At 40.2% G+C, this 144,179-nt stretch overlaps 2 protein-coding genes and 1 long non-coding RNA gene across 5 annotated transcripts; 2 read left to right on the top strand and 1 right to left on the bottom strand.

The window, feature by feature from the left end:
- Positions 1–18,656: 18,656 nt before the first annotated feature.
- Positions 18,657–28,410, top strand: CSRP2 (cysteine and glycine rich protein 2). The gene is made up of 6 exons (XM_074870632.1): positions 18,657–18,787; positions 22,853–22,971; positions 24,850–25,018; positions 26,015–26,147; positions 26,793–26,886; positions 28,075–28,410. Exons 2-6 carry the CDS (start codon positions 22,860–22,862, stop codon positions 28,149–28,151), a joined length of 585 nt encoding a protein of 194 aa, XP_074726733.1. The 5' UTR covers positions 18,657–18,787; positions 22,853–22,859; the 3' UTR covers positions 28,152–28,410.
- A 4,027-nt stretch (positions 28,411–32,437) lies between these two features.
- On the bottom strand, positions 32,438–113,328 carry ZDHHC17 (zDHHC palmitoyltransferase 17). Of its 3 annotated transcripts, XR_012629221.1 has the most exons (18): positions 113,210–113,328; positions 91,845–91,948; positions 81,733–81,855; positions 75,394–75,471; positions 73,855–73,999; positions 66,879–66,943; positions 65,356–65,518; positions 60,625–60,750; positions 59,235–59,377; positions 56,771–56,871; positions 48,962–49,086; positions 45,603–45,665; positions 44,181–44,274; positions 40,265–40,348; positions 39,713–39,870; positions 37,512–37,606; positions 34,223–35,603; positions 32,438–32,703 (listed from the first exon to the last, which is right to left on the bottom strand). XR_012629221.1 is itself a non-coding variant. In XM_074870630.1 (17 exons), exons 1-17 carry the CDS (start codon positions 113,270–113,272, stop codon positions 35,465–35,467), a joined length of 1,869 nt encoding a protein of 622 aa, XP_074726731.1. In that variant the 5' UTR covers positions 113,273–113,328; the 3' UTR covers positions 32,438–35,464. The 3 variants fall into 3 exon arrangements, 2 of the variants coding, with proteins under 2 accessions (XP_074726731.1, XP_074726732.1); XM_074870630.1 differs by having other exon boundaries at positions 32,438–35,603; XM_074870631.1 differs by having other exon boundaries at positions 32,438–35,603; positions 48,962–49,043; positions 56,803–56,871.
- Positions 66,498–74,005, top strand: LOC141944291 (uncharacterized). Its single transcript, XR_012629222.1, has 3 exons — positions 66,498–66,542; positions 69,492–69,594; positions 73,873–74,005. It is a non-coding gene; the product is annotated as an uncharacterized LOC141944291 (long non-coding RNA).
- Positions 113,329–144,179: the final 30,851 nt, after the last annotated feature.

Raw genomic sequence — 144,179 nt, 5'->3', positions numbered from 1 at the left:
AGATGGAATACAAACCTACAAAACTTGTCACATGGTTGTATTTTGTTTAATAAGAGAATTTATTTTTAAGTGAATGGATGATTCACATGGAAAAATATGTTCTAAGTGTTCATCGTCTGTGGGAGAGTACTGTTACAACATGCATAATGTGGTTTCAGAGAGAACAGTTTGGCTTTGTAATAAAGATGTGGGCTTCAGTGGTAAGAAGTCTATGTTACTTTAAAAATCTGTCAAGGTTCCAGAAATAAAACTTTCTTTAATGGAAAAATATAGCATCATTATTCCCAAGCTGTTATTACAACTTGGTCTTGTCATGCAGAGAAATCTGTGGTTAGTTATCCATGCTACTGAATCCTTTGATAGTCTCCTTGAAAGATACCATCCCATCCATTTTATAACATTATAGTAACACAGCTACAGTGTAATCATCTTCCCTTTCACAATATATGAGGGTCATAACACTGCAGTGGGGAAAAATGTTCACATCCTAAAACTTTCATTGCTCCTTCTGGGCTATAAACCCCTTACCTACATCTGCTATTGTACTTACTTTCCCTTCCCTCCTGCATTCATTTATTCAATATGAAAATCTACCAGCAAATGAACTTCTCATTCAAGTTTCCAAAGGCAAAAGCTTGTTTCATGAATGCAAAGGGAAGCCCAAATACATTACCTCATCCGAAACCTGACATCTGTCAATGATTGCATCTGATGGGAATGCTTGGACCAGCATTTATTCACCACACGGTGTTCATACACAGCACGTGGGGAAGGTACATGTGGTCCTGGGCATATATCAACATATTAATGTGAGATAACCCTCAGTGCTTCAGGCTGAGGTGACTTGCTGCAATGGATAGCAGAGACACAAGTAGGATCCAGCTTCTCCACAACTCAGAACTGAACCCAGATGAGTACTGAATTAAAAATAAAGGTATCAAGTCTTTTTTTAATAGTCTTCTCTGAGAAAAATTGTAAAAGGATGGCATTTATCACTTTGGTTGTTTATTTGTTTAAAATATTGCAAATTAAGTGATTTGTTGTAACAGAAGTATTGCTCGTACAGCACAACTTGGGCCAATCTGAATTTCCAGTCCTAGCTATGCTACTATCTGAAAGAGAATTTTTCAGTATTTGCAATTAAACCTTGTTGCAAGTACTTAGAGAAATGGATAGATATATTTGAAACAAATAGGTGAGCTGGAAAAAGGGAAAAAGAGAGAAGGGATCTATTACTGAGAAACAGCTGTCATTCCTGCATTTGAGGTCTGCCAGAGCCCAGGACAAGAGAAAATAACTTGTTTAATTCATTAAGAAAAAAAGCAAAGGTAAAGCATCATTTCTGCTCTTTGATCCAAATTTCCTGAGGAGTAATGTTTACAGCCAGAGCAAATATGAAAATGTCCGTGCACCTCTCATCCAATCTAAAAACGTAATACATTTCATTTCCCCACAAAAATAAGATACTAGGAAATCTTCAAGTGGGAGAAGGCATCCATTGCCAGGTAAGTAGGACAGTAGCTGTATTCCTTCAACATTACTTTCCTGTTAAAATGTATAACGAATGCACACTTGCAATTTGGCATGACTTTGACTCAGGCTGTAGCTTTGTTCAATAAACATCACTGACCACACCTGTGTCAGATATATCTAGATACATATCTAGACAGACAAAAAGGCAACCCATTTAATGTGTATTTTTGGTAAGTAATATTCAGGAAAAAATAGGAAACTGAAAACTCCAGAGCAGTAGCAGCCACACTAGAGGAGAAAAATGAATCTTTCAGTAATATTTGTATTAGTGACTTGTATCAGCAATCTTGATGCAGACTGAAGTAAAATCTCAGTAGCCAGCTCTAACACATGCTGCGTACAATTTGGAAAGATCAATATTTTGACACCTTTCTTTTGGCTAAACCTCAAATTAAGACCCAAATCCTATGCATTACAGAATGTTCCCATGCACTACGGAGTGTCCTGGTGGGATGTCATTTGCCCCTGCTCCAGTAATTCAAAGCCCCCTTTATGGCAGATGTTTGTGAAGATCTATTGGAGATAAAAGAAACCCAGGTTCCAGTTTACTCTTGGGCATCACTCTAGGCCTGGGGAAATTCAAGTCAGATAGAAAACTTTTCTTCTACAGACAGAAGAAATCCCAGTTCCACAAAAGGAAGCTGCACACAAGTCCCCAAACGTGGGATGGCTGCACCAGACTTGTCGTGTAATTGGAGTGCACAAGCTGAGCACTGTCCCTAATGATGAAGTTCGAGGAAATGGCCTTAATTGGGCCTTTTGAAAATGCTGAAGAATTGAGTAAAACTGATGAGCCAACGATGACCATGGAAACAAGCCACTACAGCCACTCAGCCAAAAACAAGCAAAGCAATGAGTTGGCCAAAACACTAAATCAAAAAGAAGCTGAGCCTTCTTGTACCCACAATGGTTTTCTGTGTTAAAACCCTGCGGTGCTTTAAGCCCAGCTGGCTGCTCGCTCACTCCCACCCCCAGTAGGATAGGGGAGAGAATCGGAAGGGTAAAAGTGAGAAAACTGGTGGATTGATATAAAGACAGTTTGATAGGTAAAGCAAAAGCCATGCACAGAAGCATGGCAAAAGAAGGAATTTATTCACCACTTCCCACGGCAGGCAGGTGTTCAGCTGTCTCCAGAAAAGCTGGGCTCCATCGTGTGTAACAGTTACTTGGGAAGACAAACACCATCAGGCCGAATGTTCTCCCCTTCCTTCTTCTTCCGCCCCGATTTATATGCTGAGCATGATGTCATATGGTCTGGGATATCCCTTTGGTCAGTTGGGGTCAGCTGTGCCAACTGTGTCCCCTCACAACTCCTCGTGTACCCACAGCCTACTCGCTGGTGGGGTGGGGTGAGAAACAGAAAAGGCCTTGACTCTGTGTGAGCACTGCTCAGCAATAACTGAGCTGTATTATCAACACCGTTTCCAGCACAAATCCAAAACACAGCCTTATACTAGGTACTGTGAAAAAAGTTAACTTTATCCCAGTTGAAACCAGCACAAACCCAGTCTAGCTATAGAGTAAGAGACCCGCCTTCCTGTCCACCTCCTCACCCCCCTTTTGCCCTTCAAATTGTTTTTTAAAACGTATTATTTTGTAAAGTTTTACAGCCCACTCCCTCACTATGAGATATCAAATACCCATGCACTCATTCTGTACACACCTCACCTCGTACAGACAAACCCTCTGATGTTAACAGCCTGTTTGAGTAAATAGCAGTGTGAAGACTTCAGAACCTGGCCAGGAATAGCATACGCATGTAGCTTTCAAACCCTCATCGATATGCTGCTCACCAGCCTGCTCCCGGGAGCTAACTGCTGCACTCTTTGCACGACCTCCCTTCTTCCCGTCCAACACTCCCTGTCCTGTCACTTCACTCAAATGACAAACAAACCAAACAACATCTCTGGGATTTCAAAGTCTTGACTCCAGGATGAAGGAGTTATATACAAGCATGGCGGAGCATGTCCTCCCTCTAAAGCCCCCAAAAGGTGTGGGGGGGGGCAGTCAGGAGCCCATTTCTCAGGAGAACAGGGATGCAGGGGTACTGCAGGTACCTGTGCCACAGCACTATTCACATCAGCCAGATGCCTAAGCCTCCAAGCAACCACTGATGAAGGACTACATAGTACAGTCCTACATTTTAAGCAACACTGCAAGCTGATATTTAGCCATCTAAATTGTACAGACCAGGCACATGTTGGACAAAAATTCACCTTTTGCTGAAACATATTTTTATCCACAGCAGAAATTCAGAGCTCTCTCTCTTTCTCATCCCTCTAAAAATAATTTAAACTTTTGTTGTCAGAGCACCTGCAGCACAGGGCACCAGCGACACCCACTTGCTGCTCCCCTGAGGGCTGGAGTAGGATCCATGTGCTGCTGGAGTGACATTTCCAAACAAATGCTATCAAACTCTCATAAATATTTCCAACAGCAGGTCTCTGTGTTGAGACTCTACAAACACATGCTAACGCAAGCCAGAATTGTACTCAGAGAGGCTCCCTTGGGACTTAAGGTAAATGTGTGGGTTTGTGTTTGCTGAGTTGGGCCTTTTGCAGTGTAATGTGGTACTCAAGATGAATGAGGAGCTGTCTCCTGGAAAACTGGGTTCCTGGAGACATTTTCATTGATTGTTGTTTTAAAAACTGCTTTGAGAAAATATGGAAGTGCTTCAGTTCCAAAAGCTGAGGAGTGCAAGCTATTTTATGAGCCTCAAATGCATAAATGTTCTAAGTCTATCATCTCTGCTAAACTTTCTAGAAAACACGCTGTTGCAGGAGAGTACAGAAAGGCAGCACAGTGTCATTTCTGTACTATACATCCAAACAGGTGCTTATATCTTCCATGGAGAGTCAAAGCCTGAAATCCTCACTCAGCTCCAAGACCTGAGCCATGGTGTAGCAATATCAACCTGTTCATCCCACCAACTCTGAAGCCTGAGCAGAGACAGTGAAATCAGGTCCTGAGGTCACAGTCCTGTTCTGCAAAACTTCTAAGGGGAACCTACTTAAGATTCACTCGAACTGATGGGACTTAAGATATATCCTTAAGTGTGCATTTTACCAGGGAGCTTACTTCAGCCCTGGCCAAACATAAAACATTCTCGGGAACCTCTTCAATAAAAATACTGTAAGTACAGAGTCCGAATTCAGTAAAGTGCTCCAAACTGTAAATCAGTGGATCCCACTGACCTCCTGAGTTGCACAGGAGTCTGTCCCAGCTGTGCAACAGGATAAAAGCCTCAGCTGGGATCAAGACCACAGATGTGGGACTAGTGCAGATGCTCAGACCCCTATGGCTCAGCAGTTAGGCTGTATATATGATGCACACAGATGCCTCAGTAAACACAGAGCAGGCAGAGCCCCGCTCAGCCCACACACTTGGTGCATGACTACAGAGAGGTAGAAACCAGGAGGCAAAGGGAGCTTTCAGCCTATTCCCTTGGGACCCTGGCTGTGGGCTGGCCTCAGGGACCTTCCTTGCTTTGCACCCAACACATGGCTTTTGAAAATGGAGCTTTTCTTTCAAACCACAACTGGAAGAGATGGATGGGTAACAGCTGAGACAGTAACTGGTCAGAGTCCTTGCTCAGGACTCCTAGGGCACAAAGTCCCACTTTTCTGGTTGGTACCCAAGGAAGTGGGCCAGCCTGGGCTGGGGCACTCCTGGTCCTGCAGAGCAAGTTCATGGAGGAGAGTGGATGGAAGAGAGAGAGGAGCTGCGTGTTTGTACTACTCCAGGGCCGGACACCTCTGATGGGCAAGTCCTGGGGTCCCTGTTCACCTGGGTAACTGCTGGGGTGCTCTTACAGGGAGCAGTCCGTCAGTGATGAACTAAAGCAGCCCTGGGCATAAGGAAGAGCAGGGCGGATAACCCCTCACCCCAGCAGCGTAGACTCTCCCCTTCTTTTGCACACCCACCTGGCAGCCCCACACTCTCAGGGCAGCTTGGAGTCTGGTGAGGGGGACAGGCCTCCAGGACCACTGGCATCCTCTCCACCTGGGAAGAGAACTAAATCCAGATTTCCCAGACTCTTGTTGACCACTCTAATTGCAAGGTTATCATGCAAAATAGCATCACAAGTTGCCTTCAGGGAAGCTGGCAATGGTACTTCTGGGAGAACAATTCTGCTTGTGTACTAAGCACAGCAATGGCTGTGGGGCAGGAATGTTTTGCTTAGGATCCTGGCTGGCCTCAGGCATCTTCCACACCCTGAAGTGACATCTGTGCCAGAGCTGGGGCAGTTCTGGGTCTGTGTAAACCTGCAGGTCCAGCAACCTTAAAATCAGGAACCAAGGAAGCTTTGAAGTCAGGTATAAACATGCTTCTCCTTTAACTGCCCAAGTCCTCTACTGGATTTCACTCCAAGTTGTACACAATGAGGTAAAAAATATGATTCAACTTCTCCAGGTACTATGGTATAATATAAAAATCATATCTGGCATCTAGTGAACATCAGCAACAGTGACAGCTGCTGGTCTTAGATGAATGCCGGACTGCTGACACTGCAATGTACAAGTATAATATTGTACATTATCTGCACATGTCCCCCTCCCACCCACCTGAAATTAAGCCTTCTGGGAAGACATCCAAGACAGAGTGCACCTAATACTCAGGCCCCTTGTCTCCTGTGACAAAACCCCATGGAACAGAGCAGATTTAAGAGCAACAGAAAACCTGAAGCAAAACAAAGGAAACTATTTTTAAGAGCTACACTGAGTGCCAGAAGGCTAAACAAAGACTTTATCTACTCCCAGAATAACAAATTGGTCCAGTTCCATGAGTAGTCTAGCAGTTCTGGAAAGCATATCACTTAATGCCAACAATAACAGACACCTTCGGTCAAATATGACCCCTTTACAGAAATTTACCATATACGACTAATTCAGACAGACAGTAGTAAATCAAAAGTCTGTTCTTCATCTATACATGAAATTATTTATAACACAGTGAAATTCTAACATTAGAGTGGTATATTGCACAATAATTTTCTTTCATATTTATTTATTTTTCCAACATTTCTTCCCTGAAGTGTAGTTGAACTAGGGAGAAAAGAATCAAACCATAAAATGCTATATAAATTCAACTGCAAACGTGCCACTAAGACAAACTAAAATAACACTGAAACTTGACATGAGTTATTTGAAAAGGTCAGGGCAATAGATGTGAGATGATGTAAATCATGTCCTCACAGTCCACGTGAAAATATTATGTTCATATATATGTATGTGTGTGTGTGTGTGTCTACGCATGTGTGTGCATTCAGTACCAACTTGTGGGCTGCTCTCAGGCAAGGAGGAGTAAAATAAGCCAGACAAAGGCTTTGGGGTAGAGGTAGTGAAAAGACTGCTAGGCAAAGGGGAAAATAAAGGATTGGTCAACATGGTATGTCCTTCATTTGACATACATACATTACATTTGAGGAGCCGAGAGGCAATGAAAGCAAAATGAGTATCAGGAAGTGTTCGCATAAGCAAGCAAGCAACCCCTAGAAACTACTTCCATACACATTACTGAGGTGATTAGCATAGAAAAAAAGAGGAAAGGATTATATTTACAGAGATTTGAATATCATATGAAGTTACAGTAGCTAAAATAAACAACGCCAAGGATCACTGACTTTCCTGAATCGAGAAGGACTTTGTTTGGTTGTACAAGTCTGGAGCAACAAGAGCCCTGATGGCAGCCAAACGATCAACAGTTTCCACTGGCAGAACTGGGCAACCCCTTGTGTCCCCAATTATAAAGTTAATTTCAAATAACAAGGCCCTAATGATGTGCTGACACCCCACAAACATCCAGACACAAGTGCAGGGTCTCAATCCTCAGTGGTGAAATCCTCACTGAGCTGACACAGTGTTTGCTCAAGCACATACAGTCCCACTCCTGAGCTACCAGCACAGTGAATGAAACGTGGGCGAACAGGCTAGAAAATGTCTGGCTAAGTGCCCCACCGGCCTTGCACTTAATTCCCAGCTGTGACCCAGTGGGCTGGAAGCAAGGAAAGAAACTGGTAGAACATTTTCCTGAAACACCAAATGGGTAAGAGCAACCCGAGTGTGGTGAGAGAGGAGGCAATTTGTGCATGAGAGGTCTTCTGCTGTATGCCCTGAATTTGGCAAGTCCTCCCTAAATGCAAAAGAGCCACAGGCTGATGGAAACTACTAGCATTCATTATCCTGAATGTGTAATTATCAGCAACTATCTCACCCAATGGTTAAATCTTCATCTGTCAGCTAATTTCCCTATTGGTTTTTGCACCAGGTTCCAAATGCACTGCAGGCAATGGAATCACCCCATTCCCTTCTCTGATTTTTAGAGAAGACCACTGAAAGTATCATCAAACAGTAAAAATGGTGCTAACCTGAAAAGCAGTTTTATGTTACCTTACATCTTTTACAATCAAAAAAAAAATCCTCTTCTGTTTTGCATTAAATGACTGCTTTTTAGAAGACCTAACTACTTTTGATTTCTGTTAACCTTTTTGCTGGGAACATAACGCCAGCTTGAAAACAGCATCTGGTTGCATGACAACAATTACATGTAAATAAATCAAAACAAATTTTAGTTGTGAATTTCAGGCCCATGTAATTATTCTTAGGACATTAAAAGCTGGTTTTGAAAGAATGTGTACAATGCCAAGGGGCTTTTAAAAGTCCTCATTCACACCAAATAATCACAGGCTGGAAACAAAACTCTTTTATTTCTGTTGTAAAGCAAACAGAAATGTTAGCTTTCAGAATGCAAAATTAATATGAAGGCTTTGTAGTCCTCCAATACCTGCTGAAATTTTTCAGTGTTTGTTGCACTTTTGCTCCATTGCTGTTTTTGAGGGGTTTGGACCAAGTCGTGCTGAGAATTCATTACTGGAAATACTGATGTGGTAGCTCACTGCAGAAACAAGACTGAAACCACATATGGTGAAGTAGAGGCAGACAGAAGGCTGCTTGCTAAATGACCAGCACCATAACAGTAACGCCTAGCATTTCATCTTCATATTAGTATGTTGACCTTTACTTAGTGAGAGGATCACTAACCAGCTGTGATGGCTCTCAGTAGTTAAAACTTACTGTCCTGCTTGGCTATCCCAACATTATCCTCAATTTACAGGTGGGGGAAGATGGCCAAGGAAAAGATGCGAGAGCCCATCCAGACCTTACTGAAATCCATGGTCCTCTTTTAGCTGTCGTTAGTAGGTTCTTGATCTGGCCTCAGCCTTGCATAGATGAAGAGCTCACCTACTCTTAGGAGGGTTTTGCAGCCCAGCAACATCACCAGAGCCGCACCAGCATAACAGCCAGCAGCCATGGCTGCTGTAGCACAATGTACGCCAGCCCCGGGGAGACAGAAACGCCTAAAGACTCTTCTGCTGTTCCTCCCACTCCGAACCACATCACCAAGGCCATTATGTGCACACAAAGCACAGTGGCAAACTGCAGGGTACAACATGCTAATTCACAGTTTTTCAATTGAGAGTGGAAAGTTTTAGGTGACTTACATTGAACTGGTGGTGTGTACTTGCACTGAGTTCAAATGCGCAGAACAAATAATAGAGTGTAAATAATAATGTGTGTAACCAAGGATCAAAAATGACACAAACATCACTATGGCCATGTGCGTGCTTACATATGCATATATACATACAGCTATTTATGGTTATATACATTTTGGACTTGAAATTTGGTCTCAGAAAAAAAAGTACAAATTATTTTGAGTTAGGGGAATAAGTCTTTTGGTGGAAAGGAAAAATCACCGTTCAGTCCTAAAATTTCAATTAATGTATTGTTTATTAAATCTTTTGAACATCTGGACTGCTACAGGAAAAAAAAAATCAAAGATAAATCTTACTGTACAAGCAGTACCATGACTTGCAAGGAATACAGCAAATACACACATTTCTGCATCTAGTAGCCAGTTAGAAGCTTCTGAATTTTAAATAATTTTTTTTCAACCTAATACTAAAACCTCTCTCATGCTGATGACTGTCTGTCTCCTTTGTTCAGTATTCATGCCTCAAACAGCACTAAATGTTGGTTCTTTGTCCTCATCCAGAGACCTTTTCCACTGGGACCTTGCATATTATCTTCCTACTTATCTCTGTTCCAGTTTCCCTTATTACCACTCATCCTTTTCGCCCCATTCACACATTTACTCTTTTTGTTCTCCTTGCTTCCTTTTCTCACTCCAAGTTTCATGTTTTTTCCTTTCTGCCTGTCACCGTCTCTCCATTTATGCCTACAAGACAACCTCCAGAACTGTTTTGTAAAATCCTTCTTTAATTCCTACCTTTTAGACAATAAACACCTCCCCTTCAACCTCTGTTTGTATGTCTTCTCCCATTTTAACTTTTGAGCTAACCAGGCTGTCTTTCTGACCTCCATATATTCTATCTCTTTTTATGGTAGAATGTATCTTTTAATTAATTGTATGGAAGAATTTACATCCCAAGGAAGACCAGAAATAACAGAGTTTACTGTTGCCCAACACATAGAAAGATAAAATGACTTTGAACACAAAGTGGAATCAATAAGAAGTACAACAGCCTCGTTTCTTTGCCTTGCTTAATGAAGTGTAAAAACCAAACTGACAGCACAACAAAGAGAAAAGAATAATTGATTTTTAAATGTATTCCAAAGGTGACATTTGTAATCCAATTAAAGAAAATACTGTAACTTGTTTGGGCTTTTTCCTGACCGTAGAATTTCACTTTCCGAGTGATAAAATATCTGTAGGAGTCCTTTTGGCTCTTGCATTGATTTTTTACACCTGTATTTCTCAGCTAAACAGATCTGTGTTTTACAGGCACTGCTCTATCTTAGCAGGACAGTGCGTGTGCTGTTACAAAGTGTGTGTTATATGATGATGGCCATCATAATTTGAATGTAGCATTAAAGATAATGAATAAGCCAAGTGCTGAAAGCTGACCATCAGCACCATACAGAAGAGGCTCTGACACCCTGTAGCATCCTACTGCTTCTGTATTTGTGCCAAGAAAAAGGGACCATTGCCAAGACTGTGTGATGCGCAATAGCTAGCCAACGTGATCTCTTAAGCACAGCTTGTTTTTACTCGCTGCGTGTGGAAGGAGGTCATAAATTGCTATCCAAAGAAACCACAGAAAAGCGAAGTGCCTTACAATGATTTGTTGCTGATGATGTAGTCATACCATCAGCCAAAGCCAGCATTGCCACTAGAAATTATCTTTGCAGTTAGTTTTAACTGGGAACCATTGTGTGCCCTGATTAATGCTGTGGCCAATGGGAGGGAAGGAGCATGGACATGGATGGGAGTAGGAAAGAGCAGTGGGGCCAAGGGACCAGGGGAGCACCAGTGCCAGTGCTGGCTGATGGATATTTCTGCCGAGGGTGGAAAGCAGCATCTCAGATGAGCAGTTTCTCCTGGGAAACTCACATTGGGTGTGCACTGTGCACTACGATGGCCTTTATGTTAATACAATCGCAGAGTCTTGACATCCTCTGCTGAAACCCCTGCGTGTAATCAGTGTTTCCATGGTACTGTTATTACATGGTTTTACTGGTTCAAATAATTATTTAGTGATAGAGGTAATTAAAATACTCCAGCCAGTGATGACAATGCATTAATTAATAATTGGCAAGAGCTGATTTAACTCATGAAGTATTCTTTCCTCCTCAGATGGTACTGAGGTGAGCAGTTCAGCTTCAGTTCTTCCTAAAACACATAGGGAAATACAGATGTGAGGTGTTACTGTTGTATCACACAGCTGCCGCCAAGAATCCTGCACACCAGGGATATGTCAGAGACAGGAATGGGTCCATCCAGAGCTAATGGAAACTCACTTTGGTGGCAGGAGCTAATGCTGCCTCACCTGTAGCCCGTATCCACTGGAGAAAGCCATCACACAAATACGGTGCTGCCACCAGTTCATTGCAGAGGGTACTGACAACTGCTACGCACCAAACCAGGAGCTCTGCAGGCTGGGAAGAGCTCTCAGCCACAGATCTCCCTTGGCAAACCACCTTCAGCCTTGCTTTTTGGGCAGAGCCTGCTGCAGATGGTTAGTTTCCAGGCAAAGCCAGCAGAGGTGGGCTGTAGTTTATGGCTGCCTCTTGTTGCTGCTGCCACATCCAGTCTTAGAAGCACGACTAAGGTGGTGCCCAGTGCCACCTATTCCCCTTCAACAGGCTGTTAATGAAGCATAATCATGTTTATGGAGAGTGCTGTCTTTCTCCCACCAGGAGACTCAACATCAGATGAGGTATACCTATCCTTCCTTTCTATTGCTGGAAAAAAGAGACTTCATAGCATGCTCATACACTCCCCAGTGACATGTGTTTGTCATTGACATTACAGTCAGTTGCAAAGCAGGAGTCCGATGCTCATTTTTTGTTCAGATGAGAACAGGAACAACGTAAAATCCAATCAAGCCCCTCTGCAGACAGTTAGGGTAATTATAACACTTCTGGCTGCAAGGACACATGCTAGCAGCTACAGCCCAATCACGCTCAATAGCTTGTTCCCCTTGAGGCTGGGTAGCTTTCCTGCCAAAACTTGCACTCCCTCTCCCTAGATCTGACATTCCTATCCTGGGAAAGGTGAGGCATCATTGCATCTTAGCATGCTGTGCTGCCAGGGGGAGGGACACCAAAGACATGTTTTGTAGCAATGGTTTCTAGCAGGCATCAGCATGTTGCTGGGTTTACTGTTGACCACCCTCTAGCTGTTTCTGTAGAGTCTGAAAAGCTTTTCCTTTGATGTAAGGATGCAGGAAACTCCATGAAATGGCAACACGATGCAACTTGGAAACCATCCACTCTCGTCTTTCTCACAACAGCTAGCAGGGAGCCCTGGCCCAAGACTGCGAGACCAAGGTTGCTCACGGCTGATGTAATGGAGCCTGCAGCAGTGCTCCTTGGCAGGCAGGCAGGGAACGGCATGATCACCATCCCGCCCTGGCACAACTCACCTTTGAGCTTCCTCTTCTTATCAGGACAAGAAGCTACACACAGTTGTGCTGGGGTGGTGGAGAAGGGTTTAGGGTCCTAACCATTACAGGGAAAAGGACCGATGGACAAAAAAAATCATAAGGGCTCTTTTTTCAGCCCAACCACTGCTTTTTGATGTTATGGATTTAGAGAGGCTGCAATCTGCTATTTGGGTAATGTCTTCCTAAGCAGCCTGATGGAGCTGGGAAGCTTTCCTAAAACAGCAGAGTCGGACCATTTCACCTTGCTATCCCCTCTGTGAGTGGAATCCAATATTAAACACATTTCCCTGCCCTCCTCAAAAATCAGTAACGGTATTATTGGAACAAGCTGTGTGGGTCCTCAAATTTTGTCCTGTGCTAATGAAATCCTGTCAGTCAGCAACAGAGTTTGTACATGGTTGAGATTACTGAAGCTCTCACCTGGAGGTTTTTCCGTGGCATGACACAAGGTATAATCTGGCCTTGTGAGTGTACAGTGAATAAATTGAGCTTTACTGAAGAAATCAATACTTTCAGCCTAAATTATGCCTCCTGCCAGGGTGGTGACAACATTACTAGTCCAGGTATCAGTATTCTGCTGAGCTGGCATCTGAAATAGAGCTCGTGTTTTGCTAGGCTTTTCAGAAATCTCTGTTCAAAACCTCAGAACTTGAATACAGTAACTTCACTGTTTTTTTACAGTGTTGTCACCTGATAACATCAACACTGGCAGCCTACACTGTGCTTTACCTTGCTAAATGTATTTAGGGTTAGATACAAACTGTGTGTTTCTTTCATCTTTATGGGGTTTAGACAAACCTCACATCAGGATGAAGTGTTGCATGCAAAACCCTGGGAATGAATGGGATCTCTCTGCAGGAGTCCAGATCCATCTCCCTGGGGGACCAGGAACTCGCTGGGTCCAGAAAGCTTTGCTGAGCTGGAGAGGGGTCTGAAAGCCTCTGAGTCAAAACCCACTGCTCAGTTTCCTTAAAGTCCCACTAGCACCCATACTTCCAACAGTGGGAATCTCCACAGCTGCCTCCATTTCTGTTCAGAGCCCCTAATGCAAAGCCCACAAGGAAGTGGGACCCTGGAAGACAGATATTGCTCTGCCCCTTGGCCCCGCTGAGGCGCGTTTGGGGCACGCCAGGCGTGAGAGAGCTTGCATGACTCCACCTCCCAAACAACTTCATATTTGCAGCATTAGCTTTGGCCACGTGAAAACCAGGTTCAAATCCTTGGGCTGCAGCAGGGGTTTGAGCCACAGCCTCCCATGTGGTGGGAGACAGTCCTGGCTGTCAGGAGGCCAGTGGATATGGCAGCTGGCTCCCTCACAGCTTCTCCCCATGGCACTGTTATACTGGGAGAAATAATCTGGATTCACAGCAAGGGGACTGAATGCTTGGAGACATTGCTGCAGGCATGTGGTCAGTGCCCAGCAACCTGCCTCCTCTGCACTCCTCTGCCGCTGTTCCCAGGCAGGACGTTTCCAGCCCTAACCTCTGGAGAAGGGGAGCACTGTCAGCAGTGAGGAGTGGTCGGTCGCTCAGCATCCCAAACAGCAAGCAATGCCCACCTCCTCCATCAGTCCAGACCCCGAGCACTGGGTCAGGGCCATCCCTAGGGATGAAGGGTGGAGTGTGGCAAAGTATGGTGCTCTCCTGGCACATTTGCACAACCATGCTGCCCTGCTCAGAAGTAATCTGGGTGATTTACTGACCTTGTATAGCTACAAATCATAGTGGGATATGTGGTACAGCTAACATAAGCAGTGATGTATCCGGGTAATGTTCAATCTCCCTCTGCAACCCTTGTTGTGAATAATATTAGATGTTTTAGTGCTTAAGGTGGGACCAAGAATTCCTCAGTGTGGGAAACATCTGGGATGCTGCAAAAGCCTAATACCTTTGAGGACTTGTATTGAAGCACACATATCTCCCTTGGCCATGACTTAGAACAAAGCAAATTCTTTAAATTAAAAGTTTAAATTTTCTTTATTTCTTAGTTTTAAATCTTGATAGCAGAGAACTCTTCAGTATCAGTACCTACATCTGAGGAATCAAATATCATGAGGTATAGTATTAAAAAATAAATGCTCTGTAAAAAGGAAGATCTGGATAGATTTCAAATAGGGTCACAAATCTGACTATTGTTTTCTATATTGAGAAGCATCACTGATATAAAGATGTAGGTTAACAAAGATGAAAATACTTACAGGTTTCAGAAAATTATTCTAGCTTAGATCATGTTTATTGGACACCCAAATAGCTATTTCTTATAATCACTAGGCAAATTAGGATTTTGTAATTAATTTTATCCTGGAATTAAAATTTCCTAGAAGTAAAACAATTTATGAATATAACCAACGACAAAGAAATTAATGAACTTGGAAAGCACAGCCTTCTCATACTGAATGTCTCTGAGATCTGTACTTTGGATTTAAAGAGCTGATTCAAAAAAAAATCAAATTTCTGGTAAACTCTAGAATTGTCTGCTGTGTTTTCATTAATTTGTGCAAACTTCATTGATTTATCATTGTTATATTTATGGTAGAATAAATATATAGCACTCTTGAGATGCATGAATGTTTCGATTAGGAAATTAGCTAAACACATATTCCCTTCCAGGATAGGGCAAATACGGGTAAGCCTGGGCATGAACTAATTTTTCACTAGCTGATACTGCATGCAGCTCACTTCAAAATCCCTTTTACTAGGGGCAAATTTGGGGGCTGGCCAGTGAGAAATTAACCAAGGTACCATGGGAACCACTGCAAGGTGGCTGACCTTGAAGGTTGGTAAACAGTATTCTCTAATGCTAACTTTAAACCACCTTTCGTAATAGGAAAATTAGCTAAATTATGCTCTTTCAAGAACATAATTAAGGGAGCTCTATCAGTAGTAGCAGTATTTGGATAAAACTAGGTCTGACAAAAACAATGTCAGAATATGACTAAACCCCCTGCAAAGTAAAATCTGGACGATCTAGAATAAACTTACATAAAATAATAGCAAGGATTACCAGCAGAGCAAGCAGATTGACTCTGCTGTAAGCAGACATGTGAGACCATGCTTACAAGATCAAATGAGGATAAGATAATCCCAGGTGAGTGGATGTAAAAGGCCTGAGGACACTGATCGCAACAAGTCTTTTGAGAAGTAACTAGGTCAGACAAGCTGATGATTTACTCAGATCCCCGAAACATGGAGAACAACTTTTACATAATATTATGGCATAGCTAAAACCTCAAGAATTTTGTTCTGAGGTGATAAACATGCTTTGGGTCAAATTTACAATTGAAGGGAGAACTGGTTTTGTGTAGAGCCTGTGCGCTTTCCCATGGCCAAGGAAGCAGAAGAAAACAGAGGCACACCTCCCTGCTCACAGAGCTGTCGAATCAGCAGGGGAAATGAATGGGAGCTGTTAATATACTTGAATGGTGTTTCTCGGAACTGTCCTAATTATAAGCTCCTGAGCTCAAAATGGTAGAAGCCAGACATAAAGCTGGCAGGCTACAGAAGCCCAGCTGGCATGGTGGTTAGATGGGAGCTCCTCCACAGGCCAGTGAGAGGAGACAACATCTGAGATTTTGGGCAAGTGAGTCAGAAAGAGGAATTTACGGCAGGTGTTAGGCAGGAACACAGGAAGGATGGGGTCGTGTCAGGAGGATAGCCAGGAGGGAAATTCTTTGCTGTGAGGGTGGTGAAACACTGGAACAGGTTGCCAAGAGAAGTGGCGGATGCCTCCTCCCTGGCAGTGTTCAAGGCCAGGTTGGATGGGGCTTTGAGCAACCTGGACTAGTGGAAGGTGTCCCTGCCCATGGCAGGGGGGTTGGACCTAGATGGTCTTTAAGGTCCCTTCCAACCCAAACTATTCTATGATTCTATGAGGGTGAAGAGGGCAGTGAGGCTGCTCAGGCAATGGGAAGGATGCTCAGGGTAACAGTGTGAAGTGCAGGACAGCAAGGAGGAATATGGCAGGGTCGGATGCAGGCTACAATCTTTAAAAAATTCTGAACTATGGCCTCAGAAAAAATAGAGACAGAAGAAGAGATCTGTTGATAAGATAGAATATGTACGTTTATATATAAAATAAGTATGTATTTATAGATAATAAATATATATGAATACTTACAAGTATATTTATAAAACGTATTGATAGGAGTAGTCCTCATTAATAAAGTATGTGGTGAGTTTTCATTCTTGCTTTTGTTTTCCTCCATTATAAGGTGATACTCCCAAGTGTTGCAGTAATGTATTCCTTAATATTGTTCCTATAGTAATGGACTTATTGATATATTTATGTCTGTCCCTCATAGTTGCTCTGCTTCTGACAGACTAAATATTAGACACGAGAAAATTAATTATTGGATGTCAGACTGTCCTCTAGCTCACTTAGCAGTGCCTCACCATCGAAGAGTGTTTTATTTTGTACCAGCACGGCCCCTTAGTCACAGTGAGAATTTCCTTTCTCTGACTAGGATCAGACTTAACTAGAACTTCAATGTTACTCTCTTCCCTTTAGGATCTCTGCTGTTTATTTTTTACAGTCTGAAGGAAATGTTATCAAACGGGAAAATCTAATAGCTTTGGAGGCTACCTGAGGAGACATGGTAAACAACTTAGCATCATCACACGTAGTTCCAGCAGGGCTGGGAGCGGGACAGGTTGGACAAGAGAGCACAGGCATTTCACGCAATAAATGGAGTCAGCCTGCTCTGACTCATATGCTTCTTATTTGTCTGACTTGGAGAGATCCTCTCCCTTCATGTAACCTCCAAATCCTGAAACAACAGTTGGTAATACTTCTGCTTCTCGTTTTGCTTCCTTCCCTCAAAACATAGACTAAAATTTTTGCTACGATGCTTGAGGTCAGATTCTTGGCCTCACTCACAGCGAACGCTACCATGTTCCACAGGAATAGATACTGGCTTTGCTCATGGATCAGGGCTCTGAGACGTTCATAAATTGCGCACAATCTGGTCACTCACAATTCATTGCAAATGAAAAAAGAAAATCATAAATGGGAAGGAAAACATCTCAGCAAGTTGTGGGTGCCAGCACACAGGCTGCAGCACACTGGAAGCACATTTTAAGGGGAGAGGACTGCTAACGTTTCTCATCTGTATCCCTGACATGGAGGTCATGTTTAATCTCGTGGCACAGGCAATTTGGCCCTGTGTACCAGCCGCTGGACAACGCGGGTTGCACGCCGTCCAGCCACCTTCACTAACAGTCCCACAGGACGTATTTCACGCCCGACCTGCAGGCAGCCATTTCGCTGTACAGTGCTTGCACTGGAGGTTTTGTGAGGAGCTGCCTCCACCCAGCTGGCTGGGCTTCGTTTCTGGTGCGCATGAAGAAGCCGTTCCTGTGCTGAAACAGAGCACCCTGGCACTCATACAGGTAACAAGGAGGTGATTTGGTATTTGATTAATAAAGAGGAGGAGATAAACCTGCATCTCCCTGTAAACACAGGGAGCCCCATGCATAATCCTGAACGTATCCAGCCAGCTCAAGACAGCCCTGTGGACCTGGGAGATGGGGCCACTTTTAGAAAGCAGCTCAAGCACTGAGCTGTTTTCTACAGCATGAGCAGGCTGATGCGGATGGGCCTCATTGCTGGCCTTTCGTTAAAACTATTGAAGTCCTTCCTAATTAGTCCGTGCTGGAGCAATGGTTCGTTGGGGAGCTACACAGCCGATTCCTCCCCTGGGGGTGCCCGCAGACTCCCATGCGCCAGGGCCCCTGCTCCCACCCCTGCCTGCTTTCTCACGTCCGAGAGAAACGTATTTCTGAGCCCTACACACTTTCCCCGTGCTCCCGGTGAAACACGGTCATGGTGCCCGCGTCGACCTCCTGTGGAGGGTGAAGAAGTTTACAATTTAAAAGAAATCCTAAAAGTGAGTAAAACCACAGGTTCGGTCCTGTCTGAGACTGCAGCTGAGGTGCCTCCTGTGGCCTTCCCGCCTCTCGGGGCGTCTGTAGCAGGGTGACACCCTTCACCCCACCGCACTTGGATGCCCCAGCGGCCGTCACGGTGCTTCACCGACTGGGGGGCTCTGGGCGCAGGCGGCCCCCCCCGGCCCCACGGCGGGCTCTGAGTCCCGCGGGGATGGGGTCAGGCCCCACGCGTGGCGGAGAGGGCAGGGCTGCCCGCCAGGCCCGGGGCTGCGCGGCGGGAGCAGGGCCGCCGGGGCTGGGCCGGGCCCGCCATGGCTCCGCCCCGGCTCTTTAAGCCGCTCTACGGGGGTGCGCCGGGCTGAGACGAGACGGGAGGCGCCGGGACCGGAGGAGCTCTGCGGTGAGAGAAGGGACGGGCCGCGGGTGGGCGCGCAGGTGCGGAGCGGGATGGGATGGGACGGGGCTGGGCCGGGCCGGGCCGGGCTGGCTGGGCCCCGCGGGCAGGGGCGCCGGCAGAGCCCCCGCGCAGCCGGTCTCAGTCCCGCGGTGGTCGCTGCCGCCGCCCGAAGCTGCGCCCGGGGGGCCCGTCCCGCCCCACCCGTGAGGGCTGCGGGGGGTGGAAGAGGAAAAGGGGGAGGAGTGGGGCTGTGGGGCAGGGGGTGCCCCGCTCCCAGTGCCCGGCCGGCGGCGGAGGGTCCGATGCTGACCCCCTGGCCCGAGAGCGCTCCCGGGCGGCCGCTGAAAAGACCGTCCGGGATAACTGGATAGCCTGGAATTCCTCAGTGGCTGTCTGGGGGCAGGTTTAGGGTTCTTGTATTTAAACCCGCTGTTAACAAACGGGTTGGAAAGGACTTTGCAGTTGCCGTGGCTTGTCACTGGTGTTTTTGGAGAATGCTAGTCGAGTAACGTGCTTCCCTCTTGGCTGGGTACAAGCTTAGCAGAAGTCAGGATTTTCTCTTTAGAGGACAGTAGCTGCCAACAAACCTGAAATCAGAAGTCAAAAATGTTGTTACTGGTAGTGAGATCATCTGGATGTTTAATTACTGCTCGTGACTCCCTGAAGGCCTGCCTGAACTAGCCGAAAAGTCTTGAGGGACCAGGGAAGGCTTAACGCGGGATTGAAGTCTGAATCTGCTACCTGTGGAGCTCTCAAAGGAGACCTGGGCAGCACGAAGCTCCAGGCTGGCCCGAAGAGAGCGGCTGGTGGGTAGGAGCACAGGCTTGAACGCTCCCGCGCACAGAGCTGCTGTAGGTCATCAGCCCTTTTACCCTTAGGTGCCTTCTGGGCACCACTGCCTTCAGGGTAGGCCTTGCTGTTGGGTAGTTGAAGAAGTATTGCTGTTCTTACCACGTAAGCCATCATGGGAGCATTATGGGGAGGAAAAATGGAAATCTCTTCTGTGGAAGAGACCAAGGTCACCTTGAAGCACAGACTTCAATTCCTTTTTGCTTTTCATTTAATGAATTCCCAGAGCCCTTATCGGAAGATTTGAATCAGGTAATGGTTGCCAGATCGTCTAATACTTCATCTCGCTTGGGAAGAAAGGGTGGAGTTGCACCCTGTGTTGCCCAATGTTACATGGGAAATCTGGGGCAAAGCTGGAAACTTGATCCAGGTCCTCAGCTCTAGTATGCATGGAAACTAAGTAATTGCTAACAAAATGATTAAAATAGTTTAGACTCATGTAAATGCACAAAAGAACGTGAGCGTGGGGATGGTGAGAGGGAAACATGAAGTAGTTCTTGCGTCAAGTACCGTTTACATTTTGGAAAGCACACAGAGTAGAAAGGAATCTCTTCTCTTCTTTTCCTTTTTTTTTTTTTTCCAGGCCATGCATTCCTTTTCCAAAGCTTTGTGCAGCCTATATTCCCTTTAACTAAGGACGCTCTTTTCCATGATTGATGTCAGCTGCTGTGCAGTAGCACAGCCAAGCACTTGAATAAAAGAAATGGAATCTTAATTTTTAGACTCTACAGTTGTGCCAAGAATGACAAAGGCAAAGTGGGAAATGTCATAAAACTAATTTTATGAGCTTGGTCAGGGTATTAGTGCTAAACCATGGAGCAGTAATGGTGCTAATCCCATGGAAGTATTAAACAAAGGGATAGCTCAGTAATTAGTGTCAGTGTGCAAATGGTGCTGCTCAGCTGCTCTGAGGAAGTTTCCTAAGCCTTTGCTTAGGAATGTACCTAAGGCCCCAATTTAGGTTAATAAACTAATCTTATTTTCCCACATGCCATGAATGGCTGTCTGCTTGTCTTGGACAAAGGTCTTGTAGCAGCTACTTGGCAGCAGGTCTTACTTGGGAACCACGCAACCTTCCCTGCATCCCTGAAACTGCTGAACTACTGGTCAGGCTGCTTGGCCAGGAGGCTTGTTTTAGCAGGACTGGCAAGATGGATCACTTAATTCAGGTGTAGCCAAAACTGCTGCTCTGAGATGTGATTTGCGAGTCTCCTCTACCTTGCCTGGGGAGCACAAGGCAGCAGCCAGGCGTCTGCGAGACTCCTCGTTCTGCACCGAGGTCTCTCCCACATGTCAGTGAGAGCCCCTTATAGAAAGAGCATCTTGAAGCAAAGCGGTCCTCTGTGAGTCATGGCAGTGCTTCCAGTTCCTCTCTGTTGGCCAGGGGGATAACGGGATGTTGGTAGTCCTCTGGTGCTGGTTCAGAGGGATGAGCGGCAAAGTTGGCTGAAGGCAGCAGGTCATGTGGGGCATGTGTGGGGATGCTGTCGTGTGTCTCTTCTCCCTGTCTGGCCAACATAGGAGAGCCTCTAAGGGTAACTGAAGGTGAGTTGTGCTGAGAGAAGCCAGAAGCTTGTGACAAATTCCTTCCCTCCTTCCCTCCTTCCCTCCTTCCCTCCTTCCCTCCTTCCCTCCTTCCCTCCTTCCCTCCTTCCCTCCTTCCCTCCTTCCCTCCTTCCCTCCTTCCCTCCTTCCCTCCTTCCCTCCTTCCCAGCTGACCTGTACCACAGTGCTGCTGTGGGAAGCCTGCTGGGAGGGAATGGTGCTGCTGACAGGGTAGGGTGGCAGGAGGTGCCCTCTGGGCTTCCAGTGGACAAACCCATGGACCTCGCCCAGAAACCTTGTCTGAAACAAAGGTCATTAAGGAGCAGGGGGAGGGTGATGAGGCCTGAGCAGCGCTGCTGGTTTAGGAACACAGAATTGATAACCCTCAATTACTGTTATCGATAACAACAGCTACTGGCTGCTGTTGGCCTCTGTGCTTATGAGAGGTGGTCACGTAGTGGTGAGCTCTGGGGGAGCAAACCAGCATTAACCAATGGTCGCAAGTCAAGGGCGGTTCAGCAATGGCTGGGAGATGAGCCTTCAACTAACACTGCTATGCTAGCTTGTGGTGGTGGGAGGAGGAAAGCCCCAGAAAAGCCAAAGGTGGTGGGCAGTACTCTGCTTTGGTGCTCTAACCCAGGGCTGTTAATGGGAGGAGCAGGAGGAGCTCCCAGTTGAACTGGGAGGGAACTGCTGGTAGTGATGGCATGAGCACAGGGAAGCTGGTGGGGGGGCAGCTCAGCTTGAGGTGGGACAGTTGCTGCTTCTGGCTTAATGTAGGAGACTGTTCCCAAGACTGTAGTTTGACATGGTGGATGATGGTGCCTGTCCCTCCCCGCTAGCCTTCTGAGTGTCCGTTGCAAGTAATGTGTGAGAGTGAGTTTTACTTTATTTTAAAGCAGCTGTGGCTCCTTGAGCAGTTGGGTTCGGTTCATATACCTGTCTGGTAAAGGTGCAGTTCATGTAATAGCGGTGGAGTCCCTGGGAAATAATCCCCCTTAAGCTTCTTTGAAGTGCAGGCATGATCTCAAAGGAGTTCAGAATGTCCCTACAGCCCTAATAAGTGGTTCTCCGATGAGGTGAACTTTGGCTTGTACTGCATCCCAAATGATAGGCCCTGCGGTAAAGTGAAATGTCGTTGTTGGCACAATTGGTTTGCTTCCATCAGACAAGAGGCCCACTGTTAATGAAGCGTAGAAACTGAAATTATATCCATCTGGGGGGGTGTTTGCTCAAGGTACAGTAAAGCCCTTGTGCATGAAACTGTAATTTGTGCATATCCAATTTACGTAACTTTCAAAACTCTGGGCAGGGACAGGAGGACACGTCTCGTGAAGACTGTGTCTCTGTTTTTCTTGCTGTTCAGCAGCAGCAGCGGCCTCTGTTCCCCTTGCCAGTCCATCTGCTTTTACAAATAGCCGTAGAGAGCCTGCCTAAGCCTTTAAGTCTAGTCTGGGATCTGAAGGGCTGAGAAGTTGATCTGATCACAAAAACTTCTCATGCGGTGGAACGTCACGTTTTTAAACAGTTGGCAAAATGTGCTCTGATATACAAACTTCACAGACCTGGCTTCAAGGAGCCTGTGATCCCAACTGTACTCGAGCTGGGGTGGTGGAGGACACTGTGATTAATAAACCTCTCCCCTTCTCTCCTCCTGCCTGGCTGGGCGCACAGAGCCACCATGCCGAACTGGGGAGGTGGCAACAAATGTGGTGCCTGCGGCCGCACCGTCTACCATGCCGAGGAGGTGCAGTGCGATGGGAGGAGCTTCCACCGGTGCTGCTTTCTCTGCAGTAAGTGTTCCCTGCCCACTCCCCTGCAAAACTTCTCCTGACATAGCTGTGGGGTCACAACAGCAAGGTGTTGGTCCACTGCAGACGTCCCAGGCTCAGCTGGCACCTGTGACGCACAGGGGATGGCAGCAGCCAGAGATGGCTTTGTCCATCATGAGTTGGGCTTGACTCCTGTGCCTCCCAAAGCAGAGCACATCATGCTATTCTCCTCCGTTTGCCCCCCTTCCCAGCCTTCTCAGGAGTCTAAGGGATCTTTAGGATGGAAACCTGGCTTAATTGTTGCTCACACAGAGGAGAAAGCCCAGTGGCAGAGCACCTTTCGCACTGATCTGAGCTCAGCTGGACTTCTCCTGGTGGTCCTGGGGCCGGCAGCAGCTAAAGGAACAGTTATCAAGCCCCTGTCCTGAAGTCCCGCGCAGACGGGGACACCGGCATGCCTGAGCACAGCCGAGTTGTCGATGCTTTAGCATGGCCGAAAGCCTAGACTTTCTTGGCACAGGGGCCTGTGGTTTATTTCAGATGAAAGGAGTCCAAAGCGTTATTTTCCAGTCCAACCAACAAGCCCAGCGAGGCATTGAAAATCGCTTTCTCTGCTGAAAAGATCTCTGCCTAGATGAAGAGAACAAAGGGTCACTGTGAATCGGAGGCTACTGCTTTGCAAACAGACAGCCTGTCTGTCTGAATCAGAGAATTTTACCTTCTTACAAACATGAGGTACTGTTTTGTCCCGCTTGCTGGTGTTTAATACCTACAGGCAGAGCCTCCCTCTTCATATGAGCCACAGTTACAACTGGCCCTCTCACACTAGTTTACTGTTAGTCTGCAGCGTAACATCAGTGCAGTGTGCTGGCATGTGAGCCTCAGCGCACCTACGCTCCTTTCCCTTAGTTCTGCAGCAGTCACAAAAAAAGATTAGATGTCTCGGCTGCCTCATTTTCAGCCTTTTATGGGAGTTTCTATTAAAAGAAACCTGGAACTAACAGTCAAACAATGGCTCTAGTGTGTCTGATTATTTGCTTTTCCTTAGTGCATAGTTCTACTGGGGTTAAAGTCTGTAGACTTAACAGACATGCATTAGTTGATTTACTTATTGGGTATTTGTGTCTTATAAAAAGAACCTTGGAGCTAATGAATGCCATAAGCAAAGGTCACACTGTATTTTGAAGACCTTAAAACTCTTTTTAAACAAAAAATTCTTAAAGCTTTTTTGTTGTGGGTTTTTTTTCGCTTCTCCCCAAATTCTTTGTCATGGGCATAATGCTCTTGTGGACGGAAAGAGCGTGCCAGTTGGGATACAAAAGAAGGTTTAAGAAGGAAATAGTTCTGCCTTCTACTGTAACCTTGAGCAGAGTGCTTGCATTGTGCTGAAGGACAATGCAGGAATGCCAGAAAAGCACAGCCCCTCCAGTGACAGCTGTGAAAAAGTCCCAGCTCTGCCCCAAACTAGTACCGAGGCAGGGGGAAAATCTTGAAGTTTGTTTTTTTTCCACAGCCCCACCCTGGCCAAAAGGACAGGACAGGGGCTCTTCTGCACTGATAGATTTTTGCTTTATGCTGTATGGCATCTGTGAAGGGAAACTGCTGACTGCACTATCTGGGTTTCTGAGCAGCCTCATTCATCAAACCAGAGCAAGTTTCCAGGCTTTAAATGTCACGGTCATGAAGAGGTGGGAGGGAATAGAGGCCTTTATAAGGCTAAGCATAATTCACTGATTCAAACAACAACCTGCTCCCCCTAATCTCTGGCTGTCCCACAACCTAATGGGAAGAATTATGAACAAGGAAACCCATAACATCACTTTTCACTTGATTTTTGGCTTACTACATGTGCTGATGGAAATGCTCCCTTAAGATAGTTTAACCTTTTTTTTCCTCCAGTGGTCTGCCGGAAAAATTTGGACAGCACAACTGTAGCGATTCATGATGCCGAAGTTTACTGCAAATCTTGCTATGGAAAAAAGTACGGCCCGAAAGGTTATGGATATGGCCAAGGGGCAGGCACACTGAACATGGACAGGGGAGAGAGACTGGGCATCAAGCCTGAGAGGTGAGCGAACTGAGCTGGGCACTGTGTGACCCTTGTCCTTCAGTACTGTTTTCAGAGGAGTCTTTCAGGCAGGATTTTGTTTGGTTCATGTTGTCTGGAATAGAAATGCTGCAAAATGCCCCAGTATAACGGAATGCAGGGCATTAAACCTGCAGTGCACAAAGCTTCCACTGGTGACTATGTGAGTAGGCAGTGTATGAGCAGGAATTAGTGCAGGTAAAGATGCACTAACCCTATGCATGAGCCATAGGGGACTGGATTACAGAGCTGCTGATGGCTCTGCACAAGTCTGCGGAGGTGACTGCGGTCTCGAGTTGCTCTCCTAAATAAGCTGCAAATGCAAATGTTCAGCAGGTTCTGGCAGGGATGGATTTAGAGAGCTGAGAATCTGAGGCTACAAGAATGAATTTTTAACTGGCAAATGAAGAATCAGTTGTGCTTCATTATAGCCAAAACCAAGAGGCCTATTAAATAGTAAACATTCCTAGTCTGATTAAGTTCTTGCTGTAAAGCAAAGCATGTGGAGTGAAGCTGAGGTATGCCTCACAAATTGCTTCATGTGAGTTTCCAAATTATTGCTTGATGTTTATATGATGTATGCTCTCCACCCAGGTTCAGTGATCAGTTCAGGTTCCAGATTATGATCAGTGGACAGGAATTTAACAGAATTATTTGTAGCTCCCTATCTGGTAAATCCACATCCTGATACAGAATTCAGCAGTCTAGAGAAGTGAAAAGGTGAAGGCTCTTTAGAAAACTAGCTTTTACAGTAGCTTCTTTTTACACTTTGAAGCATGGCCTTTCTCTTCTTGTGTTGCTTTTTTCTTTTTTTCCCCTGCCAAGTGTAATTGGAGAGCCTTGCTGGTAACTTCACCAGTTTTGCAAAAGTACTGTATTCTGTACTGTGTGTTGGATACTGCTCTGTCAGTGTTGTTAAGAAGAGCAAGAGGTCATTTAGTAAAAGAGTAAAGACAACAAATGTCCTGTTTCTTTCAGCACGCCCTCTCCCCACCGACCCACAACAAATCCAAACACTTCAAAGTTTGCTCAGAAGTTCGGAGGGGCAGAGAAATGCTCCAGGTGTGGCGATTCTGTTTATGCGGCAGAGAAAGTAATAGGAGCTGGAAAGGTAAGGAACTGCATGTGCCATTTTGTACCTGCTATGTGGACTTTAAAGTGAGCAAGGTATGTTATGTGGGTTTCAGTAGGGAACCAACTGTGAGGCAGAATTACCTTAAAATTGCATTTCTTAGCATTGGAAATAGTCAAATCAATCAACTTAACTGAACAAAAAGCACTTGAAATGCAGGGTGATGAGGACTCACCTTGGATTTCAGAGGTGAAGCTTCAATATCGTCTTGTGCCAGAGAGTTGAAGCAGACTATGGGAGTGCTTTCCCCCGAGAAGAAGGGAGCAGTCTCGTGGTGTGCAGCTTTTGGTGAAGGCTGAATGTTTCAGCAGAAAGGGGATGGTCTCTGAAAATACCGTGTAAAACTGAGCCAGCTGTCTGACTTGATACAGAGAGCCAAGATCTACTCTGAATTGATTAGAGCAAGCCCTAACCATTCAAAATGCTGCCCTGAGCAGGACACAGTGTGGAATTTGGGGCTTTGCGTCACTCGCAGGAATGCAGACGCTCTCATCTGCTACTGATGCACTTGAACTGGTTTTTATTGCACCAGTCATCTATAAATGCATTAATGCATTTTTTTACCAAGTCAGGCATTCTGTGTATTTAAACTTTTTTTTCCCTATTTTTTTTTTTTCCCCCTAGCCATGGCACAAAAACTGCTTCCGATGTGCCAAGTGTGGAAAGAGCCTAGAATCTACAACCCTAACTGAAAAAGAGGGAGAAATCTATTGTAAAGGTGAGGAAAGAAACAAAGATTGTTTGTTTATGGTTCAAGGTAATTGGCTTGTATTAGAAATGGTGTGACCAGCAGAAGTAGGGAGGTGATAGTCTCCCTGTACTCTGCACTGGTGAGGCCACACCTGGAGTATTGTGTCCAGTTTTGGGCACCTCAATACAAGAGGGATATTGTGCTGGAGAAAGTGCAGAGGAGGGCAATGAAGCTGTGAAGGGCCTGGAGAATAAATCCTATGAGCGACTGAAGGAGCTGGGCCTGTTCAGTTTGAGGAAGAGAAGGCTGAGGGGAGACCTCATCACTCTCTACAACTACCTGAAAGGACATTGTAGAGAGGTTGTAGAGAGGTTGGTGCTGGTCTCTTCTCACAGGTGATTAGTGACAGAACAAAAGGGAATGGCTTTAAACTGCAACAGGGGAGGTTCAGACTGGACATTAGGAAAAAATTTTCACAGAAAGAGTGGTCAGACAGTGGAATAGGCTGCCCAGGGAGGTGGTGGAGTCACCATCCCTGGATGTGTTTAAGGGTCGTTTAGATGAGATGTTGGGCGATATGGTGTAGGGGAGAACTTTGTAGAGTAGGGCTGATGGTTGGACTCGATGATCCCAAGGGTCTTTTCCAACCTGAATGATTCTGTGATTCTGTAATGTGTTACAAGGATGGATGCTGAATTTATTCCTGATACAAGAAACTTTCAGGCTCCTGTCAAGATGGAAGTGTTCTATAAGTCATATGAATAGAGCTGAGAAATGAAATATGTATTATTGAAGCTGCTGATGTAGCTTACATTTGCAACAAGCAAAACATTATATACTGAGAAATGCAGCAGCAGCCCTCTGCCTGCGTCAGTAAGGAAACAAGCTAGGAGGCATCCTGCCATCATCACTTGATCCACACAGTGGTTTGATGTACTGATGACAATATATATCTTAACAGATACCTAGCCACAGAACTAAGGTATGAATTGCTTTCACAGAGTAGGTTGGGAGCTATATGGACTGAACAGTCATGGCTATTGAGTTCAGGCATGGCAGTTCTGCAGCTTAACAAAATGTTTTTCCAAGAGCATTGCTTTCAGTGGGGATGTTCTGGGGACTAATAGGAAGTGGCTGAGGGGGTTAGCCTAGACAGTGCTGTTCTTAATGATTGAACCAGAAGCCTCAGCTGCCACATGTTCATCTTTCTTGCAGGTTGTTACGCGAAGAATTTTGGCCCCAAGGGATTCGGGTACGGCCAGGGAGCAGGCGCCCTTGTTCATGCCCAGTGAGGGGGCGCAGCTCAAAGTCCCTTCAGAACCCCTTATAGCTCTGCTGAGATCCTGCTATGAGAAACAAGGGAGTTTCCTAAATGTTACTAACTACTGTGAAACAGATACTAGTTACTGTAGTGCTTGGGCATATGTTCAGCAGATTTTTTTTTTTTTAAAAAAAAAGCACTGCTTTTTTCCTTGCTTTGTATATCACACTGTAACACTTTTAATACTGAGTATCAATTCAATAAAGCTTTGCTTGTTGATATATCCTAAAGCCAAGTGTTACATGCTTTGTCAGCAATAAAAGATAAGTATAGGAAGTGGTGTTGGGGTACTTCAGGTGTGGAGGTATGATGCTATAGACTTGGCATCAGTGTGACTGAAATCTGGACATACTGAGCGCTGGTCATGGCCTTCAGAGGTGGACGACTGTCTCCCAGTATCACACCATCACATGCATGTGCAAGGCAACTTGCTGCTCGCTGCACAGAAGTAGTAAATCTTAATCTACTGCTCTGTGCAGTGACACAGCTCTGAAAGTGATAGAGTGTAAGTCGCTGTGTGCCTCAGTGGCTCACTGTTGCTGCCATAGAGGCTCTAGTGAATGGAAAACAAATCTTACCACTGTAATATTTTGTGGGATTGCGCCTGCTTTGGTATTGAGGTGTTACTATGCACAGGACTTGCTGTGTAGAAGGAGTGCTCTAGGGAGACAGCTACAGTCCCTACTCAGCAGTTGACCAAGCTTTGGACTATGATGTCAAACTCAGGTTTAAGGGCAGCTTTTGACCTCTTCTCAGGAGTGTTAGGACCCTTAGTTCCCTGAAGATGGTGGAGGGTTTCAGCCTCTGGAGGACAGCATCTGACAAGGTAGCTGCAGCACAACAACAGAGCAGAATAAAATGCTGTCTTTAAGTGCTCTGGTAGTAAAGGTGACTTGAACTCAAGTTGATGGGCAAGGAGTATGGCAATTAACCACATCGAATGCAGTGTAGATCTACTCTGTGTGAACACACCAGATGGGTGGAGGCCATATCATCAGGGGCCTTGACTCTGCTAATGTAACTCTTTAGGAACTGCTGCTAATAGAAGTCTGCAATTGGGAGGCAATTACTTTTGCCTTAGCCAGATCTTGAGTGGAAAGCTCACAGAAGAACTTGGCTTCTTTTAGGGGCTAGAGCAGCTCCCAACACAAGCCTGCAAAGCCTGAGCTGATAGTACCTGCAACTGCACATCTTGTGAAGCAAACGGGAGTCACCTCAACAGGAGCCACAGGACCAGGCCACCCCAAAGGCCTTACGTGAGAATGAAGTACTTAAGCCTGTAATAGTTATGCAAAAATCACCCAGTTTAAGGCAGCTTGCCTTATTTTTCTGCAAGTAACAAGCATTTAGTATGAGCAGCTTCACAATTTTTATTATTTGGTTTTTTTTTAATCTAGTTCTAAGTTTCTTGAGCACCTGAAGCAGACCTTCACTAGTGTGCTCAGGCTCCTCTGCCAAGGTCCCTTTGCAAAGCTAATGGCTTCCTGTTGCCTGCAGTAAGGAGGAGGCATGAGATCTGGGCATCAACACCTCTTAAAAGTACAAACCGAGCCTCAGAGGAGCGCACCTGCAGGTAACAGTGTCTTTCCATCCCTGCCAGTGAAGGGCAGGCTATTGCACAAGGGCTTCCCGAGAGGCCAACCACATCAGCGGGGAGGCGCAAGCTCCAGCCCTGGGGGCTACAACCCAGATGGTGTTCTGGGGGGAGGGGCAGGTTCACTTTCAACTCTCATCATACCCAACAGAAGTTAGTTAAAGAAAAGATGAGACTTGAAACTCTGACTGGTTTGGGAAGCAGGCTGATACTTTTTGGGGGAAAAAAAAAAAACCTTCACAGAGTGGATTTACGGAGACACATTCAAGACTGGGAACACTGCAATAAAATAGTAAGCACGTGTGTCAACACAGTCTAAGGCAGAGTTTCAAGCAGCATCTACCACTGTGGTCTGAGGCAGTGAAGCAGTGGAAGCCAAAAGCCTAATTAGAAAAATACATACTAGTCAAAATAATACACAAAGAGCATTTTGTAGGGGTTACAAAGGAACAATGTGGATATGAGGAAGAACAGACAGCTGGCTCAAAATGTGAGCCAAGAGCTTGTGCAGTTCACAGAGAGGGAAAGATTACAACTGAAAAAGACAACAGTAATGCAGAAACAGCTCACATTTCAGGTGGGAGTGAGGCAGCAAGCAAGAACACAGCCCAGGAAACCTGGGCAGAAACCTTTGGTCCTGCTACTCATACTGATAATCCTAATACTTTTCTCCTTTTTTTTTAAAAAAAAAAAAGTACTTTTCTCTTTTATCAACTACCTTGATAGTGGCATTGGAAGGATTGATCCCCTCTGACTCTTCCAACCTGAGCAAGGACAGCTCTAACTTAGAAGTGGTATTCAGGCCCCAGCAGCTGAGGACATGAAGACAATGACAATATTCCCTTTCTATATCGTTGTTACCTGATGGAAGTGCTTTCTCTTCTCAGGAAAGGCATTATATAAAATGCTGAGTGGCACTGTTCAATAGACAGAAACCAAAATAAGGCTTTTGACCCACTACTGAGCCGATGAAACCACTCCCCATTAGTTGATGTAGCTACTGTAATGGATCTAAACCCACCACATTAGCAGAGTTGGCAGATGCAGTTTATGCTGACAAAGTCATCTAACACACTGTTCATTTACCTATAAAATACAGCTTTCAATTCTTAGAAAAATGAACTGTAGAAGTGATTGGAAGTGATTTAAACTGCTAAAAATCAAGGGCTTTGATTTCCTGGAGGGAGTCATAGCGGTAACTCACAGCTCCATACCGCTCTACATCCCAACAACTTATTTAACGGCAGAAAAATAAAGAAAATAAGGAATAAAGAAAACTTGTAACCATAAAGACAATATACCTGTCAAGAGAAATGAGTACCCTACACTGAAGTGCTGCCACTTGGTTACTGCTGCAGCTGAAAAGCACTGATGAAAAAAAGCTCAGCCCAGGCTAGAGTAATGCTTTGAGTTAGTCTCAGGTTGGAGCCCTAATTCCAGGAGAAATTGGGTCTCAAAAGTAGTGACTTCATGATCTGGAGATCTTAAGTAGTACATAAGGTTGGAGGCAATGTGAATATGGCACAAAGTTTATAAGATACAGCACTGAGTTTATAAGATACTGCAAATATATTCAACCTGGAATTAGTAGGTGCAATTTTTACTGATCGCCATTCAGTAGCCTAAGGTGGATAAAATCCAAATGCAAGTATTCACAAGCAGACACTGCCTTCATAGCAAAAACATCTGATTTTACTTAAAGGCAGCTCATGGGAGGTGCAAGGGAGTAAACTCTAAGCAAGCCATAATGAGGGTGCAGAGGGCAGGCTTCTTCCTAAATAAAACAAACCCAGTCACCACCTTTCAAGCCATCAGGAGCCCACTCGTACCTCCCAAGAGCAGCAACCTCTCTGCTGAAGCACTGCAAGTGTCTGATGGAGATCTTCAGCACAGAATGTCTTTTTTAAAAAAGAAAGTACCCTCCCTGATCTAACCAGACAAGTCAAAGGCTGGGCAGCAGAGGTGAGCTTGGGCCCAGCCTCACCAGAACCATTGCTTGGGGAAGGGGAGAACAGCACCAACGATCCTTGATGTCAATACTGAACCCACATCCAGCAGAAAACACAGAGACTTTTTTCTGCCCATTAGGTGTGCTCTTAAGTCCTAGCTCTATACTTTAATACATATTGCTGGCTATAAATATCCTGATTAAGTTCCAGCTGGGATAGTTACCTTGTTTCTACTCAAAAATCTAACCTTTAGCATGGACCAGAAGAGCCAAGGTATTGTCTTGTGCAAGTGCCATCTAGAATCACACACATCTTGGTCATACCTCCGAGCCCTATGTTGATGTCTTGTTTACCCTTAAAATACCTCAACTGCCATTAAATACATACATTTGGCCACCTGAAATGTTCCCTAGGAGAAATTCTCCCTTAAGAAGTGTTACCCTGCCAGCATGCTTTGCTCAAAAGAATGGAGCATCTAATCAGGGAATGGTAACTCTAGTACAAAATTATACTTTACCAAAACCCAGCGTGGTTTGCAGGATTTCACATTAGCACAGAACTGGGTGCACGCTATCTCTGAGACACCTATAAATCTTTCCTGAAAGACCTTACTAAAATAAGATGCAAGATAGCAGCTATTTTCTCATAGTACGGCTTCTGAAATCAGGCAGAAACAACACTGTGTGAAATCACGTCCCAAGTCAAGACAAACACTGCATCTAAGAGTCAATATTTATTTGATTAATAACTTACAAAATTTAACAGATTTAATTTATGTAAGGAGAGCTAATTTATTAAACATTTTACAGATTTTTTTGTTCACAATGTAATACATCAAGATCTCGACAGTATTAAAATAATACTTGGCACAGTTATAAATAAAGAATATACAAAAAAATCCATAGCTTAAAATGTAGTGAGGCTGTTTTACACATTAATTGAAAAAAAAAAATCTGGTGGACATCAAAGAATACAGAAACCTGCAAAGAAACAGCACATGTTTAGGGCCAAGACAAAATTCCAATTTATTCTACTTATGTCAGATTAAGTTGGTCTGATCTGCCGTTGGTCTGGATCAGCTTTGTTAAGTTCCAGAAGCAATGCAGTTTTGGTTCAACAAGTGAATTCTAAGTTTGATAACTTGACAGAAAAATGCTGCATAGTTGGCTCCCCCCTGCTTGATTTTATGATTTCACGTCAAACGATTCAGTGTTACTCAAGACAAGTTACATTTTGCACTGGAAACTTCATACATCCCAAATCCATATATGCAAGTTAATTTTCACAACTACCTACTATTGCTCAAATTCTGCAGGTCTCAACGAAACGGTCACCAGAGAGCTATTAACAAGTAAATTGTGCAGAACTCGCTACGTACTACCAAAGATCACCTCTTCTTTTGCAAACATTTTTGACACGGACTGCATGACACAATTCATGGCAGTTAATGCTACTGGGCAACTCAAACCAAAACTTGTATCATGTACTGAACTGCTCTTCTGGTGCTAGGCAATATTTAATAAAGTGGATTGAAGTTCTTCAAGTCAACCAACCCCCAACAGAAATGTGAAAAAAAAAAACAGAAACGAACAAATATGCAGAACATTACTGGTGATTAAAATAAACAACATTGTAAAGCCTTCATGCTTTTCTGATTAGAAAAAAATATGAGCAACTAATGTCAACTGTTCTCACTGAAACAGAACGTGTCCTCATTAGGATTACAAATTTTGTCTGACAAAAAAAGCAAAAGCTTCTTGCCACCCCTGTACCCAGACCTCTCCCATTAAAACTGTGTCCAAGACAATGTTGATTTTTTTCCAGTATTAAACATTCAAGTACTCTAATGCTGCACTTCTGTAAATCCTGATATCTGGTACTTGCAAACTAAGTGTGTGTCTTGAGATCAATGAACAACTACAGAAAAAATGTTTACTTGCAAATACTGAACATCAACTATTTACAGTTTCACTGCTCCTCTCACTAAGGCAAGGGCCGGGAATACCACTAGATTGCTTTATTACCTGTAATCTGCATATTACAGAAAACGCTAATTTTGCCAAGCATCAAACATGCAGTGAATTTGCAGGGCGTAATGCCTATTAACAGCAATATTGAACATCACTAAAAGCTCATTAGATATCTTCCTACATTTTTTTGGTTGAATAAAATGAAAATGAGCAGCTTTAAATACACTAAACACACACTCACAGAGAGAAAACTATTTGATAAATTATTTATATACAGATACACATTCTTTACACTGGTCTCAAACATCTGCTTTCAGGTCCCTCCCCAAACTCCCCTCACAGGTTTCTTGAACCACTGGGTTGCTACAGCACTTAGAAGAGAACTAACCTGATTCTCAGTCTCTCTGTAAACAATAGTTAAGGAAGCAGTGAACAATTCACTATGAGTATATGAAAACACCATAACAAAAATCAGTGCATCACATTCAAGAAAAGCCCCTTTGGAATGCAATTTCAGATCATTCCTTACCTTCCAAACATATCTGTAGCATGAGAACTTAAAGAAATTAAGGGTGATTTCCACGTGCCAATACACCATCTTCTTCAGAACGTTGTGTTACATTTTCTGTGTGCGCGTGCTATTATGGGGATTTTTTAATTTCTTTTTTTTTAAAGTTTGGTTTCCATTATTTTACATCCAAACAAAATAAGCATTTCAGACAACTTTGGGTTCTTCTTCTGCAGTTGCATTCAATTTAAAACTATCCTGTCTTTTTATAATTGAGATTTTTTTGCTTTCGCATCTGTGGCTTCCCCCATGCAATTTCTCTTCTAACATGTCTCCAATTACACAACATTGTACTGTATGAGGACCAAACCTAATACTGAAACATTGCTAGTTTGTAAGTTACTTACACAATTAACTCAAAGATAATTAATTTTTTCCACCTTTTTCCTGAACATTATATACGGTACTCTAGTTTTACAGGTGTATCATGCATTTAAGCAGGCCTTTAACTTTGACAGTAGAGCTTTCCTTATTTGTGCGATTGTTTATTTCAGACTATATAATCTCAGAACAGGGTTATTACAAGTATTTAGTTGTACCACTAACTGGAGGCAAAAACAATCACCAAAAAATGTGGGCAAAGTATCTTTTCTCAACATTATCTGACATGCCCTACTGCTATAATTTAACATGTTACAGTGGATTCCCACCACATGATGTTTATAACAGTATTGAAAAGCACATTTTTCAATGTACATAATACTACAGAAAATCTGTATTAAAAAAAAATCACATTACAGGAACTACAACATAGCGATCAGTGAACTCTGCCATCATGAAATTTAGTTTTATATTCTAGATTCTTGTTTCAGTGGAATTATTCATACTGGGAAATAAATTTTTCTGCTCAGCACAACGTAACTACTTATGTCAATACTTCAATAATCTCATGCTCCATTGTGAAAGACCTTAAATAAAAAACCCAACAACAAATACTGTGAATATGCTGTCGCGAATAATTCTCATGTTAAGAACTGTTAAAATCCCTTTTCGATCTTCCTCCTCTTCCTTATCAGGTTTGGCAGTCTGTTCTGTCCATTTTTACTTTTGTTAATAAAATTCTGATGAAGAGAAGGTACCTTATGATTCATCATCAGCCCTACACATAGCATGCTACTCTTCAAGGGATGCGGATTCGAGAGAGAGAGAGAAAATTTTTCAGGCACCACTCAGATATGATATGCTCACAGGATGAAGGTGGTGCTACACTAGCTGGTAGCCTGATCCTGAAGTCTGGTCATATTCTATTGTATACTGCCTTGTCCAGTCCACGATAACAGGCCGAAAAAGACCACAGCATCTGAATTCAAAGAAGTCTATAATGTTCCTTATACATCCATGGCTAAAAACAAAACAAAACCACATGTTAGTAAGCAATATCACAGCTCATCGAACAAAGTACAATATTTTTTTTGTCTACCTACAAACTCAATTCTTCACCCTTTAAGTTCCTAACTGTAGAAAACCAATTCAGTTAAGAATTATCTTAGTGCTTGCTGATGAGCAAGTTCTGAAATAGGAAGTTGTCACCAGACTGGTGAATGTTTGATCCTTGGACACAACTAAGACACTTAACTTTCTTCCACTAGCTACCAAAACTGTATGGAGAAATGTAACATATTGTTGGCAGTGCACCATCATGTAGCATAGCATGGTAATTCAGATCCCTTTCTAAGAGGAAAGTTGAATTGTACAGATGGATGCAAGATAAAACAGCATGAAGTGAACGTCTTCCTAGAATAACTTCCATTTTTATTAATATCTTTTTCTGTCATACACACTGGTTCACCGGCTGCAGGTCCAAGATCAATTAAGTCCCTAGACAACACAAAATTAAGAAAGCATTATCTGAATTAAATGAACTATTCAAGTACTTTCTGTTGCTGAATCACTTAAATGTCAAATATTTAAAATACCTACATCAAAATTCCAACATGTTGGGTTTTTTAACTTAATTACACATGGGCTGAATAGATCATGGTTTTCTGGAAGAGAAGCTCATGTTATGATATATGCAAGAGCAGGTCTAAGCAACAAGGAGATGACAACTCCTTGATGTCAATGCTTCATCTGACAGGTGATGCCAAGTCAGTTCTTTTAGACATCTGGTATTATTTTCAGCAGTCATTTTTATAATAGCAGCTATTTCAGTGAAAATAGTTTCTGAATGTGACATTAATTTGGGGACAAAACCAGTAGTTTTTTCCTATCCCGTGGACCACTCTGTGTTCTTCAAGCAAAATAATTACCTGGTTTTGTCACAACTCTAATCTGTAGGAAGACTGCAGTCAGAGAGAGATGCTTGACTGCTTACCACTAGGAGTTTTGTATGGAGAGATATTAAAAAAAGATCCCACAAATTTCTCTTCTAGCACAAAAATCAAACTGCAACAATAACACCTATCTCCTGGGTGTCACCTGAAAGAGCAGCAGATCCCACAGCAGACGCAGCATATGCAGCAGAATGAGACATGCTTCTGTCCTTTTGTTGCTCCTTTTGTAACGTGCCCTCAACCCAACACACCAGCCTCATGCCTTCATTTATTTTCTGCTTTGGCTCCACAAGCTGCTCCATGCCACCGTATTCCCATCCCAGTGCTATTTCATCCCCGAGCCCACCTCTTTCAGCTTGCACCCTCATCACTACAGAAACGAGAATCCCAACCTGCCCTTTACATACCGATACCCAAAAGCCCATGTCTCACCCATGTAACACCCACTTCAGTTCCTGGGACATCCTGCTCCCTTTCACACAAATAGCTTTGCCCATGCTCTTCCTCCTGAGCGGGAAGAAAGTGCTGCCTCTTTTCTCACAGTAAAGAGAGCAAGGGGAGCTACTGCACAGAGCAAATTCAACAGCACGCTAAAAATCATTCAGGAGAAACTGCCTGGTGTGGAAGTGAAGATCCAGGTCAACACTGACACCATGCACTAAGCAACTACCTTGGGCTTGGGCATCTGGTTTATAAAGGGAATATTTATTTCCCCATAAACTCTACAGCAAAATATGACCACTGCTGGAAAGCATTCTTTTCTGTGTTTATCCATCCCTGTCCCGGGTCACTACAAAACATTTATCACTTCCTTTAATTGGATAGAACATGTTACTGTAAAAATAGCTGACAGATTCAGCATTCTAAGTAGTGAAAATACTCTAAAAGTATTTAGCTATGTTGTTTCAGCAAGCTGCACAATTCAAATGTATGCAAGGCTACACAAATAAGAAATATGTTTACACTTTAAAACTTACTTGAACGGGCTTTCAATAGATGTGGTTGTAACTTTAAAGTGCTTGTATCTTCTTGCATTCATTCTTTCATTTGTCGTGATACCCAAGCAAGATATCTGAAGACAGGAAAAAGAGTAAACAATTTAGCTCATGTGAGAACATGCAAACAGGCCCTGCACGAGCCAGACTGAAAAAGGAGGACAAATTCACTGGTTTATATTCCTTCTTCGGAAGAAGGAATTTTTGTCTGGGGAAATTATCAGGTCTCGCCATAAACCACCATACAACAGCTGTACGAGACTGTGCAAAAGGTTTAATTTTGAAAGTGATCAGAAATAAGGCATGATCACTGAATAAACATTGACTTCTTAGTTCAAAAGAAAGAGATGTCTTTACTATATTGTCAGCTGAAGCACACTGTAAATAACAGATGATTCAGGAGTTACTTTACATAGCATTTGAATGACTTTCTTTTCCTCCCGACATTCTGGTTATAGCTCCAGTGTTGCAGTAATATAACTTTTCTGTCTGCGAGACAAAAAAAGACCAGAAAAAAGTGGGTGGGGTTTTTTTTTTGTTGCCTGTATTTTTTCATTTTACAGAATCATTTGGCTCAAAGGCTATGATTTTCTGCAACAGCTTTGCAACTATGTTAGCCTAAAAGGGTATCGTACATAAAACTGGAGTTTACTGTAATATGATGTAAATAGAAAAAAGATGTGAGAACTCCCTTAGCAGCCTTATACTACAGGAAGATAAAAATCTTGTCATTCCCAGTGAAACACAGGAAGTCAACTCTGTTGCACGTTACAAAAGCAGGAACCCTTAAAAAGTTAAGTTTGAGCTGGCTTGCCTCCTTTGGATGTACTTATTATCTCAAGCATTTTCTTTGCCTCCATGAAACCCAGTGAAGTTTCATGTCTATGTATATAAACTGGCTCTCAACAGCCAACTTTTGAAGTAGGAAGTAAAGGTTTGAAATTATTTTTCTAAGATAGTAGGCAGTGTTTGGACAATTACTCTGGTCAGTTCAATAAGAAGGACAAGTCCAAACTTTATGAAGGAGAAAAAAGAAAAGGCAGCAAGAGTAGAGGCTGTGCAGTTGCAAATCAAAAGAAGCAATTTAGAGAATGTCTTTATCAATTTCATCACTATGGCAAACTCCAAAGAGATTTGCAAGAACAATAATGAGTTTTCTATGCATAAAACTCCTAAGAAATTTAGTAATATGACTGTGTGTTCGGTTTTCATTTTTCCACGATTATTAAAGCAGTCAAATGACAATTATTTTGCTTAATTTCACTAATAGTACAAAATATTGAGATGTATTTTCCAAGCAGCATAAGTCAAAGATTCATCTGTACACAGATTGTATTAACAGGAATCCTCAATAGATCTTGATGTAAGTATGACAGAAGGCTCTCCAGAAAGTTACATGCTTATTCTGCTAGAAGTCTGGTGGGTTAGACTGCTTTGAAAGCCACCTGAAATACATGTAGTTACCTCTGCTCACTTGTCTTTGGCAGGAAAGACCTCAAAGACTGAATGGCTCTTGCTCACAAATATAAGTTTTTGAAATTTATACAAGTTGTAAATGACGAATATTGTAGAGAAAGGAGGACTAAAATTTCCTCAAAAGTTTTACCTAAGCCTTAGAAGATTATTTTTATTTCCAGGATCTCTGGAAAGATTAAATTGGTTTGTTAATGACAAGTCATACCGAAAGACTTTCAAGTCATACTTAAAGGCTTTCATATCACTTGTCTTTCCTTAAAAAAGATAAAGAAAAACTTGGGTTTGGTCAGATGTACAGTAATGTGATCTGAAATCACACTGAAGCAGTGTAACAGATTCTTGCATCCCCTTTGAAGTTAGCACCCTCTTTCTGCTAATGACACATTGCATTATTATTCCAAGTCTGACTGACAGATCTCATCCTCTATTAGTCTTTATTGCCTTTCTCTGGTCTGTTTTGCCTTTTTGTCATTCTGAGAATGGAAAGCAAGAGGTAGGTATTTTAACTTCTTGAAAAAAAAAAAAAAAAAGCACAAGTGAATGATGCCTAATATCCACAGACAACAGATGCCTGCCTCCTCCAGTGCGGCTGAGAGACTAAACACTTGGTCTTGCATAATGAACATTAAAATTTAAATGACAGAACTATTTGATATTCTTATGTTACTCCCAAGACTTAGCATTACAAATGTAGTGCTCTTCCATACCTGATACATCTGACACATGAGTAACACAGCCACCCACATGAAGTGAAAAACACTGTTTAGAAACATCCAAAACATCCACGGAGAACAGGTAGCAATCTGTGTAACATAGGTCCAAAATCCATCCTTTGCATAACTTGTCTCACAGTGGAAACCCCAGTCTGGAGAAAAAACAAAGTGTCAAAAACCATACAGAAGATTCAAGATATGCTTACTGTACATCAACATAATGCCCATGTTAGAATGTATTAAATTAAATAAGAAAATGACAATGTGGCAAAATAGTTTTACTTGCTCTCTCTTCCTTTCCCAACTCCTTGAATACATGACATATGCACATACTTGGCTGTGATGAAGAAAAAAAATCTAGGACAAAAAAAACATCATCATCTAACTTAAAATACCCAATATAGTCAATTACTAATATGCAGTTCAATTTCAGAATAAAAATATCTCAAACTCTGATAACACAGAAATCTGTACAAATCCATACCAGGAGATAAACAAAGTATTTATAAGACATTTAAAAAACCCCAAAAAACTACATTTACTCACAAGAGATACATCCATAAATCATCCAGCAGATCATAAAAAGCAGGAAGAACAGGTATCCCATAAAGTAGCGATGGTTCCCTGCTCCTAAAGTTGCACAACAGGGATCAAATTACTACACTTTCAGAAGACAGACAACACTACACCAGAAAGTTTAATTGCTTGCTTAGAAGTTCTGCTTATTATTGTATACAGAAACATTACTCTCCCGTATTAAGCCAATGTAACTTCAAGACAGTGAAATCAGCTGGTTTACTCAGTTGTGGGTTTTTTTTTTTTTACTTCTCAGACAAAGCAGCAATGTTTTATTTTCTTCAATATCTGTCACATTACAGCTGCAATTCACACAAATTAACTTCATTTGCAACCTCTTCCACAAGGTAATAAAATTCCTGATAGACAGTATTTAGAACATTGGTGACAGCTGTTGCAGAGCCCTGAACAGACAGGAATTACACATCAATAAATATTTATTAAATTCCATTAAAAAATCATCAGACTGCAGAGTTCACTTTCTTAAAAGAAATAGAAATACGAATATACAACCTCCCTTGATAATAAGCTAACTCACAACTTAGGTTTAAACCTTCTTGATGGAGCTAGCTAAAAATTAAATATCTAATAGAACTTGTAAAACAAATACATGTAACTGAACAGATGAGGCCTGACAATCTGGCTAGAACAATGAATGAGATAAAAACCATTCTGCTTAAGACAGAATTTAAATGCAAGAAAATTCAGTTACTAAAAGACTAATCTATTTTTAACATTAATCTAAATATTACATCTAAAAAGATGTCTCTTATGCGAGTACATCATAATTCTGAAGTACTCAGCCTTCCTTCTGTTTGTAAAATATGTCCACTGTTGCAACCTTCCAACAGCTCTAGGCTGTAAACTAAACCGACAGAGATGATAATGGGCTACAAAAGATTTGGCTGTCATCATCTACCACCAGCATAGCATTTACTTCTTCATTATGTCAAATGTTTTGCCTGCTAAAACAAGAGCATCCTCTGGAGGCAGAAAATAATCAAGTGCTTTTAGCAAGTGAACTGAAAGACCATATAAGTAAGAGATGAGGAAAAATACACATACAACACAAGCTAGACTAAACACAAGACATTTCCTCTTCAGACAAAATATATTGTAACATTACCTTCGATCAACTAAAAGCATATGAGAAACAGTGTTGGGAATGTTCCTAAGGTACCACTTTCATTTGCATTCTAAATTTCAGAACTGTTAAGTTTCATAAAAGACATTTTTTTAAAAAACAGAAGTTAAACTGTGATGTAGAGGTCCATCTGAGAGGCATCTGATGAGATGCTTCCTTCAGCAGCACCCTCAATAATACTAAACCAAATTCTGCTTAACAGGAAATCCGTCTGTATTTGGTAAGAACATACATGTGTAGCATGTAAAACTTTAAGAGACACAAGTACAGTCTTGGTCAGTTAAAAAAAAGACTGAAAGAAGAAAGTGGAGAAACTGCCTTTCTTCTGTATCTTAAATAAGATTGGGCAAAACACAGCACTATTCCCTACAGTTTCACCCTGGACTGGCAGGAACACAGTCAGTTATCCTCCACAGTTAAAACACTGCTGTAAGAATTGTTTCTAATCGCTTTTATTATATTATACATAAGTAGTAACATACAATAAAGATAACTGATTTTTTATGGATGGAGTTATATTACATGATTTAGATAGTTTGTTCATGTCTTACTTTTTCCTACTTTTAGCTCCTTGAAGAACCACCTTGACTGGGAAGAACAGTGATCATTATTCTAAACCATCAAATAATTTCTCATATTACACAAGTGACCTTCTGAGTCACTGCTATCAGAACAATAATTCAGTACAACGACAGCATAACCCATGTGACTTAACGGTTTAAAATTTGGCTCTAGCTCCTTTCATGCTATTACTTGAAAACAAAATTTCTGTGGCAAGTCTGCAGTTTGTGTTTGAAATGTAACTACAAGTTTAATAAAATCTGTTATTTTTCGTTTTCAAAGAACCAACTGAAAAAAACAAAATGCTGTTCTGATACTCCATTAAAAAGATAGAGACTTGCTCACTGTAATTTTAACTAAAATTTTGCAGGTATGATGAAAATAATTTTCCTCAATTGCCAATTTATTTATTTTTCGAATAGTCTGCACTTCTTGGTCAACCTCTTCAGAAAGGTAAAAATATTCTCTCTCAATCTCTTCGTGTGCCAAATTTTAACCCCAAAGGATTTATTTTAGTGTCTGTACACACTCTTATAATATTTCTCAGTCCTATCTTTAGTAAAATCCTTATCCTTCTAACACATTTGAAGGAAGTCTACACAAAACATTTCCAAATTCCACCTTTCCAGAAAAGCGCGATTCATGTTTCCCTTTTTGGCAAACATACCATGAATGCTGTTTTAAGAATGGATTCTGGTTTGTAATCCTATGCTTGGAGTCACCATGTACCAGTCTGCGACAGAGAAACCATATAAGGTCATTTAGACCATCACTCCCTCCAGTTCAGGGCTGTTCCCATAGTGTGATTTCTAATGCTTTTTTCCCAGCATACTTTCAAGATCCTAATGTTTACTTTTATGTCCAGTTATCCCAATCTGTACAAGACCATTAGTAAGAGGATTCTGCTTTTCCATCATCATTGATTTTTAAAAACCATTTCCTCCACCTAATACCGTTACTCACATACTCTTTTATTACACACAAAGGTCTTTCCTCCCCCGTCTGTTTTATGCTTTTCTAGTTACTGATTAAAATACTGGATTTTTCTGTCCCATTAACAAGTACTCCTCAGCACTCTTGTAAAACAGTCACTAAACACCCTCCAAAACCTGAGCCCATGCCCTCCTGCCTGTTTTAATCAAAGATGTCTTAGTTCTTCACTGTAAAACATCTAAAATATAAATGAAAAGTAGCTCAGGTAGGAAATCAATAGGAAATATAAAATAGAAGGGAGTGATGTAAGCCTATCTTATCACTTTAGTGATGTTCTATTACAATTCAAATACTAGCATTGACTATTTTACTCTTGATCGTAAGACCAAACTACTGTGACTATCCATTATTATATGTATTTGGAAGGACTACAATGAAGCATTTATTGGCTGCCAGCTGTCAATGAATCCAGGCCCTAATTCCTCCCCAAGATTAAAGTTGCCTCTGCTTGTGTCCTAAAAAAATAAACCAGTGAAGCAAGCTGGACTCATTTCCTACCTCTGAAATCTTCAGTGCTCCCTGAATAATAATGGTTATCAAATAAGTTTCTCAAAAGGTATGACAGGGAATAGTAGCATTTAGAGACTTTATCCCTGTTCTATATCTTTCCTTTCATCATTACTGGGGAGAATAAATGACTACCTGGGGGGTCAAAAAGAGGAGAATACCTCAATAGGAAGTCATTCTGTATCTAACTGCTATAATCATGACACTTTTGAATACATATACTTTCCCATTAAATTACTGAAAATTATTGGTAAAGATGGAAATTTGTATCTTATGTAATGGATAATAGTCAGCTGTGGAATTGGTACATGCCTTTTCTGCAGATATTAAAAAACAGTTAAGCTTTGCATCTTTTAACTACTAGGGTTTATGTTAATAAAAATATATGCATAGGAAACTGAATTAGACACAGAACAATTTTGAGGATGGGTATATAATAGACAATACAAATGAGAATAATGCAGAGAATCACATGCAGAAAAAGAAAGTTAAGCTCAATGTTGAAAATGGTTTTCCTTCTACCAAAAGTCCTCAACAGTTCTTCTCAGTCTTTGGCAGAAGCCAAGTCACTTTCACCATGAAATCAGAATAGCCAAAACTGTCCAACACCCAGAGTCAATTTCAGAAGCTTTTCCCTTCTTTACCTGTTAAGACAACATTGTATTTTAGCAAATGACTCACCTACACAGTTACCCACCCATGGGCAGTGGTGATCGAACTTCGCTATACATCGATTGCATACACCACAGTGTTTGGACCTCACTGGTTTCCGTATCTGTAACGGTTATTAACATTCGTTTAGAAAAGCAAAAAAACCCTGACATATTTTAAATAGAAACCCCCCCTCAATTTAAACATGAATTGATTTTGTTGTTGTTAACCCCTTGGAGAACTTCAAACTTGATACTAATTTTTAAAGCAGTCTTGGCTATTAAGCTTAATCTATACACTATTTAACACAAGCATCTATACAACCGCACTGAAATTATTTTCACACTATTTGTTATACAAGGACTTTTTTCTTCCCATACAAAGTTCTCCTAGCTATTAAGCTTTGTATAGCAACCAGCTTCATTTCAGCTTTTTAACAATGAAAATACAGAATGAGTTTGAGTTCCACAATTCTGTCAGCATCATTCATAACTGAGTTTTAACATAAACTCTTACAGCTTGATTTCTAAAGACAGGAATATAACTCAACAAGTAGAACTTGGTGGAATTTAAAATGCTAAGTTATTCCCAACAATTTTTTTTAAAAGGTTATGTTTCAAAAGAAATATAAAATGGCAGTAGAAAAAGAACTGATATTAAAGTGTTATGAGATATATACATATATACACACACACAGTTTTTAAGGTGTCACATCTGTATTTATTTTTCCAGACACAGCTTTAGGAATATTAACATCATTCATGTTCTATATAGGTCAGAACATTACAGTGTAACACTGATGACATTGATAATTTTATATTTATAGGTAACTTTCTAAAAAAGAAATGCATTACATTTACTACGGTTACTTTTTTCCCCCCCTTAAGCAGTTGTTTTCTTTTAAATTTTCTGTGCTGAAACTAAGTATTAACTACTCCAAGAAAAGTATGTGCTCGCAATTTGGCAAGCTTTACCAGAATTAATATTTATTTTTTACCCCTCTCCTGATTACTGCCAAATTGACAAATACACTTGATTTTTGAAGAAAAAAAAGAAAAAAAAAATTCCTAGAACCACCACATAATTTTACTGTGAGTTACAGAGGTGGTGAAATGTGACCTGTGATTTTCATAACCTGTTAGGTATATCACCATCTTGGTAGACATATGGGATACTTGGATTTTGACACTGGCAAGTTATTTCCACAGTGATAATTTTTTTTCCTCTTACTGTTGCAGGGTTTTTTTTTGTACAGATACATTATTTATTGAAAACACTGCTTAAATTAAAGATTACAAATAAATCCTGCCCTTGAAATTGCATTATTAAGGCCAAAAACCTGATCAGTATAGGAAGATCTAATTTTGGCCTAGCATTTAAAAAAAAAAAAAAAAAAAGGGGGGGGGGTGGGGGTGGGAATCAGTGCTGCAATTGATTAAAAAAATACACTACCAAGCAGGTACTGCAGAATATACTGAGGTCCAGACTTCCTGTCTCTGCAAGTTCTACTATTGTCTGCAGAAAAACAGAAAAGGGAAACAAAAATTGTAATTTAGCATATAAGCAAATGCTTACAACCATATAATAGCTGCTTTTTAGACCCAGGGTTGTGAACTCTATTCATTTCAAGTACTTTCTACACACAGGAACAACTTAAAATTCAGGTGAAACTGATTTTAGACCTACTTTATTAAACCAATATGCACATTTGCTTCTAAGTTAATTCTAGCTTATACTTATTCCTACTCTATCTAGGTTTAATTAGAGAAAAAGCAAGCTTATATTAATTTTGATATATCCACACAGTGATTAGCACCAGTTTGACTAACCTGTTGTTAAACATATTAAAATTAATGCAGCTAGATTTCCAAACAGGAACACACATAAAACTAGCTAGCAGGATCAGCCAGTCCAAAAACTAGACTTCTTTCCAGAAGTATCTCATCAAAACCTTTAAATCTATATTAACCTCTTTCCTCAGATGTTGAAGCTTCAAGAAAGAAAAGAAATCATGCAAACCAAACCTCCTCTTACAGATAATTTTATACTTATGGGTCAAAGTAATACACAGAAGTAGGTGTCAGTTAAAGCATACCTATACCTTCACACTAAATGATAGGTTTTTTTATTTTGTACACTCCTTCAATATCCACTTCACTGTTGCAATAGAAAGAACCTATTATTCCATTAAATTGTTTCCAACAATTTTTAAAATTCAGCAGCTGAAATTATGCCATGCGGGACTTAAATAACATTTGCAACATATGGAAAATATCCTGAAAACATCTTTTGCCAGAATAGCCTTCCTTGAACCAGAAGGAATTTGCTCAGAGTAGTAAATAGCCTAATGGCAAATAGATTAATCTACTACTCCCTTTCAAATCATGTATATCATATGCATCAAGGTGGTTTCTAACTGCAAAAGCAATGAAATAGTCCTTACAACTATTTTCTCATCATAGCAATATAACTTCCTTAACTAGATGATGACCACTAAGGTGGGTATCTTGACTGAAGTCACAGAAGTTTTCCTCCCGAATACTACACTTAATAACTGGTTCAGAAAAAATTATGGAAACTTTTCCTCAAAGTAACCAGTAAAAGCTACAGTCTGCACTTCAGGGGTAAACCAGTGTCTTAATGCTTTCCCTGCTGAACTCAGGTAAATGAGGAACAATCTTTTTTTCTCACACTTCTAAGCTCTTAAAGTTGGACTATTTTTTCTCCTCGCTTGTTGTAGTTCATTTGTTATTGGCCCAGTAATCTTGCCTCCACCACTGCCACCCTTCAGATCCCCTATCCAACCAGCCACTGCTATTCACAAGCCCTTCTATGTTCCTCTTGCAGCTTACCAACTTCAGTACTCTACGTCCCTTTCTCCTCCCCCTCTGCCATCCCTCACTGCTCTAACATTTCCCACCACTACAGGACTTGAAATTAAAGGGCCTCCCTCACAAGAGTAACTTTTGTAAATAAACCAGATGAACAGAAAGAAAAAAAGAACAACGAGACATATCTACCATCATCTCAATGCTGCCGGTGTGGCTTTTGATACCTTGGACAATTTCATAGCTGCTCTGATTTCAGTGGGAGTATACACTACACCACAGACTAACGAAAGGGTGCACAAAGGAAATACAAGGTGTGATGCTCAACACTGGAGCTCAGTATTGTCCACAAGCAAGATCCCAAAGCTCCGGAGAACGGAACTGAACAAGAGCAGATAAATAACTTCTAAATATAACTCTCATCAAAGCTTATAACAGAGACCAGAAGCACTCAAGTTAGAGCCACATTGTTGTGCTTTGTAAACCTTGGGTCTATTTTCTATGCTTTTGAACTATTGAAAAACTTTATTTATTATTTATTCACTTATTTTAAGAGTGACTTGGGTTATTTTGTAACACAAAAGAAAGGACATGACATATCAGAAGAATAAACATCTGAAATTGTTGCTTACTACACATTTTCAAAAAGATACTTAACTTGGTCATGTGGAATTAAAAGAATTTTTTTTTTGCTTATCCCAAAGGCTAACTCAACATTAAACATCTGGAGACAAATTATGAAAATGTGAGAAAGCACTACATCGCACGAAGGTAAGACACACACCCTACAGTGGCTTATATCCCGGTAATAGACCATTTTACAATTTGCTTAGCTGCAACCTAAGAAATCCAAAACATTCATACCCATAGGCATCTGCCTGAAGAAGTTGCATTTTACAATTCCTATCCAGTTCAGCAAGGCTTTTGTAACCACACTTAACTACTTAAGCAACTAGATCAAATTAATTGCATATTTGTGCAATTTGCTGAATCCAAACCAAAGTGCAGCTGCTGACTATTCTATTTAATTTAGTCCAGTTGAAGGAAGAGAATTTAGTCTGGAATTTACTTTGGCAAATTTGCAGTAACAGAAAGGGAGTTTGCAGAGTAAATCTGCACATCAACTAACAACTCAGTTATAACCCACTAGAGAATACAAAAATAATTTCAGGTATCGCAACCATCCTTTTAAAGGCTATTATGTTTTCATTCCTACATAAGGCTGTAATTCCAAGTGGTCTGATGTCAATCAGCATGGGTGTTTTCACAAGTGACCATGAAGTAGAAGCTCAAAACTCACTTTTGGTGGGATGTGAGGTTCTCGGAAACTTAACCAAAGTGAAACAAAAAAAAATGCTTCTGCTGCTTGTATAATTTTGGCATATTCAATGCTCAGTTTGGCTCCTAAGAACAATGCACTTAAAAGAAATCAGAAATGCTAATAATAGTGTAATAACATCTTAGAGAGATACCAGTAATCATCCATATTTTTTCTAATACTTATACCAAAACAAAACACCAGCCCAGATTTCCAGGGGTTTTGGCTGGTTTAGTTGCAAAATGTTCATCAGCTTAATACTTTCAGACACAAATGTAAGGAAAATTAGAGGTGCTTAAAAGTCTGGAAAGTTTTTATAAAATCAAATTAACTAACACTTTTCCCATAATGGGTTATTTATTTCAGTAAGGCAAAATTCTGAAGCTTCACATTTTCATTTTCACCCAACTGCTTGTTAAACTTTTTATCTTGAAAATTTAAGTTGCAATTTTATATTGTTACTCAAAACGACCAAAATGCACCTTCACACCAGTAAGACTTGAACATATATTCCAAATCTGAGAAAAGAAGCGTGGAAGACTTTTCAACATTTTAGATCTTTTGTTATTCAACAACTTACTGAAATTTCATTTATTGAACAACAAACTACTCTGACCAACTGGTGGCAGGCTGCTGAAGAAGTTTGATATAAATCATGGCTTTACCTTTTTCTTTTGTTCTTCCGTGGCTTTGATGATTCCTGGATCAGATTTCCAGGATTTTCCAAAATTGTAGAAAAGTGCAACGCTATTAGCAAGGAATGGAAGATGTATAAAGAAAAAATTGAGATGTGTTTGAAGTCAAGGAATCTGAAGTTTTAAAACAAATTTCCTCTTGAAAATACCCACTGGTAATTCTGAAATAGAATTTAAATAAATTCAATTTTTATGGATGTCTTTGAGTCACTGTCTTCTGAATTAACAAAATTCAGCGCTGCTGTAAGAACCAGCTTGGTATTCAGTATTTTCTATCGCTCAAACTTGAAAACTTACTTTTTCAAATGCTGTTCTCCATGAGGAATTTCTAAAGCACTTACCCTTCTAAAGAATGAATAATGATAGTTCAGTTTTTGTGATTATTTTCCCTTTTAAATAAATTAAATTCCATGAAACTTATCTTCTTAAAAGTATTTCCTGTTCTCACAATAAACATTTCAGAGCTCTATTTATAAGATAGGCATTTGACCGCCTATGTCTTCAGTGACTCGAAATTCCCGTTAGATGACAGAAAGGACTGTTTCTAGCCATAGAAGGAATTGTGCTGTAACGACCACTGTTGCATGGCCATCACATCTCAACACCAATTATCTCCAAGAAAAGTACTGTCTGAAACCTGTCCCCATTATAAGGTGATACCCATATTTTACATCAGTGAAAGTTATTTTTAACATACTAATAATACATGCAATACTTACAAAAACACAGGATTTGGTATTCTCTGGAAGTGTTTATAAAATCAATACCATATAAAGACAGAAAAAACCCATTAGTTTTAAAATATATTTCCTGTGTTGAATGAGTTGCCATATAACATGCCCAGTCTTACAGCACTTGACATTTCTTCATTTAGCAATGATGTTGAAAAACGAAATCCTTCAGACATGCGTCGTTCGCAAAAGGTGGAAAATTATTTACTCTGATAAACCTACAAAAGACCTGAAAAACCTGACTAAAGATACCTGTCAGTCATAACTGCAAGGAGATGTCATATTTGACAAAGCTTAGGTGGCAGAAGCTTCTACAGCATTATCCAGGCAAAAAGTACACTTTAGGCACAAATCATTGCACACCCAAATTACATTATATTCTGAGTAACTTGATGAATATTTCTCTCTACTTCAGTAGTCATTAGAACTTCTACTGTAATTAAAGTTTAATATATTGTGTGTTTGTCTTACAAAACCCTGAATATAAGACTTAAAATAAAGCACTATGTGGCAAACTGTACCGAACTGGTATATAACACTTCAAAGACCACAACAATTTTTTGCATGCATTGAAAAAATCGGATTTTGAAGTCAGAGTAGATGTTCAAACATATTGTGCTATATACGTACAAGTATATGCTATTGTGTTGGACTATCCTTACAAGTATATTCTATTGTGTTTGACCACTCTTGGAAAAAACGTTTATTGAAGGCATTAAGCAGTATTAAGAAAAAAAATACATAAACCATTGATAATCAAATCTACATAGTACAGATACAAGCAAATATTAATAGACACAAAATTTCTACAGAATAACAGTAAGTATCTCAAATCCTTCTACACGGCTCTTGTGATGTGAAAGAACCCTGAAATTAATAAATACAAGTAAGGCCCCTTTTTGACTTCTGAAATGCTAACAAAGTCTCATTGTTCATGTGAAGCATATCACGAATAACTTTTGTATTCCTTCTACTGGGGGGAGGAATTGGCTGTGAATTTCTAATAAAAAAAAATTGGCAAGTTAAAATTTTAATCATGTACCTTATATAGTAGGATGCTAGTATTAATTCACTAAAGGCTAATTAATCTTTCCTCTAATAATCTGTTTCCAGCAAATTTGTAACAGGGGAAAAAACACCAGCTACACTATAACCTAAACACTCTCAGTTCAGTTTGATACAATACAGATCAAAAGCTCTGACTTTAGTATTTATACAATCTAATTTCTTCCTATTTTTCTTCTAAAATTGCCTGCTGCCAGGAATAAGCTGGTTCAACTTATTTGTATAGTTAGAGAGAGATGACATTTTCTTTAGGACACTAAAAGTATCACGGGGGTTTTGCTACAACAGTGAAAACTGTTTTTTCATTAAAAGTACCTTAATCAGACATCTGTTACAAACAATAAAGGTAAAACTGAAAAAAATACTACCCATTCCTATTTACTATACATCATGTGTAGACTCATGACAGGGGGAAAGACAATTTATTTTCTATCCATTAGAAGGGTTTTTATAACCTTAAAAGTTTGGAATTGCTTTTTACTGACTGAAATTTGGACAACCTGTGTGATAAAGAAGCTGTCCATGGATCCAACCCACACTAGGAGAAATTCAGTATGCAGAATTTTTCTGAACTTACCCTTCCCCCATTTTACTCCATAAAATACAGAGAGAGTGTAGGAGACTTCCCACAGAGTCTAAGTTTTGCCTTTCCTTTTATCACGGTGGTGTGAGATGAGTGCAATGCTGACAGTGTAAACGGTGGCAGATAAGATGCTTCTGTGCTGAGGATGGAAGATGTTGGGAGACTACACGAGAAAGTAAAATTAAGTACAGATGAGCAGTAACTACATAAACGGAGAAAGACACAGTCAGCAGTATTTTTCATTAGCATCTTCAAAAACCCACCAGACTTTGAAGGAGAAAGGAAAGTTAGAGTTGGTCTTCTCCAGGATATTTCTGGCATCCGATGTAGATAAACAACTCCAACTGTGGGATTCATCTCACTACCTTAAATCACTCAGTATGTCTTTATACACAGCTGGAAGGAAAAAGTCACATCCAATCTATCTTCAGGATCAAGATATTTAAATTAAGTCAGAGAAGCAGTGCCCTACAAGTGGCTATTTTTCTCCACTGGCTACAAAGAAAGCTTAAGCAACTAGCTCAGATTTGGATGTCCACACTAGATGTATCTAAAATTATGTTGAACTCCCCTCTGACATTTGTTTCCAGAGAGATCTTAGCAACTTTTATCACAGACATCTCTCAAAACTCTCCATATGCAAGAAACCCTTGTAGGTTTGCATTAGCTACAGGGTAGGGAATTGTTTCGCCAGAGTGCCTAGTTTTGTCCTAACATCCTCATTTACAATTATGCAAGGAAAAATACATTACCATATTATTAAGGGTTGCAAAATACATGATAATAGCAGGCATTCACCTTTTGCCCGGTCACCAATTTGCTGTCTTTTATGAGGTTTCCCCAGTTTTCCTTGTGAGAGACAAAGCAGAAACATCCAGAAAACACTTTCTACTTTTAGTCCTAATCAATATCCTTTCATTATTAGAACAACAGGATGAATATTATTCCAGGAAACCACTTAAAACCAAGAAGACCATCTCATTAAAAAGAAAATTAAAAACCAACAAGCACCCCACAACTCATGAGCGAGGTAAACATGTGATGAGCTAATTTATTTTTCATCCTGGACTACAGACTATGTAAAAGGACCCAAACACATGCAGCTTCCTACTATGACAGCTACACGTCATACAAGAGTCTGAAACTAAGCCAAAGTGCACATTACATACCAAGATGCTTCCTTCCACTAACTACAAGTCCAGTAATAAAATCCTTTTCTCCTGAAGAGAAAAATCTGCAGCCAGTATAAACTGCCAGAGATCAATAAATGCTAATGAACCTGCCAAATTTTAAGAGCTATACATAGGGATTCAGGAGGCCAGATAGATAACAGGAGGTAGCTACACAAGAAGCCTCATTTGACTAGGCACTTATAAGACAAAATCCATTTTTAATCAACTGAAGCTCTGCAAAAGCTCTCTACCTCCATCTTCTAGCTAACAAAAAATTTCAAAAAACAATTCTAGCTTGCAAAAAAAAAAAAATCAATTCATTTCCATCTCCCCCAATTTTGTTTTATAAAATTTACTTAGTTTTTTAACTTAGAAAAAGTATTTAGATATGAGAACAGAAGTTCTGAATAGCTGGGCCTGGGGTTTGGATTGTTTGAGTCTTTTGTTCCTCTAGAAACACGGCTGCTGGCTTCTTTCTTTCTCCATGCAAGGCTTTTCGATGTCTTCCTGAAGCTAATTTCGGTAATATGAATGGGTTTTTTTGTTTTTAACTGCTTAACTGCACCAACTGGTCTGTTACAGTTTTTAAAACAATATGCTATTGTAACCGCTTTGTGAAAGCATGAAAATCATAATGAATTCTCTTACACCCAATATTTAAAATGATCCCTAATTGAAAAAGTATTCAGTGTTTGTTTTCTTTCACCTAAAACCCATCAATACCTGAAGTATATTTGAAATAAGATAATCAATATAGTATTAGTCAATGATAAATTATTTCTAAAATTATAAATTGGATTATATCATGTTATTATCTTAGCATTGCAAGTAGTATGCTATACCAAAAAACCTTAATTGATGAAAACTGCACACTCCCGTTTGCACCAAATGGAAGTGGTAGAACCAAAAAAAAATACTGTGAATATTTTGGGTTATAGAAAACCTGACATCTTAGAATAACAGAGCAGTGTAAGAACCTTCTGACAAAACAGGCACTATTTGTTCAGCTGGTACTAAAAAGGCTGTGTGAACAACTGAGATATGAACTTGGTACATGTGCCCTGAACTTTTACAGGACACAAGAGAACGTTCTACCTATAAATGCTAATGAAAAAGAATGAAATGTGAAATTCTAGTCTCACTTTATTAAAAGTATACTTTAAAATACTTCGTTTTTTTCCTTTAAAAATAAAACTAAATTAAAATACAGTGATTTAGTGTGTAGGATTTTTGAGGGCATTTACCCCTACTCTGCAAACAGTAGAAGATTAGAATACACTAAACAGAGCAAGACATAAGTGTCCTTTGGTATGGGCAAAATACAGTTAAAGGGAAGTAGCAAAACAGTTCAAGCAAGCATAGACTCATAGATCCATAAATACAGAACTTAATTTCCTCATTCCCAGCAAGAATAGGATTTCTATTTTAACAAATATACCAGACTCAGAAGCTGCTGAAAAAAATCCAATAAAATGGAAACATTTACAAAAATTCAGTACACTGAATTCATCTAAACTGTTTCAATTTGCTTTCAGGATTGTGATGCGTCTTTTAGAAGACAGATCATTAAGCCTGAGATTTATATCATATGACCACCCTGAAATTCAAGAAAACGCACTGCTAATCTTTCAGTTTGTTCTTTATGATACATTGTTCTGACTGCCCTTTTCTGTCTCACTAGGCTTACATCCAGAAGATCAGATGATCTTCCAGACACCTTCAGCATATCTACAAGAAAATTCTTACCAAGCACCTGAATATTAAAGTAACACTTGCAGTAATTTAAACCTTTATATCATAAATAAAGCTCCAGTAAAACAATTCATTATAGTTGTTTAAGGTTAGAAACTTTCTTCTTGAGCAAAAGATGGTCAGAATTTGTGAAAACTACCATGACAGGTTTTATCACTTGAACATTAGAGTATAAACTAGTACTCTGGTCTGTTGTAAGTAATCATAAAAAGCTCTAAAAATACAAGAATCCTTTCTCCAACCATAATGCTGTGCCTCATGCTATAAAAATAGAGCAGGCATGCAATTTCTTTTTCTTCCAATAAAGCTACAGGGCAATTTTCCAGAAGAAGAAGAATGGATTTGGAATCTTATTACAAAGACTTCCAATTAAAAATCACCAATTAAAGGAAGATGGCCTCAAGCACTAAGTCTCTAAAACTGCTTGTCAAAGAATAGTGTCAGCTCTAATGAAAGTAATTAGTAACTGAAGTTTTTAGACTAGTACTTCTGTGTGCAAAAAGATTGTTGCAAAGGTTTTGAGGCACCCACCCTAAATTACAGAAGCAATACAGTATTTTACTGACATTCTGAAGTCAGACTTTATTAGGGTAATTAATTGTCTATAGTTACTACTCCTAGTGGACAATTAACATTATTCTGTGACAAACAAACCACAAAGTTCAAGTTATGTTAATCAGAATGGCTAACAAAAATAAAAATCTAAGCAAGTTGGTACTAATATGAAGAAAATACAAACTTTAGTAGGATAAAAATCTCACAATTTGCCAGCCTTAAGGGACACCTTTCTACATCATGATAGAGGCCATCATGAAGTTGTGTTGGCTCTGTAGCCATGTTAATATGGTCAAGAACTTTGATTTAAACTTGCACACGTTCTTAGATTGGTTTAAGCTTATGTTATGTTAGCACAAGAAAACATTTTACAGTAGCTCAAAATTTGCAACCCAAAGCATGTAGCAGCATTAGCAAACATGAGTTTCTAAATAAAACCTATAAGGTATGGAGAGCTGAGATTCAGAACTGAGGTGGTGTAGTTATAATAACTCCCTCAGAAACTTGTACTATACTATTTGCCAAAAGTCAGGTTTTCTTAACAAAAAGAACAGAAAAACAATGCCCGTCTAGAGGCATGACATATTTAAACTGTTCTACTCCATTCCATAAAAACTGGAAAATTATACCTCCATTTTTAACTACCGCTTTTTAAAATGGTTTACATATTCATTCAAGTGTACTTGCTTTCCTCATTCTGCAGTTACTAGTAAATTTAAGTAAAAACACAGAAAATCAGGCCAGGCAGAGAGACTGTTAGTATGATCAGCGTTTCTAAATAACTACTTCAAGATATACTCGTGCTAATATTGATAGATTTTTTTAAAATTTTTTTTTTTTTACTTAACAGCTGCTAGATTTTCATTTTTTGATTTTTTTAAACGTGGAATAGGAGTCATCTCCAGTCACATGGGACTGCTATTATTCATAGCAGCACCTTTGCAAAACACTGTCAGCATGAAAGCAGGGTCTCTTCTCTATTCTCAACCCAAAAATGTGAGGTTCATTTAGCTAAGGTTGGAGAACATATTAACAAGATGACGAAAGGGTTGCACTACTACTATCCTATTTCACGGTAATTCCTTTGAGGATGAAAAGAAAGCCAGTTTCTAGAAAAGTCAAGCCAACAGCCATCGTAAATATTAAGTTCACTTCAACTATTTACAACTATAAGAGCTACGTTAAATATTTAATAAAACATTAAATCTCTACTTTGTTTTCTTGGTTATTGTAATTACAATACCCAAGAAAGTAGATGAAAAATTTCAATCTCTTTCCTTAATGTGGATAACTGACATTCTTCAGTGAACTCTGAATCAACTTCTACCCTTGTGAGCATGAAAAGTTCCTATCTAGGCAGACAGTCAAAAACATAAGAAGATGGGCACATGATGAATCTCTATAATCTAGTGTTGTTAATACATACATATTCAAAGACTGAAAATACAGTTAACAAATGTATCTAAAGTTTGTATGAAGTGGAATTTACAAAATCTTTAGGAAAAACTAACTATAAAGCTAATTCCACCAGGATTGATGTATATGATAAAATTACCTACTGCTTTTCAAGAAAGCAGTGTCTAAAAATGCAGTCAGTTACACCTTGTCACCTCACAGCCAGAGCGTATTTTACACAGTTGCTTACATTTCCCCCACTTAAGAAACTGACCAAGCACAGGAAATTTTGCAGACTACTGTAAGTCAATTTTGAGGAAAATCTTTAAATTACTGAAGCAAAGCAACAGAATGCACATTTTTAAAGCGATAATTACCATCAATATAGAAAGCAATGTTTAATGGAGATAGCCATTTTAAATTTTTAATTGGTTTACTTACTCTTATATGTAGGATATATCTAGGTATTACCTCATACTACTAACATGAAAAAATATTACTTATTACTGTACACAAAAAAGGATATCATTCCAAAACCAAAAGAACCATGTCACGTACATCCAGAATTTCGTTGCCAAGTATATTCCAAGAGGCAGTGCACTGTGCATGGAGTGATCAAAGAAAGACCTGTAAAGTAGGAGCAATGTTACATGATAAGTTTTGACTTATAAAATGTAAATCTGGAACCACTGCTTATGAAAAACGCTTCCCGTTAAAATATGTACTATATGTGATTTTGCAAATATGCCATAAAAACATTTTCCTCACTTTTACCTTCAAAATTCATGAGAAATTCCCGTTTTCAACCTGTCTAGATAAAGGGTCATGACTGAAAGTTAGTTAATTAAAATTTATATATTTACCTCTGAAGTGAATGTCAAGTACTGGTCAAGAAAGGTAGAATGAGTAAATACCCATACTAAAACTCACCGTGAAAGCAGTCAGAAACCTGTGAGATTCCTAGTCATGGACAGTGGTTGCAAACTACATTTACTTAAGAGATTACAATGCTAAAGATATTTTGGAAACCCATAAAATGAAAATTACATGTTAAAATTACTTCAGTAAGAAAAAAAGCTTAAGAGACCTTGGTGTTATCAGCCTGCATACTTGAAATATTTCAGATTCTTGAATCTTTTGCTTCTGTTACAGTTGCCAATAGAAAGTCGGGAAAAAAACCAGATTAATTAATTTCCCATCTCACTAGATTTTCTAAATTTAAGATAGAATGCTGCTACTTTAATTAAAAAAATAATAATTAAGCCGTCAAAACTATTTTCACCTTCTTATACTCTTGCATTTTAAAGACTATTCTGAGAGAAGTTGAATTGAGACAAACTAGGTTAGTGACTAGGTTACTCCATATTCAAGAAAAATTGCTAAACATATTAAGAGTCACACTCTAAACTGCTAAACTCCTTGAAATGAAACTTCTTCCATCATCTACCTAAACATTCTTACATCGATGCATTTTTCTTTTTGCCCTGTTGGTGCCCTCAGGGCTGCTACAGACAAACGTGTGCGTGGAGAAGTTTCCATCTCAGTCCTTCACTCCCTTGCAGTAACTGTGTCTTCTCTAATGGAAATTTCTTAGGTCTTGTGAGAAAATACTACAAGGAAGATGAGCTAACATGGTGAGTAATAAGTGAATATACATTTGGACACACAATACTCAGCAGTAATCTTTCAGCAATTTCTGTGCATTTTTTTTATGTGTGAAAGGAGGATGGAGGAAAACACAGCTAAACAGATCAGCTAAAATTCAACAGAAAGGAAATACTACTAGAATAACATCAAAAGTTTCATTCAAACCTGGACTTCGTGAAAAACACTTCAAAAAGTATTTATACTAAACATTAAGCAAAGCATAAGAGAAAGTAAGAATGTTAATCCTGAATATGTATCAGGGAGGTCAAAAATATAAAACTTGACATAACACAGATCTTAAAAACCTTGAAGAAATCTTGTCCTTGCTTCCTGCAGGAGGTGTGCTTAAGGATCTGCATTGCCAAATAAATTATTTGCGGGAGGAGGTCAGCAAATTGCACAGCCTCAGAGACAACAAGAAGATCATCTCCAAGACCCTGGAGAGACAACAGCCTGATGCCCCTCATCCCCCTCCCAGTGTATAAAGTTCACTAAGATTCATGAACTTGGTTTAAGGAACAGATATATCTTCTTTTCCTCTTTAAACAAAAAGGAAGGAGAAGCAAGTGGTTCTAATAAACATGACATTCAATGCCAGAAAAGCAAAAAGCTCGTAAGTGTGAAGATATAATAAGTTCTTCTATACATGCCACACATGACAAGGCAAAGCAAAGGATAGATGTAGTCTACAGATCTTGAAAATCCGTTGGAGCATGCCTGTTTGTCTATGTGTGCACGTGTATACCTAGGTGCGTTTACTGATATTTAAAGTAATCACAAATACAACTACAATTCTCTATGATCAGGTAACAAATTAAAAATATTATTAGAAAGCAACCTTTTTCTTCAGTCATCCCTTTCCACAACAGAAGCTACAAAATCTGACTCTGATTTCATTCCTCTCCATAAATCTCTTCAGGTGCCTTTGGGTATTTAAAGTCTAAAAGAATAGGTTTTAATAGCAGACTTGCAGATATCTTTTTTCTATTCCTTTCTAGTAACTTTCCCCTTGACTGCCTTCTTCAAAATTCACGCTGATAACTTTGTAGACAGACATTCAGCACCCTCCTCTGGATAATGACTGAATTTCTGTTCTGCTGTTAGCTTCTATTAGCTCAGAGGTATTCACAGAAGGTAATTCCACGGCTATTTGCAAGACAACAGAGCTAAAGTTGCACAAGATCTTTCCCAGAAATAGTAATTAAAAAAAATTCCAACAAAAAATTAATGTTGCATGTCAAAAACACACACAGAAAAATAGAAATTTATTTATCCAATAAAGATGCCAGCAAAACACTTCTTGTGTGCACACTGAACAGACAGCATCCTGGTAAAACACTTACTTTGAAAGAAACTGCACCATAGCCCAAACGCCACCATACATCAGCCCTTTAATGAGCCAAGAATCAATGTCTAGGTCTGCTATAAACCCAACCAGCCAAATAACTAGGAAAGGAGTTCCCAGCATCACCTTCTGACGGAATTCCTATATAGAAACAAATATCAGTAAGTAACTCTATTTTCAGGAACAGATTGTATAATAATATTCTATAATAAATAGGACAGTCACAAAAACTTAAATTTTCAGGAAACTTGACGTAGGGGGAGGAATCTTCATAAATTTTTCTCATTTCCTATATTTACATATCTCCAATGAATGTGCAAGAAAAAAATCTTCCCAAAATTTTATAACAAATCAGCGATTTTATATATTTTAGAAGAACTGTCTTCTAGAGATTTTGCTGTTAATCCAGAATAAAGGCAAAAGCAGCTCTTTTTAAGAATCTGTCAAAGTGTATAAACTACTACACAGCACATGGTAATCTCAGTGAACTTTGAAGACTGCAGTTATGTAAGTAATAAAGTCATACTGAAGCGTCTATGAGAAAAGACGGGACCTTTTTTATCTTATACTACGTGGGTACAAATCCTGATGAAGGCACTGAACTCCTTCCAGACATTCAAAGCACAGTCACAATGCACATGTACACACAATGCAATGCCCAAATCACTTAAAGTCAATAATCACTGCATTATTTTATTATCACAGGGTTAAAGCAGAGTCTGTAGCCAGTGCTTTAATCATCAAGATGCAATGTATTTTTAAATCAAGAAGTTGTAACAAATCAGTGATAGCAATACTTAATATCCAGCACAACACTCTGCCTGGTAAGAAAATATTAACTCTGTATGTTATCAAACTGTAGGCAGGTAGACAGTTCTTCATGCTAGAGCAGTATGATACCCATTATACCCTCATTTCTTGCCTCCTCCTATCTGCAGTATTTAATAACAAGCTGAGAATAAAAAGGCCTCCACATTACAGATTCACATATTACATTATACTGCTTTCATTCAACACAAAACACTACATAATTAGAGAGGAGATCAGAGTTCAGGACATCTAAAATGTTTCTTTCCTCAGATATTTGAAAGTCAGCTTTGTTAAAGTCCTGGCCATCACCAACAATACCAGACCATTGGTACCTTCCTAACATTTAGTTAGCACAAAAACTAAAGGTAATTGTGTGGAGGCTTAGGGTTTTCTTTCCTCTTGCCTTGAGTATTTTTTTTTCTATTGCAATTACTTTTGCCATAGCAAAAAGGTGTTTCCTAAAACTGAAATGTGGGGAAACCACAGTACTGAACTGCTTACCTTAAACAAACATACATGCCCCCAAACCAACAGAAGCAGTAATATTGATTTTATGTAAGTGTTATACTACTACTTACCTTATCAGCTTTTAATTTTCTCAGAAAGGATGGACTGTCATATCCCTTTGCCTGTCTTGCTTCCTGTAGGTGATTGATCATCCAAACGTTTTTCCTCTGTTTTGCTAGATCAAGTGGTGATTCTCCCTGCCAGGAGTAGAAAAGTGGGAAACATCCAATTTAAAAATAAAGTGCATTCAGAGCAGTTTTGAAACAGCAGATTGGCAGGTAAAAATAATACATTTTAAATCAGTTTAAGCTACATTCTGGCATACTTTTTGCCCTGGAGCTTACTTGACACCACACATCATTCATTCCTTTTGGTCTTTTTCATTCTCTTATGACTATACATGCGTAGACAAGTAGAGTATTAAATGTGTGATCCTGATAATATGTATGTCCTGACATAGCAATAATTGTTGCCATTGGCATAACACATTTATGTTTCACTGTTCTACACACAGTCCACTAGCCTGTAAATGAAAGACTCTGCTTCCCCCTCAGCTATTGACAGGCAGCAGAAATCAAGCAAAGAGTAAGAACTCGTGACCCACTGGATCATGGAAACTCTCCCGGTCTACAGCCTGACTTCTCAGTTAATTCTCTGCCTTTCTGGCAGAGTGAAGTTACTAATATCATGGAATTTTTCTATAAGGATTTTTTTCCACAAGCTTAATGTTCTTATATTCACCTCAGTTACTAAAGTCCTAGGAAGAAAATGGAGAAGAATAAACTGATTGATCATGTCCAACTTATTCCAAAACTCTGAGCTTTTATGCTTAGCTTGTGCTTCATGTACTTTGGGTGCTAAGCCAGCAACGGCCCATGCTTTCTCTTTCCCTACTTCCAGAGAGGACTGACAGACAAAGCAAAAGAGAGACACAGAGAGAGATACAGGGGCCAAAGGTGCCTATCAAACTGATTTGATTTTATTGCTTTTTAAACATTTAGGAAGAGAGCTAAATGAAAGTTATCAACTGGTCTAAAATTATAGAGGAGGCAAGAGACAACCAATTGCAGGTACCTCCAGCTTCAGTTTTGCATTTGACTCCTCCTCTCTTCTACTGGAGTTAACTCCCCTCCTAAACAAACCATTCATGGAGGCTTGAAAAATGGCTGAATCCTCCATCGCTCGGCCCCCTCCTAAAAAAAAAGTGAGACAGGTACCAGAAACTGAAATTACCCAGAAAGGGCAATAATTACTATAGACAGAAGAGATTTCAAAGATTAAAAGTTACAGTTAGCTACCTATATCCCATAGAAAGACAATGGGAACTGAGTATTATTTAACTGTCATTTTTGCCTTTGAAATCTCGCTCCAAATCTCTAAAGGAGAGCAAATAGCACAGACTACAGATTATGAGGTGAAGTTTTTTGCTACTTAACAGGATCTTGCACTCCTTCTGTGTGAAAAGTTTAACTAACAAAAACAGTTAAAAATTAATAACCTTTTGACTTAACTTGGCTTCAAAGTTGTTTAGCCAGATGCTTAAGAAACAGATTAAGTTAACTCCATCCTCAGCAGAAATGCCTGAGATCAAACTATGGTGCCTGCTTCGTCACAAATCTAATAGCACCTTGAATTGCCAGTATCTGGAAAACTCCAGAGATGCTGTTGTTTTATTATCACCTTATATATCCAGACTGTAAAGATTACCTGTGGACAAGCAATCCCCTCTGGGAGTTCATCTCCCAAGTAAATCCTGAAGTTGTCTTGGGGTCCAGCTGAGCATCCCTTCCACTAGAGGGCCATGAGACACCTAGGAACTGCCTAGATAAAAAGATTGAGGGAGCTTTAAAGAAGTCTTCGACTATGCTTCTCATAATCTGGCCATTTTAATACTTTCCTTGTATTCACAGGGGTGGTGGATAGCTGACTTGTTTAGAAAGAAAAAAAAAAAAATCGGGGAATTTAATCTAGTAACATTTAGTTTGCCAGAAAGCAATAAGGCTTTAATAGTATATATTTAAAGTGTTTAGATAGAAAAAATAATCTGAAGAGTCATTACCATAGGGAACATTACATGTAGACTTCCACAGACAAGCTCACAAATATACTGCATAACAAAGAAACTACATCTGAAGTCCATTCAATGAATCATTAACAGATTTAAAAAAAAAATAAATTAAAAAATAAAATCTTCCTTAAACCATAAAAGCTCCTTTAGGTCTCTATCACTCTCTAGTAAAAATGGAGCTTCTGCTTACACTTAAGTAAAATTTACAGGTTTCCCCACAACGCCCAGTGACAAGCTGAGTCACTGTGAAATCCTGTCCTCATCTGCCCAATCTGTCTACTGGTGTGGCAAGATAATTTCCTTTGAAAAAATCAACCAAACAAAAAACCCAATCTGACTACTGAAAACCATGTTCCAACTCTAACTGCAATCCAGTTCTCAAAAAGGAAAGTATCTTACTACCAAAAGTATTATTTTCTTGTACAGAATAATAAGAGGATAAATAACACAAACAGGACAAACTCACTGGTTGTATCAAGCTTCATTCTAGAATAAGAGTGCTATTGTTCGTATGCTTCTCAAACTGTCATGCAAAGTAAAGAAAGCATCTTACTGAGATGACAGGTTCTAATTTCTTCCAAACCCAGGTGGCCAGCAGCATGCGCCTTTCTAACACAGACTGCCTAGAGCTGGTAACAACAAGGTCAAAGCTCACACCTAGCATTTCAGCCACTTCATAATTTGAAAAAAATAAACAGCTTTCAGCCAATGTACTTCTTTAACCTTAGCTGTCTTACCACCATTCTTGGTCAACTCCATGGGCTATCTGAGAAAAGGACTCACTAGACAGTGCTGCAGAAATCTGGAAGTGACTGCATCAGAAAGGAGCCTTTCACAATTCCTTTTATTTCTGGGGAAACATGAGCCAGACACTTAACAACCAGTTTTTGGCTCAAAGAAAACTTTTTTGCTGAACAGTCAAAGCAGAAGCACAAAACCAGGTTTCTATGTACCGATAAAAATCAACCAAATCCTTATGTTTCCTATATGTTTACTATCACCCCAATCAGCATCTGTTACACAGCCACTGGCAGGATGGCAAAACTGCCACTGCTAGAATGATTTTGATCCTCTGAAGATCCTAGAAATCTGGGAAGGCATGCAAGAAACCTAGACTCCACCGCAGAACACAGGCAGTGGTTAATGAAACCAAGCACATGTATTCCGGTATGACTGGAAAGATAGCATGATCCAGTAGGTTCAAAAACCTATTTTTCTACTGACTGCTGCTGTCTGTCAATAAAGAAGGAGAGACCACGAACTGCTTCAGGCTAGCAGATACTTTTTCATTTGGCCAAACATATGAATTTTTATTACAGATTTACTAAGACTCCAGAAATGTAGGTAAGGTGATGACTTTAAAACTCTAATCACACTGATCAGTCTGCCAAGGGAAGCAAGGTATGACACACTGATTTTTTTTCCACAAAAATACCTTAATTTTTACCATTAGTGGCATAGAAAAAAAGGTTTTCAACAGTTTACAAGAACTGAGACTAGAAGTATAATTCATCCACATGACTGACCTTACAGACCAGGAATAATTATATATTCACATCAGTACATGCAAGAGGCTAGCTGATTTGTTTTAAACACTTGAAAAGCCATGTGATTTTTTCTAATGAGTTTTCATTCATCATCATCAGTATTTCTGATATTCTAAAGTGGATGTAGGACCTAGAAAGCTACTAAAAAAATTTGACTGCACCCTTAAAAAGACTGTTCCATGCTGTTCAAGAAAACAGATGTGTATATATGTATTTTTTAGCATATTTCTATTACTTGTAGCCAAGGAAAATAGGCCATCTTAAATCAGTAGGGAAAATGGTGAAAGGTCAAATAAATTTAAAGTATTTAACACTTTATAAATATAGATTTACAGCTGTATTTTCCAGTGTAACCACTCCATTTGTAACACTCATTAAATGGAAAATACAAACATTAGAAGAGAAATTGAGTAGAGAATTCTTTTTCTAAAAGTGAATTCTTCTCTGACACCACAGGAAAAATAGGTTGGGTGGTGAAGTGCATCTAATTTGATATACAGAATAGTCTGGAGACAATGGACAAAACTACGCTCAACAGACACACCTTCCACTGCTGGAGAAGCTCTTACAGACTTCCAAGTCTATGGCATAAATTCTAACAGCTGTTTGGCTGGTCTAACATGTGCTAGGGAGGGGCTCTGTTAGTGCTGAATCTAGCTTTGTCATTAAGAGGTTCTGGTAGAGTAATTGGGCAACTTAAAAATTCTGATGCAAAAAGAGCCCATTTTCTTATTTTACTCCTACTGATATTTTTAGGCCTCCAATTTCTTTACTGCCACTGGGAGATATACTAGGGCATGTGTCATCTCTCTGAAAGAGGACAGAGATGTCTTGCATCTCACTCCAACAGTCACCCTAGAACTTCACTAGAAGACATTCAGTCAGATTTCCAATTTTGCATCCAAATGCATGGGTCTTCACACAGTCTAGTTGTGCACCCCACTCCCATATATTTACACATAACCATTGGTAAATCATTTACGTGAGTACTTCTGAAGGTGCAGATTTAGAAGTTATGCATCACTGTTAGGAAAAACAGATTCCCAAATTAAACATTAGTTGCATGGCTTTTGCTTCATCTTCATGATCCCACCATACCCACAACAGTAATCTATCCTTGAGATTTATCATAGGCTCTGTTATTTCTGCCTCAAATCACTTCCAATAAAAACAGACCAAGTGTTTACCTTTATATTTTGAGCATCAACGTTAGCTCCAGCTTCTAACAGAAGACTAATAACTGTAGTATTTCCTGCTAGCACAGCCCAGTGCAGTGCTGTGTTTTTGTGATATTTGTCTCCAAGATTAACAGAAACATTAAACGTAAGTAGTAATCGGGTTGGATCCACACTAGAAAAGAAAATTCTTGTTAGATCTACAGAAGATGAACTGAAATACATACCAACTTATTGTTAATGAGTTCAATTTCTATAAAGAATGTTGATCAGGTACACTGTGTAATAGCAAAGTGACGCTTTTTGCTGATAATTAGGAATGGCTCAAATTCCCTTCCCACCAAACAGCAACCACAATTCTGTTACTTTTAAATGAGCTCAGTAAGACAGCTTGTTCTGGGATGTCATGAAACACATTTGTTATACAATTCTGGTTTTATGTTTACCAAAACCTAAGAGTATTAACGGATTTGTAAAAGCATGCACATGATTATATAATTGGCAGATAACAACCGAAGTTCAAAACATATTTCCACCTCACATTCCAAAAGATGAAAATAAAAAAGGATGATAATGTTGGTAATGATAGGTATTTGTAAAAACTAGCTTATGTTCCTCTCAACAATCGATGGAGGACTGAATTAGATTCCTTCTGAGCAGGAATCTAATTCAGACAAATGTGCTCTTTGGAGAAGTGTTATTTTATATCAACTTTTTCCAATCATTTTTACTTTGTAACTGAAAGTTCATATTAGTGAGTACTTCTGCATAATATCCTCTCTCTTGAATAGGACATTGTACTAGTTTTGGCTGTGATCAAGTTAATCATCTTCATAGTAGTTCCTATGGCGCTGTGTTTTGGACTTGTGACTGAAATGGTGTTGATAACACACTCATGTTTTAGCTATTGCTGAGCAGTGCTCACACAGCATCAAGGCCTTTTCTGTTTCTCACACTGCTCTGCCAGAGAACAGGCTGGGGGTGCACAAGAAGCTGGGAGAGGACACAACTGGGACAGCTGACCCCAACTGCCCAAAAGGAAATTCCAGACCATATGATATCATGCTCAGCAATAAAAGCTGGGGGAAAGAAGGAGGAAGGGAGGACATTTGGAGTTATGGTGTCTGCCTTCCCAAGTAACCATTACATGTGACAGAGCACTGCTGTCCTGGAAATGACTAAACATCTGCCTGACAATGGTAAGTAGTGAATGAATTCCTTATTTTGCTTTGCTTGTGCATGCGGCTTTTGCTTTACCTATCAAACTGTCTTTATTTCAACCCACAAGTTTTCTCACTTGTACTCTTCTGATTCTCCCCCCCATCCTGCTGGGCAGGAGTAAGCAAGTGGCTGCATGGGGCTGAGCTGCCTACTGGGGTTAACTCACAACAATCATAAATGAAGATAAAGTGCCAATTGTGGGAAGAACATTGACTAGTTAAACAAAATAAACTTTCCAAAAAATCAAAACTAGTCACTACTATATGTCACTTAGTTAACATCAAGAGAAAGTCTAAACTGCAGGGAGATGTTACCTATGTGTTCTGTAAGCTGCCCACATTAAAGGTGTCATTCCATTTTGATCCATCATATCTACATCCTAAAAAAGGTAAAGAAAAAAGTTGGTGAGATGAGTAAGCATGTTCAAGATCCAGTAGATACAAGGTTTGCAGTGACAAGCAGTATTGTAAAACTAACTAACTGAATTGGAGAAAAAACTGGCAAGCTTTTAGTACATAATAAAATAGTATTTAAAAAATGAAAACAGACATTAACACTGCCATTGCAAATATATAACCATTCCCATCTATTTTGGAAACTAAGGAACAGTCATGCTGCCTAACATTAGTCATTTCTCTCTTACTATTAATCTTCAACATAAAAGATACATAGAGATGGTGTACTATTGCACTCAAAAGCAGGAGAAAACTAAAATAATGCACCAATATTTAATAAAGTACTTGATAAATTAACATAAATACCATGGCCTGAATCCTACATCCTACTGAATGATAGCTGCATCTATTTTTCCACTTGCAAAGCAATTTTCCTTAGTTCACTCAGTTCCAAAGGTATTTACGTATCTGCATATTAAGTTACTGGTTGCCAGAAAATTTTTAAGTTTAAACAAAAGCCATTAAAAAAAACAACCTACCCAGAAATAAAACTTATCAATAATCAAGTGGTGATTAAACCGATGGCTAAAAATAAAAAAAACCCACATTACGTTTAACAGAACATAGCCACAGAATGACAAAATAGCACCATCCAGACAATTATCTTAGATCCATCAGAAAGGATCTAATGCCTACAGCATTTTCCCCTGTTATAGATCTCTGCCTCACTAGCATGGAAGTTGGTAATTCCTAAATACATTGAGACAGATTAGACTCACAAGCACATCTGGGCAAGTTCCACAGGCCACCGCTAACAAAATTACCCCAAGCTAACTTAATGTAAGACCTGAACACTTCTCCTTAGAGACAATAGAGCTATGTCAGTGTTTTCTATGCTGCCCCCCTCAGTCCTTACTAGGAAAATTAGGTTCAAAGTGTTTCAGTAAAGTCTTTTGCTACAGAAACTACTGATAGAAACCCAGAAAGTGGATGATGTAGCTTTCTACCACCCCCAGAATCTTCTCCACTCCAGTAGTCTGCCAAATGCCAGGCACTGTGAGATCCTTGCTCATGGTGCTGCTAGCCTGACCCAGGCAAAAGTTTTCCAGAAAATCCAATTTACTTTAGTTCTTCCAAATAATTACTTTTAAAACATCCCTAGCCTGCAGACAATTTTACATTTCTGAGTTTTTACTCTGTTGCTTAATTAAAAAAAAAAGAAGACATTTAAAAAACAGTTGATGGAGAGGAAAGAGAACCATTACTTTATTGTATTGTTTTTTCAGAAGACATACATGCATTGAGAATGGGATCAATGTTTACCCACAGTACTTGTATAGATTAGATCCTTTTGAGCCTACTAGGACCACCTAACTGCTGGCACTCCCTTTAACGTCCTGTTGTGAAGGAAATTAGAACCGCAGCCTAACCTCAAGTTCATTCATCCTTGAGAAACATGACTTTGACTCACAGGTCACATTGTGTGAACAACATATTGTGAAGATTGTACAAATTACTGTAACATGAACAATCGCTATTTCATCTTTAGATTTCATACAGAGAAGCAATTCTTCTTGACAACAGGGACCTGATTCCCTGGATGCAAGTAAAATGATTCCTTCAGTGATTCCACTTGACAAATCAAAACCATACTTTGCACACTAGGTGACACTCAACTAAAAAGAAAAAAAAAAAGCCATGAGCTCCAGACTATTCCCTGCACATACATCACCTAGGCAGGCTACAGCTATTACTCATATTAAGCTACAACATGCGCTGAGGCAGACCCCTTTTCAAAGGAACTTTAACAAGTGGCAAAGCAACTAAGACTGACTTGCATACTGTTGTATAGACCTAACGAAGACAACGTAGTTGCGGATAGCAGACCGTGCTGGTTTTGGCTGGGATAGAGTTAATTTTTCCATAGTAGCTAGTATGAGACTATATTTTGGATTTGTGTTGGAAACAGTGTTGATAATGCAGAGATGTTTTAGTTACTGCTGAACGGGTGCTTACAGTGTCAAAGCCTTTTCTGCTTCTCACCCCAACCGACCAGCAAGCAAGTTGGGGGTGCATGAGAAGCTGGGAGGGGACACAGACAGGAGAGCTGACCCCAACTGCCCAAAGGGATATTCCAGACCATATATGGCATCATGCTCAGCATATAAAGCTGGGGGAAGGAGGAGGAAGAGGGGACATCTGGAGTGGTGGCATTTGCCTTTCCAAATTACTGTTACATGTGACGAAGCCCAGCTTTCCTGGAGACAGCTGAACACCTGCCTGCAGTGGGAAGTGGTGAATGAATTCCTTGTTTTGCTGTGCTTCTGTGCATGGCGTTTGCTTTACCTCTCAAACTGTCTTTATATCAACCCACGAGCTTTCTCACTTTTACCCTTCCAATTCTCTCCCCCATCCCACTGTGGGGGAGTGAGTGAGCAGCTGGGTGGTGCTTAGTTGCCAGCTGGGGTTAAACCACAACACAGACACATGCTCTAACAAACTTCTCATCAAAATTTTTCATTATTTTGCCAGATTACTACCACAACCACACAACAAGTGGGACATTTCAGAAAGGAAGCTCTGTTGCTGCTTTTTACCAAAGGGCTGAGGCAAAAATGGAAACATTCAGCAGCAGGTCCGTATCAGGAGACTGGTCTTCTGTTCTGGTGTGTGCCAACAGGCATTTTCGCATTAATTTCTTGTTTAACTCTCAGTGACAGGTCAATCTGATAATGTTCATGGAGAGGTGTACCTTGTGCTGTTAGGACTCAGTACAAGAACCAAAGCTTTCAACAATAAGTGACACAACGATCATAAATTGCACATACTGCTGCCCTCTGTATGTACTTCAAGCATGAACTCTGTGAACCACAACTGGCAAATTTTTCACTTGTTTCTGAAATAGAACAACTCTGGTTCTGAAAGAGAACAGCTTTGCATATGCAAAGATAACCAGACTTAATCCTAGGACACTAATACAAGATTCCACAAAAAGCTTTTGGAGAGGCAAAAATATAGGGGAGAAAGAGCTTCCTGCACGGAAAGGAGCTGTAGCATTACAGCTGCTTAACACTACTTTCTGAAAGCAACATAGCTGATGAGGTAGGATTCTGAATAGCAGCTAGAGATCAGAGCAGCATTTAGGCTTATCAGAGCATTTAACAAGCAATAGTCAAACCCGTTCTGTGATACAATACAGCTTTTTGAAAAGCACAAAAAGCATCAAGAGATTCCACTTAGAAATGCATGAAACTGTGCAGCAAGGGACCAGGAATTTGATCCTCTTTAGAGCTGGTTATTTCACAGAACACAGACCTTCGTAGAAAGACCCATCACACCCTTGTTCAGAAGCCTGTTGTCCATAAGGAAAAGATCTCTTTCACATGGACTGTTGCCCCAGGAAAGGGAAACAGGTTTCTAAAGAGATGACATATTTAAAAGCTTATAGTAAAGAAGATTTATCAGGAAGGAAGATGTAAGGCTGAAAACATTTCCTAATTTAGGAAAGACGTGCTAGTTATTCACTAGAAGCAGAGACTTTGTAGGACTCTTGTGGAATGAAGCAAGCACAAACTGACAGGCAGCTCATCAAGCAAGGTAACACACAGAACAGAACCTACCTCGTTCTTTCAAACAACACAAGCTCTGTTCTGAGTACTCTAGTCCATCAAACACAGAGTCAGTTTTGACAATCATGAGGGAGAAACATGACTGGACTTACAATTCTGTGAGTAATGTGCTGTAGGTTGGGTCTAGGAAATAAACACTTGGTTCAGTGTTTTACACTAGCCTGAGCCCGGTGGAGAGAACAATCCTCAGTGCCAACAGAGGTAACAGTGCTTAGAAGCACAGCTCAAGGACTGCAGCACCGAAGTAACCAAGGCCGGTGGAATCTCCCAACCTAGATGCCAACTACTCCTAGGCCATAGCTCAGAAGAAGGCTCTTTGTAGCTCGGGAAAGTAGTTATCATCTAAAATTGCAACTCAGAATAAAGAAAATACATACTTGATGAATAAGTGTTAAACTATGAGTATGAAATAGTTAAACTATAATTTTAGCTCCAGAATATTTCTTACAACATGATTTTATCCTACTAGCAACTTTATAGCCATCCATTCATTATCTGTGATTGACGTTAGTTATCTCACACATGACACAGGATGAAACCACATTATTCAACCATCTGACATACCATATCTATATCTTAACTTATTTTGGGGTGACATATTTGCATATGCTAGGCTCTAACATGCCTTTGGCATTTTAAGGAGCATAAGCACGGTGTCAAGCAATCAATTAGTACGAGCATCAATTTTGAACATTTGAAAGTTCTTCAGCTCTTTTCTTGCCTTTTTTTTAAAAATAATGATCTTACCTAAACTTGAACTGTGCTACAGATTCTGTTACTTGGTATCTGATTATATTTATATCATGTACTTGCCCCAGGCTTGATTTTGACCCTACTGGCACAAACTACTGGCAACCTACTGACACAAACAACATGAGCAAATTATGATACAGCCAGGTATTAGTCTGTCAAAATTCAGTAAGAGACATGACTAAATAAAAAGCAACAGCTATTAGCCACTGCTGCCTCTTCGCTGAGTAGTGCTTGCTGGCATGAAAGTGGATTCACTCCCGACCAAGGCCAGAGGGCATCTGACCAAGGGTTCTTCCCCTACACTACATTTCAGAAGCTAGAGGACTGGACTTGAGCCTCAGGCTGGAAATTTTACCATTGGCTGCTGCAACCCAAGAAGAGAGTGAAGCAGCAACACTGAAGTTGGGTTCCAGCTGTCTCAAAAAGAGACAAGAAGCAATTAGGAGCAACTTCTTAATCTACAGGTCTCTACACAATTATGAAAGCTGGCTCTCCTCTTATCATGAAGGTCCATAAAGGCACCAGGATCAGAACTAACAAAGCACACAGCCTACACTGAGCTTTATTTTGACATTTATTTAGTTGTCATTTACCACACAGGTACTACAATTTGGTTCAGGACAAGGGTAAGCCTACTCTTTGGATATAAGAGAACCTGGTCTCTGTAAAGACAAAAAGCAAAAAAAAATTGCAAGTAGTATATAGGGCAAGCCCACATAAGCAAAAGCAGTTCAACTTTCCAAACCCAAATCATGACATCACAAAGGACGTGGGAAAAAAAAGGTATTAATGACCTCATATATACTTATTAATGGAGAATAAAAAGCAGAATCATGTATTTCCCATAGCTTCTACAGAAACCATGTGTTTTTTGTAGTTGTATGTAGTATAGCTAGAGAACTATGAGTTTAGAGATTTTTATTACAATGATATCAATATTGCTATATTTTAAACATACTATGTTTTAAACATACAAATCAATACATAATTTTAAAGTCGAACTTTCTGAAGTGCTTACAAAAGTTGCTGTTAAAATTAATTCAAACTTACAGCATGGAAAGGATACCAAAATCATACTTGATAACATTTGGAGGATTTAAGAATAATCATCCTTTTCAAAGCTGCTAATAAGCAGAGCTCTTTCCACGATAATAGGTTTTAAATTCTAAATCAAGTTTTGTGAGTTTATGTATGTACACATGTAAAGACTCCTTCTGGACTGAAATACTGTATGCTCAGATAAATACGACAAGTCTGTACATAAACATGAGGACAAAAACCATTTACAGTGAGATTTCGTTATCACAGTAGGACATTTTAAAGGCCATTTATACTTCATTAATGCTATGCTTTAAACAAGTTCACACTTGTATAACATCTGCAAGATTTTTCTGGTAACAAAATCCACATAAAATTACACGTAATTTGTGAACAAAATATAAAAGTTGTTCCTGATGAAAAAGCATTTCTCTCCAATCATTATCTCTCACAAAATAGCGATTATATATGATCAGCCTCTTCTTGTGCCTAGCTTACTCTCTATCAGATGCTAAATACTGTTTTACCAAACAGTTCTCAGGCACAAACTGAATACTACATGAAGCAATAGTTTATATTTTTTTACTTATATAAGCACAAATAATATTCTGCAGCAAGTTTAGTGTTTTACACAGACCAAAGCCTCTGATTTCATAGTCATATTCTACCTGACTCATTGGATCATATCTCAGTTTCAATTTGAAAGAATGAGCAGAATACAGAAGCGTGAACAGCATTAGCAAGACTGTAAAACAAGAGGACGACTTTGACTTTTTTATACGGTTTACAAAGTAAATCAAATTTGTGTTTCAGGCACCTATCTGTGGGTGAGTAAATCTACAAATTATCATCCAGGGTGAGTAGCAAAAAGGTGAACGTGTTTTTGAGCACACAGAATGAAGAGACAACAACAAAAGTAATGAACACATGCTATATACACACTTTACAGATCGAACAGTAATGTAAGTGGCTAGCAAGAAGATTTCTGGATTGTTTTGGTTGGGTTTTTTTATTTACACATGCATGCAGGTAGTAACAGCAATAAACAAACGTTGTGGACTGAGGTGTAAAAAAAGAGATGACCTATGACAACTCTTTGTCATTAGATTCTTTACCCGTGTACAACCTGACGATTCTGTGAAGAATTCCAAAATATTTGCTATCATTGTCACTGTTAACATTTAAAGATTAAATTCATTAGAAATAAAGAATGGTAAAGGAGTAACTGCTAGAATTTCCATATACCACACTAGACTGGTATGAACTAAACCCAAAGTACTCAGACCACTGTTAGAAGAAATAAAGTTAGCAGATGGCACATCAATACTGTAGTCCACAATAAAAGACATTGAATTATTTTTAAGTTTAGTCTGGCAGATATTTTGCATTTCCTGAATAAAAGGTATAGGTTTCAATTGTTTTCCTACTCTAATTTTGAGTAGAATCTATTTAAATATGATATTACTTAAATTTACCTGTCCCTTTGCTATCAGGTAAGCAACAATCGAAGTATGTCCAAACTGAGCAGCCAAATGAATACAGCTACATCCTTCTCCATCAATTAGCGACGGATCTGCCCCATATTTCATCAGCTGTACAACCATGGATAAGTGACCCTGTCTAAATGTAACAAAACACAAAAAACAAACAACTGAATAACTATATGCAAAAGAACTATTAAAATTTGAATATTTGCATACAACAAACGTGTTTAGCAGTTACCACCGGAGCTTACACACTTTGACTCATACTTTGAAAACAAAATGAAAACAATGTCATGACCTGATTCTGCAACTGAGTAAGCAAACTCACTGATATGAGCAAAATCTGTGCAGCCAATGCATTCATCAAATGCAATTCGCTTAAGTGTGCTGTATAGCAAAAAGCCAGTCAACAAAAAATCCCAAGTTATTAGGTTAGAAATCTAGTCTATTGTGACTTCTTCCAATACACATATGAAACCTGCTATTTTAAGAGATGTCAAACTGCCTATATACTCTCATTTTCTGTGGGGCGTATGGTTTGTCTTCCTACTATTAAAAACAGTAGTGAAATAAAAATAGAAGAAAAAAAGGAAAACTGAAAGCCTACACTTCCTCCACAAAAGGAAGCTTAAGCATCTTTTTGGCCTAATGAGCATAGGCATATCCTTCTTGTAGACACAGTGCCTAACTGTCAGTACACAGTTTCTGACATGAGCAAAATGACCTTTTCAATCTGTCAGAAGTAGCTTTGGACAATGCTTCACAGAACAACAGATTCCAGCTATGAACACAAGGAAATCTAAGCAAGCTTTTGGTCTATTAACACAGAACTTAAGAGTGTGACCTGTAAGAAATATACAAGCTAAAATCTTTAAGAGAGGCTAACAAGCAAGTCCTCATCTTTAGTAAACAAATTATTTCGATATATTAATTGTTCTAAAAGCTAATTTTCTTAGTCTCCTTCTTCAGTCTGCAGTTAAAAATATTAATATGGACAGTATTCCTTTCCTGCCTATTTCTAGGAGGTTGTCTGAAGGAGCAGCTACTGCTCAAAGGCCGTCTTCAATTTTCCCAGCCATTCATCATTCTTGGGCCATCTTCTACATCAAAAAACTGATTTTAAGTGCATCTTAAAGTCCACACACACAATAGAACACTGCAAAGACAAGGTCACACAAAATCATCCCAAGCCCCATCTGCACAAGTATTGCTGAACTTCAGAAGATTGACAAAAATAAGATCTCCAAAGTAAGAGTAAACCAAGGTGACCGTAGACTCTAATTTTACTTTACTCTTTTTTTCTGTCATAGCAATCATCTTCTACATCAAAAAGAGGTAAGACAAAAACTGAACTATATGCTGAAAGCTCCTGTAGCTCAAACATACCACATCCACAGTGTACCCAGTTATCAGTGACTGAATTAATTCTTGTACTGTATTCCCATAAAATAGAGAAATTTCATAAATCAATTTATAACAGATTCCCAGTTAAGCAAAAACACGGGAAAATTCCAGAAGACTTGTCCCTACCTTGTTGCCCAGTGAAGTGGGGTAGAATTTAAATCTCCTCCAAGCTGATCAACGATAGCACCTTTTGATATATAGTATCTGGAATAACAGAAACAGTAAACATTATTGCTTGCCTTGGTTAAATATAAAGGACACACAGTAATTATGTTTGATGTTATGCAAAACAGGTAGTTACAGACCAGAAGATCAGAACCTTCTCTTGCCTTCATATAACCTTCCTTTTTAGAGGTTATGCATATACATTCAATTTTTTGCCTTTTTGATGTGGGTTGGGAGAGTAGGGATGCTTCCTACTGTGCTTAGAACATGCTGCTATCTCCTAGTTTGGTTTTTAAGGTAAAATAGAATAATTGCTAAATATAATAGTATGAACTGTGCTACCACAGAAGTATTTAATAAAAAGGATTCTTCTAAAATATTCAGGGGTTGCTGCATTAAAAAGAAATCTGAATTACTGGTAAAATAATATGCTGCTAGAAGATTAGCATATTTAGAGAATTTTGGCTGAAAGGCAAAATTACATACAATTCAACTTGCAGTATGTTATCATCACTGAAATGGCTCTGCTGAAGTCACTGTTTCAAGAGCTTCAAGCTTAAGTTACGATTTTAGCCAAGTACTAATATTTTTACATACTTGTGAATTGTTATTAATCAAAGGACAAAAACATCTGAGTATTTAAAAAATGCTTCTAAATGATGAGGTAGAGAATATGTTTCCCTCTAGAACATTCACAAAAAGACGAGCTACCTGTAAGAACAAAACAAGTTACCCATATTTAACTGCAGCCATTCATATTCACTGTCATTTGTACTGTTTCTGTAAACTGTTTTCCTTGCTGTTTTATATGGGACACTAAACTGGGAATATTACTTTTCCTTTGTGAAAACCAGCCTTCCCAGAAGAGGCTCGTAGTTCTTCATTTACTACGCTATAAGCCAATGGAAAAAAAAAAGTTATTACTAACAGACCTTTAAAAAGTACTATCTAGATATAGATTCCTAAGTGCTTGCATATTTCAAGTACCTGTGCCTGCAGACTTTTCACTTTCAAAATACCTGTCAGGTATATACAAACGCTGCTCTCCTGCCCACACAAACTGTCCTTCAAATCCTCAGCATTGAGTTTCTGTCACCTTAATTTCCTCTAAGTGTTTCAAGGCAAGAAGAAGGGCAACAAACAGAACAATGTGAAAAGCATTACCCTAAGTAACTACCTTTTTTTTTTTTTAGTGTTTATTGATTCAGAGGAAAACTTCAAAAACAGCCCAAAAGTTACTTTTAAGAACAGAAACTGAAAAATGCATTAGCTATACATGTCCACACTAAAAACACATAAAGGAAAAGTTCTTTTATACAGTTGATTTAGAGCCATCAGACACAATGAAGTAGACTTCAGCAGACTTGCCAAAGTTTGTATGACAAACAAGATCTGCTCTGGTCAGTGCAGGACAGTCCACTCCGCTGGTCTCTGACACCAAAGGAACAAAACTGCAACATCTCTCTGCTGAATGAAGTTCAGCTTTTGGATTTCTCAATGAGAACATCCACAGATTTTGTGAAAGTCTTGGTTCCATGTAGGTGAAAAGACAAGGTGTATAGAAGGTAAAGGGACAACATAATTTTGTTGTTGCGAGGCGAATACCAGCTACCAAAGAATAAATTTGAAAAAGACACTGAGAAGCTATTTAGTCCCCCTTGGGAAGACATTCCCAAGGAAATCTCGTCTACATAAAAGACAGCACAGAAATTCACAGTCAAAGCTTGGATCCATCTCGGTGATGTGACAGCCACTCGTGGGGAGGTGAACATTAAACAGATTGTCTTCATTCAAACACTGGTCCCTGCAGAAACACAGAATATGTTCAGATTCTACTGAGCAGCAGCACTGCTTACTGGTTAGTACATTTTATTTAGAAAAGAACTTGCAGTTTGACAACTGGGAAAAGATAAGGCGGCAATCTCCTGCCAGATGGCACATTGAAACGTTTTTTGTTTCCTTAAGGGTGTTCTTAGACTAAGCTGAGATTTATCACTGCGCTTCAGTTTCAGTACACCTAAACGGCGAGATTTTTCTGCAAAATCAGACTGAGAACTTAATACCCTTGTCCAGGTAGATCTTGCAGAAGGAATTTTGTGCTTGGCAAGAACGTCCCTGGAGAAAGGAGAAACTGGGCAATTCTACTCTCAGTGAGTCATCTAAGCTTCTACACTAGAAGATACCAGGTGTGCAAGTCCTATTTGAGCAATCTACTTACATTCCAAGCAAGCAGATCTGATAAGAAGTTGTCTTAAGAAGAAAGTACTCCACTGATCTCCACATTAGGATCTCTAAGTCTTTGCCAGGCATTTGAAAACTGGCGCAGTTTGCATGCAGTGTTTGCAGAATCAAATTGCATGCAGTCACTGTTGCTGGAGGAGGAAAAGTAGAAGAGAAATCCTTGTCTGGAGAAAGTTTGACACAGGGAACAGTGAAACGCAGGCAGTAGGTAACTGTAAAGATAAGGCCAATTTTTGCATTTTTACAAAACTGAGTTGAAGAGAGACCAATAGAACAGTGTCGTGATGAAAAGAGTATTACACTGTAGATGTCTGACACTTAGATTCCTGATCCTATAGAAAAAATAAAAGTTTCTGCAGTTTTCCTTATAAAGTATCAATGGGTTTCACCATTATCTATGCTGAATCTCAAGTCTCACGGCAGACAGGATGAAGAAACACTAAAAATAAGAGAAATCTAATTCTAAGCCTGCAGGCTCCACAGATGAGCTGATAAGCTACTTCACTGGGAAGACCTTATATAGTCAATACCCAGTAAGCAAGACACTGAGATCTGGTATCACGAGAGCAGACCACTTACACTTAGACTCTATCTCTGTGATACCAAGCTTACTAGCCAACATATTTAATGAAATTATCCACTGCACACATTGGGCATAAATAGTGGAGACATGGGAAAAGATGTGATAAGATCAAACAGAAATAAAAACACAGGATAATTTCACTCTAAGGAAACAGAATAAACCAGTGTCTCACAAAAGAGTGAGAGAGCACACAATACACTGAGTAATATAAACTAAAATAAAGTCCCCTAAAGACAGAGAAACTCAGACCGTAAGAAGTGCATCAGGAGGAATGAATTTTAGATACAGTTAAACACATTAGTAGTCACAAGCACTGTAGTAAACAGCAGGAAGAAAATGCAACGCAGTATGTCACAGTGGTAGTGATGCATCAAGAAGGGACAAGAGCTTTGACATATTGTTGAGGAGAAAGGAAGAATTAGACACGTTAAATTTAAGAACATTCGACTATCAGGGCTCATACTAAAATAACTTGAAAGAGATATGGCTGGTACAGTTAAGGTTATGTTGAATTAATTCTCAGAACAAGCTTCTAGCACTCACATGTAGGTGGAAAGATCTTCCTAACATATAGTAAAGACCTAACTGGAAATTCAGATAGAGATTTAAGCACAGACTATCTATCTGGATCTGACATTTTGTCTTTGAACCACCTCTATGTCCAATCTAATTGCTGTAGCAGGAAGTTGCTCACAACACACTTGGAGGGAAAAAAAAAGTAAGATACACCATGAATTACTCACATACTAAAGTAGTACTTTCACAAATTTAACATCAAAAGAGGACTAATGGGGAATTTAAAATTTGGTCTGACTTTACTCTGTGAATAACAAAGTCCCCAAACAACTTTTTGTGGGCAGGTGGTTTTTTTTGGTTTATTTTGGTTTATTTTGGTTTTTTTTTTTTTTAAGAAAAAGCTGTAGAATACATGAAATGCTAGTGAACTAAAGCATTAAGTCATAATTGAGTATCACACAGATAGATTCACTGCACTGCAAAGCTAATACAGAAACTATACATAATACAGAAACATTATCCACAATATAGGCCTGTTTTTTCAAATGCTTCGTGACATACTGATGTTTTTAAATTATGATAGTTGTCTCGATGTCATTCACTTTTCAGACCTTATAAAGACACATCAAATGAGATGGAGTATCTGTAATACAAATATGTCTTCCAACAGTTCAAGTAAGACAAACAATTCATCGCATGTAATTCATTCTGCATTCAAGATGGATAAATAAAGTGAGCTCAAAATATAACAACTGCTTTTAAATACTACACTCTTCTTAAAGAAAAAAAGCTATCTGAGAAACTTTATGCATTTCAGTTATTTCACATTAAGTTGTAAGATGCCAGTCATAAAGATCCAGGACAAGGGGTCCTCCCAGAAGGAAAATGGAATGAAAAGGAAGAAAACAATACGGTCTAAAATGTACTCACAAAAAAGATTTAGGTAAACCAGCATCACTTTTGCAAGAGGCTCTCTTTCAGCATTCCAAAAAGCCCAATGGTTACATATCTTATAATGAAAGGAAGATACCCAATGCAGAATTATGGTTTCCATGATAAGCTTCTACTCACAATAAAGACATAAAATCTGTTGTGCTATCTATTGTGTATAAAATAAAAAAAATTCTTTCAAAACACTGAATTATTTCACAGAATCGTTTAGTTTGGAAGGGACCTTTGGAGATCATTTAGTCTAACCATCCCTTATCAAAGCATCTAGATCATGTTGTCCAGGACCACACCCAGTTGGGTTTTAAGTATCTCCAAGGATGAAGAGTTCACAAACTCTCTGGGCAACCTGTGTCAGTGCTCAGTCACCCACACAGTAAAATAAGTGTTTCCTGATGTTCAGATGGAATGTCATGTAATTTGTGCCCTCCGCCTCTTGTCTTGCCTCTGGGCACTACTGAGAGAAGTCTGGCTCTGCCTCATTTACTCCCTCCCATCAGGTATTTATATACACTGATAAGATTCCAGGTATTATATACTACCAGGTATGTCAGGTACTTATGGACATTGATAAGATCCTCCTTGAGGATCTTGTATATGAGGATCTTATTGACAAGGTAAGCCTAGAAAAGAGAAGGCTAAGAAGTCCAAGCTCTTGCAGCCTGTCGTCATGTCTGATATTCCAGTCCCTTAATCATCTTTGTGACCCTGCACTGGACTCACCCCAAGTAAGCCCTTATCTTTCTTGCAAAGGGGAACCTACAACTTCACACCAATGTCCAGCTTCAGCAGTTGCGCAGAGAAGAATGATCATCTCCCTCAACATGATGAGGATTTTCTTAATGAGGCCCAGTATACCGTTGGCCTTTTCTGCCACAAGGCTGCATTCCTGCTTCATAGTCAGCTTCCTGTCCAACAGGACCCCAATATCCTTCTCATCAGATCTAAATCTTTATCTATTTACCTATCTTTGTCTATTTAACCTTCTTTGAAGAGAACTGCATGAGGACACAGGAAGTCCTTTAAAAACAAGATGAGAAACATGAAGTTGAAATCTAGAAACACAAGATCTGGTCTGATGAAGGTGCTAGTGATGGACATACACAGGGAGAAAGTGCTTAAATAAAGATGTTTTGCATTTGTTTTTATGTGTAAGTACTCACATTTGTTAATAAGAACTGTTTTGACAAGTGGACTGATTAAAGATGTGCAGTTTATGTCAAATATTCTAGAAAACTGCTGATTCAATAATATTTTGTGTATTTAGATTTAATTGCATGTAATTAATTCATTGTTTTCTTACTGGTAGAGAAAAAAAATTATATACACACTCATGATTTGTAAAACAGCAAGTACTAAGAATTACTCCTTCAGGATTTGAGCTCTCCTTGTTCTGAACGGTAACAATAGGTTTAAAAACAGTCTCAAATATTATGCTGCAGATTTTATAAACTGAAAAGCAAAACAATACCCTAAATCCCACAGCTCCCACCATTAAACATTTTGTTATTACTTGCAAGGAGAGGTGCTGAAATGTTACCTTTTCTAACAGTTGTATTTTTAAAAGGCAAAGAAATTATTGAAGTTAGAACTTCTTGAAATCATGAAGTAGAAATTGCCCCTTGCATCATATTAATCTTGCTTAGTCAAAAATATTCACTACAATCTAGCATCAAACTTCCCCTCCTCAAAAAAGAACTTTGGTATTTCAACAAGTATACCATAGTATAAAGAAACTGCACATACAGCTGAATAGCCGTTCCACAGGTTTATCTCATCTAAGAGCCTGAGCTTGACTTCTGGACATAGAACAGGTTTTATTTGTTAACTGTGTCATGAAAACATTGCTACCAAAATGCAAATTAGGTCTTCTAACTTCTCCCCCTTCCCCCAAAGTTCAAGACCAAAAATTGAGATTTTAATAGACTTAACATTATTTAACACCTTAAAAAAAAAATCAACATTTTTAAGGACATAATTAGTTTATGTTTAAATTGAAGTATAATACATACTTCACCAGATCTATCCTGTTGTTGATTGCAGCCCAGTGGAGAAGCGTTACGTTTTCTTTGTCTGGCTGTCGTACATCATAACCTGCTTCCACCAGCTCCCTACATCGTTCGTATATTCCATACCTTGAAGAAGAAAATGAGATTTTTCAAAACTTTTACCTTAGATAAAAATGCATTCAGCAAACACCATACATATGGTCACAATACAAAAGCTTAAACAGAAGAGAAATGAAGAAGAAACTTTACTTTCTGTTTCTATATGATTACATATTTCTTGCAACAAGAAGCTTCCACTGGCAGAAATTATATTAATCAATTCAAGATTTTACAGAAAACTTATTTCCACAGCAAACTATACACCAGACCGAGGTGAAATATCGATCAGTAGTATACCAAATATAAATAAAGATTTTTTTCTTCCCAGGGATTCCACTAGATTTGTTTCTTCCTCCTCTGTTCTCCTTCCCTTCCATCTCTTGAAGACCAGAAATGCTTAGCCACCTGATTTGACAGTATCTTCCTAGAATTCAGCAGATGACAGGATCATCGGGTCAATTACAAACGCTAACAGGGCTCAAACACTTCCCATTTTTCTTCTCAGATAACAAACAGCAATCTTCCTGATATAAGTTAGTACCGTTTTCTTTTTTATACCACTTCAAAATTCTATACTTCAACATGAAATGAATTCTTTCATTAAAGATGACTATTAAATGTGAGTTACCTTCATTTGAAAAAAATTCTGCCTACGTTTTGGAAGTTGAAACAAATCAGGAAGCATAAACACCACTTAGGCATCTAATGTAGCACTAACTCCAACATTAAATGTTTGTCTTGATGCTTACACTGTTTTACCACCTATTTTCAATGGCAATAAAAAGAATGCAGAAAGGCAAGTAAAGATTACATTTCAATGTCTGTACAACCCACAGGGATTTCTCAAGTTTCAAGGAAGAGAATGATGTGTGGGCACACCCTGAAATCAAGATCAATGCCTTGTGACATCTGACTTTGGCTAGAGCAGAATTTTAATAGCCTCTCAAAGCTGGAATTCAAGTAAGTTTTCCTTATGTTGCTTCTATGTTCTACTTTCTGCAGAAGAGACAGCCTTAGACAACTTAAGGCCCTTTTACTCCACTTGATCAGCTTGCTTAACTGATACAAAGACCTTTTTTCCAGGGTAGTTACAAATCTTACTTTTTCTTTTGTGTATTTGAATGGATCCTCAATCTGGACAGCACTCCCATAAGTCAAGTCTCAAATGACTCAAGTCAACAAACCTCAGGAATGCTTTCCAAGCCTATCACAGGTTTCAAGCACATAAATTAGTTGAACAGTATTAAAAAATAAATACTAGACATAACAGCCTACTTAGGATCACATTGTTTTCAATTTCTTAGAGAAGTCGCACTAGAAATTATGAAAAATGCCAGAAGTTGCTGTCATACCTATAATCTTTCCAAACATTACAAAAGATCAGAGTATTGCATGCAGTACGTACTGATTGGCAACAAGCCTGTAAAATTTGGTCCCTCAGACCGAGTCAAAAAGCAGCAGTCATGAAAAATTTTGACAACAAAGGTTTGTTTTTAATCAGTTGGAGGTGGGGGCGAGAGAAGAGGTTTGCTTTAGGAAGACTTAAAAATATGCAAGCAGCTAAACAAGATACACATGTTCAGACACATAAAACTGCCAGGAAAAGTGATAAGGTTCTAAGTCTGGCCAATCTTGAGGCACACTATCTCCCAAGTCCCAGTCTAGATCAGCAGCGTGGCCTGATGAGTGCTTGTTCAAATGGCTTAACACTCCTGACTTTCCTCCCCTTAGCTGAAGCGGCCACTGAAACAGGTTAGGACTACTAAAGGCAGATCAGCCAAGAACAAAGAGTGAGAAGAGACAGTAGGAGAAACGGGGGAAAAGAAGGACTTCTGAAAGCAAGACAGCAAATTCTGATCTTACTGCAGTAGAGTATCACACCTGCATACTACAACATCTGGAAGTAACCTGGAAAGCAATACATATAGAATAGTAAAACACCCTTTTGTTGACAAGCTGTTCTACTCCAGCCAGCTGTTCTGACAACCCTTACTGCTGTAGACAAGCCTGCTGTCTTCATTTAAACAATTAACTGAAGCCATAATTTAAGAAACTATTAACCTACAGCCCTGCTATTAGGTTAGTATAAGTAGTACTACACAACAAGAAGGAATTATATTAGAGTATTCCAGGTTATTGGAAAGATACAAAGAACACAATAATGCTAACTTGTATAAAGTGTAAGAGGCAATCAAGCACACCTTTTGGGATTTTTCTTACATGTACTGGTTTTGGCTGGGATAAAGTTAATTTTCTCCATAGTAGCTCCTATGGTGCTGTGTTTTGGATTTGTGACTAAAATGGTGTTGATAACACACCGATGTTTTAGCTATTGCCAAGCAGTGCTTAGAGTCAAAGCCTTTTCTGTTTCTCATGCTGCCCTGCCAGCCACTAGGCTGGGGGTGCACAAGTTGGGAGGGGACACAGCCAGGACAGCTGAGCCCAACAGCCCAAAGGAGTATCTCATTTCACATGACACTGTGCTCAGCAATAAAAGCTGGAGGAAGGAGGAGGAAGGGGGACCTTTGGAGTTACAGCATCTGCCTTCCCAAGTAACTGTTAGGTATGATGGAGCCCTGCTGCCCTGAAGATGGCTGATCACCTGCCTAGTGATGGGAAGTGGGGAATTAATTCCTTGGTTTGCTTTGCTTGCAGGCACAGCTTTTGTTTTCCCTATTAAACTGTCCTTATCTCAACTCATGAGTTCTCACATTTACCCTTCCGATTCATTTCTCCATCCCACCAGAGGAGAGTGTGCCAGCAGCCAGCTGCCTACTAGGGTTAAACCACAACATCACTAGTGTTCAACTATCATAAGCCATACAAATTATTCAGATAACTGTCCTGTCAACCCAAAATGAACCTTCTTGAAAGTAACCTCTGATACCTAGTCAAGTTTTTGTAAGACCTAGGTATAACCAGGCAGACCTGCCACAGTCTTTGGGGGGGGGGGGGGGGGGGGCAGGTGAGTGTTTGTTCTTCGCAGTTTGGTGGGGGTGGGGTGGTGGGTTTTTTATTTTATTTCAAGCAAATCTCAGAAAATGGGACGCTGCTTTCTGAAGAACTTTGCTCAAGAGATACGAAAACAAAGGAGAGCTGTGGCAAGCATATAAATCAACTCTGCAGCCTGTTGAGGCAGAATGCTGCTGCCAAACCCCCTGCAGAAGCCCTGATAGGATGCTCTAATTTTGCTCCACCAATGTTTACAAATACCACCCTCTAGAATTCACCCATATACTGCTGTGAGGCCTTGGGCAAAGACTACTGCATGGCTTCAGACACAACAAGGAGCAGTAAGAAGGGATTCCTTGTCCAGGCTTAGCATCGTTGACTTCCCCTCCTCCACACTGGAAGGCAAACTGCAAGTCACACGTACTTCCTATCGCTTGGCCACAAAACAAAATCATGAAATTCTGCAATACATCAAAAGAGCCTTCCCAAGAAAACAAAACACTTTCCAAAAATTAAACTGAGAACAAGGTACATAGTAATTTTTTATTTAAGTCACCATCAGTTTGTCTGTTCCTAGCAATTTATTTTGGTATCTTGAACTCAATCATAACCAATTACAAAAGACATAACACACAAGATATAATTTAGTAACTCTTTGATTTAATACATTGGCACAAGAGGACCTAAGAATCTAGACAGACAAAATCTGCCTGGCAAAAAAGGTTAGGAATTTACAACAGTTTGCTCTTCTTCCAGGAAATAGCAGTCTCTGTACAATTAAATAAAACACTGAGGCAGTCATGGTTTCTTGAGCTCTGTCCTAGAAATGCAGCATTCTTCTCTCACATACTAACTACAGTCATCTTCCATCAGTTTGCTGCAGCTGACTTCACCTTACCTTCTCCAAGGGTTCATGACCCACTGTTAGATTACAAAATGAGAAAGTCAGCTACTTCAGGGACTCAGTATAATCATGCTTATAACATTGTTACAAAGGGCTCTATGCCCTTCAAGAAAGAAGAATGGAAGAAAAGATTCAAATCTTCACAGAAGATTGATGTATTAACAAATTTTCAGCATCTGGGTGAATTCTAGAGGGTGATGCTGTAAACATCAGTACAGAATATAATTAAAGCATACTATTGAGCTTGCCTTGTTCTGAAAGACTAGTTCTTCTGGGGCAAAAATACCATTGTGCAAGCTCATTTCATTATCACAGTCTCTAAGCCATTCTGGTAACTAACCTGTAACATTTTATTTGTAATTGCTTTGTAATTTTATTTGTAATTTGTAATAAAGATATTCTGAATTTAATACTTTCAAAAATAGTACCCTAGAAGCCTTTTGCATTTTAAATATGTAATCCATTTTTTAATCTTTTGTCTGCAAGCGCATTGACTCTTGGAAATAAGACACTGCCAGCTTTGCTGCATGATTAACATAAAATTTGGCCACAATACTAGGAAGGAATCTCTCTTCAGTGAGCACATCACCATGCCAACAAACAGTAGGTAAGTCAGGAGCTCACTCCCTCATCTTGCTATAATTTTAATGCCAATCAAAGCTGTTTTAACTGGAAATGCAATTAGTAGAAAAATGATCGTTTTTATCTTTGAAGTCTCATTCCCATGAATGATGGTGGTTAAATACTAACAAAGCCTTTCATAGTTCTCATGGTTTTTCGTGTTAAACAGTAAGACAATTTTGTTTTCAAGAGCAAAGGGGTAACTCAAGAGCTGCTTAATGAACCATTAACAGTGACCTGAAAGACAAGAAAAATTCAGCTCTTGTGTATGTTCCAAAGCCTCAAGTTGTCTAGACAGTTGTGGCTATATTACTACTGTGGTTAAAAAAATCCTACCCTTCCATGTGAACTTCTGATATATTTCACTTTCAGCAATATGAGCAAACGCCATGGGCACAAATGACCAGGCAGAAAGAATGGGTACCTGTGTCACAGCATGCCCATTCTCTCCTGTGAATAGCTGCAAAAAGCCAGGAGTAATTGTCACTTTGGCCAACTCTCATGAATTTGAGTTATTCCATATGTATCCTATCTTTTTTCTAATCAGTTACCCTATGAATTATGAGAAATGGTGAGGAAAAAAGCATGTTCTCAAATGTATCCAACAATTTTCCCTAAGCATGATTCAGCATTTCATATATCGTGCTGCACTATTTCACAACGCACACGACTTCATGTTGAATGATCTCAGTGAATAAAACTAACAGAAAAGTTAATCTTGTGATAATGAAATCATAACACTTGAGCACAAGGAATCAATCTTCCAGAAGTCACAAAAGCACTTGTTAATATCATTAATGTTTAATAGCCACGTTCATAATGGTTATTTAACATACTTTCAGCATAGTTGAAATTTGCTTAAGTTCACTACAAGCAGAAGGTACCTATTTACTCTCAACAGAACAGAAAATCACGATGCAAGGATTAATGTGTCTCAGATTCTGTTCTCCTAGTCATAACCTATCGTATACTTCTCTACCTGTGAAAATTAGCTACTTTCTGTAGTTTCATGTCTTAAAAGATTTAAAACAAAGGCAGCAACTTCAGGTTATTAGGTTAACACAGTACCTTCCCAAGACATAGGAGTTATGACCCAAAAGTTATGACTCCAGCCTTGGACGACCCAGGGCTACTGGTGCCAAAAGAGATAAAAATAAGCATACCTGACATATCTCCATTAAATTTCACTTTTAAAGCACTTAACAACTTGTTCTACATGACTCCATTCCCTTGCAGCTCCAAACAAGAGCACTGAATGTTATCACAGAGGAACAAAACCAGTACACAACCCACCCTGATTTTGTAGAGGCAGAGGAAATTCAAAGACCTTCTATGCAGTTATAAGCGAAGTACAGTAAGTATTAGTATGCAATGTTGCTCCACTGCAACAGCAAAGGCAAGAATGGATTATTTTTTTACTACTGCTTTGAAAACAGGTTTTCAAATACATGAGTGGCCTGCTTCTGCTGTCAGAAACACAAGAGAAACTTTTTATGAATCAAACAATCTTGCTATAACTGAATAAAAGATGCCAAGAGATTACACACACACTGTAACATCTGCAAGATGAATGGCTAAGACACTACTGCTTTTAACTAGATGCCCTTGGACATGTCTCTAACAAAGACAGTGAAAAGTGTCCCTTGTATCAATAGATATTAAAACCAAACACTATGATTTTTTACTCCAGCACAAGTTTCTGCAAATTAAATGCAGAGACACATTATATTTGGTATAAAGCATGCCTATGCTTCCCTATCTGTGGGAGAATTTATCAAGAACATAATGGGGAAAAAAAAACAAATACTGATAAAGTGTTTGCAATGAGAACATCAGCTGAACTGCTCTTTTCTAGACAAAGACGTAATTCCATTGTAAAAGATTATTAGATTTGTAGCTCTCAGTGTATGAGCATGTTAGTTTAACGTCCAATCTATAGATTAAGAAGATAAAGCACACAAACAGTTCAACAAGATACAAAACAATGAACAAATACTTCTGGAAAAATGTGTGGAGCTTGCAAGCTCTTATTTTCCCTTGCTGAAAAACATAAAAGCAAATGCATTATTTTACCAACATTGTTTTATTTCTCTGCAATCAAGTGCCAATAAACTCAGCATCTCAAACAGAATTCTACAGTCAAACAGCATCTATGAAGCACTGACGAGTTTTAAACCTTTTCATCCCATTTTTCATCAGCATCTTTAGACTTTAAGAAACTACGTTCCCCATTTTCACATACATTGCAAGAATAATGTAATTAGTTACTTTCACAGGAGAAACTTTTAATAATGTAACACACTGAATAAGAACAATGATTATGAAAAAAATTGAGTAATTACTTATATGACTGCTTCCTACTTGGATTATTTCAAATTTAATAGCAAACAATTCTATGCTATGGCAAAATGCACCTTCTTCCTGTCAAAAAGCCTGCAATTTAAGTGGTCTTACATGAAATGCCAAATCATTTTGGATGATTAACAGAGGAAGATACACAACTTCATTATTATAATTAGCTATCAGACCATTCCTGAGACCAACAGAATTTCATTTAACTAATGGTAAATACCCAGCTACCATCTGACTATCACACTAAAAAACCCATTATACTGTCTTGGGAAGTTTTGAAGTGTTCTGAAAATAATAACTGTACTGTCAATCCTTTGCTGAATGCTACATGTCTGGACTTGGGAAAAAACCCACCCAAATGAAGAGACTGAAAATAATTCTTAATCTATTTTGCCTCATCTTGCTTGAACTTAATGAACTGCTTGGGAAGGTGAGTTCTGGGAAACAGATGAGTGGGCTTTTTTACAAAACTTTGTGGCATCTTACTTACATTAGCACTGAATTAAGAAGTAAACAAAGTCAGCAGATATTTTAATCTAAGTGAATATTGATTTTTGAGGACAAATGGTAGAGGATAAGATCACCTATTTTTCATATATATAAAAGAGAAGTTATATTTCTACAAAAATGAATAATTACATCATTTTGATAGGAACTGTCTATCTTTTTAATAACACCGAATTATTAGCAGCATTATTTATTTTACTAGCCTTATGACATTCGGTGGGTTTATTTTCTGCCTTAAATTTCAGAGATTTTTCCCTTCAAGACAGCTGTTTCATATAACATGGCCTTCAAAGCCTAGTAAATACTTAAAATAAAGGCGAGTTCTCCTCCTAGTCATGGAAGTACTGTCTGGATACCACAATTTGATCATATACCCATGCTGACAGTCCCCCTTCCCTGTGACATTAACCATTAGGGCTATGATATCAAACTATAGTCCTCTTTGGTGAGATGTCATCCTCTCTATAAATCACATCTCACCATGACTGAGAAGGAACATAACTGTTAACTCACAGCCCAGTTGATCCTTGTTTGAGAAGACCAGAAAAGAATAACTCAGCTGAAAGCACAGACCAGCCTAAATTTGAGGGTTAATGGAGACAAATGCATTAAGAATGGAAGCAGGTAACTCATAAAACCACTTCTGCTGTCATATTTCCATGCTTTTAAGAAGCAGCTAGTTTGATGCTGTACCAATACTTTCATTTCTAAAAATCCCCTCATATGAGGATTACGGGTTGTAGTATTACTTGTGCTGGGTTTGTGAGTGTGTGGTGGGGTTTTTGGTAGCGGTGGAGGGGGCTACAGAAGTAGCCCTGTGTGAGAAGCTTCTCAAATCTCCCCCAGCTCCAAGTCAGACCCGCCTCTGGCCAAGGCCAGGACAATTAGCAACAGTGGCTGTGCCTCTGATAATGTATTTAAGGGGAACCCGAGAGGAAGAGGGGTTGTGAGGAGTTGCGAGGAGGACTCCTATGCAAACCCCAAGGTCAATGGAAGAAAGGAAGAGGAAGGGAGGGTTGTGCGCCAGTGTACAACACCCTGGAGCTTGTGGTGAGAAGGCAGGGCCGTCCCCCCTGCCCCCTACAGCCCATGGAGGACCCCACGCTGGAGCAGGTAGCTGTGCCTGAAGAAGGCTGGGACCCCAGGGGAAGAAGCCCCTGCTGTTGTAGTTCAGCGCTAGGACGACTACAACACATGGGAGTGACCCACACTGGAGCAGCACACAAACTGTTGTGGCCCATAGGAAGAACTCATGACAAAGTTTGTGGAAGACTGTCTCCTGTGAGAGGAGAACTATGCTGGAACAGGAGAAGAATGTGAGGAGTCATGTGTGTGTGTGTGCGTGTGTCCCGAGAAGGAAGAAGCAGCAGGACTACCTGCACCCCCCATTCCCTGCCCCCCTGCAGGAGGGGAGGAGGTAGAGAAATTGGGAACAAAGCTGAGCCCAGGAAGAAGGGAGGGATGGGGGAAGATGTTTTAAGATATGGTAATGCTTCTCACTGTCCTATTCTGTCTGTTAAGTGGTGGTGTTGTTAGTGTCTGAATTAAACTGATGTTCTTTTTTCCCCCTCCCCCTAACGAGTCTGTCTTTTGCCTGCAACTGTAATGGGTGAATCATTCATCCCTGCCCTTATCTCAATTCCCGAGTCTTTTGCTTTATTTTCTCTTTGCCAGTCCTGAGGGAGAAGGGGTGAGCAAGCAGCTGCGTCAGGCTCAGCTACCCTCTGGGCTTAAACCACAACATACTATTTAAGTATTTAGAGCAACAAATGCAGAGTCAGCCAACATCTATTTCAGGAAGTTAAACTCCTCACAACTCAAAACAAAAGTGAAGGAAAGCACATACTTCCTAAACCTAAAGTGGGGCCTGTGTCACATGCAGAGCCGCAAAGCTGCTTTCAGTTGGAAGAGATGCCTTTTAGGAAAAAAAGGAAAGAAAAATTTTCTTTTAAAAAGAAAAATAGCTCAGCAAGATACATAATAGTTTAAGCATTCAAATTAACAAGAAAAACAAAAATCTTACAAAACTTTCTTAGCTCACTGAAGAAAAGTGACAGCAGTGGTGGTTTCTGAATGGTAAATGATAGCAAGCTGAAAAGTAGTGTCATGACAATTCTTCAGAAAGTCTTGTGAGTTAGTATGTAGTACAGGACTGTGTAGAAGACAAATTTATATAATTCATCTGCATTAAGAATGCAATTATTAAATTTGCACACAGTTTACTCCTACAATCCTTTTTTGGCAATAAACTTAATTTCATAGCAGCACTGAAACTGCAGAATCAGACAATGAAAGAAGGTAGATACACATTCCTTCTAACCTATAAAGTAAACCCTTGTGTTTGCGTATCAGTGTTGCCCACTTACCTCTTAATCATCACCTACAGAAAATAAACATCAGTACCACCAGGAAGAAAACTGACTGTATGTTCTCTTCCAACAGCATGTCCAGCAACCACCTGTATTGACAGCTTACCATAATTCCTCCCACATATTTTCATACAATGCTCATAAATTTGTCGTAACAGTAATTTGGTAGAGTTAATTTCTGAAATCTTCCACTACTGTATCTACAAATACAGTTCACCTTCCACTTTATACAAGTAAAAAAAAAAAATCTATTTTACTATTTTTTAACTAATACAGACACAAACAAAGCTAACACTCAAAAATAAACTTACTGTGTGGCTTTGACAATGTCCCAAGTGCTGTAATCATCCATGTGGCTTTTCCGTCCAAGAGATTCACTATATCCATGGTTGTAATGGCTTTGGGGCTTTATTTCCTAAAAAAGACACACTTGCCATTAGAACACCAAAGTCAGCATTACTCAAGTTTCTCAGAGAAAAAAAAAATAAAAAAATCTATAAGTAAAACTAAAACCAGTACCCAAGTTCAGTGTACTATAAAGCTACCTAAATCTGAGGGTGGTAAGCTGACTGGCCACATATCTACATTTTGCAAAGCGGGCTGCCATATTCCCTAGTATAGATTTCAAACACCCTCCAGAAAACACCACTTGTAATAGAGTTCTGCCAAATCCTATGCTGGGGTGTTTTCACAGAATGTTAACAAAAAGTAACAGCATTTTTTTTTTTGTTTTGGACGGATTCTTTTGTTTGTTTTTATAAATGCAACATAGCATAACTAAAAAAAAGCTATAGGCCATAAACTGAGAGTGTCTCACTCTGCTGCTACAAACAAACCTTATACTTCAAATAGCATAGCAAATACCTTCTAGAAAATAAATAATTGGGCATCATTAATACCAAGGACAAGAACCTACTGATACTTTATTGATTCTTCAACTTCAGTTGCAGCTTCAGAAGTGATCTGTGTATGTTTAACCTATGGGTCTCAAATAAATGGCATTACCATGACATGTTCTCCACCAGATACAGCTCCCTACAAACCTAATTCTTTCGATGAAGGGCAACACTTCAACCCTCAATGCTTCCCTTGGTGGAATTTATATTAAAACACTGTATTGACAGATCACTAGGGCAGCAACATACCATTTTTCTTTACAAACTGCATGCATGTGACAGTCAGCTCAGCAAGCTGAAATTGAACGATGAATTTTATACAGCTTGTAGACAATTTTCCATTTGTTACAAATACCATCACTGATTGCCTCTGTTTATCAACTGTGCAATTCAGCATAGCTACATAAAAAAAATGCATGAGAACTGCAACAGTGTAGCAAAAAAAAGCAAGCTCCCTGAAAGTTTAATAATCAACTGAAGTGCATTTTTAGAAATATATTATTTACTTTTACTCAGTTTTCCCCAACACAGTTTCATGAGCAGAAATTTTGTTTCTTTAATCTATACATGGAAGCACTTTTAAACACCTTATGAAAGGTGTTTAATTAAGATTCCAACTTCCACTTAGTTATTAAAATGAGTGATCATCTTTTTCATTATTATACTAGACAGATTTTTATTTTTTTGAAATAAAGATACCCTGAGTCAAGGCAATAATGATATAATACACCTAACCTTAACAAGGATTTGCAGTCACAAATTCCCACCACCTTCTCTCCAAAGAGGCACACGTTGCCCTGCTAGCTTAAGTGACTAAGACACATATTAGGACTAGGGAGTCTTCCTATTGCCAAGATGAGCAGGGCTCCCCATTTCTCACATTCTCTCAGTTGTGCACTAATTTCTGCAAAGGAGCTGCTGGTCACAACCAGAGTAACTTCTTACTGTGTCCAGTTGTGGCTAGGTGTTTTCTAGCTTCCCATGACAACATTAGGCAGCTCTCTATCGACTGCAATGGGAGGTTAGGTACTGAGCTTGCATGCAGACAAGTAAACCGCCCTTGGTTTTCTCAGCCTGGAGTTTACTCAGCTGTATAAACACAATAGATTAACTGGATGCTGGTAATCAAATCAGTTATTACAAATTTTTCTTATTATTTTAAAGATATTTCTACCCTAAAATTATTACATGCATTATCTATCCCTTTTAGAAAGGTAAAAAAAGACTTAAGTCTGAAAACCACATTTTAAATATCTTTTTCCAGATTTCAACATACTGAAGGGCCACTTAAGCAGAAGTCTCAAAACTTATACCAGTTATAACCTCAGAGTAAACTATGAATAAAGTAGTATAGTTGCAAATCCCAAAACTCTCAGTATTAATCTCAAAACCGAAGAACTTCAGTTGATCATGTTAGTATTTGTTACATACAATGTACCTGTTTCACACAGGAAAAAAAAATCAAATTAAAAGATATTCTAATGCATTAAGTATATTTTGTATTACTAAACTGTACTAAATTAATATAGTAATTTATAGTTAGAACATTTATGGCATTTTATACACCAAGAAAATCAAGTGTTTAGAGCTTTAAAACCAGAACATAGTAACACACTGAGAACTAGCGCAGCAAGTCTTCATTTTCAAAATAGATTTATTCTTATGCACAGACATTTCTTCTGAAAAATAAAGTTTTCAATTTCACACAGTACCTAAATGATCAGAGTACATATTTTCTTGACCACAATGTTATTTTGTGGCATTCAATTTTTCTTACTAAGCCTGAAAAACTAACTAGATAAAACAATTAAGCATTGCCAGCCCAGCAGGAAGGTTGCTGCTCTGTTGCCATCTCTACAGGAGAGAGCATCTTAAAACTGTAGCAGGGCATCTGCTGTCATCCAAATCACACATACAACCAATTCTCTTACTATCCAGAAACATAACTTCACTTTGTAATTGAAGAAGCCAGCAGTTTAACCAAACCTTTTTTTCCCCAGCTAAAAAAGCCAGAGTGTCATCTGGAGTAAAAATGCTGGAAAGATACCAGAGGACATTTCAAAAAAAAAAAAAAAAACCAAAAACCACCAAACATAAGAGAAGGCTAAATTCATTATTTTTTCCCATGTGATTTTCCCTCTTCCGTCATATTAGAAAAAAAGCAGGATTTATACCATCTCTGTTCACCTCTCTGTACACCACACAATTGCAGCAGGATTTTACATATCAAATTGTAATGCTCAGACCCTGAAAATCTAAAGGGTAAGTCAAGTAGCAGAGTCCAGAACAAAAGAAATTCTCTGTCCTAGAGCATCTTGATGAGCAGATAGTAGTTCAGAGTATTTCTTAGCCTTCCACAGCTACTGGAAGGGAAGAAGTCTCTCTTCTGGTTATTTAACCACTATTAAAAGCTAACTGAGAAACTTGGGTTATTTTTCAGACAGATGTTAATTTACCAGGGAACACTATTTCTCTTAAACTGCATTTTCCTGACCACTTCAAGCACACAAACCAGGCTTCTGTTCCCTTGAGCCTGTACTAGCCAGTCAAGAGAGCCATTCATTTACAAGCAGTGTAAATTTATGTCAGTCTAAAGTGACCATGAAACCACAGCCTTATGATAATAATGCTTTCACAAAAAGGTTTATGGGAATATAGCAAAATCTTAAGTATTAACTATTAACCATGTAAATTCAAAAAAAGTGACAGATGATATTCCTAAGATTCCCCTACAGCTTATCTACTACTTTTACTAAGGACTTGAAGGTAATGACAGTACCCTTAACTTTTTTTAAAAATGTAATTTTAAATCTCCTTTTGTACTGAGAGCATCTCTGAACTACTCTTTTTATGCTGAAACTTTTAGTTTTTGTTGTATTAATGCAAAATAGCCAAAGTGATTAAAAAGTTAGATTTGAGGTGATGGCAAATATGACTACCTGACACAAAATGAACAAGCAAGAAACAGTTCTCTCCCTCTTTTCCCCCAGTATATATATCAACAGTTACAATACTTTAATATAAAGACTCACAACAAATATAAAGTGAACCCTATGTTTCCCGATTTACTAAAAGAATTGAGTTTATATTTTATATTTAAAAACAGTTGAAACAATCCCTAAAATCCTGAAAGGTATATGAACATCAAAGCCTCCAATATCATATAACAGAGTCTTCTAACCACAGCCTGTGGAAAAAGGATGACTTCAGATTTGCCTGAAAAGAAGATGTAAATACAGCTCATTTTGGAATTAAACCGCTTAAGACAAATTCCAAGAAAGCATATCAAATCTGAATCCTCACCCAATACAGTCAGATCTCTGCAGCCTGGACACAGATTCCAAAGCTTAAGAGTCAAAATTTACCACTTTTTTATCTATGCAACTTGACAGTTGCATGTTGGCCGCAGTAGCATGCTGGCTACGATCAGTGCTATTCTACAGGATGTAACTCTCACCTGGCATTGCAAGTGCCTAGCTCACAACTGATCTGCAGAGTAACTTTTGAGTTCCCAAGCCAACAAGCTGCCAGGAATCAAAATAAAAGAGAATGTGTATTTTGTGAATCACAGTAGGTTGTGGTTTGAACTCAGCCGGCAGCCAATCGCCACATGGCCAGCTGTTCACCTCCCCCCTCCCCGGTGAAATACGGGAGGAACAAAAGAAGAAATCTGTAGGTCGAATAAAAAAAATTTACTAATAGTAACAAAACAACAGTAACAATAGTAAGTCCAAAACGGGTAAAATGCAGCAGTGGCTTACTGAGCATGGCAACAGGTACACACCACGCCGACCCGGAAACCAAAAACAGCACACGTGAGAGCGCACACGTCCGCCTATATACTGAGCATGACATCACGTGATATGGAATGTCCCAATGATCAATCGGGACCCGACCCTCTAGCTGTGCTCCCTCTCAGCCCTGGGCAGTGTGCCCAGGTGGCCAAGAAAGCCAACGGCATCCTGGCTTGTATTAGAAATAGCGTGACCAGCAGAAGTAGGGAGGTGATAGTGCCCCTGTACTCTGCACTGGTGAGGCCACACCTCACCAGTGTGTCCAGTGGTGTCCAGTTTTGGGCACCTTAATACAAGAGACATATCGAGGTGCTGGAGCGAGTGCAGAGGAGGGCAACGAAGCTGGTGAAGGGCCTGGAGAACAAATCCTATGAGGAGCGATTGAAGGAGCTGGGACTGTTTAGTTTTGAGGAAGAGAAGGCTGAGGGGAGACCTCATCACTCTCTACAGCTACCTGAAAGGACACTGTAGAGAGGTTGGTGCTGGTCTCTTCTCACAGGTGATTAGTGACAGAACAAAAGGGAACGGCTTTAAACTGCAACAGGGGAGGTTCAGACTGGACATTAGGAAAAAATTTTTCCCAGAAAGAGTGGTCAGACAGTGGAATAGGCTTCCAAGGGAGGTGGTGGAGTCACCATCCCTGGATGTGTTTAAGGGTCGTTTAGATGAGATGTTGGGGGATATGGTGTAGGGGAGAACTTTGTAGAGTAGGGCTGATGGTTGGACTCGATGATCCCAGGGGTCTTTTCCAACCTGAATGATTCTGTGAAAGTTAACTCTATCCTGGCCGAAACCAGGACACAGTAACATTTGCTTCACCCAGTGATAGGTGATTTGGACCAAGTCACTGCAAACAATGCTGTTACACACTATGCTCAGCTGACAAGGAAAAATATAAGAGAGGTAAGGCAGCAGCTAGGAACAAGAGAGAGCCTCTTCATTCCTAAAATTTTTATTCAGGGTTCTGAAAATCCCATGCAGGGTTAGGGCACAGTATTATAAATGCAGAAAAGTAATTTCTCCTAGTTATTCTAGAAATAATGATTTAGAAAGAAATAACGGAAGACTAACATTAAGAGAATCTAATATGGGTCTACAGCATTTTAGCTGGGCAAGTTACCAGTAAACAGGAAATCAACTGATAGCATGAAGCAGGAGACCATTATAAGACCTACAAGTGAATCCAAACCAGATTTCCACTCACGGTGTTGTCTCAGAGTCTACCGAACACAGCTAACAAACACTTTCCTTGAACCTTCAGCTTCTGATTTTGTAGTCCCTATCAGCCTTAGGCATTTTAGAGAACAATTTGGTTATTTACGTCTCTGCTTATGAAGCCTACTAGTTTGACTAAACATCCACTTTGCAGGAAACTAAACATGTTGTATTCAACATGATTAAGCTTCCCAGATGTCATGGCTTGTGAAATACCAGTACTTAGTCAACAGAACTCAACTGCTAGCTAACTCTGCTTTTACAAAGAATATATATACACCAATGGAAAAAAACCAGAAACAAGCGGATTTCAAATTACTTCAAACTAGTACAACCTTATGCCTGACATGTATTTAGTCTTATCATTACAGTCACTTCAAACTGAAGTGCAAAGCTCTTCTTAGTTATTCAATGCACAGCACTGAAACCCAAAAACCTCTTAAAACTCACAATGAAGTTCCAATTATGTCCTTTTTAAAGAAAAAAAAGTTCTGCAATTTCTAATATAAAATATGGACAAATGTTTTCTGAAGCATCTGTTGCTCAAATGATAAGAGAATAAACATAAGTTCTTCTTCGTATCTATCCAGCCAGTGGTCAAATTCCACCATGTGTCTCTGTAGTTATTTGGAAAGTATGAATGAGAAAACCGGAGCATGGTGATTGTTTCAGTTGACTATACTACATTGTTGCAAACACAACCTGAAAGCAGACAAGATCTTCAAAAGCCACTTGGGTAATTCCTCCCTCTCAAGGACTGCAACAGTATACTTAAACCATTACGTTTGCAACAAGGAGTCAGTCAGCCCTAAGACAACCCAACATTTAAAAGTGAAAAAGCAAAGCAACATAAGCAAGGATTTCAACTCAGTCACTTAATAGAACTTGTAGAGACACCGAAACTCCTCATAAGCCTATACATGTGTTGTGGTTTGAGCCCAGAGGGCAACTGAGCACCACACAGCTGCTCACTCACCCCTTCCCCTTCAGGAATGGGAAGGAGAAAATAAAGCAAAAGGTTTGGAAATCAAGATAAGGACTGACGGGATGACTCACCCATTATGGTCACAGGCAAAAGACAGACATCGAAAAAAATCAGCATCAGATTAATTTGAATACCACCACCAATTTAGCGATCAGAACAGAGCAGGACAGTGAAAAGCATTAACACATCTTAAAAACACCTTCCCCTCCTCCCTTCTTCCCAGGCTCAGCTTTGCTCCCAATATCTCTACCTCGTCTCGCCCAGCAGTGCAGGGGAGCGGGCAGGGGATGAGGTTATGGTCAGTTCCACCGCTCCTTCCTCCTCAGAGGGAGGACTCCTCACACTTCTCCTGCTCCAGCATGAGGGCCCTCCCACAGGAGACAGTCTTCCAGGAACTTTCTCCAACATGAATGCTTCCCACAGGCTGCAGCTCTTCCCAAGATGCTCCAGCCTGGGTCCCTCCCATGGGCTGCAGTTCTCCCAGCAACAATTTCAACAGCAGGCACAGCCACCTGCTCTGGCATGGGGTCCTCCATGGGCTGCAGGTCAGCATCTGCTCTACCATGGACCTCCATGGGCTGCAGAGGGACAGCCTGCCCTCCCCCCATGGGCTGCAGGGGGGTCTCTGTCCTGGCTCACCTCGCCCTCGCCCCCCCCCCCCCCCCCCCCCCAGCCCCTTTTCTTCCACTGACCTTGATGTTTGCAAAGGTGGCTCCTTCACAACTCTTCCTCACAACTCCCATTCCTCCTCTCCAGGTTCCCCTTTTTAAATACCTTACCACAGAGGCACAGCCACCATTGCTAATTGTCCCAGCCTTGGCCAGAGACAGGTCTGACTTGGAGCTGGGGGAGCTTTAAGAAGCTTCTCACAGGAGCCACCTCTGTAGCCCCCTCCCCTGCTACCAAAAACCCCACCACATACACAAACACATTTGCATATATTCACCCATTATAAACTTTGTAAAAGACATGGCTTAGAACCATACCAAAGCTAAAGAACTAGCAAACACTTAACCTTTCTACCAGCTTTTCTGGCAAGGTTTAAATTTTTTCATGTTTAGCATCGCAATTTAAAAGACTGTGGATTTTAAACACAATTTCTCTCTATATGCATTGCTACCCAATATAATGGCTTCAGCACAGCCACAGCCATCAAATACTGCCATAATAGGTGTAGGCATGGCTCTAAATCAGCAGCAGGCTACCTGAACAAAGCTGCCCATGCCTAGGCATCGCACGTCCTGTTCAGTCCTGGTAGGACTGACTACGGTGGTCTTATACATCAGGGGTGAATCTTCCCTATGTTGGTCATTCTGCATCAGCAGCTAGGCGAGAAAGAAATCATAAGTATGACCTTCAGACAGCATCTATTTTCAGATTTTAACAGAAGATTAAAACACACAAAACACAGATTACTTCCTCCAACCTGTTGGACAGAACAGGCAGTTCTGCTTAAAAATCCTATATTGATCTAGATCACTTGCCCACCATTATTAAAAGAACAGGAATAAGCATTAAAAAAAGAGATAAAAATAATGATTTATATCATGTTTACATCCTGCCTTTTACAGAACTTTGTGAATTGTCAGTTTTACTGTCACCATTTGGCTTTTAAGTTCTCACCTAAAACAGGAAAGAATGAATCTCCTCTAAATTCATACACCCTCATACAAATTTTAAGAAAAGTTAAAATTATTTAAACTACTATGATTTTTTTAAATATATGACATCGATAATGAAGTAACACTTTGAGCCTAGAACATATACAACGGTACTCCTTAGTATTAAAATATTTTTCCTTTATGATGAAAATATTTATTCCAGGAAGACTTAATTTTACAATTATGATCTACTGTTAAAAACTACTAACAGCTAATTCAAAGATTAAAAACTAACTGAAATCCAAAGGCATTTATTTTTTGATATTTTGATCTCTACTGACAATGGCTTCTCCCCAGCTGAAAGTCAGGAAAACTAACTAGAAGGTAGTAGAGCAGAGGCCTGATTTCACTGATTTACAATAAGCAGGTTGCAAACACTAAATCTCTGCTTGCTTCATCATTTTTCAAGGAGCCACTTCCAAGTGTGACTTGAGCCAAATTAGCAGTTTACCATTCCTAAAAGAGAAAGGTCATTTCTCTGCCCATTCTCCCCCACTGCTCTTGGCTCTGTGCTCCTGCTGCCTAACTCAAGCTAGCTTTGGTACTTGGAACTGTGGTCACAGTGACTGAGCCCACTCAATTCATTAGAGGGGAAAAAAAAAATTAAACATGAAAGAAAAACCTGATTCTTTTACTAGGACAGCAAGTTGAATCTGTTTCTCATGTGAAAAGACAGCCTCCAGAGCCACCAGTGGAGGGAAAGCAAGTAAAGACAAGGTAGCAAGAACATTTTGGCAGCTTCCAATTGTTAATTTGACTAAGTAATCACGGAAAAACATACTCCAGCTTTTAAATATTCAAGGAAGTCAGGCTGACAGGATGAAGAAAATGATGCTAATTCTAGAAACTGGTAGAGTTGGTTGGCTTAGAAGGTTGCAAGAGAGACAGATTTTACTTATTTACGAAAATCAAATTTGGTTCCCCAATTACTACCACAGGTCACTCCTACTAGACGAGCTTCCCACTTCAGTGACTATCCTTTGACAGTGCCCTAATCACTCATATGCATCTGTGACTAGTTTGTCATTACTCATTAGTCACAAAATGTGCAGATTGCTTGTGCAGATTGCTTGCACAGATGCAGGGTAGGAAAAAACTCAAAAGAGTGAGAATAAGGCTAAAGGAAAAAAGGTGTTTTGGAAAAAAGAAACACAGTAGAGGAGAAAAGGGAACCTCCTCTGGAAAACAGGACCAATAAGATGGAGAAACAGAAGGTAAAGCAAAAAATGAAAAATAACTCCAAGGGAAAAAGGAAAAAGTGCAGGGCAGATGGCAAAAAAGTAAGCACAGGTCCCAAGAATGAGCACTAACAATACCAGCATTCCCAATCAATTCTTCTCAAACAAATGTGCAACTAAATTTATGCTCATTTTCTCTCAGTATTCAATTTTTTCCAATAAAAAGCCAAAATGAAATAAGCTTAAGGAGAATTCTGAGAACAGTATTTGTAGAAAAAAAAACTCAGAAGTTACACATGAAAGAATAAGATGACCAAGACTGAATTATTCTGAGATAGCAATTTCATAATTCACAATTATATATAGCAGGAGGATATGAATAGGTCAATACGCCTGCTTGGACATAAGGGAGGGAGGAAAATACTGCTGCTTACAGCTGCTACACATGGCTCTGGTAGGCATTAACAGATGGCTAGGACTGCTTTTCCTTTAACATTATGCAATATTGCTGCAAGGAAGCAATACCATGATCAAAGTCAGACACTCAAATTCTGGCTGGTGACCAAAATAATTGACACTTAAAGAAAAAAATACTAACAAGTTCTAAAATAAAGATGTAGAAATAAAAGCACTACCTTCCAAAAAATATTGCATACTATTTCCTTTGTTTCTTAATGAAAATAGAAGAAATCATATCCTTTTTTTAGTTGATGACTACGCTATTTCCATATCTGGCAGCAGTTAAAAGAATCATGATAAAATTGGAAGTGACTGCCACTATTTCAGAGAAGCTAATAAAATAATCCTCATGTATCTGTGTTATGTTTAACGGGGACTACTGGAGGTTAATATTAAGGAATTCCTTTACCCATAATGGTGTGTTCAATTTCTCTGTTCTTCATTTGTTAGCATATAGTGCTTTCTAGCAAGCTTACCCAGCTTTCCTCCTACTTTTAAGAAGTGCAAGAATCTATACAGACACATTTATTTATAGTAATTTACATATTAAACACCCACATTAGTTTATGTACATATAAATACTATCCACTCATGCACCAGCATTAATAGAAGAATGCTCACAAAATAAGTACAAGCAAATCAATTCATCACAATCTTAAAAAAGATACTGCTGGTACTTATTCTAACATTTTTAATGGAAGTTCCTCTTCTAAAGTTTATGCCCCTACCCCTTCACCTAAATCTGCAATACAGAAAGTCGCAGAGGCTACAGTGATCATGGCTTAATTTTAGAGACAATCACATTTAATTCTTTAGAGGCATAAGAGTAGTTTTTTCTTCTCTAGAAACAGCAGCAAAAATTAGGGGGAAGCCAGTAACAGGTAATCTGACTAACTGTTGACTGTCATCAGGTGGAAGCAGACTGATCCTTCTCATATCCACATGAAGTCCTAGCCAGTAAATAAGAGTTCTGCAGGGCTGTATAGATTCATCAGTTTGAGGAGCCAGAGACTTCAGCAGCTATCAGCTGTTAGATTGTCTGAGCTGAGATGATGTATAATACACCTTCAGTTTAGCTAACACATGCTAGGAAACTTCCACCTAAACCAGATTACATTCTCCATGAAAAAAAAAAGCGTGCAATACCACTTTTTTTTAAAAAAATATTAACACGTCATTAACACATTTATATAGTATCAGAGTCACCTTACTCGGACCCTTACAATTTATGCTGGGGTTCTCCCTGCTCCCTATTACAGCACTAAATTACCCAGAATAACATGACAAAACCCGCCCCCCCCTTCCATTCAATGACAATTCTGTCACCATTTTCCATTACTTTTCACATTTGGCAACATCCTGTGAAGTTCAATTGGTTTCCCTCCTTAAGTTTCTGCACGGTTTCTTGACACACCAATGGAAAAGATGCATTCATGAAAAACCCTGGAGAAACCAACTGTAGAATACATACACAATGAAAAAAAAAAATCTGTGCCTAATAACCTGGGGTTTTTGAAAGCAAGTTACATTTTAAATTGAAAATGCTTTCTTTAAAAAGCAGTGAAATAGATTGAAAAAAGCCTCAAATATGCTAAAGTAGTCCTTTTGCTGATACAGAGTTCCACTCACAAGCAACAGTCAGTCAGCCATTACACAGAGAGAATAATCCTGCATACTCTCCAACACAGATTTAATTTTTTACATAACGAGTTAGGGATGCTCAACTAGAGCCCTTAATCCAGCCACTCTATGCAGAGGTCAAAGATCATGCGATTTAAGGCACAACTGGTAATAAGTTAAGTTTTGTTTCTTCAAAGCAAGTATCCCCAACCAATAGACTGCTTCCTAATCATTTACTTACAGATGCTCTTAAATTGAACAGTGTTATACTTTAGGAAGCAACAGATTCACAAGTAGGCTTTTCAGAAGGTCTTGTATTTGCACATGTAGTGTCACCAGCAAGTGCTATTTAAAACAGCTGCACTTACTAGCATCTGTAAAGGTTAAAAAATTTAAAGCTTAAAATACTATGGTTTAAAGCTTACTTTAAAGTTTTGGTTTAGTCAGCAACTTACATTAACATGCATATACATCTTTTTTGGCTTTGTTTTCAAGGAGTTTTGCACTGTGTTCTCAGCCAAAATCTCAGGATTTTGGAAATAAAAGTGTATTTTTTTTCTAAGTGATTTAAACAGGTCTACGTCTCAGAGAATATGAGCTTGCAGACCTCTCAACATAAAAAAAAAATCCCTGAAAACTAGCTTTAATAGTCAGTCATCATGACAGTAATTTAAAACCAATTATGCATTTCACTCTTAAAGTGCTAAATTTCAAAAATGTGCCCAAGTATATATCTAGCTCAATCCTGATCTTCAACTACTTGGAGAAAGGGAAAAAAACCAAACAAACCCACTCTAAAATTCCCAGAAAAGGACAGTCTGAAAGTTCTTTTTCAAAGATCAAAGTTCTTCATTCAATTTTCAAACCTGGTAACCTCACATATTCAAAAAAGTATACTGAAGGTTCTGCTTTATTCAGCAAGTATTTGCCAAAGCCACACTCAAATGTAAATTAAGCTGCTTAGCAAATTTATAGCTAACTCATCTCTAAGGAACAGTGAAAAACTTAAATCAAGAATTAAAGCACTGGCAAGTGCACATGACAGAATGAGCAGTCCAGCTATGGACCCTCTTTTCTCCTTGGCGCATACAGAAAAAAAGTTAGTACAAGTTGCGCTCAGTCCTCATGGAAAACTTCAATTCACCATTCCCACCACAACCTTGAACCAGCAAAGGGAGCTTCAAATCAATAGCCAACTAAGCAAACTCTCATTCCCACTTACGATGAACACAGGCTGGTTCACCTACCACAAGCAGTAAGTGCATGAAAGGTGTTTCTAGTCATGCTGATAGTTTTGTGCAGCATATGAGAGACAGCTTAGTAAATATATGGTCTGACAGTTAAGAACAGTCCCACTCTGTCCAAAGCAACCTTCCAAACTGGTAACACCTGCTCACCCTCTACCTTCTTCTGTCAGTACTGTAGTGGACTTGATCCTACAATGAGTAGGTTTAGTGGACTGGCAGAAAGTTATTCACAATTTTTTTGTAGATTATGAATTTTCTGGTTTATTTCCCTGAATTGGTTCCCCCTGGGACCAGACAAGCACTACTTGCAGATGCGTGCAGCTGGAAGGTAGGTTTCACAATCAGCTTAAGTCAAGCTACAACTGTCCTGCCATCAGAAGGTGTGGTCACACTCACAGGCCTGGCTGCACATTCTCCATTACCTCTTACCAGTTCTCACAACATTGCAGTAATGGTTTCCAGTTAGATCAGGTCACAGCCTTGCAAAGCAAGAAGCATCGCAATTCACCTACTGGCCACACAGTTGCCAAGAGCTAACCCCAGGAAGGGTAAGGGATTGTGTCTGGGTTCCACCATGGCTTTAGACCAGCTTAAACCCAGTCACAAAACCACATCCTTCAAAGACAGCAATACAAGTGTTTTTAAAGCACACTCTGATGTCCTCCCTTCTCCTGCTACTGTGCTCCCTCCTTCTTGAGTCATCTTCATCTCCCCCTGATCTTCAGCAGCTTTACAAGCTCTGACCACAGCATACCAAAAATGGAGGATAGTGGGAATATCTCCCCTCACAGAGACAATCAAGGAAACACTTCTAAAGACCTCAGGGCATCCTACAAGCATAGAAAGAAATTACTAGATTTCAAAACTGCACAAGACAAATTGTAGTCTAATGTTACACCATGTACTGGGCATGACAGGCTTGAAGGTTCAATTCGGCCAGACTTCCTCTGACTTCAGAAAAAGCTTTCAACTTTGTTCTACAGTCTCATTTGCATCAGACCCCAGTGTTTCTCTCAACTATAAAGATGCTATGCAAGTCAAATCTTTGTCTCATGCTGTCTTTGAAAAGCATCAGAGGACAGTGTGAATGCTGAAATATCCATTACTGCGGCTGCTCCCATCTAAACATGTTAGCATCAACAGCAATACTACCCAGTTTTCAAGCAAACAAACACTTTCCTCTTTAATTCCATAAATTGGATTCTGCAAAGTTAAAAACGTAACTCTTCCACATTTATAATGTCTCATGACTTTCCTGAGCAAACAGGTAAACACAGAAAAACAAATGTTGAAAGACTAAAATTTTGTGAAATACAAGAGAAATAAAGTCTGTGCCTAACAAGTAACAGCAAACTGAGTCAACACAAATTCAGGTCAAACCAGACATTTATCACTGATGCTTCAAGAAGGCCTGTTTCAGAAGGTTGAAAATCAATTATTGCCCAAATCAGAAGAAAATATGTAGAAGAACAACTGTAAATAGTTGAAATCTATTTTAAGTGTTTTACTAGATGCCTGAGAACAATGTTACCACTGAGAAGAAGCCTAGAGTGGTGAAAAACTGCATAGTTTACAAGGGAAGCGAGAACAACTGCAAAAAAAAATCTTGTAAAAATGGCAAGAGAAGCATTGACAATGAGCGTGACAGATCAGAAAAATACAGAAAACTGAAAGGCAAGCAAAAGGACACAAGACATCCCTATCCCTGAAAGGGCAGGCAGCATCTTAACAACAAAAGAAGGGGACAAAAGTTATCAAGATTACAACATAAGCATGATAGAACTGTCAATAAGAACACAAAACCACAAAATCTGAAAACGTTCAATAAATGCAGAACAAAAACAGCTGAGGAAAAAGCCAGAAAATTTAAATATCTTGTTGCCATGATAAAATGCTTTTGAATATAACAACAAATATAATTAAACTTCTTTAAAGTACAGGTTGTTTAGGTCAACCATATAGTCCAAAAGATGTAAATACTGTTTTTCATTAAGCCTGAAGAAACTCCGGTGATCTGGATAAAAGATAACATGGGTTATAGATAATTACCATTTGAAGTTATTGCTGGCTTTTCAAGGTTTGATATAGAATTAACAAAAAAGCAAAGACTAGTAATGCTAAGTACCATGGCTTCACAGAAGCATAAACCCAGCACTTTCAGTTGATAAAGTAGTAGTAACGGTCAAACACTGTTAATAGCCCAAGTGTTTGATTTAGTAGCATCTGATATTTTGATTAGGAAAGTAGAATATAAGAAAGTTACTGTGGTCTATCGTACATGTATTAAAAACTAGAGCTGAACAAGCTTTATTCTTAAGATTCATTCTGTGGCTATTCTACATACTGTCATAGTTAAGGACTATGTTGGCCAAAAAAACCCTCTCTTGCTCTTTTCAGTAGCTCACATTTTTAAAACCTCAGGGGAGTGTCAATATGAAAATACTATTGAGAGGACACTAAACAGAGCTTGTTTTTTGACCCCACCCTATTTCATGGTTGTCTGCAACCTAAGAGTAAACAACAGTTAGGAGGTATGTTATATACTGAGGGGAGAAATGGGGATAAATAATACTGTTTCTGATACAATATAGCTCATATTACTTGGGGAAGATTGGGACAGGACAGATTAAGGTGTTTTCAATACCAATAAAAGCAAAGCCATATCTAAACTGAAGACCCATCCTAGAAACTATCCAGAAAGCACTGAAAAGACTTGGAGGTAGGCAATCATCTGGGCAAAAGCTTCCAGTGTGATGCAGTTCCCAACAAGACCAGTACAATGGTCTATACATACGGGGAATGCCAAGTAAGAATGTGGAAGTTGCTTTACTACCGCAGCTGGCCCTGGTGAGAATACTAGAACAGTTCTCAAGGTCACTACTACAGCAGCTATTGCACTCGGAGCAATGCCATGAAAACACTGAAAGAATGAAGAATGTGTCTCAATGAGAGACTCAAAAGGGTCAGTAAGACTGCAGACCCTAACAACAGTGTAGGGATCTGATAATCATCAGCATATTAAATAAATACAGACAGACCTGTATTTGGATAGATAGATCTCAAGATGTAATGAACAGAAACAAATTAAATTCAGACTACAAACAGGTTTAAGTCATAAACAGGCTAATTAAATCTGGGGGCAACTTTCCCAGCTATACAATATTATCTGTTACTGTAGGATTTTGTTTATTTTCTTGCTTACTTTACTTTTACCCATAAAAAGAATTAGTTCATTAAAAAACCCTCACTGCCTGCCTTAGAAGGTTGGATTAGATCTGCAGTCTCCTCTGGCCTCAAACTACGAAGCTAACCATGATACGCAAGGCAAGACTCAACCTTCAATATTAAGCAGGCTAATTTGTCTGAGACTTCATTGTTTCATCCTCCTTTTTAAGTAAAGCAATAAACAATAACTGATCTCTGAATGAGCTCAGAAATGTAAGCTTAGTCCCCGGAGTGATCCTGACTAAACTACAGAGTAAATCCTGTACTCCAGACAATTAAGAACAATCTGCACCACAATACAACCCCAACAGTATCAACATAATCCCACAGGGTTTGTAATCAGGCTGCAAAATCAGGCCTTTTGCTGATAGTTTTAACAGAAGATATTGGAGCCAAAGCTATCTACAGTAAATTTACGTATTTTCTTCACACTGCCACCAAAGAATACATGGAAATATTATGCTTCTAACTTCCCAGGTAGTTACAAATTGAACCACAGGGAGAGAAGCTAAAGATAAAAATGAAGGCTTCCAGCTGGGATAAATCCTGCCAGAGTCCGTAACTCTTAAAATTTTCTTCAAAATTTGCAGGAAGATTTTTCTGACTTCAGAGTAAGCCAAAAACCCCCCCAACTTTCACAGCCAGAATCCTTCTAAAGCCAAAAGAGATCTGTAATAACCAATAACTTCCATTTCTCTCAAACATATCCCACACAACCTAACGACACTGGTGAATGCACTACATAGCAGTAACGAAATAGATAGTCCTCCCCAGTAACAGTTCTTACCATTTAGGAAGAGATGCAGCCCTGAACAGCTGAAACACCTTTGGCAGTTCAGGCCATATTAGGCCACACACCAAGAATATTTTCCAAACAAAAAGGAGCAATACAAACAAGATCGTTTCCTAAATATCCCCCAATTCTTGGATTTCAAAATAAAACATCCAAGCCCACCATCACCTGCCACAGAACAGTCAGGAAGTTGGTCTTGTTTAGAAGATCCAAGGAATTTAAAGCCAGGATGCCTATTAAAATCATTCAGCCAAAGGATAACAAGTACAAACAGTATGAGTAGCATTCCCATACTAGGGCTACACTGTATAAATGGAAGCAGAGCTTGCCATTGTAACTGTCACCAGAAACCTGAACACTGGGAGAAGGAAACAAACTCAAAGAGACTACTCAGTCCGGCATTACTGTGCCACCCTAGGGGGATCTGCATCTCTTATACAGGAGCTACTATATCGCGCCGTAGGGCAGCCAATGCCATGTCCACACTGAGATCTACACCCACAGGACTTCCTCTCTCTGGTCATTCGTGCACTTCACAATCCTGCTGAAGAATTCACTTATATGAAAGAGGTGGTACACCACTCACAGAATCACTCACCCCAACAGAGTCTACACTCCTCTCTATTTGTGGATTTGAAACACCACCCAGTTATCCACGTGCAGAATTCAAAAGCTTGCATTTGGTCTCTAGAAAGACACCCATACTCAAGACGAAAACATCAGGAGCTGGATGATCCACCACCACCTTCCTTTCTTTGTTACAATGATTACTTACCCTCACCATTTACCACTTGTGCCTTTCAACTTGATCCCATTCAACTTCACTTTCCAGCCACTGGATCTTGTTAAATATAAACGGAATAAAGCACTGCATCTCAGTAAGAAAGTGTTTACAGGGGGCAAGAAGGTGCTTTTCACTGTTCCTAATAAATGTGAACAGGTTTTTTTCAAGCCTTTCACTGTAAGGCATTATTAAAATAATTCTTAACTCTCTTCCACACTCTTCATTGTTTAACAGTGACTTTTAAAGACAAAACTTCATCATTAGTATTACCACATGCTCAGCCAAAAGTCATCTCCTTGTTCCTAATCAGGACACCACCTTTAAAAAAATAAATCAAGGAATATATTACTTGTTTTTTAATTAAAGCATTATACTGGGAGCTTCTGCTGAACTGCTTGTTCATATTTATATTCTAGCAATCAATAAATTTGCAGATACAATCCCATGCCTCTGTTCCTTATCTTCAATACATTACTTCAAATATGGCTCCACTAAAGTGCACTTTGTTTTACTAGCATAACTTAACATGAATTCTGGATCATTTTATACAGTTGCTGGGTCCTTCCCACTTAGTACCTATTCATCTTGTTCATCTGCAAGTTTTATTAATGCCAATTTTGTTATTACTTCCAAATAATTCATGGAAACAAATCTCAAGTCTAGTAGAGTAACTCCTCTAAGACTTTCAGGAATAATGACATTCAAGAATAATTCTCTCTAGCAACTATTTCCAAGATAGACCAGTTAGCCAGCAGTTCTCCATCAATTTATCACACATTATAAGATCATTCTAAGTATTACATGAGCAACTGATGTCACTTGTTGTTCTTCACCACTAAAATGATATTTATATGCTTTGCTGCTCCACTAATAATCTTACAACAATGCTAGTAGAAAACACTGGGATCTACACTGTCATACTGAGCTGAACTTGTGGTAAGAAGAAAGAATCAATATACTTTAAAACAGGAGTCTATTATATAAGTTCAGCTTGCTTTCATGTGGAAGGAAGGGAGGCCCGTGAACTCAGTCAACAAGACACCCCACAAAACCCACCAAAAGCAGTCTCATCATCAATTTCCTAGAGCATTCACATTTTCAGCCATGCTTCTACCTCTTCTTACCAAAATTACTCAAATCGCTTTAAGCTGAGCCTTTAACAAATGAATAAACAGATCTTCCAGCACTCCGTATTTAATTAATTTTTCACTATTCCCAAGACCACCCTTTCTCCAACATTAATACTGTGTTCATAATATCTCACGGCAAAACACAAAGCCATAGAGCCCATATAAAAAAACCCCACATCCCTTCCAAAAAAGCCCCTCAAAAAAACTTTTAAAGTAATCCAAATTAGCCAAAACAAAGACAGTAAGAAGTGAAAGCATCATTTTATTAAAAAAAAGAAAAAGCGCACAGAAAAAAACAGCTGGAAAAGATGCATAGAATCATAGAGTGGTTTCGGTTGGAAGGGACCTTAAAGATCATCTAGTTGCAACCCCCCTGCCACGGGCAGGGACACCTTCCACTAGACCAGGTCGCTCAAAGCCCCGTCCAGCCTGGCCTTGAACACTGCCAGGGAGGGGGCAGCCACAACCTCTCTGGACAACCTGCTCCAGTGTCTCACCACCCTCATAGGGAAGAAATGACATAGTGAAGCATTACACAGATAACAGTAGTATGGAACATAAGAAACCAGGAAAGATTTTGACTGTCCTATAAAAAGCATCAGTTTTATACATATACAAATGTAAAAACTAATTATATGCTCCAATGTCACTACTTATATAAGGATATGATGCTATTTTCTTAAAAAGTAGAAATCGCTGAGTATTAAGGCCCCTGAGCTTCAAAAATGACTGAACACAAGTGTACTACATTGTTCAGTGGGCAGGTCTGTGACAATACAACTCTGCTACGGTACAGAATCCTCAAGCTTTTAACAGCAACTCCAGAAATGCTCTTTTAACAGCCAGTCTCACCAGCAACATTAAAAACATCCTTCTCTTTTAAAGCTTGTCTCCACAAAGGGATTTTAAGGACTAAGGGAACACCCACTGAAATCCACGTAAATACTACCCTGTGAGAATAAGACATAGTCAGACACTCAGCATTTCCAAAAAAATCAAATTAAAAAAACCCTTAAGACTAGTTAGACAAATGATATTTATTGCACATTAAAATATTCGGCTTGGTGCTACAGCACACGATATATATTCACTTCCTTCCCCATCTTCTCTACACATTCAACTTTATACACCAGAAGAACAGTATAAAGTTCTACCAGCTTGCTTAACTAGTGAAAATCATCAATTTAAATTGAGACATTTTTGTTCACCATATAGTAATTACTCAAAGTTAATTTACCAAATAATAATGTTCAATCTGAAGAACACAATGGTTTTGTAACAGCCTGTAGAAGCTTTTTATTCCATTTCATAGTTTTAGACTGCCCATCTAAAGTTTCCACAAGTTAAGAATATTTTCTTTCAAAGAACATCAACGTCCAACAGTCTGGATCGTTACTGAAAATTTCTGTCGCTTCTGAAAAACATCAGACACTGCAAATGAGCGTAATTCTCCAGTTAGTCTGAAGAAACATGTAGCATCAGTCTTGACACACCACTCAAAAAAGAAAAACAAAACAACAAGAAAAATTGGGACACTTATTGGGATGCATTGTTTTGCTATTTAACCTTCAGAAAAGACGGGTCTATTTTAAAGTCACAAGTGAGCACAGTCTGGAGAAGCAGAGAAGAGTGGGTAGGATACACAATCACATATAGAGGCCTATAGAGCCTCTTCAAGTCATCAAGAAGACTGAAAGTGTCTTTAAGATGTTGTTTAAGGAAAAAGAGTGCCATCTGTTTTGCAAAAACTGGAGCCTGGCATATGCACTAATCTTTTCCGTAGGCTGAGAAATCAATTCTTACAATCCTTAATGTATCAGATGACAAGTCCACAGGTGAAAGATTTTCTAAACGGTATAAAATACATTTGAAAACATACTAGCCCTCTAACATGCATGCATACTGTTGACAAAAGTGGGTGGCACAAAAGAAGAGTAAAAGTATGACACGAAACGACCTCTACATGTTACCTGTAAACATTCCTCCCACCGCCTGGGCAACACATTGGAAAAGACAGACCGTTTGCTTTCAAAATAAACCCCACGCCGCCCAGGGAGCACCGGGCTGGGCTGGACCGGACCAGGCCCGACCCGCAGGCCGGTGCCAACACAGCATACAAGAAAACATTTATTCCTCCTCCGAACCGCTTCCCGCCGGGCTGCCGGGCCGCAGCCCGCCCTGGGGGGGCGGGGGCGGGCGCCGAGCCCGGCGGGGCACCGAGCGCTGCTGCTGCTCAGTGACGCCGGTGCCGCGGCACCACCCCGGCGCGGCTCTGCCCGCGGAGGAGCGGCTGGGTCGCGGCGGGCCGGGGGGCAGGCGGGGCCCCACCGCCCACCTCACCCCCCAGCCCAGTGCCGGGCGGGACCGCCGCCGCCGGGGAGGACGCCACAGGAGGGCCCGCGGCAGACCCTGCCCTCCTCCCCACCACCGGCACCAGCACCAGCATCCTCCTCCCACCCGACCGCCTCCACGCCACGGCCCGGCCCGGCCCAACCCAGCCCGGCCCAGCCCTGCCTAGCCCAGCCCGGCCCGGCCCTGCCCACCCCGGCCCGCCGCCGCCGCGCACACCCAGGCCGGCAGCGGGAGGCGGCGGCGCACCTCGCCCCTCACCCCACCTCCCGCGGCGGGCACCGCGTCCCGACCGCGCCCCGAGCCCCCGCGCCGCCGCCGCCCAGCGGGGTGCCCTCACCTCCGGGTGCAGGATGGGGACGCAACCCGCTTCTTTCTCGTACTCCTCCAGAGGCGCCGCCATCTTGGTACGAGCCCGCCGCCCGCTGCATGCCGGGTAATGCGCGCCCCCCGCCGCTCCTCCCGCCCCGCGCGCGCGCGCGCGCCGCGCCCCTGGCGCCCCCGGCGGTGGAGGGCGCGCAGCCGAGGGGCGGGCGCGGGCCCCGCTGAGGGGGCGCGGGGAGTGCCCGCGGCCGCCGCTCCCCCCGGCGCCTCCGCCGCTCGCTGCCGGAGCCCGGTCGCTCCCCGACGGCTTGGGGAAGGGCGGTGCCGGGGAGACGCCTCCGCTGGGAGCGCCGGGCGGCGGCGCAGCGGATGCTAACGGGCCTTGGAGCCCCGGCGGCGGCCTGAGGATGAGTCTGCGGGGGGATGTCAAAGCAGAGGGCCGCCGCTGGCAGGTAGCTGGCACGGCACGACGGGGCGGGGCGGCCGCCGGGAGGCCTAGGGCTGTTTCGCCGGATCTCCAGAGGAGAGCTGTGTGCTGCTCTGCCCGGTTGCCCACCCGCCTGCCCACAGCCGGCCAGTGCCCGCGCCAGCCGGATAGCCCGGCCTTACAGGGCCCCGGCCCCTTCAGGCAGGGACCGGCGGGCTTCCCGGGACCGCTGCTCTGAGGCAGGCAGCCGCCGGCCGAAGAGAAAACAAGCTTTTTGCTGGTAACTTTGTTGTCTGGAGCAGCATGTTACTTTTTGGAGATAATCAGTGCTCCTGAAATGAGTATTTAGTGTAATTTAGGTTTTGGGAGATACTTCAGCTTTAAGTCCGTTATCATTTGGAATGAGAGCAAAAGGGGAGCTCCCCTGTACATTTAAAGTTGATTTGGTTCCAGACTGTCTGTCCAGTTTTCTTTGGAAGTTACCCTCATGCCTACTAAGGAGCAAAGTGAACATGGGAAGAAAATAAGAGAGTTTTTAAAAGGCTTTCGCTCGCAGCTGCAAGAATGTTTGAAACCCCGCAGTGGTTCTGAGGACATCTGGAAGGGATTCCTTCCAACCATTTGTACCCCACTGAACTGGTGATTTCTTACATCCTGTCACGCTATCCAGATGGCCAAGCTATCTGCTGCAGATTCGGGGGTCAAATTACATGGTGCGGGAAATAGGTTTGGTTCTGTTTAGTTTGTAATTTCTGTTCTTACAAGCTGTGTAATACACATACAGTCAAGATTAGGAATCCTAAAGCTCTTTAATTCAAATTTCTTTTTAATAAATTAGATTTTCTAAAAAAAAAGGTTTTGCAATTACAGAATGTTATCACTGGTTTGACTGCTGCTTTGTATTGTCGTATCTATGGTGTTCACATCTGCCTTTGTGAGAAAGGAACCTTTAGGTAATACATTTTGTGTATCATAATACATTAAGCTCATAAGCCTAAAACCCCACAATGATATACTCTTCATTACTCTTTCCTATCTCATACAAAATGTAACAGAGAAGCACTAATAAAATCTGACTACAGCATTATTAAAATGTTAAACCATAAATATCTGTTTTCTGTATGACTATATTTAAATTTAAAATTGTCAGGAAGAAGAATGACATAGGATTTAGAAACCGGGGGTGTGAAACAGGTCTAAAAGCACAGACTTGAAACCATAAGGTACTGAAGTGCGAAAAGAGCAGAGCAAGACACAGAATATACAGGAGAGGATCTTTTTTAAACTGTGTATATTATTAAATGTACCAGGGCTTAGATATAATCTGCAATCTGATTTGCCTGGAGGAGAGGGTTTTCAACCCCCTGCAAACCCCAGAAATAGAAATCCTATCAATCACGACAGTTCTCCACTCATATTTATAATAAGAGTAAGGGTGATAAAATAACCAACAATCTTTATAGTATTTTTACTATGCAGATTATTTTTCCTTTCAGGTCTAAAGAAGGTATGCTTCATCCCGTGGCTCTGAACTGGATTGTAATTGCATACCCTGACATCTGTGTAGGTATTTATACCCTGTTCTTCACAGGTCTACACATTTTGAAACCAATTCTGTTGTCAGAGACACCTGTACAGAGAATTTTTGCCATGAAACTTGGAGTCTTGCCTGTGTATACAGTTCATGTGCCGCCTATTACATCCTTCTTCAGAACCGAGTGTCCCTTTTACCACTGAATAACAGCAGAACTAGAATACAGGAACGTGCTAACATGTCTCTGCATTAGAGCTCTTAATTCAAAAGCTAGTGGTGATTCAGAAGTTTAAAAAGTTTTCCACACTTCAAGCATTCCATCTTCTCCTAATCTGTAACATGATTGCTTGGGAACATGGTTCTTTGCTGTCTTACACTGTCATTTCAGGCAGGTTAGCATCTGTGCAGAGTAAGTGAACAGCAGCTAGAAACCTAACAATCTGCTTCAGCAACAAAGTTTACACTTATTTTCCACAAAGCTAAAAGGCTGTAAGATTAGGTGTTTTACTGGACTCTGCCAAAAATTCGCTATCTGACCTTGAACAATTATCTTACTCCTCAATGTTTTACTTTGCTCATTTGTAAATCAAGTACTATGTCACCTAATTCAGAGGGGTACTCTGAGAATTTATTATCATTGCAGAGCAATTTAAGGCTCTCAGATTGAAGATGCCTTGTAAATGCCAGGAATTATTTTTGATCAATGGCAGAAAATGCTCTTCTGCCTGGTTGCACTGGATGGTCAATAGCTGATGTGTGAAGTGTTTTCCATATTGACCAAAGAGGTTTTATCCAGTGCTACTTATGAGGCATGCAATAGGGACAAGTCTATAATATTAGCTAAACAGCACATGCACTAGAAAATTATTTTAGATTCTAGACTGACTTAAGGAAAACAGAGTTCACCAATACCACAGACAAACAGATTTTCTTCCCTTTGCTTTACATTAATCGCTGGAAATGGACACAAAGTCTAGACACATTTTAGTTTTCAAGTAAGATAAAATACAGCTTAACTGCGAAGTAAGTAGCACAAAATCTTATGATTATTCTGCAGCATGAATTTTACCTTTTTTAATGAAGAAAAAAACCACCTTTGACAGAGACAAGACATATTTATAGAATACACACGGTTCAGTACTAGGGATGACTGTGCAGCTATTTTAGCTCCTATCTTTCACTAAGCTGTGAAATGTGACAGTGAAATAAAAAATATTTAAGATACATGTCTTAGTAATAGTTTTGTATTATGGTGTTACCACTTAAAGCAACTAAAAATGCGAGTAAACAATGTTTACCTTTGCAACTAAATATTGCAATATAGGCTAAGTATTTGCTATTACAGCAGGCCAAAATTTAAAGTGAAAATATTGGCATGTCTTAGTACAAAAATAGGTGCTAAGTCAAAAATACCCTAGAAAAATGAGTATTTTTAGAAGACCTGTGTTTATCCTTCACTTTGCATACATAGTTTTCATCAATCTTATTCTAATTAATACATCATGAGACAGATTTGCCACAATATTGAAGCCTCTCTGAATTTTTCCCTTGCACAGTCACCCAAAAAACTAGCTTCACTCTCAGGCTAAAATATCTGGGGAAGCCATATTGTATTCCTGTTCTCTGAGTATGTTTGCAGAGGAGCTATGAGTAATTATCTTTATTATTTGCTATGTACACTTCATTTTCTACTCACACTACTGTTTGAGCCTCATGTTTTCTGTATTGGAAATGACACCCATCCATCTAAATGTGTATCGCAAAATGAACGTATAAAATGTGTCATTCTACTTGGGTTTATCCAAGTCTCTGCTTTCTCTCTGCATTCACACCTAGATGGAGAGTACCTGGTTCTCACACAGTTTGGACCAGTCTGGGTGACTGAAAGCCTGTGAGTTTGGGTGACTGAAACCCCCCAGGTGGCCCTTCCCTCCAGCCTGTTCCTGCTGCTGCTTCTTGGAAGCATTTCTGTGACATGTTTCTGGAGGGTAAACTACTGCAGCATTACCATATTCCTGAGTGTTTAAGTATGCAGTGGGCTCAGAAACATACCCTTCTTTACAGGCTGTGTAGGTCTGTCTTCTATGCGGGGGCCAGCATCTTTTCATTGTCCTAACATCTGCCTGGCTGAAGCTCGCTCCCTAAACTGTGATGGCACACCTCGTATACTGCACTTCAATCAATGTCTCCCATTTCTGGTTTGACTATTGGAAGGCAAGCCTAGCAGCAACAGTGTAACTTGCTTCAGTAATGTCATTTTAATCCCATGCTGTAGGTTCTCAACATTTTTAGAAACTCTTACTCACTTTAGAAAGTCTTCTCTCAGCATAAGAGGAAACAACCAAGAGGGAAAATTCAGGTGAAACTAGTGAGCCACTTTCAGTAATAGGGAGAGGTTCACAAATGACATTTTGCATCCAATGTGAACAGAACTGTGGAGAAAAACTATGCTGGTACGACTGTTTTTCTTTTCAAAGAGAGGTGTCTCTATTGTGTATGACTGTAGCTGAGACGGGATCATGACAACATTGCTGGGTTTCCTTTCATACCTTCTTATGGTTAAGATAGGCTGTGATGCCCCAAAATGCATAGTTTAACTTACAGAAAAATACTTAAACTTGTGACAAACAGCTCTTCCCCTACGCTGGGCAGGGGATGACACCTTGAAGTCAAACGAGAACCAGTTTTTATAAGGACAATCCAAGTCATTTCTCCTCAGTGAAAGCCACAGTTGGTGGGAAAATGGGGATAGTTTATTTTGTGTCATTCTGTCCAAACAGTTCCGTGAAATTTGTCTTTAAAAATATAATTCAGCTAAAAATACCCTCAAAACAAGTGCACTAGGAGAATATTAAATATGCAGCATTGATACCAAAAATCAAAGATAGTGAATTTGGTTAATACAGTGCCTCTTGTAGGTGCAGTCACTGCTTCTGTGATAATATTTCAGGGCTCTGACAGTTATGAATAAAACCTGAGTGACTGAACCTGGTTGTGCTCCCAACCGATCTGCTCGAGGGTAGGGAGGCTCTGCAGAGAGATCTGGACAGGCTGGAGAGATGGGCTCAGGCCAACTGTAGGAGTTTCAATAAGGCCAAATGCCGGGTGCTGCACTTGGACCACAACAACCCCCAGCAGCGCTACAGGCTTGGGGAGGAGTGGCTGGAGAGCTGCCAGTCAGAGAGGGACCTGGGGGTGTTGATTGACAGCCGACTGAACATGAGCCAGCAGTGTGCCCAGGTGGCCAAGAAGGCCAATGGTATCCTGGCTTGTATCAGAAATAGCGTGGCCAGCAGGGACAGGGAAGTGATCTTACCCCTGTACTCGGCACTGGTGAGGCCGCACCTCGATTACTGTGTTCAGTTTTGGGCCCCTCACTACAAGAAGGATATTGAATTACTTGAGCGTGTCCAGAGAAGGGCAACGAAGCTGGTGAAGGGTCTGGAGCACATGTCGTACGAGGAGCGGCTGAGGGAACTGGGGTTGTTTAGTCTGGAGAAGAGGAGGCTGAGGGGAGACCTCATCGCCCTCTACAACTCCCTGAAAGGAGGTTGCAGAGAGCTGGGGATGAGTCTCTTTAACCAAGTAATAAGTGATAGGACAAGAGGTAATGGCCTCAAGTTGCACCAGGGAAGGTTTAGACTAGATATTAGGAAGCATTTCTTTCCAGACGGGTTGTTAGGCGTTGGAATGGGCTGCCCAGGGAGGTGGTGGAGTCCCCATCCCTGGAGGTGTTTAAGAGTAGGGTCGACATAGCGCTTAGGGATATGGTGTAGTTGGAAACTGTCAGTGCTAGGTTAATGGTTGAACTAGATAATCTTCAAGGTCCTTTCCAACCTAGATGATTCTGTGATTCTGTTTGCCTCACCCTGAACCTCTGCAGGCTTCAGCCCTCTCTTCTAAGGTAACATGCCTTCAGCATCCTGAGCTGAAAGTCATGGAGGTTCAGGAGGGGATCAGGTGTCCTTACTCAGAGGTGGCAATGCCTGTCAGCCAGGATGGCTGGGGACAGCAGCAACTTGACTGTATGACTGTGTAACGTGCTGCCGCACGTCAGTCAGCACTGTTAGTACAAGAGAGCAGTGGGTGATGCGATTTGCCTCACTACCAGGCACGGTCAGGCTCCTCGTCTCTGCACAGACAGTGAAGAGGAATAGTCACAGTGGCTACATTGGGCAGTTTGTTTCTGAGGATCATGTCAGAGAGTCTGGCAGTGCTCTTACACCAGTTTTATAGTGATGTGTTTCTGAATTTCAGTGCAGGTCATCTTGATTTACATTGTTGTGAAGAAAAGAAAGTCAGACACAGTGCCTATTTATACCGTCCTTTACTATTTCTCAAATACCACCATATCTCATGCCAGGCAGTTTTAGATACTGTACAGTATCAGCGATCCTCCTAGAACAGGGGAAAAAATGTTGGAAAAATCCCAGCTGAACCATTATCTGATGTCTGGGTGCTCCCTCAGCTATTGTAGCCTGGTGTCCTGGTTTTGGCTGGGTTAGAGTTAATTTTTTTCTAGTAGCTTGTATAGTGATGTGTTTTGGATATTGTGTACACAGCATGGACAGGAGTACTATAAGGGAAAGCCACCTTCTTCCCCACTCCTCCTGAGTAAATCTGTTAGGGAGCAAGCTTCTTCTGATGCGATAGCAAGCCATAATGTCTACTGGTCTGCAGATGATAGGTCCTTCGCAGGACTATTAGTATGGAACTGGATGAATCTGCCCAAGGAAGTCTGCTCTTCCACTACACAGCCTCTTGCTCCCTTGGAAACACTCCAGGAGGTTGCTAGTCTTAAAAGAGGCCCAGTGATGATGTTTGATAGGAAGCATCAGAAAAAAGAATATATTTCTGCTATTTCACCCTCACTTTCCTAGGGTGAATAAACTCTCCATTTGGCCATTGGAAGCTGGAAATGCCCTTGCAGTGGTGAAAGATGTCACCCATTTCATTTAAAGGGAGCCTTTTCTACATGTAGTTTCCCACAGTATAATTGGACCCCAAATCTCTATATTAAATTAAATGAAGGGAGCTTTCCCCATACAGGTATTAAAAGAAACATTTTAATATATTAATGGATATATGAAGTATGATGAAATAAGCATATATATAAAACAGTGACAAACTGCAAGATGCTACACTTGTAGTAAAAAATAAAAAATGTATTTGTGGAATCCGAAATGTCTTAGTTAATGTTGTGATTTCAAAACACTAAGGAGTTCAGCCTGTGAATGCAACATCTCTTTCTGGATAGCTTCTTTCAGTCACTTTCTGTTCTTTTCATATAGGTTTTTAGCGGAATCGTTATTTAGCATTTGAACACAGTCAGAGAGGTAAGCACTAAATGTAGGCTGCTATTAAGCATAGCACCCTTGCTCTTAGTTTTTTGCTGGTTTTATCATTTTATTGTTTACTTCTTTTCTACCAAAATAACCTTACTAGGAGCAAATATGTAGAGCCCTTGAATGACATAAAGCAATCATTATTTCCCTAACTGATCACCTTTGCTGATGCAGTTCCATATGCTGAGAAATTCTGCACTGATTCATAGAGTTAAAAGTACAGAAAATGAGTGGGTTTATCTAACTTGACTTTTTATGCTCACTTTTTCCCCTTAGGATGATGCACTTCTATTTCCCGCTCAATGTGTTCTGAATACCTGATCTTGATACCATATCATACTCATGGATGGCTTTGTTGCCCTCTTTAATGTCAAAGCACCATCTCTTCTTTCTTTGTTCATTATAGTCAAAGTTGTTATTACCTAGTGTTCTTGCTACTTAGACTGAATATATCGAATAGGTCTACTAAAATACATTTTAACTTACCTGACTCTGTTAGTCTCCTTGAAGTTTCCCCCTAGAGCTCTTTCATTAGCACATCCATGAACGTGCCACATGTACCAGTTTGTTCTGCTAACACATCTGCCGGTGCTCATTCTCTGGGGAAACCTCAGACTACTGTGATGCAACCCTGTACAACAACTGATACTGGATTATGCTCTGTATTTGTAAAACAAGATGAACAGTCTTGAAACTGAAGACTGGATTAAACTTTATGAACTTTTTTGGTATTTTTGTTTTTGTTTTCATTTTCCATTTCTTCTCTCAGACCTCTCTTTGTATCCATTGGGCTGATTATTCCAGCTGCCTTTGGAGAAAGTGCAGAACATGTCCCAGGAATGGACTTTTGGAACACAGGGAGCTGCTGAGGTAGGAACTCATTGACAAACTGAAAACCAATAACAAACCAATAGAATAAAATTAATAGTCATTCCACTATTTTAAAAAGCTATTAATGAGAATGAAGCAATAAATATTCAACTATGGTGTCCTTTTATGGAAATATTGCCTCCTCATGAATTGAGGTTGAAGCAGGCTGAGTGGTAAAATAAGGAAAAAAATCACAGTTAGGAGTTTAAGTTACCATCTTTGGATGAAAGCCAATAAATGAATTCTTTTGGGCATTTAATATTCAATGAAGTAAATATTTTCCCTGCTCTGTTCTAAATCAAGCTCAGGGAAAAATGGTAGACTAATACCCTTCCCCTTTATAAATGAACATTTGCTGGCTGAATTCAAATAATTTTCAGTAATTAAGGTGATGTGCAAACATACAATAATGAGACACTCTTATAAACAGCATGATCATAGAATATTTTTGTGTTATAATCCTCTTCAGAAACTGTAGTCATTACAGTCATGATAGCGGACATCTAGAGACCATTGTCAGGGGGAGGGGAGGGGAGGGGAGGGGAGGGGAGGGGAGGGGAGGGGAGGGGAGGGGAGGGGAGGGGAAGGGAAGGGAAGGGAAGGGAAGGGAAGGGAAGGGAAGGGAAGGGAAGGGAAGGGAAGGGAAGGGAAGGGAAGGGAAGGGAAGGGAAGGGAAGGGAAGGGAAGGGAAGGGAAGGGAAGGGAAGGGAAGGGAAGGGAAGGGAAGGGAAGGGAAGGGAAGGGAAGGGAAGGGAAGGGAAGGGAAGGGAAGGGAAGGGAAGGGAAGGGAAGGGAAGGGAAGGGAAGGGAAGGGAAGGGAAGGGAAGGGAAGGGAAGGGAAGGGAAGGGAAGGGAAGGGAAGGGAAGGGAAGGGAAGGGAAGGGAAGGGAAGGGAAGGGAAGGGAAGGGAAGGGAAGGGAAGGGAAGGGAAGGGAAGGGAAGGGAAGGGAAGGGAAGGGAAGGGAAGGGAAGGGAAGGGAAGGGAAAGGGAAGGGAAGGGAGGGGAGGGGAGGGGAGGGGAGGGGAGGGGAGGGGAGGGGAGGGGAGGGGAGGGGAGGGGAGGGGAGGGGAGGGGAGGGGAGGGGAGGGGAGGGGAGGGGAGGGGAGGGGGAGGGTTCAGTTGGAAGGAACATACGATGATCATCTAGTCCAATTGCCTGACCACTTCAGGGCTGACCATTTGCTTTTCACGGGAGATGTTTTATTTCTCTTTGTTTTGGTTTGGGTTTTTTTGTAGAAAACAATTCATTGGCTGTTTGAAGTACTTAAAGCATGCCATGCAGGTATTTTAGATTTATTATATTATTAGAATTAAGGACAGACAAAATATGCTAACAGGATTCATGATAAGCTTCAAAAATTGTGATGGAAAATGTTGCATGAATTACCATCTTATTGAGGTTTTTGCTGAATTTATAATGAATTAATAACCATTGCACACAGGGAAGTACTCTATGCATGGGTGCTGCTATAAACCAGGCTGTGCTTCAACAGGAAAGAGTGGTAGCACCAGCAGTTATCTGCCCTTGACTAAGCGAAGATACATAGGAAGCAGCAATCTCTTTTACTGACTCATTGATAGAGTTGGAGAAAAAATGGACACGGTTTTAGGGTTGGATTTCCTTTCTTAGATTCATATGACTGCCAGAATATTGAAGATACTAAATGAAGAAATAATCCCCACAATTAGGCTTTAAAATAATAAAGTAAGTTAAATACAGCAAATATTCAGGAGGCTTGAATGAAAATGGCCAATCTGAACTGCATACTCAAACATGTTAAACATCATGCTGCATAATGAAATTTTAATTATTTTAAAACAGAAAACTGGGGTTCAGAAAATTGTATGGTTAGATGATGTGTTTGGGAATCACTAAAGACATTGAAAGTACAGGAGGTGTATAGCCAGTATAATCAAGTCTAAGGAGATGAACCAGTGACACCATTTTTAGAATAAATGCAGGAGAACTGAGCTGTCACATTAAAGCTGACAGCCCTGTTATGCAGCTCTAATCTGCCGTGCAAAGATCTGGGTTAGGAGAGGATGGAAATCTACAGATGCACTATTCCAAGTCTGCCTTTCTGAGCTAGCAGATGAAAATCAAAAACGATGCCTGATCAGAAACATCACAAAACGTGGGCAATGTAGATCATTCCAGAAACAGGTGGATGATTTAACCCTCTTTCACGATTCTTTTCTGAAGAAAAGTCTTTAGATGCTAAGACATTTTCAAAGCAATGACTGTTATCTCCCTTCATATGCTGAGGTAATGCAGTCAAAATAGCATCGATGATTCCTGCAGCTTGATGAGACAGACTTTCCTTGAATTGCTACAAAGTTTAAGACTCTTTCAGCCCCTGTTATCAAAACTGCCACCACTTGAGAGATTTCACAGTGCTCTAACTGCACATCTTGATGGTAATGGGAAATGGCAACACTTGGGAACTTGCAGGATCAGGACCTTGGTTACCTTGGGCTTCATTTACTGCTGACACTTTTAGAGGTCCTAAATAAAAGAGAAAAAAGGCTCACTCGCACTTTAATACAGTGGAACTAAAAGGTTTGGCACACAGAGTGGTATTTAATAGATGAATATATAGCTGGGCTTTAAAACTGTTACAGAGGGTCACATATTATATGGTAACAAAAAAGGAAGCAGTTTATTATACTATAGCCTGCTGCTGTTAATTTATAAGCTATTTCTCTTAGGTTTCAGCATTTGCTTGAAGCACATACATGCTTTCAGCACGTCTTGGAAACAAATGACAAAACATGTCCAAGGGAATGTTGCACCGTAAAATTGAATTTTAATAGAGCAGGAGGGTGCTGACAGCAAAAATAATCAATTTCATCCGCAAAGTTGCAGGTTGGCATATTGCAACTGTGAATATTCTGGCTGTTGCATAGATGTGAGCTCCCCTGTGTAACACCAACCCAGTCCCTGCCAGTCTCAGAGGGAGAGGGGGTAATTCTGTCAAGGTGACATGAAACGTAATACAGACCTAGTAGCCATATGCTTAGTTTCTTACGCATATCTTCGTTTTTCCTGACAGCCCATGTCTGGCATTCTTAGTGTTTAACCCAGTAATTCCTCCTAGCACCGTGCTCCACATCTCCCACAGCTCCAGGCGAAGGAACAGAGCTGCTGCCGCCTGGGCACCTGGTGGGCCAGGGGCGGGGTTCAGCCGGGGGGGCACCAGGGCAGCCCAGCCCCAGCATCGGGCACCGTCCTGGGGATCGGGACAGGGCAGGCAGGGCAGGGCTGTGGGGAGCTGGGGACCGGCCCTGCTGCACATCAATGAGGCAGGGGGTGATGGCCCCAGGGGGCTCACATGGGGTGGGCAGGCTGGGGGGAGTCCCGGGAGGGTCAGCAGGGACTGTCTGGGCTGGTGATGCCCTTTGGGCCTTGATTTACTGAATAGATCTACAAAATCCTCTCCTCTTGCTTCATGGTTCCTTTTCCCTCACAATTGTATGGCAAATGTTGTCCTACAGTTCCTGTCCAAGGTAGTCTACTGAAGCAGACCAAAAAATAGATACTGGCAATCTAAATGATAATCTGCACCTTCTGCAGACAATTATCAGTCATTACAAGGTTGGTTCTGCCTCTCACACAATATTAAAAGAAAAAAAAGAGAACGAAACCCAACAAAACTGCCTAAAAGCCTCTCCATCTGTTACTGTGGCAAGAAGGCATGGGTAGTGCTCTGTGGGATGGAGCAGAGTGCGGAGAGCCCCAGCACAGGCTGACCTGAGCTTGAGCATCCTTCTGGCACATCGTGGAGCTGCTGTGTTGATTGCATGGCAGAAGGAGTAACCAACCATCACTTCTGCAGATGCAAGCTGGATAATACCCTAAGGCTCCCAGCTCTGGGATTAGCAGAGCCAGTTCATGTGAACCCAGCTCTGGGTTGGGATCACACAGAGCCACATGGTCAGAGATGCACATCAGAACCAAGCTCCAAGGATTTTTACAATATTGGTTTTACAAGAGAGAGACAACAAATCAAAACAGATCTTCAATATAAAGGAGAAAATGAAGAGACTTCAGGCAGAATGCAGAGTTGCCACACAGAAGCATGACTCATAGCAAGCTACATTGTGTAAGCGCTGCGCTGTTTCATTGGAAACTCAGTGCTCATAGATTGCCCTTTGCAAACATTTGATTCCTATCTTAAACCCTGGGTAGATCCAGACAGAAGGCAGAACAGAAATGCAAAATACAGTGAGTGGAGCCAGCTGCAACTGTGTTATTCTTAGAGATACAGGAAGACCCACAACATATCTGTAGTCATCTAAAGCTGAAGGCTAGCTCTCACCAGGCTTGAGCACTTAAAACCTATGGTTGTGAGCTTCTTTCCTACTAAGACATGGGTTCTCCTACACACAGGCACCTGCCAGAATTGGAAAGTAGATAGTTGCCAACCCTTGCAACAAATTGGGTGGAAAAAAAAAACAGTGAGTTTGAAACGTGAAATATTTTACTACTGACCGTATTCATCTCTTCTCAAATTTGTCATCTGGCAAGAATGAAGCCTCTTAGTGTTTTACTGGGGAGATAGGTGGCTAATAGAGGAGCTGGCCCAAGCTCTCCCATGTACCCTAAGTAGATAAAAGCCAGTTTCTCTGTCTGGTGGGAAAGACACTACATCCTGCCTATCCTGCCTGTGAAAGGTATTGCACCGTGCAGACATCTGCTCGACGGGCACTGCATTGGGATGGGAGTATGTGAGCGACCCCAACAGAGGCTACTGCTCATGGCACTCCCCTGGGGAGGGATATCATGCCACCCTCTCACACCTCTGAGTGCCATTTTTAAAAATTGTCTTGGCTCCAAAATAATGTAGGGGCTTCTGAATATAATACATTTGTGCAAAAAGATGCTGGCTTGAATTAATGTGCGTTTGTTTTGTAGTGGTATTTGAAGTGCTTGTCAAATGCATGGGGAAGAAGGCATTCAGAATGACAGAATCAATAAATGAAATAAACTTGGTAGCAATAGCCTCAAATTTTGGGACTTTTGCAGATGTAAACCCAATTTTTTTTTTCACCAAAATCAGAAAAATCATTGTAGTGATTAGCCTTTTAATGAAAAACCTAATGCTACTCTCTTACATGCCTGAGTAAGGACCCACTGGAATTATGTTAAGAAAGTCTATTGTGATAGTCTTGCCATTTAATTTCTCAAACTGTTGTTGTCTTCCAGGTTCTCTATCTTCTCCTTTGATTCCAAAGTATGTCTGCAGTCTGTAGTCTTGGCAAGTTGGCTACTTCATAGCAGCCAGCTGGCAGGACATCTCCCAAATACTGAAACTTAGAAGTCTAGCCTGATTCCTTTATGTGCTGGCATTTAATTCATTAATATATGGATTCCTTAAAATATCTATTGAAAATGCCCCTATATGAATGAAATATGTCATGTGCAATGCTACTAAGAAGTCTCATATATCTGACACTGCTACTGCAATGACTGGAGGAAAGACAATTTTTTCCTGCCATATTTTCAGGATCCCCATTTTCAAATATGGTCTTAAGAAGAATAGAAAATGAAGGCTGGAATGGACTTAATATTAATTAGAAAGCTAATTAATTAATTTGACACCTTTATCTGAAATTTGGGCAAATATTTCTGTGTTGTTTTGTTGAGTAAAATACAGAGCACAACAGACAGATCTGAAGTATCATATTCAGGGGACAGCATTAACATGCTTTTTCATTTGTGATCTTTTGGTGGGTTAAGTCCACCTATGGTGGGTGAAATTTTTCAGTATATGAAGAGGACAAAGTAATAGGCATGGGCAGAAAGAACAGCCAAAATAGGAAAGCTTGCAAAACTATCTGCCATCCTGTAGACTGCTATTCTGCAGTAAAGAGGCTGTGTAAGAGATGAGCCTGGCCTCTCTGATGCATCATAACAGAGGAAAAAAGAGATAGGTGTTCTGTTTATCTGCCATGAATCAACAAGAAGGAGGTCAGCAGGAACATGAAATGAATTTTTATGAGAATGTTGGACATCAAAAACCGCTCTTTCTCTTGCCCAAATTATCACTCCAGCTCTCCTTTCTGTATTTATGTTTTTGACTTCTGGTGGGAACAATTAAGAAGAAACAATGAGCCTCTGCTGTCCTGACATAAAATCAGCAATAAAATCTAGCCTCTGGAAGAAAAGCTTAGAATCCATCAGGGAGAAAATACATCCTCCTGATAATTGTTTAGCAATGGCAGAGCACTGAGGACACTGTGAGGATATGAGGCATGAGATTATAGATCTAATAAAAATGTCTGTAAAATAGAAAGTAATTGAGATGTTTTAGAATATATTCAGCAACCATGAACTGACACAATAGGACAAAAACCTATCAGTTTGCTTGAGAGAACAGAACCAGCAGCCTTGCAGTGTTCCCTTCAAGGACAATAATGGGTCTTATTTTTTCTGTACTATACCTTGGGGGAGTTTCCAGTTTTTAAAGCACAATAGTGCCAGAGCAAGTTCTGTCAAACATGAATAATTGAATTTGAACGGAAATGCAGAGACTCTCAAAATACAACTGAAGACTTTGGAAAGCACTCACAGAAAATATATAGGCTAGGTTTGCTATGGCAGGTCTCATTTACATCACTAAACTTGGCCTATCTCCACTGAGATCAATGAAGTTCTGCTGGTGCAAAACTTCAGCAAAAATAGCTGTGAATCAGGTCCAGTATTTGCAGAGGTCATCTCTTAAGAGAAAGGGGCAGTTGGTATCTTTGCAAGCAGTGACATAGACAGTATGATTCCATGAATATCAATGCAATTACTTGTCTTACATCAGTTAATGTTCAAAGATCAGAATCTGTTCTTCCCTTTTGCTCCAGTGACACATTATCACTCTGTGTTTGTGCTTATTGCATTAGATACTAATGAACCTCAACACTGTCTCCAAGGGCATAGTACAGGTTACTCAAACCTGATGACTTCTCAAATTGTTCATTCCCTGAAGAGCTCATCTCAAACGAAAATGAGTGAAGCCAGGTCCTGCCCTCTGCCAGTAGCCTTGTCTTAAATTGGCAGAAGTCTCAATAAATAGGTTGAGAAATAAAAAGAGGAACAGACTAAGACAAGGTGCAAAATGAAGTGGTGGACTACAGGGGGCAGGGGGTGCATGAGGGACCAGAAATAGACCCTTAAGTAGAAAGGAAAGAATATGAGTCAGTAAAGTTTGGGGGAAAACGAGAAAATGACAGACAAATAAATCATTAAAATAGGCAGTAAAAGATAGAGCAAGGAGGGTATTAAAGAAGTAGAAGAAGGGTGGCTGGGGAAATAGTAGGGGCATTTCTTACTCATCATCTCTTGAAACAATTTTTTCTTTTTCATCAAGTGTTTGTTAATCATAAAGGCACTGCTCTTCAATTTTTGAGTTGTACTATATCTTCTCCCATGGAATGTATACAGCCTATGGTCTAGGGAAATGGAACAAGGAAGTCATGGGGTCTCATGCATCTGGAGTGGAATACTAGCCATAATCTTTTCTTTCTCCTTGATTAAGCAATATTTGACTTTTAGCTTAGCTGACTATGAAATGACAAGAATAGCATCAAGGCTTTGGCCTGTTTCTAGTGTTCACAAATCCAGGAACTCAAAAGTGGAAGAGAATTTACTTTCTTCCCCAGGGCTTTGCACAGAAAGGATATTTCCAAAAACAATGCATAGAGAAATAGAAAATCAGGCAACAGAACCTCCTTTTTACCCAAGCAGCTACTACTAAAACTGAGGACTGTGTGCACAGTGTGCCATTAGCGCCATTGCCCGACAAGTGCATGTTTAAGAGCAGCTTTATGCTCCAATGTAAGCCTTTGGAAAAAAAGCCTTATGCAGCCAATTCCTCTTATATATCTCTGTCTTCATTTCTTATTCTCCCCCACTAAGAGAACAAAAATGATTTCTTTAAAGTTCTGTTTACTCCTGCTGGCTAGTCCTTATTTCACCAGGGCTGGATCATAGCCAGTAAGTGGTTTAAGATGCTTGAGATGCAGAAAACATCCTGTCCTGTCCAGAAAAAGGCCTGTGTGTTTGTCTGATTTGAAAAGCCACTGACTTTTGACAACTCAGGATCACCAAGAACAGAAATCAATGCTGCATGCCACTAGAAGGCTAATCATCCAGTCCAGCCTTGCAAAGATGTACAGCAGTTTGTTTTCTAGGCTCAGTGGTTCATGAGATTTTGAAGATAAAAATCACATTACTTTCACTAACACCCTCTCTGCTTGCACTGATTCACTGGTTCTGACCCAATTTAAATGGCTGTTGCCTTCAAGTGATTTATGTTTGGAATAATGCCATGTTTCATCTGAAAACCCATAATCACAGCTTCCAAGCTATATGAAGCAGTACTTTGTGGAAATATTGGCTCCAAAGCTAATGCAGGAATTGAAAGATATGGGTGAGAATTATCAGAAGAGAATAGTTCCAAAGGATGGTATCGTTAACTGTGTTCAATTATTTTGCAAATGTTCTGTTTAGACTGTTAGATAGTCTCATAAGCAGACAGAGAAGCGTGTATCTAAAGAAGAGAAATTTGAAGAGCAGCAGATAAACAGGAAAATGAGGCAGAAAGGGGGACATGGGATTTCTCTGAGCTTGCAGGGGGTGAGGCAGAAGGTGGAACTGAAACGGAACCTCTGGGTCACTGAATTCAACTCCCTGCAATCACACTGTGACAGCATCGACATGGAAAAATGGAAAAAAAGGCTCAGATGGATCGTCAGAGTATTTGCTTCCCCATCTAAATCTTGTACCATAAAGCAGTCTCTGAGACCATTTAACAGTTGCAAGACCTTTAGTACAAAAGACAAAAAACCTTAAAAATTATACAATGGCATCACTGTAGGGAGAACAGGAGAGATGCACAGCACTGCCATTAGTTGAAACATCCCTGGAGAATTTCTAGCAGATGGACCCTGCATCATGCCCGCAGGAAAGCAAAAGCTGCTCAGCCTCTGCCAATCTGACATGAAGGAAATCTTAATCCTCAAATAAACACCAAACCTTGCAATTAGTTTAGCCCTGGGAATGTGAGGAAGATATGGCAGCCAGCAACCTGAGAAGTCTGTCAGATTGTGGTCCTGACCTAGCTCTAACTGTGGTCAATCTATTACATGTCAGAGAAAGCAGATCCACAGAGCTTTCTCTCTGCCCATCCCTGGCAGTGCAATTGCCAAGTATCCCCTAGAATAGAGGATATCAGGAATAAGGAACTCAAATTTTGTGACATATACAAGACATTGCTTTCCCTCATTTGTCCCCTGCTTTCCTGCTCAAGGCCAGACCCAAGAGCTGTAGCACTCCCAGAAGCCTGGCAGGAGAGTGGGAGATTTGTGCATTGGTCCCAAAATCCTGGGCTAGTCACATGATCAATGCAGTGACTACCACACCAAACCTACTCCTGACCCAGGGCCTGTATCCCTTCCCCCATCACCTAAGTGGCCATTTTGGGGCAGGGAAACTTCCTACTAGAGCCCTCTGCAACATATATTTTAACAGTAAAGTATGCTAGCCCTACTCAGGAGTTTTCTAATGTCAAGTATCAAAATCTACTTTGCACACCAACCCCAGCCAACGGAGGTAGGGCTGTACATAAACCCAGAGAAATGAAGCCAGCCCAGACCTAGTTTACCCTCTCATTCTATGTACAGCCACAGCCTTTGGCCTTCAACATGTAAAACTAAAATAATAAACTTAACCTCTATCTTCACCTTAGGACATCACACCCTCCCAGTCTGGGACTCAAATCCATCCAAAGAGCTCATTCTGGTGTTCACCCAAAACCCAGTCCAAAGACCATCCAGCTCAAAGGCTACTCTCGTCTCTTACTGGCAACACGCCTCCTCCAGCAGCTCTAGCTCCAACTCCAGTCAAATTCTAGCCAGATAACCTTTGACAGTAGTTAAAAAGGACAGAGTCCCTTTCCAATTCCCTAAATTTGAAAGTAGGAAAGTTTAAGACTCAAACAGTGCATCCTGATTCTAGGCTACTTTCTGCTTCCTTAACTGGTGGTGTTCGAACAAGGCCAAGAGTGATGACGTCATTGGTCATAAGTATGGATAAAGATAAATAGGATCAGTGCACAAACAATCCATTTTTCCAACTGCACCTGCAGTGAAATGCCAGCCCTCTTCAATGGAGCCAATATTTTCACTTGTAAGGAATAGCTCAAGCAAGTCTACCTTAGATGTAGGTTGTGGTCACAACCGAAGATGAAATATCACTCCAGTAACTGTACCACAGGTAAGGATAATGCTGTAGAGAGGTGGTTTTTATTATAATGAATTGAGAAGTTCATTTTTTATCTCAAAAATGCCAAAGAATGTCAAGATATAAGTTCATCTAACTTTGCTCAGTTGTGAACAGTTTCATCATTGTATTTCCAAGTAACTTGCTTGTCATGAAATAAATGTACTTGGTCTCTTTAGATTGTTTGTTTCCTTAAATTCACCATGTAAATTTACTGAGTAGTCTTAACATAACCATAGGGGAGTCAGTACTGTGTTATCCCATTGGGGAGCAGTATATATAGCACCAGCAGACATTTAATACTGGTTGTGAATCTAATATATCCCACAGCCCCAGTTGGCAGTAGCTCAGTTCCACCAGTTCTGAGTTTTAAAGAGGTGTGTATGTTCGCTTAGGAGAAGGACAGCAAGGGATAATTGATGGGATGGACAAAGAAGCTGATGACACTCTTCCTCAAAGACTTTTGTGACTGACCTCCCAGACGATGACTTCTACTTAGAAGGACGACAGAAAGAAATCTACATTGGAGAGCCTCCTAGATGTAGTGCCTTGTCACTGAATGAAGAAGAAAATCTTAGCAATACAACAGGAAAAGAATGGGACTGAACTGAAAGGAGTAAGTTGTAGCCTGAAAGTGAAACTTTCCATCTCAATACACTCTGGAGGACTAGAATAAGTGCTTTCTAATTAGCTTGCATTTCACTTGGCATATTTATGGCTGTTGCTGCACAAGTAGACCAATATATGAGGCTTTTTATTAAAGGGTCTCCAGAGAGAAGCATCCAGACCTGCCAGCAACCATGTTTCAGAGGTTTAACTTCTCTAACCTTTACAGTTCAGCTAAAGTTCTTCCTCCACACGTGCTGAATACATCATTCTGCTAAGTGAACTGTAAGTTCAACTTAGGCAAATACCTGCTCTACTTAACATGCAATTGCATTACTTTTTATTTGTGGTTACCTTTTATCTGATTTGCTTATAAAAGTTGCCGGATTATATAAAGACATGCTAACAGAAATGCTAAACCTAGCTATTGAGTTACAGAAATCAGACGCAGCAAGCAGATGCCGTGTTCGTCACCAGAAGACCATTGTACATTGAGGTGTGAGTGATCCACACAGCAGTTAACCTGAGCAGGCGCGCTGCACTACAGTGCAGTCTTCTGACCTGTGCTGTGCTGCACAGATCCCCTGGCTGCAAGGTCAGCAATCAACAGGTGGTTGACTGTAACGGAGGAGCCTGCAGGCAGCTCCCACTTGGTACCTGTGATTACACCACCTGCATGTCCTTGCCTTTATCTAAAACTGCAGCAACAAGTTCTCCCATCAACATCCTTTCTATCTGGCAGTAGAAATGATGAACAGAGTTGCCTTCTTTTAAGAAAATCCTGATAGAGCTTGACTTAACAAAAATAAAGTGGTGTGACTCCCTCGTGGATGGGATCTGGAGGCCTGTCTGAAGCTGCACAATTCAGCGTTACCAGCATCTGAAAGAACATAAGATTATCTATACTACCCTCCCTTTCTCTGTAACATTGATACTGATAAATAACATTCTAAACAGTACTTGTCAGAGTCTGAGTGCCTTTCTTACTGGGATCAAAATGAATCAGTACCTCCTGGTGCAAAGCAGCAGTTAAGAAAGCACTATCCAAGTCTCTATTCTTCTTTATATACAGGACTAGTGTCATTGTTCTTTTAGTTTTCCTCTCAAAGTGTGCTTAATCAGACTGGAAAAGCTGTATCTTGCTTAAAATACTTCTTTCTCATCAACTGGGAGAACCATCCAGTTTGACTTCCATACTCCTAATTTTGGTGGCTTTTGTTTGCCTTGTTCCCTCCAATACAGGTGGTTGAGACTACCAATACCATCTTATTAATATCTTTTTTTTTTTTCTTAAGGTTTAGTGTCACTTGATTCTAACAAAGAATTTTCAGGTCACAAAGCTCTGTGTCACTGACCTCCTGGCCATCCAGCCCAGCACTTTCCTGACAGATCCTTGCTTCTCCGTGGATGTTCATCTTGGCCACTCAAAAGCTTCTGGAGCACTGACTAGTTACTAAGCAAATGAGACAGCTGCATGTTTTACACTCAGAGTGAACACTTTTCAACCTGTTTCTTTTCCTATTCTCCACTGAACTGGAATACACAGATGTTAGATATTTGTATCTGGCACTAATTAACAAGTACCACCCATCAGAGTTGCTAAACATAGCTTTGTTTTTTATCCTGTGGAGGGATTCAGTGATTTTGTTCCATGTAGGTGCTGTGTCTTCCTTCCAGATTGTTCCATCATTTTCTCCTTTGGGAGAGCATCATCTTTTTTATCATTTGCTTTCAGCCAGAGATTTCCTAGGGGAATCCCTCAGATATTTCTTTAGACATCTCCCTTGTGTCTACAAAGCACGACAGAGCGTGATGTACCGGTGCTGACTTGGAATCAGCTGAACAGAGCACAGCTCCCTTCCTGATGTTGCTCGCTTGGCTAATTAGCTCTGCTGAGAAACCAGACATTGAATCCCAGGCAAATGGCACAGTGATGCCGCTACCTTATTTCCAACACCTAAACTGTGCATTGTGCATTTTTTTCCCTAGGCTCCTACCCTTTTTCTGCTTGTATATGCAGTTTGAGCAATCACATACGAAAGCATGTTTTAAGTATTGTCTCTATGATAATTATTCCCAAACCCGTCTCTCTACCTCGGACACCTCTTTCACCAAACTGAAATCCTCCTTTTTTCTTGTTTTGTGTTGTGGGTTTTTTCTCTGTATCTCTTCATGGACTGTCCACAGTAAGAGCTTACTCAAAGTAGAATCCACTCATCCTCTCTTGCATGTCCTCATGATGAACATCCTGAGTTATCTGACAAGAAAATTAAGAAAGATCATTAACTTTATTTCCACTGCTTATGTTCAAGCCAAGGGAAAATAAAATGTTTACAAAGTATTACTGAATAATAAACTCAAAAGATAGCTTTGTTCAGTGGTGACTCAATAAAAAAGAAATTACAATAGATGTATGATCTCTAGATAAGAAAAAAAATCCTTAAGCTGTGGAAGAAAACTAATGTAATCAAAATAAGCACAGTCAGAATCCATATGTAATTAATATACCATTATTCACACAGGGTAAATATTTTTCACTTAAACAAGAAGTTTCAGTGTTTCATTGCAAGAATTGGGCAAAATCCAAATTGCTTATTGACAAGCTGTAGTAACTGTGTACAAACAAGAGAAGAAAGAGAAAGATTTAGCTTGTCATTCATGATATATTCTGAAAACATACCGTGAATCATTCTCAAGTAAGCCCTACACCGACTAAAGCAAAAGGAGAATCTAGCCTGAACTTCCATAAAATAATAATAAAAAAAAGTTCATAGAACTTTTATCTTTGGCATTGGTTTAGTGCTTAATACTACTTCTGGAGCTCTCAGAGGTTAAGGCTTGCTTCTTCGCAAAAAGGAGTAATTAGGGGGGTATGAAGATTATTTTGGGTGAGGGAAAGGATGGGAAATGGGTTTCAGGAAAGATAATTTGTTTTGCAAAGTGAAACACGCAATAAAAAGTTGAGTAAACTTTAGATCTCAGTATCTAAAATTAAATGTGTCTGTTTGTACAGTTTGGGAACTCCGCAATTAAAGTTAAGTCCTATGAATAGTTCTGGAAATATTTGATGAGTAAAAAAGATCCTTGAGATGCATAAGCAGAGAGAAAAGAACTAGTTGAACACAGGGCAGCCCCAGGGTCAAGCTGCCCAGTGGCAAAGTCACCATACACAGGGGAATTGCTGTGCGAGGGGATTATGTTGCTGCTGCTGACTTCCTTGGCAGTACAAAAATGTGACCAAAGAAAAGAAGCATTCTTAGTATCAATGGGGCTATGCCATTTTATGCTATCTAAATCTTATCATGACTGTGTATCTGCATGCAACAGCCAGTAATTTCCCTTTGTTTTTGCTGTCAAAAACAAGGCTGCAGCTATCAGATATCCCTTAGAGTGATACTGAATGATCTTTAGTAATAACTTTACCAAATAATTGACTTTTTTCCTTTTTTAAATGAGATGGAACAGAGTGATTTGGTCATGCTGTTGCACATATAAGCCTGGTGTGATTGTGTACATACATACATACACGCATATCTAAGTTTTTATACACACACATCTCTGTATTTTGATAATACTTTGGCTACTGTCATAAGGATGAGCCAGAGACACCTGGGTGTATTAAAGGTGGCATCTGAATCAATTCTAGCCTTCCAGTCCTCCACTTTGCTAATTGTCATCTTCCAAATTGCACATTTGAGGTGAATTGCATTAAAAGTACTTACGGGAGGTTGGGGTGGGGGGGAAAAAAAAAAAAAAAAGTGTAATGTTCCATTAAAGCTATTATCTCAAGTCTTGGGGTAATTTTTTTTTTCATAAAACATTTCATTATAACTCAAAAGCAATTTCTACCCGGGTTATTGTAATTATGTTCATTGTCATTAACCATGCAATATAGAATTGTGTTTATTAATGAAGTACAATCCTGTAAATAACACAGACATAGCTCATGAATACTATATACTTAATTGGAGTCTTGGTTTGAGATATTCCCCAGCTGACAGTGAAAGATGGACAACATTATTCTAGATGTAACCCCACTGAATTAATGCACCACAAATATCTTAGTCTTTCGTGTATTTAAGGGAATTGGAAATATTTTACTGAAACCGATTTAAAGAATATGCAAGTCCAAAAAACCCAACATGATTTCAAAGCTGTGTCATTGATTCTCATAATGGTCTTGGACTCCAAATCATTTTCACTATTTGCTCTAAAGCATTTCCAGTCTGACGACTGTTGTTAAAATGCCAAGAATTTCTTCAAAAACTCATTTGCTATTTTGCTTGTTGTGTTAGATAGACTAGGACAGAAACACCTGCATGCCCTGGTAAAGGAGAAAATTGAAAAAGCTAGCACCATCCCACAGAGGATCTGCAACACAGGGTTTAAATTTAACAATGTATACAAATACCGATTCTCAGACACCTCTATAAGCTCCTCAGTGGGGGCAGACAAATACGTAGGTTGTTGAGAGTTACAAGAAGCCAACTGTATTTCCAAAAAATAAGGCAATAGAAACATCTTTTATTATCTATCTACAAATAATCTAAATTTCTATATATGACCCAGTAGAGCACGATTTTCTGCCACAATCACAAAATCATAGAATAATTAATCTAGAAGGGACCTCTGGAGGTCACTTAATCCAGTTGCCTGCTCAGAAAAGGTATGTCTAGAGCAGATTGTTCAGAGTACCACTAAGTTCTGAACATCTCCAAGGATGGAGAGTCCATAACCTCTGAGAACAGTCTGTTCTGGTGACTGACTACCCTCACCCCCCAGCCTCACAGTCAAGCTTTTCAAAGCCTCTGGGTGACTGTAGCCTTTCTATGTTACTGTGCTAGCATGAAGAACTTTGAATGTCATCTTACACCCAGTGGTCTCTACAAAACCAGAGAAGTCCCAGGTGATGCAGCGAGTGGAGCTGGCTTGATGCTGCATCACCTGTCTCAGCAGTACTCCAACTGCTGATGTAGCACTTTGAGGCTCTAGGTAGCTGCTATAGTTTAGGTTAATGGCAGAGACTACTCCTGAGGAAGACAGATGCAGGTACAGTGCAAAACCACCATTGTTCCCACACTGACTTTTTGCTAACAAAATTAAGAATATAAACATGAAGCCAGACATTGTTAATGGATATTTTTAAAAAAAGAAAGCTTTAAGAAAAACATCACTTTCAAAACTTCTTTCTAGCACAAAAAAAGTATCTGTATAAGCTTTGGAAATAGCTTAATATTTATATTTATGCAGTGCCTTAATATTAAAATACAAACACAGGGCTTATGAATATATAAATATAAATACAATACAAAAATATAAATAGAGTGTTTAATATTTATATGGTGCTTTTCATTCTCAAGAATTTCAGCTTGGATCTTTTGCCTTATACATATAGGCAAGGGAAACCTTAATAAAACCTTAATAAACCTAACTCCTAACCAATCATTTCTGCTAAGGATGTGAGTTCATGGTCACTCACTTCCATGTAGGCATGATGAAAATCTCAGTACTTATAATGGCTCTTTACAGCTGAGGAAGCCTTTCTGTTCTGGTATATATTTCACCAGGAACATGGCAGACACTACTCACTCAGGGTCAGAGGACCTGTAGAAGGGCTTCCAGAGACTTCACTCCTCTGTGCCTACAAAATTGCTTTTCAACAGCTAAGAGTCGATCTTTACATGGCTTCACACAGCAGCTCTTTTCCTCTTGGGCCTGGGTGCTGACAAGAAAATTCACTGATTCTGGAGAGTAACTCAGCTCCTGGCACGGGGACTTGAACATGGTTCTCTCTACTCTCCACTGGTTATTCCATGCAGCTGAATGATTGTGGTCTCACCAGCTGATACTAGTCCCCCAGTCCCAAACCCTCCTCTTAATAAGAGAGCCTGGGTTATGGCTTAAATCTGGAGAATGGGAGTGGTGCAAACATGCTTTCCCTGTATATTCAGCAAATCCATCCATCCCTCAGGATGTTTGTATCACCTCAGGGGATGAAAACAGACTGTGGCAGGCCTCAATATCACTATTGAGCAACAACATCAACTGGCGTGACAGCTGAGCATTGAGCAGTCACTGACCTGGACATTTGGCTTGTTCCCCATATACTGTGTGCTGGTCTGATCACATCATGTACACAAGACAGGCAAGACACAAGTGCAGCATCTGCTGAAGAGGTCAAGGGCAAGAAAGAGCAAAGGGCCACAGCAAACTATTGCACCACGGTAGTGGTGGGGAAGTGCGCCTAGCAGGAACAAGCAGCCACTCCCATCCAGATCACAGTCCCCAGCCTGGCAGCCTATGGGCACAAGCCAGGCCACACCACCTGGCTCAGGCTTGCTCACTGGTGTGGGTATCAAAACCAATCTAGAAAAGAGTCTAGCAGCCTTGATTCTTTCCTTCCTTCTGCTATCCTGCACTGTTTTATTATTGCATCCCACTGCCCTGCTAGACCTTTCCAAATGGCTCTGTTTTGCTGTGTTAAACCAGCGCTGCTAACAGCTTTGTGTCAGTTACTCCACAAGAGCTGCTTTCCTGTCTGCTGAGTCAGGACAGACGGCAGGAGGGAACACAGCAAATAAGTTAATGAGACTGGGGAGCAGAGGGAGGACAAAATGCCCAGTGGCTTAAAAATATCCGATTAATATTTGAAGAAAGGAAAACAGTGTTTGTGAATTGGAGAGGGCTATTTTACTTCTCCCAGCTTTCCCACCTATTTCACTTGCAGAGATACCTTTGACAGCATGTTGCTGTTCCAAGCAGCCAGACTGGGCTTGCAGAGCCGTTCTCCTGATGTACACAGCACAGTCAAACTCCTCCTGGCATCAGTCTCTTGAGTGTCTCTTCCCTAATTCCCCATCACCCTTGCCTTTTCCTTTCTTTATTATCTCACCTGTGGTCATACACAGAGCTCAGCAACTAGCTGGAGAGGGCTCTCCCAGCCTGCCAGCACTAGCTGTCACAGTGAGCATTTCTTGGCTTTTATCTACCTAAGAAAGTTCTCCAGTAAATATTATATCAACTCTGGAAGGAGCAATAACATTCTGCAGGTTATTGGCAAAACTAAGCTTGCCAGTTCATCCCACCTGCCCTGCAGTTCCTGTAGGGTGAGATTTAAACAATTTCAGCAGGACATTTTATCACTGGTCACTTGTTTCATTTCTTGGGGGACGGTGGTAAAAATCCCCCATCCCTTGCTCTCCTTCCCCACATTTCTTCTTGGGTCCAAGTTTGTTTAAGAAACCAGCTACTTAATCCAGGCTTATCCTTATTCTCTAGGACCCTAGATACTGTTCTCACAGAGGTTTCCAGGAGGATAAGCACTGATTAAGAACAGTTAAGCCAAGGCCACAGTTTTAAACCCAGCATAGTGGGGTTTTTGAGTGTGCAAGTTGCAATACTGAGAGAAAGGAAGCATCACCTTCTGCATTAGAATTTGCCATCTCCTGGTGACTGCCTGCCAGGCATGTGCAGGGCTTCCTAACTCATCTGCCATCTCTATCTCACCCCTTCGCAGAAAAGAATGGAAGAGAATGAGAGAGGTTACAACCACCACAAAACAAGGTCACCTCACCTGAGTCCATCCTGGCACAAACCCGCTGGGAGATAACTTCTCACACTCTTCTCCTGCTTCCACACTTGGCTTCAGGCAGACCCCTCTCCCCACTGCATATCCCACATAGCCCCTTTTCTGCTGGGGTGGGGGGTGCATTTTTCCTGGGATGTCTCACCACAGTCACTCCCTTTGGTACCTTATCTTCCATGCTGCCATAGGCTCATGTGGCCCCTGGTAGGGAGCAGGTTACACGGGCCTCCTCTTACAAGCACAGTGAGCCCTTTTCATCCTGCTGTTCCTGCAGGATAATGTTTCTGCATTATTCTCTGCTCTTCGGCACAAGGGAACATCTGGTCCTTTTCTGTAAGTGATGCTTTCCAGAAAATTAGAGCAACCTTTCTTGCACAGATCTAGCAGCCAAAGGGCTGGTGGGGGCAGCTGAAATGTGACACAGAAACATCCCCCAGTGTCAAGAAGTGCCTACAGGCAGTATATTTAAAGCTGCCTTTTATTTGACTGCGTTATCAGATTGTGTTTAACAGCAACAGTGACATTTGTGGTAGACAGGAGGCTTTTGAGCAGATACTGTTGTAGCAGAACAACTTGCATGTGGTACTGTGTGAATGAATACAAAGTCTAAATTCAGTTCTCCACCAGTTAAAAGAGTGGATCAAGACTAAAAGTCATCACTATTAAGACTGCTGTCTCCCAGGTTGTCTTTAGAAATATTCTAGCAAGAGGTTCAGAAGTCAGCTCATACAGTGTGACTCCCCTGCTAGGCTAGCCACCCAATAATTTCATTACTTACTTTTCTTTCTCCAGTCTCTTTGTCTTCTCCTCCTATTTGTTTAATATTAATTAAATTTCTCCACTCTTACTTACCTTTATCACAGCTTTGTTCCTTTAGGAAGAAGGGGTCATCATGAGGTTCTTAGCAGATACGATGATCTGGCATTTTGTTTAAGATTAATATAGTTACTTCTGATAACTCATCCAGCCTCCTGCTTTAACATAAGAGGAACATATGGAATACTAGAAAAACACAGAGGCCCCCATTCTTTATAAAGTTATGTTGGTATATTATACTAGCTCCCTTCAAATAACAGCCTCATACTGTGATAAAACCAGTATCGCATTGGTTGGTTTGATAAATAGCCTTCATTTCAAGGAAATTTGCAATTGAAACGTTCTTTACTAGGTGAATACCATTAAGTTTTGCTCTTTGTTGAGCACAAACTTGATTTTACCTGTTGAATTGCAAATTGACCCAGCTGAGCCCAGCTTACAACGACCAGCAAACTGGACTTGAAACGTCCCTCAAAGCCATAGGCTGCCATAGGAGATCCTGCCAAGCTCACATTATCTCTCTGTGTAATTACAGCTTTTTAGTTCAGTGGGGTGTGATTAGCTCAAGCTGTAACTCATTTAGTGCACTATAATTACAGTGCACTCAGCCTCACAGTTGGTTTTGACCTAGAAAGGGTGTGTTCCTGGAGTTATTTTTAACATCCTGTTGGCAGTGGTCATAGGTATTACCAAGCCTCACAACAAAAACATCTGAAATTTGACAGGCACTTGACAGTCTTGTTAGTGACTGCCAATGTCAAACGTGTCTAGCTATTCCTGAGTACTCTGCATGTTGCTCTCGTTTGTGTGTCTTTCTCTGTCATTTCAAGGCTGTCTCTTAGGAACAGACGCCCAGTGAAATGAATCTCACATAAGTAGTCTGATGGACCAAAGTACTGGGAAGTGTTCTGCTTTAAAAAAAAAAAAAAAAGAAAAGAAAAAATGGGTTTATTTATTAACTATGAGATTGTTAATTTGTTAATTTCTGATTAGAGTTATCAAAAAGATAAATATGCAGTAACTGCTGGAGTTATACAAGGCAGTAAAAAATACAAGCTGTGCACAGGAAAAGTCTCATTTTATGATGGGGAATTGTACCTTAGTGCAATTAGGGCAGCAGATGCTTAATGACTGGCCAAAATAAAAATTAAATACAGCTTCCACTAAAAATCTTTTGCGACAATTTACCATTATAGATGTGTGTAAAAGAACAACAGTAAAGTCACCCTCAAAGGATTGTCTTCAATTTTTTGCATGTCTTCTTAAAAAGAGTTTATTTGAATTCATGTTACTAGGTATTATTGTATCAATTTTACCACCCCTATGTAGAAAAGCTGCCAATTCATTTACATTACGGTGGTGGCTTGGTGATGCAAAACCTTGCCTGCCAGTCATATAGAATAATCTCTCTTTTTTTCAGTATTAAAAAGAGTCTTCCTGAAAATCTCTCTGCTCTGTGTTCCTTTCACCAGGTGTTTCTGGACATATGAATGTTGATAAACTACTTCTGCAGAACCAGAATTGCTTTTCACCTACTAGGAAGGAAGAATTGGTTACATGAACTATAGAGGAAAAGCAAAACTAAATTGTATATTTCTTTGATCAGGAGGGAAGAATATTCTCCATTCAAAATGGTCTGGAGGATTGGCCAATGTTTTTAAATTGAACATCATTAAGCACAATGGCCTGCAATATTGTGAAAGCCTGGTATGACCTTCTGTGGGTATTTTATATCTTCAGATGGCAGAAATGAATGCAGAAAAGCAGCACTGGTACAGATGTAACTGAGAACAGCCTGTAGCATAATGTATAATGGTCTATACTATCATTGCAGAAAACAAACTTTTCAACTTTGATGACATCAAAAATATCCTTGCTGTGCAAGAAGTGATGCTGATAATCAGCTTTATTAAGGGTCACCCTGATATGACAGGATGTTCCTATCAGGGAGGAGCAGCGGAAGAGCTCAGAAGTATGCCTGCTTGCAAGGGGAAGTGGCTGCCATGGACATTACAGGCAGACTTTTCTCAACAGTGAGTTAACTTCACTCTTTTGTGTGCAAGGCTGAGCTCTCTGAATTGCTCTGAAGTTCCCCTGTCACTTACGCCTTGCTGATCTGGTCTTTTACTCCAAAGGCATCCAAGGCACCCCCAGCCAAGGTGTGAAGAAACTGGATGATGAAGGTGTCCCAGCACGTTAGCAGAGCACTGCTTGTGGCAGATGATACCTGTGTGAAACGTGGATTACAAAATCAAGCCACCACACTTTCTTGCACAGAGAAATTGAAAGAAAATATCTGTCAGGCCTGTCGAGGAACTCTGAAAGAGATGAAACCCAAGGACCTTCAAAAACTCCTTTTCTTTAGGCTCTGCATGCCCATGCATGTTGTACAGCCTCTGCAGCTAACGAACATAAACGATGCTGGTTAAAAGCAATAGGAAACTAATGCAATCCTTCTAAAGTGACATTATTATAGATGGCAACTGTGGGAAAGGGATTCATTTACCACCCATGATAAATACAGTGGCTACTCTTTACACATAATGAATTCTTACATGTCCCAAAGGGTTGTACAATTCTAACAAAAGCTTCTGCTGCTCTGGCCCAGGGTGGTTGGGATTTGAGAAAGTTTTCTCAAGGTCTCTTGTGGTTTAATGTGCATATTATTAAAAGCCCAAGTCTGCCACTGTTTGCCATGCTGAGAAATGTTGTGGGCAGTCAGGACAAAGGAAAATTTGGTAAAGGAACCCTTATAATTTGACAGACTTGGCTCAAAGCAAAAATATATTAGCCCCATCTTTTTTGTCGTCTCCGCATACTGGGTGCCTTTCATTTTTCCCCTGTCACTTTTCTAAGCCTTTATTTCACAAATTCAGTTTCTACAACCAGGCAGAAAACTCTGATTATAGAATCAGCTACTTCTGCATGAAATATTGCCCAGCTGATTTTATTATTAGAGGTCCCGCTAAACTGAATAAATAATTGGACAGAGAAGGAGTGTTTCCTTCCAAGCACAGGGTAGAGCATAAGTCATGAGCTAGTTATTAAAACAATAATGTGCATTAATACAGACAGATTCACATATTAGGTGACATTTCAGTGACAGTGGCACTTCAATGACTTTATTTTTTTTTTCTAGTGTTATTTCAAGTGTTCCAGCTGCCAAGTTAAAAAAAAAAAAATCAATCTTTTGTGTTAGAATTCCAAAGATGTACTCTTCAAAGAAAATTGATTTAAATATGAATTGTATCTGGTGATACAAGTGCAAGGTGGTGCACTAAAGTCAGCAGAAGTTTTGCTAGAGTGAGGTCAGCTTCTCAAATGTTTAGGACATTTCTAGAGAAGCTGCTGGGGTAGCAGAGTAGGACGTATGCAACTTGACTCCAGTCCCTGTTTTGGACAAGTACTCCACAGAAAATAGCCCTTCTTCTCCAGCAGTGTTCACACACCTGTCTATCAGGACACTGACAACAAAGAAGATAAGAAAAAAAAGGATACTTCAGTCTGCCTATTAAAGCTGGACCATCAT

This window comes from Strix uralensis, chromosome 5, assembly GCF_047716275.1.
Source record: "Strix uralensis isolate ZFMK-TIS-50842 chromosome 5, bStrUra1, whole genome shotgun sequence".
In the NCBI taxonomy this organism is placed as follows: domain Eukaryota; kingdom Metazoa; phylum Chordata; class Aves; order Strigiformes; family Strigidae; genus Strix; species Strix uralensis.
The sequence above is the reverse complement of the archived record's forward strand: the minus strand, read 5'-3'. Positions and strand labels throughout refer to the sequence as shown.

Coding starts and splice junctions, on each gene's coding strand:
- CSRP2 (XM_074870632.1), top strand. CDS start 22,860: ATGCCGAACTGGGGAGGTGGCAACAAATGTGGTGCCTGCGGCCGCACC. Junction 26,148..26,792: donor AAGTAATAGGAGCTGGAAAG/GTAAGGAACTGC, acceptor TTTTCCCCCTAG/CCATGGCACAAAAACTGCTT. Junction 26,887..28,074: donor GGGAGAAATCTATTGTAAAG/GTGAGGAAAGAA, acceptor TCTTTCTTGCAG/GTTGTTACGCGAAGAATTTT.
- ZDHHC17 (XM_074870630.1), bottom strand. CDS start 113,272: ATGGCGGCGCCTCTGGAGGAGTACGAGAAAGAAGCGGGTTGCGTCCCC. Junction 56,872..59,234: donor ATGGTGCAGTTTCTTTCAAA/GTAAGTGTTTTA, acceptor CCTACTTTACAG/GTCTTTCTTTGATCACTCCA. Junction 44,275..45,602: donor TATTCTGCAGTACCTGCTTG/GTAGTGTATTTT, acceptor TAACCGTTACAG/ATACGGAAACCAGTGAGGTC.